This window comes from Podarcis liolepis, assembly GCF_965112155.1.
Source record: "Podarcis liolepis genome assembly, chromosome: 9".
NCBI classification, from domain to species: domain Eukaryota; kingdom Metazoa; phylum Chordata; class Lepidosauria; order Squamata; family Lacertidae; genus Podarcis; species Podarcis liolepis.
This window is the reverse complement of record NC_139564.1, coordinates 41,241,991-41,367,690: the sequence shown is the minus strand read 5'-3', so window position 1 is coordinate 41,367,690 and position 125,700 is coordinate 41,241,991. Positions and strand designations below refer to the sequence as shown.

General features: G+C 40.0%; 1 protein-coding gene and 1 long non-coding RNA gene across 3 annotated transcripts; one reads left to right on the top strand and one right to left on the bottom strand.

The window, feature by feature from the left end:
• Positions 1 to 12,919: 12,919 nt before the first annotated feature.
• On the top strand, positions 12,920 to 115,681 carry PDGFC (platelet derived growth factor C). Its single transcript, XM_083520129.1, has 6 exons — positions 12,920 to 14,381; positions 70,972 to 71,167; positions 91,743 to 91,923; positions 107,176 to 107,377; positions 112,436 to 112,653; positions 113,817 to 115,681. Exons 1-6 carry the CDS (start codon positions 14,264 to 14,266, stop codon positions 113,931 to 113,933), a joined length of 1,032 nt encoding a protein of 343 aa, XP_083376255.1. The 5' UTR covers positions 12,920 to 14,263; the 3' UTR covers positions 113,934 to 115,681.
• LOC310714675 lies at positions 67,968 to 85,411 on the bottom strand. 2 transcript variants are annotated; one of them, XR_014529957.1, is made up of 3 exons: positions 85,233 to 85,409; positions 70,326 to 70,542; positions 67,968 to 68,158 (listed from the first exon to the last, which is right to left on the bottom strand). It is a non-coding gene; the product is annotated as an uncharacterized lncRNA (long non-coding RNA). The 2 variants fall into 2 exon arrangements; XR_014529956.1 differs by lacking the exon at positions 67,968 to 68,158 and adding an exon at positions 68,166 to 69,216 and having other exon boundaries at positions 85,233 to 85,411.
• Positions 115,682 to 125,700: the final 10,019 nt, after the last annotated feature.

Genomic DNA, 125,700 nt, shown 5'->3' with positions numbered 1-125,700 from the left:
CTGACTCTTGAGCTTTCATAATCTATGGTAAATTTCCTGCCTACCTGCCACAGACATCTGATTGCTGCTTTTCCACACATCAGAAATGTAATGAAATTCCTGCCCTGAATAACTGACAATATGATGGTGGTGAAACAGAGGAAGAGAACAAGCTATTGTTGAGGCTGGAAGTGTCTGCAGCCAAGAATAACAAGGATCCCTCTGGTGCCACTTCTTTCATCAACATTCTTATTCTTTTCTATTGTATGCCACTGTGCCAGGAATGTATTATGAACTGAAAGCAACCAAATAACAAATATATATATATGTAGAGAGAGAGAGAGCGCTCACCAACTCAAACTTCCAAATGTCAGGCAAGGCTTTCCTCTGATGACACATGTGAACAAAGAATAAAACAAGACACTCTATAACAATGTCTATATACTGCTCCCCCCCCCTTAAAAATGGTTTTCACCAAAGCATCTAACAATCTTAAAAGGTTTCATGTGTCAGCCTTTATACAAACGTAAAATTTAATTTCAAACTTCATTTAATCCTAAGAATCGATCGCAAGCTGCCATCACAAGCCTATTTCTCAGGGAGATATTAGCTTAGTAATGACCTTCCAACGCACAAGAAACTAAAGAGACTGTGAGAGCTTGTTTGATCTTCACCCAGACAGTCTGAGACAGAAAATTCCCATCCATTCTTAACAGAAACAAGAGCAGGCTTTTTTCTTCAGATGTATTTTAAAGCACAAAGCAGAGTTGATTAGGCCTTTCCACAGTTTCTCAAGTACTAGAAGTCAATAAATAACAGCAATCCATACTGTATTTGTTTCTAAAAGTGGAATGTTTAAGCTTTCAAGTTCAACTTATATAGCCAGCTAATTCACTGGTTCTGAATCTTTGCAGTGCACACCCTTGTGCCCAGCTGTCCTCTTCGCTGAATTTATCAGGGAAGCCATTAAGGTCAGGAAACTCTCTGGTTGCACCAGAACACTCACAAGGAACTGTTGGATCATGATGACTCTGTGTCTCTAACCATTACACCGGGTAAGACACCGGGACAAAAAAGCATACTTTTGCTTTCCAATGGCTGAATTGTGGAACTTTTAACTGGCCCTAGCCCTAACTGGCTCTGTTAAACATGGGTAAGAATTTCCTTGGCCAAATTAGTAAAGAGCATGATAATGGCAAAGCTGACTCACCCACCTGTTGATTTCAGGCGATGAAAGAAAGGATGAGGTCTCAAGCTGAAGAAGATGCTGTTGCTGGTTTATAAAAATGCCCAAGAACTACACATCTAGTGATAGGTAGGGTCTATGTGCAATGCATCTTGTATTGCCTAAATTGTGCCTCTCAAAAAAAATGCAAAAATCCATTTTTTCTAGTTTAGGGCATGCCTAGGTTAGTTAAGTAAAAGTGGAAAAGGCATGGCAGGAAAGACAGGGCTGACCTGGAAGGTAGAGAAAAAGCTAAGGAAGGAAACAGAGTAGGTAACTGGAAGGGGAACAGAAAGAGTTTGTAGGTGCTTTATGCCAGCACTGTATACCTGCCACGAGCTCTGCTTAGCAAGCAACCAGGTCTCTAGTTAGTCACAAAATCTTTAAAAACTTCCCAGCTCTATCTGCTTATACTTATTTTTGTGGACAAACTCTCTGCAAAGAAACCAAATGAAACAAGCCCCAGACTTTCAATAAACTGGGTGGATACAAACATATAGACTGGTTTTGATTTATGCTCAGTAATACATGTTTGCATCTGTGTAGTGTCCTGTATGACACTTGTGGTAGAAGTCACATCTCAGTGCTGGGGGAAAGGAAGCCAGACAGAGTGTGACTCCGTGTGTGAATGTAAGAGTGCTGGTTACAGTCACAGCCTATGTGAGTGCAAAAGCTTTCAGTGGGGCTTGCTTCCATGTAAGCGTACACAGGATTGCCATCACCCCATCACTGTCAGATTCTTAGCAGTTGTGCTTAACTTTGCAAAGAAGTCATTTTCATTTGTCCACGGCATCATTTTCAAAGATGGCAGCAACTGTTGAGGTGTGAACCAGGGTGAGGGGAGGACACAGAAGTAGCTTCTCTTTCTTCTTCCACTTGGACTACTGGTCACCATTATGTGCAGTTAAATTAAAATTAATGTGGCTTACTTTCCAGTAAACTCACATAGGGCAAAGGTCATACTCATGTACACAACAATAAGACTCATTGGCATCCAGTGGAAGTTACCTCCAAGTAAACATGTGCAGGGTTGAATGAACCTCTATCATCACTAGAGAGACAGGAGATTTTGGGTGAGAAGGTTGGAGAGGGAGAAAAAAGAACAGAGTTTATCATGCATTGCAAAATCCCAAAACATGCAAGGAGTTCTTATGCAAATGAAGACACTTCCTTCACCTGCTGGAAAGAGTTACAGCTTATTATTTATAATTTATCTTGGCTACAGAAACTTCTAATAAAGTTTTTCATTTCGTAGTCATGGAATGGACATGAAGCTACACAGGAGTCTAACAATTCCCAGGTGTACATTCAAAGTTCACAGGATATAAGAAGAGTGCAATTTTCTTGGTAGGCTTTTGTTAGCTTCCTTTCCGTAGCCTCCATATGAAAAGTGACTGACAAAAGAATGGAAAACTTAACAGTAGGGCAAAATATCTGATTTATTTATTTGCTGGTTCTTTGTTGAAACACGAATAGATTTGATAAAAGAGGAAACATTGCAGAAGACAAAAAGGCAGGTTTTATTTGATTTATACATCACCGTTCAACAGGTTCCCTGGGCACATTACAAAAGGATAAAAATTATAATAAAATACAGCAATATAAATAAACCTTATCAAAGAACACAATTAAAAAGAAACACAAAGCAGTAAAATAGCATAAAACTAGGACTGTACATCAAATTTGGGTCTTGATCTATAACTTTGGAGTGGCCTTGATCTGACTCAACCTGGACTCAGGCCATGAACTCAATCTGAGGTCTTGCACAGTGTTTAATTAGGGTTTTAAACTGTAATTAAATATGTGGTCGAGGGAGCAGGGAAGAGATGCATGCAGGCAGAAGTAAATTCAGTCCTTGTTCTTCCTTTCCTTGCCACCTGATCACCTTCCTTTTGACAGGGCTGGGTGGCTTTAAGTGGACCCAATTGAACCCAGGGATTCCTCAACTCTCTCCAGCTGATTATCGGTTCAGCTGGGGAATCCAGTATTTGGCTGGAGCCCATGCACAGTCCAACTTAAAACCAGTCTGGGGGAAACAACAACAACAACAACAACAGTCTGGGTCTAAGGTTATAAGTAAATAAGCTTTCTGAGCCACTGATCTTGAGAGAATAAAGTAAACAAAAAATGAAAGCATTATATATACTTATGGAAGATTCTGGAAGAAAAATCTGACCTCCAAAACATGCACAATGGATTATCGTGTCATACCAGTTACAAAAATTATGCCATTTATTTATTTGCAGAGAGGTAGCTGTGCTAGTCTTTCACATCCAGAAAAAAAGTCTTGCTTTGCACTTACCATAGTTAGCATCTCAAAGACTAACAACTTTTTATAAGTATACATTTATAAACTTTCATGAACCCACCCCTGCTTTAGGTGCTGTTATGAGGTGTGGGTTTTTTTAAGTTTAACATTAGTATCTTCTAACACATCTAATTTCACAATGACTTGTTGTACAATGTCTTGTTTACAAACACAAACCACATTTTAAGAAGGTTTTTCACATGAGGACATTTAATCATAGGTTAATTTACTATGCTGTAAGCTATTTTCTTCAAGAAATGTGCGATAGATGGCAGATACTCAAACCTAGGGCCAGGAGAGGGCACCACATCTGTGTTCTCGGACCTTTACAACATCATTACTGGCTCATAATGCTAGAGAAAAGAAGTTATGGGGCATCATGCACAGTGGCTAATATTTAGATATTACTCATATTCCCATTTAAAATTGTTCCTATGCATGCCAAGTCTAGCCTGAAGCAAGTTTTTATGATGTTGGTTATAAACTCCTGAAAAACTAGATTTATATTGGAAATGCTAACAATCTGAACTCATATTGGACACAGCTGCTGCTACTTCCAGACCTGCCAGTTATCCAGGTTTCACATAGAAATGACTTACTATTTGCAAGGAAGTCACAGGAATTTTAGAGACAGATGGTGGCTATTTATTGGGTTGGGTGGTTATTAAGTGCTACAACAACTATTAAATGCTACCTACTTCTGTTCAAACAGGGAACACAGGCTCAATTCTGAATTCGCACCATATTACTCTTCATATAACCCTGGGGCGTCTTAGCATGATTAAAGGAAACACAACCCTATAAAACATTAGCCTTACCATATCTCTGCAAGTCTCTTTGAAGAGACTATTCCATATATTTATCTTCTACATAAATGAATGAGAAAGGCTTGCATTTGCCATTTTAAGCAAAAAAAGAAGGGAAGATATACTCCCTGTAACTACCGCTCAGGGATATATCTAAAACACACTTCTTAAACGTTCACAAATTGGCATGGGCTGTATGGATACACGGCTTGTAACTAGTAATGCCACAGTATTGCTGTGATCCTAGTACAATCACATTCTAATGGGGATGAATGAATCTATCAATTTTGACTTCTCATTTTATCTATCATAGCTTCAAATTGCCCCATTTCTACACCACTGTGTGAACTTAAAATTAAAAAAAAAAATCTTGAAAATTTGTATGCCTTTCTGTGTGCATTTCCTCCTAATATATACATTTTTGCAACTGCAAATGCATCATATTTTTACTATTATTCTTAATTTTGTGCACACTTTCCCATAATATACATGCACATTCTTTGGTTGGAGAAATACACCAGAAAATTCAGACAACTGTGAATTTCAAAGGATAGCTGGGTTTCGGATTGTGTATTGATTCAGGAAGTGCAAATCAGGTAGGTTGGCTTTCTGATGTGAACTGAATAAGTTCCTCTTCTATCCCAGCATTCTACTCAGCACTAGCAAGAGATGCAAAAGCTGGAGGATAAACTGCATTTTCCCAGGGTCAGCATATTGAGATTTAAGCAATGAGAAAATGTGATTTCCTTGCAGCAATAGCCTTTCCCTGGAAAAGGGCAGCTGTATTCTTTACGACAATGAGTCCCACCAGTGCCAGGATTTCCACTTGCACAATGGGGTTGTCCTCCCTCCATATGCACTCCCATGTCTGCCCCAAATCAGCCCCCAAGGGTTGAGGGAACTCTTAGAACAGGTTTAGGAGGTCTATGGCAGAGGAGAGGGAGAGAATGCAGAAGCAGAATTCCCTGCACTGATGGAATGTTTACCTTAGCACAATGCTGAGTTACACCCATCATATTAAAAAGATGGTCTCGGCTGAGGTGCCGGGCAGTTCATGCATTCAAGTCATGTACTCATGCAGTGTGGAAAGTCTCTAGAAAAATTCCTTTTCCTTGGGGGGTGGGTGGGCATTCCCATGCTTACTCTCTGAGGCTAAGCCATGAAGAGTGCACAGTTAATGTGGGCTCCTACCACCCATTCAAGCTAATAGATGGTCAAGGATGGACTGAAGTTCACAGCCATCTGGACTGGAAGGACCTGAAGTGGTGAGACAGTGTACACAATCCCCCAAATTAGAGCCATCTGGACCTGACCTAACACAGAGAACATATATCTTCTTATTCTCATTCTTATTAATCCCACATGTCTACAAGCCAGTGTTTTCTGCATTCTTTCACAATGGTGTTTCATTTCAGTTGAAAGATTTTACCTTTGCTGCTCCCGTTATAAATGAGCAAATGTCCTCTCCAACTCACAAAGAATCAATCAGGTTCTCTCCAAATGTCCCTTGAATTATCATTTTGGGACATGGACATGGGAATCTGACAGCAGGTTCACATAAATCATAGATCCTTTGATTGTTTATGCTGCAGATCTCTGAAAACAGATCCACCTTTTCCAACTTCAGATCTAGAAACTATTCTAGCCCTATGTGCTGAATTTCCACAAACATCCAGTGTTGGCAGGGCTCCTTTAACCCAGCAGAAATTATTTGGATCTTGAAGATGTCAGTTCTACTTCTACTGACAGAATGGAAGATATTCAGAAGCAAATATGGTATTCAAGCAAGCAGTTCTTGGCAATTGAAAATATCAGATATTGTCTTATTGCGCTTTTATAAATTCCTTTTCCATAAAGCTTCCAAATGACTGGATGGAAAAAAACAAGAACCCACTTTTGTTAATAGCATGGGAAAGAGGACTTGAAATATCAAAGCTGCTAGTGAAACAATATATATTTTCCAGATATACTGCATCAAATGAGACAGGATGACTACAAAACCCAGGACATAAATGTGGGGCACCTCTGGGGTATATATGGAAAAATGCTGTTCCATTCTGTCATTAAAACTGAAGAATTATAGTTATCGCTGATATTAAAAAGAAAACTCTAGCAGTTCCAGTGGCTAGAGAACTCCCACCCAGGTTTCTGCAGAAAGTTAGAAATATTTTACTACAAAGGTTTTATAGTGCATGCCTGGATGGGTCTCCTCATTCCTTTTTCAAAAGCAATTGGGGGGAAAGAGAAGGGGGAAGAAATAGATAGCGCAGTGTGTTACTGGATATTGCGACAGCCGGCAAAACAAGGGTCTTGGGGAAGAGTTGGTACATGCACCAAGAGAGATGGTTTGGGCAGCCAAAGATATGTTAGACAGAGTTAAATGTCCTGGTTTTGAATACATCTCAGCCAAACTGGAAGTGGTGATATGAATATTGTTGTGCAGCTTTACTTTTTACTTCATTTACATTATTAATTATTCAACTAATTTGTTGTAAGTTTTTTATTCAGCTTGTGTACACCAGAGAGCAGTGTAATATTGTGGTGAGCTACAGATTAGGAAGCTATGGTTCAAATGGGGCCTTTGCCATTTGCTTATTAATACTGCAATGCCATGCATGCCATCTCAAACAGAAGTAAGTCCAACTGACTTCAATGGTACTTACTATAAGTAAATGTGAATACTGGATTGCAGTGTAAGGTACATATACTAACAAAGCAATCCTAAGGACAGGAAGCTGGCAGAACTTGCAGTGGCCAAACTTAAGCTGACATATTACCCCTATTCCAAACTCTGTTCTGGAGCCACTGGCAGAGGAAGAGGAGTGCGGGGGGAGCGCACTGCCCCCGGCAGCACAATCCCAGTGGGGTGCCATTGTGACTGCCCCCCCTGCGCTGGGTGCTTCACCCAGCAGGCGGTGCACCCCACCCCCGCCTGCTCTCCGCCCCCCAGTGCCAGAGCATGAAGCTCCGCCACTGTCTGGAACACTCTAAAAGGTGTTGCTCCAACACTATTTAGGGGGGAAATGACATTTCAGTTCTGCAGCTGACCACAATGACATATTTTCAGTCTTAAACTTCATTTCTCTCATTTGTAATTGGGGACCCTCCAAGCGGTGGTGATGCAGGTGGCGCTGTGGTCTGAACCACAGAGTCTAGGGCGTGCCAATTGGAAGGTCGGCAGTTCGAATCCCTGCGACAGTGTGAGCTCCCATTGCTCGGTCCCTGCTGCTGCCAACCTAGCAGTTCGAAAGCACATCAAAGTGCAAGTAGATAAATAGGAAGGTAAACAGCGTTCTCTGGTGGGAAGGTAAACAGCGTTTCCATGTTCTGGTTCACCAGAAGTGGCTGTCTGCGGACAAATGCCAGCTCCCTCGGCCAGTAAAACGAGATGAGCGCTGCAACCCCGCGACTGGACTTAACAGTTAGGGGTCCCTTTACCTTTCAGCTTACCAAGGAATGTGGGCACCCATGTATATGGAATTAACTCATTTCTTATATTGTGCTACCTTTTGCAAATGTAACAAATCTTGGCCAGTCTTAAGAGTCGAGGCTGCTTGAAACATTACTCATTTGACCCATGTAAAGGCACCATAAATAATTTCTTTGATGAAAAAAAATGTCTATTTGCAAGTCAGACATTCTTTCTGGCTTGTTGATATTCCAAGTCTGACTGGCAAATAGACATGGATATAAATCCTGCCAGCATTTTGTTTATACCACTCCATACCGGCAGCATTCTTTTGCATAAAGGTAACAGAATAGCTAACAGGAAGAACTGGAAAATTTTAAAAGGTGGCACAACTATGGTATCCTAGCCTTTGGTCTGAAGGCTCATCACAATGTAAGCTTGCTGAAGCTAAGCAGGTCTGCACCTGATTGGGATATTGCCTGAGGAAACCTATCCAGATGTGTGTGAGTCCCATGTGAGAAATGTGGGATGACAGTCACAACTGCAACCATTAGGAATGGGCAAGCAGTCTGTAACTCTCCCTCCCCTCCAAAATCAGTGGGGCCCTTTGAATGTTCAAGCTCTCAGCTGCATACTACTTTTTGCACATCTCTTTCTCTCTCTCCCCTCTGTGTATGTGTTTGTGTGTTCCTGTGGTTAGAGCAAATTTGGTAGCAGCTAATTGAAAATTTGTATTTTAAAAAAGGGTGAGAGAGCCCCTCAACGTTTAGGTAACTAATATTGCTAGTCTTATTTCTACCCAAGAATCATGGGACTGAACTAAAAACTCAGCAATTTCCAGCAACAGTGATGGATCTTGGGGTCTCAAATTTCAGCAGTGTCCAAAATTTGGCTCCCCCTCTGCCTTTCAGGCTCCATTGTAAATCGTTGTTGTGGCATCCTTGAGGCTCCACACCCAGTGCAACTGAACCAGTCGTGCTCCCCTAATCCACCTCTGCCAGCAGGAAAGCAGGTGGTCATGGAGCCCAATTAGGCCTCTCTCGTCTTCTTTGTAGCCTCATGCCAACTGGTGCCACTGTTACCTTTGCTAAGGAGAGTTCTTCCTCTTGGGGAGGGAAAGCAGCTAGCAGAAGGCTTGGAGATGGGAGTCAAATTGAGGTAGGGTTAACAGACCTAATGAAGCCTTATGGGTTGCATAGGTACAGGTTTTGCTTCAGAAAGGATGGCAAATCCTAAATCACAGAGTCTAGCGGGAAGCAAGGGAAATTGGGCGAAGCAAAATTAAAAGGGTATAAGTGGAGGGCAGTGCAAGTTCACAGGGAGGGGAGAATTCATGAGAAGCTGAGGAGAATCTCTCGCATCCTTTGCTTGTTAAAAAAAAAAAAATGTCCTGAAAGAGGCCACTTCATGGAATCCAACTTCTCCCTCACCTGACCTAATTCCAAGCTTTTAACAATTAATCTGGTGCTATCTTTATAAGAAGATTGGGCTATTAACAGGCTCAGGGAACTACAAGATCCTTCCCTGATAGATTAATAGACCAGGCAAGTTCAGACTTGTCCTAGTGGTAATACACATTCACTGAATCGAGTTGCCAATAAACATCTGGAGGCACTGATACTGTCTGGGGTTATGAGAAACATAAACCAGAAGTAAGCAGTAGTTAGTCACATGCATCTTGACCTATTAGAAACTGAAGCAACTTTGGCCACTGAAAGGCACAAATTTATAGAGGATTTTATGTAACTCTGACAACTTAATATATTCCTAACTCTACATGACAGGCCCTCCAAATACATATTAGAAACAGCCTCTCTTGATGCAATATTGTAGAAGAAAGAGTTAAAGCTAAGTTAGTTTCTTTAATCTGCAGGACATGACTACATAAGGATTTAATGTGAAGTACATATTAAATAAACAACCTTAGGTAATACAGCTTAATTTTAGAACTTCCCTCCGTGCTAAAGATGATGTTGAGACATTGCTTCTGCTCCAGAAGTCTCTTACAGTTTCTTTGTGGCTTGTTTCTTTCAAAGCCATAGCGGAGTGACTTTACCTTCCAGCACCACAAACTGAAACTGATCGTATTTAAAACTTTATATCTTAAGAATGGAAAAAGCAGACAAAAGCTGCAGGCTTTTGAATCTACACATACTTTATAGAAGCTAATCCAGATGGTTCAAATTATCAAATGATGTAAATTGGTATAATCCTTAGTGGGATTGTTCTACTGAAAATGCACATTCTAAAACAGAACGAGCTTTCTATTGTAGATTATTTTTTTAAAAAAAATGAAGATAAACTTATTGAAACCATACTGTCCTGAAATAGTCTGGCAGCTTACATTTACTAATAATTTATGATCATATACATTTTTTACTTAGGAACAGCGCATTCCTTTTTTATTTCTGACTCTGGGAGTGACAGCTAGTATCCTATATAATACCTAGGACCTGGGCTCATCTACTATATAAATTATACACTAGAATTAGACTGAAACGAATTGCTGTTGGAACATACTTGGCAGGAATGTATAATTAAATTTTATTGCCCTTGCTAAAAAGCATCTATACCTGATTTACAAACTCTTTAGATCACAGTTAAGGTTGGTTTATTTATTATAGGTTGCATATTTAAACTCTGTGTAGGATATATTCCTAATGGCCTCACATGTATGAACATACTTTTGTTTTCATTAGTCTTTAACTGTGATTATTTCACAACTGTATATCAAATAATAAAACTGTAATAATATATTAATGCAATGCACATTGGTATAACAGAAGCAGAGAGGGTGGCTGTTGGATTGGAAGTATCAAAATGTTGCCGTTTTGGTTTTAACTTATTGTGCTCTGGCCAGCACACAGCAGTTGCCTCTACTCGTACCCAGTGTGGGACCTTGTTAACTTCACAGGCTGAAGGAGTTTCTCTTTGTAACTGGGGTCCCCGGGCTCCAGTCCTGTTTGCTACAGCTGCCCCACTGCTCCCAATAATTTCCTTGCATCCAAGATAATGAAAATATGTCATTCATTGCAATATTGTATTTATTTTGATGGTTCTGGAGTACTGCTTGCACGTACTGTATGCCTTGTAAAGGTAACCGGACCCCTGACCATTAGGTCCAGTCGTGACCGACTCTGGGGTTGCGGCGCTCATCTCGCTTTACTGGCCGAGGGAGCCGGCGTACAGCTTCCGGGTCATGGGGCCACCATGACTAAGCCGCTTCTGGCGAACCAGAGCAGCGCATGGAAACGCCGTTTACCTTCCCGCCGGAGCATTACCTATTTATCTACTTGTACTTTGATGTGCTTTTGAACTGCTAGGTTGGCAGGAGCAGGGACAGAGCAACGGGAGCTCACCCCGTCGCGGGGATTCAAACTGCCGACCTTCTGAGCGGAAAGCCCTAGGCTCTGTGGTTTAACCCACAGCACCACCCATGTCCCTGTATGCCTTGTAGTAGCGAGTATATTGTGACAAACACATTCGTTGCACTCTGCTTGCCATATATTGTGTCTTTGTGTACTGGCTTGAACCCATCTCCCCACCCCTATTTGTGTATGTTTCTATACAGTGGGTTCCTTATTTTTGTGCTTCAATATTTTGTTTAAAGCAGACCTCACCAACCTGGTGTCATCTAGATGTTTTGGAATGACAACTCTCATCAGCATGTGACGACAGTTCCAGTCCAAAACATCTGGAGGGCACCAGGTCGGTAGAGGCTTGTTTACAGAGTAATTTGTAGGACTGGACTCATAACAGTGGAGCTTCAGACACTTGATGCAGAGGTAACTCAAATGAAATGATTCAGCCTGGCACTCAATCCTTTACTTCTCCTTTCTTACCCAAAATTACCTGGTGGCAGGTAGGGGGCTCCATTAGACCCTGGAACAGAGATGGGCAAAGCACAGCAGGCCTCTGGAAGTTTTCTATCAGGCTTGGGAGCAGCATCTTCCCCTTCCTCTAACTACAGTAGCCTTACTAGTCAACAATTTTTCACTGGTCTTGCTAGCCAATCCAAGAACTGCAGTTGCCAGTGTCCCTGAAAAGAGCAATTCCACCATCTGTGGCTTCTATTGTCACCTCAGCAATCTTAAGGGGCAATGATGGCCAACAAAGCAGTGAAGCGAGATTTCATACAAAGGGCCAAACTGTACTACATAGTCTGAGATTTGATCTTGGCTTAAATCAGGGCTTCCCGCCAGGGGGAACTCACAGGAACTCACTTCCGGCTCCTCTCAAGTGGGTTATGGGACCTCTCAGGTGAGCCGCATTGAACGAGGGAGGTGTTCATGGTGAGTTTCGGCATATCTTTTTCTAGAAAAATAGCACTGGCTTAAATACGTTTTAGCAAATCTATAGCAAACCCAGAGTTTCTCACTTCAGACATTAACAGGGAACTCTGGATTGAACAAACCAGGACTAGAATTGCCAAAGCTTAATTATTTACTTGTTTTACATCCTACCTTTTCAGCAAGGAGGTTATGGTGGTTTACCTGGTTTCCCTAACCTCACAAAAACTCTGTGAGGTAGATTAGTCTGACAGATAGTAACTGGCCCAAGGTCACCCAGGGAACTTCAGGACCCAAAGGAGAACAGGGTTCACACACCAATCCTAGTATGTGAAAAGAGCTGTGTGTTGGTGGAAAAGCTCACACCAAACCATAGTTTACCAAGTCAGCTTTGTTAAGTGCAAGAGAGCTCACTGAGCTGAACTTGACGTGGGGGGGACGACTTCTACCATGCCCCCCTCCTTTTTCCTTTGCTTCAAAACATTCCCCCTGTTTGCATAAGGAAGCTAAACCGAGTGGCCATTCTAATACATAGTTGATTTATAAAAAGGAAGATGCGAGGGTACATGGAAGCTCCTAACCTCCCATGCGGGGAGGGTGGGATCGCTGCGGGAGAAAATGCACTCTGCGTACGCCCAGAGACACAGTGCTCCTGTGCAGCTTCAGAAACCGCAGCAGCAGCAGTCAGCGGTGGAACCCTTGGCCCAACAACGCGCCTTATCATCCGCTGCTCTTTCCTCCTTTACAGCACCTGTTCTTACGCGGCCAGTTGGCAGCCGTCGAGAAAGAGGGAGCGCGCACGGGAGTCCAGCAGCAGCTCGCTTGAACTTTGCACGACTTTTCGGTTGCTGGTGCCGCCGCCGCCTGCTGAACAAGAGCGAACGTCACCCTGCGCCGCAGCCGGGCACGCCTGACTGACTGGCCGCTCCTGCCTGGGCTTCCTGCGCGCTCCTGCTGCTGCTGTTGCGGCGGCGGCGGCGGCCCTTCCTGCAGTGGCGGCGGGAGGCGGGGGGAGGATTCCTTCTCACCACAACCACCTTTTCCCGCCAGACCTGGAGGAGGAGGAAGAGGAGGAGGCGACAGCGGGGCAGGTTGGGGCCGCGAGCTGCGAGTGGAGGGGAAGAAAGGAGGATCTTTGGGTAGTTCGAAGGAGACTCCAGAACTGGCCTGTGATAAGACCATAGAAGGCTCTGCGAGGAGGAGAGTTGGCGCGAGAAGGGAGGGCGCGCAAGAATTCGGGGTGGAGCAGACCAAGACGCCGCGCGCGCGCTCGTGTGTGTGACAGAAAGTAGCTCTGAGGTTAAAAGAAAGAAAGAAAAAGCTTGCTTTTCAGGGGACTCTCGCGTTTTTTTTCCAACTCCTTCCAAGCAAAACTTCTGGGGCGCAAAACTGAAACCAGGTGCTGCTCCTTGGGAAAGGCTCGCTCGCTTCCTTGCTTATCCTCCTTCTCTCCTCCCTCCCTCCCCCCTTCCCTGCCTGCCTGCCTGGGTCGTGGCTTGCTGCTCACTTTTATTTTCCTTTCCCACCCATTCCGAGCCTCCGCCCCCTCCCTCCTTCTCCTCAGGAGCGATGAGGGGGAATGGCAGAAACACGTGAAGGCGAGGAGAGAAAAAAACCCGGGACTCCCAGCCAGGGGCTGAAAGAAGCTGGCTCGCCTGGCAGCGTCGTGGCTGCTTAGTCGCGGGGAGAGAGAAAGAGAAGCCGAGAAGGTGGTGTGTGTGTGTGTGTGTGTGTGTGTGTGGTGTCCCCCTCCCCGCTTCCTTTCCTCCCAAAGGGAGCTCTTTTCCCCACCCCTTTCCCTCGGTTTGTTGGGTAGTTTCTTGTTCCCGAAGCTGACAGGTGCTCCTCCGATCCAGCAGTGCCTTCTGGCGCCCCCTTTTCTTCTTCTTCTGCTTCCCCCAGCAACTATTTTCCAGGATTGTTGCGTCCTCCATAGGAAGCTGATTTGTGAACCTTAGAAGAAGGAGGAAAAGAAGGAGAAGGAGAAGAAGGGTGGGGGTTGAACCCTGGAGACGCGGAGGGGAAAAGGCTGCCGAGGGAGAGAAAAGTTTTGGATGGGATTATGTGGAAACTACCCCGCTCTTCTCGGCTGCTCGAGCAGGCTCAGTGCTGCTGCTGCTGCTCCTTTCTCGCCAGCGCTGCAGGCTTCGCGGGCTGGTGGAGGTGGTGAAAAGGACCTGATCTCTCGGCAAGTGCCTGGCTTGCGTTGTGTGCCTGCGAAGAGCTTCAACCCCCCCAGCCTGCCAAATGCTCCTCTTCGGGTTCTTCTTGCTGACATCTGCCCTGGTCAGCCCAAGACAGGGAGCCCAAGGCGAGTCGAACCTCAGCAGCAAGTTCCAGTTCTCCAGCGCCAAGGAGCAAAACGGTAAGGAAACCCCACCATCACCCGAGATCTCTCTCTCTCTTTTGCGTGCGTGTTTTTGTTGTGTCTAGAGAGAAGGCATAATAAAAGTGTAGTTGCAGCGAGCAACACACGCTGGGGGAGAAGGAGGAGTCGCCGGGGCAGGGAAGGGTTTTTTTTTGGTTTTTTGCATTCCCTTCTTCTTGCTGCTTCTGCAAAAAAGAAAAAAAAAAGAGCCTCAGGGGTTGGGCTGTCGTGGAGCGGCTGGGTGACAACTTTTTAAAGGGCGCCTGTGTTTTCACGCTGGAAACAAGAAGCCCTCCCTACTGTTTCCAGCGAGGCTGTAAAGATCTCTTTTGAAACTCGCACACTGGGAGGGAAAACATCGCCCTATGCCAGAGTGAGCCTGGAAAGACTGAAGCCAAAATGAATGAGACTTGGCAGGTCGGACTTCACGGCGTGTTTGTCACTCCAGGAAACTTGTCAACCTCGTTAACTAGAGCAGGATAGGTAAAAAGGGCACCAATTAAGTGCTCTAGAAGATAGGGAACTTATTAACTCTTCCTCCCTCCCTCCCTCCCTCCTTGAAAGTGCTCTCTGTGAATTGGTTGGTGTGCCTGTTCTAATTACCTTTTTTTGGTAAACCCCCCCCCCTCAATATGCCTCTGTATAGTGTGGGTTCCTGGAGAATGACCTCTTCCTTTGCACGTGCTGGAAACAAGCTAATCTGCTGCATAGGAAATGAGAGTAACTTTTTTAAGCTTTCAAGTGTACCTGAAATGTTTAGAAAACTCTCAAATGCAAGTTCCTTTGGGCTGGGGTTGAGCAGACCTGGAGAAAGGCTCCTTTCATAGAGAGGGCAGCTTCAGTGTGTGTAATTTGCTTAGCCTCCGAACTCCATATGATTTACATTATTCAGATTTTTGAAGGCCTTCCCCCCTTGATCTTCTATTACAAAGCCATTTAAAGGAATACTTTGCAAACAGAAATGTTATACGCCATATGAAACCGCACCACGAATGTAGGCTGCCTAAATTTAGGCTGTTAAACACCCTGTTTTCCAGTGGTGTGTGCTAATGTAAGGGGAAAATGTTTTAGTAGTTTCCTTGCTAGCTAGAAAGATGTGATTTCATCAGGATGCAAACTAGCCAAACAGGCATCAGTAAGAAGGCGGCGGGGGATGGGGGGAGAGAGAGATCTTAAACTTGCAGTAGGAAAAAGTGAATGTAGTATTGAATGACATATCAGCTTTGAAGATGTCAGTGCAGACCCGTGAAAATCCCTTGTGTTCCTTGAAAATTGGTCTTCCTCCATATATATTGCGTGAAGGATTTTTTGTTACAAAGTTAACAGAGAACCAAATAGTCCCCCACTGTTATATGAATTTGTAGAATGTGCCTTGCGCTATTAATTCAGCAAGAGGGATTCGTATTGCTGTTGGTTTCTAATATGATGACATATGGCACCTGCATAGTGCTAGAGCTACTGATCAAAGAACAGCCCAGGGATCAGAGTGACTGCAGAGGGCCATGGGAATATGATCAAAAGAATCAGAAGCCCAACTCTACATCCACAGAAAACTGACTACACCAACCTTTGTATTTGAAGCTAAGGAAAGCATCTACCTTTCATAACAGTAGAGATTTCTTCATCTTCATTGCCCTCCAGTTCCTCAGTGGGGTGGAGGTTTCAGGGTTTCACAGGATTCTGTGATAACCAATGAACAGAAAACCTATATTATACCGTGATTCTGCTAACCGTTTCAATGGGAACATTTCCTCTTGAACAGGTTTAGCTTTGTGAGAGAATGAACATGGTGGCTGATGTTGCTTGTGGATTGCACTGCCTCTGTAATCACATGGGATGTGGGCTGAAGAGATCAAAATTACCCTTTCATCCTTAGTTGAGACAAAACAGGGCCCCCTATTTGTTGGTTAAATGTGTAAACTGTATTTCCCCTAGGAGTTTGGCGATGAATACCTCTACATCTTGTCTTTTCTGCTGAAGGAGGCAATTTCAATAAGGTCCCTTAAAGATATATTTGTATGACAATATGTCTGAGTTTAACAACAACAACAACAACAACAACAACAACAACAACAACACTTTTATAATTTATACCCCACCCATCTGGCTGGGTTTCCCCAGCCACTCTGGGCTGCTTACAGCACATATAAGAACATAGTAAAATGTCAAACATTAAAAACTTCCCATTCCAGGGCTGTCTTCAGATGTCTTCCAAAAGTTGTGTAGTTCTTTATCACCTTGACATCTGACGGGAGGGCATTCCACAGGGAGGGTGCCACTACTGAGAAGGCCATCTGCCTGGTACCCTGTAACTTCACTTCTCGCAGTTATGAAACTGCCAGAAGACCCTCAGACCAGGACTTCAGAGTCTGGGCTGAGTGATGGGTGTGGAAATGCTCCTTCAGGTATACTGGGTCAGGGCCATTTAGTGCTTTAAAGGTCAGCACCAACACTTTGAATTGTGCTCGGAAACGTACTGCGAGCCAATATAGGTCTTTCAGGACCAGTGTTATATGATCCCAGTGGCTGCTCCCAGTCACCAATCTAGCTGCCGCATACTGGATTAGTTGTAGTTTCCAAATCAGCTTCAAAGGTAGCCCCATGCAGAGTGCATTGCAGGAGTCCAAGCAGAAGATAACCAGAAAATGCACCACTCTGGTGAAACAGACTGCAGGCAGGTATGGTCTCAGCCAGCATATCAGTTGGAGCTGGTAAATAGGTGTCCTGGACACAGAATTGACCTGTGCCTCTATAGACAGCTGTGAGTACAAAATGACTCCCAGGCTGCACACCTGCTCCTACAGGAGCACAGTTTCCCCATTCAGGACCAGGGAGTCCCCGACACCCACCTGCCCCCTATCCCCCCCAAAAAAACAGTATTTCTGTCTTGTCAGGATTCAACCTCAATCCATTAGCTGCCATCCATCCTCCAACCGCCTCCAGAAACTCACACAGGACATTTATTTGGGGATCACAGGGTGGTTTACAATATTAAAAGACAAAAATGCACAACATAGTAACAGACAAATACCCCTTTAAAAGAGGGGTATTGTTTAATTAACCAAAGGCCTAGAAGAAGAGGGCTGTTTTTGCCTGGCACCTCCATAAAGATATGTAACTAAGGTGACAGGCGAGCTTCTCTGGGGAGAGCATTCCACAAGCATGGAGCTGCCACAGAAAAGGCCCAATCTCATGTTGCTGCTCTTGGACGAGGCACACGAAGAAAGGCCTCAGATGACGACTGAAGGGTCTGGGTTGGTTCATATGTAAACTTGTAAGCAAAGTAATAGAGTAGAGAAAATACTAGAATAGTAGCACTTTCTATACTACACTTCACAGAGTTTTGATAGTTGCATTTTTTTTTTACCTCAGTACCCAAGTTCCACCTGGCATGGAAAGAGATATACTAGTGGTATCACTGGGTCTTAAGTGAACCTTAAGTAAATAAATGAACCACAAAACACCCCTTTTTGTAATTATACTGTCTTAAGTCTGTTTATATATCTGAACTGCAGGCTACGTTGATTTATAGTCTCTACTTTGGTAGTGCAGCATGGATTGTAATGTAAAAAATAGCCTAAACCTCCACTTAACGTTCTTATCACATTATTATTTATTAACCCGTTAATTCTGGTTGGGCTATTTTAACTTACCATAATTAGAGTGATTTTTGCACCCTCCTGTGACTTAAAATGCTTTGTGCCTGTTAGATTAAGCTACCTGAAGCAAGTAAAACTACTTGAAGCTGTCATTGTAATGTAGCTGTTCTCATGGCATTATTACATATACCGTCTTAATAACAGTACTATCAAGGGTGGGGTTTTTTTGGGGGGGGGTTGTCTGCTAGCTTGATAGCATGTTTTACTTCAAAGCATGTTCTACTGAGTTCAATGAGATTCATTTCCAAGGAAGTGCACATAGGATTGCAGTGTCACAGTCTGATCCTAATTCTATACATTTGTTCTCTAAGGGAGCATAGGATGTTGCGTTGTATCTGGTCAGATATTTGCCTATCCAGCCTAGTATGTGGACTGGCATTGAATTTTATGGTTTAGGGTTTCAAGTCTTTCACATCACCTGCTATCAGATACTTTTAACTGGAGATGCCAGAAATTGCCCTGGGGGCTTCTGAATGCAATACATATGTTCTACCACTGCCTCCTAAATTGTGGCCACTGTCTATTACAGGGGTCAGCAAACTTACTGCGCCTCAGGCCGGTGTCTCCAGCACCGATCACGTGGCAGGCCGGAGGGCGGGGGAGCATGTGCCCATACGCATGCACACACACTATTTCCGGCGCACTTCTGGGTTGGAGGAGCACCGGAAATAGCTTGTGCACATGTGCATGGGCCTCCTCCGACTCGGATGTGCACCAGAAATAACGCTTGCACATGCACACAAGCTATTTCCAGTGCTCCTTCGACCTGGAAGTGGGCAGCCGCGGCGGTAGTGGCCAGTGGGGGGTAGCCGTGGGCTGGAAAAACGAGTCCCTCGGGCCTTATCCAGCCCACGAGCCTTAGTTTGGGGACCCCTGGTCTATTACATAACAATATTTTATATGGTTCTTTAGACTAGCCATTACATCATGTCAACTGCTACAATTCCCTCTGACTTTTAACCAGTGAAATGGCTGCAGTAAATGTTGCTCCAGATTTTCAAATTCTTTTTTTGTTCTAAACTTTCTACCTGTATATTAAATAAGGGCACTTGAGTGCCTTTGAGGAATAAGGTCCTTGCTTCAAGTATCTAAATCATTACTGTAATATTACTTTCAAAGCCTTGCATTACACATAAAGAAAAATATTTTTCATAGCAACTTCCAAGTCTGGTGTTCTTCCCCTTCTCCCTCCATATAATTAGCTGTGTTATGAGAAGCATGCATTTTCCATTGCCTCCCAGGAATTCAAACTGATAGGTGTTTTGAGGTCAGTAAAGCTGGGTTTCCTTATAAAACAAATACAGTATAGCTTTATTGTGGGAACTTTATCTTTTGCAACAAATGATGCCACAAGCAAGAAGAAAACATGTATGTGAAATTTTACATGTCAGAACTTTTATTGCTTTCAGCTCAAACATTTTGATCATTCAGTTTCTGCTTAAAGTATCACTATATTAATAGAGGACTTCATGATTTTGAAATACAAATTTAAAATATCTGAAGTAAGTTATTCCTTAAATATCTTAAAAGAGAAGTCTGCCTGAGCAGGTCATCAGGTTTATAAACATTGTTTTCAGTACTGTTTAAATAATATCCATCATGAGAGGTTCAAGTGTGACGCTATAATTCAAGCTAAATTGAGCAGTTGTAAGTTCCATTGATTCCAATAGAAGTTCGCTAAACAGAATATTAACACTTCCAACTATTTTCCATAGAAACCAGTAAGGCTTACATGTGGGTACCTTGGAATGAATGAACAGATAAATGTGTTAAGAAGAAAGACTGAATTACTTAAAGCAGTTTATTTGATATTTTCACTGCCACTTATCTTTGTCCTCGTATTGGGCAGAAAAATCATGACTATAGCCTAGAGGCCACACATACACATAATGCTAAACCATGGTTTAGTGTTGTGTGGACAAGTCAGAATGAAGCATTATGCTTGCACATTCTGCCTTCTGTTTCCACCCACACGACTAGGAGGAAGACTTCAAAAGAGATTGGTTTCACTTTTACAGGTTCCTGGGTTATGGTTAATGTAAACCAGCAATCCTGGTTTACAAGAAACTGGTTAGTTCAACAAGCCTACTTCATAACCCATGCTTTGAAGCTGACTTGTTATGAAACTTGCAAGAGTATTTTTTAAATTGGGGTCCCTGGTTTGAAATAGCAACCGTGGATTTGTAAAAATGAAACTAACTACTGTCAAGGTCCTTCTTTGCTTGGGTTCATTCTTGCTTGCCCATGTATTGCTAAACCATGATTCAACATTATGTGTGAACGTAGCCATTTTCTTTTCACTGAGTTATGAAAAGAATACCTAACAATTTCTGCCCAGTAGGAAAGTACACAGGTATTTTGTATCATCCAGTCAAATTTTTATGCATTCATTTTTCTTTTCTAGAAGAAATTTAAAACTAAATTAACAATTGTTAATAATCCGTACATGGAAAGTGTTCAGTGGAACACTTTGTTTCCTAGAACTGAACCAAAAGTTATTGGGCAAAAGTTTTTCTTTTTCTTGAAAATCCTCATTGCTCACATTTTCACTTCCTTTTGTTGCCTGTTTGTGATCCTGGCATGATTCTAACATTGTGTACTATGCTGTTTTTCCCCCTACATTTTTTTTCTCAAATGCCAGTGAAAGCAGGAAACATTGTTGCAGCACTGATAATGATTGCAAACACCATCATTTGTAGCCCAAAGTCGTTACTTTGTTCTGTTGCATCTTCCTGACTCATCAAGAGAAAATGGTGTCAACCAGCAAGAGGGAGAACTATTGGCATGACAACAAGGCCACACAACATACATTTATAGCACTTGGAAAGCATTCACCACCCCCAAAACTCCTGAAATTGTATTTTACCTCTCTGAGAACTACAATTTCCAGCACCTTTAAGCTACAGTTCCCCAGATTCTTGGGTAGTGGGTGTAGGGAAACGTGTTTTCAATGTGTTTTTAATGTATGGTGTATACACAGCCTAAGTGTAGCAAACACTTTAGCTCTGTTTTCAGTGCTCTCCTCTCCCCCCCCAAAAAAAAGAGTTCAAAAAGTGTATTACTTTTTTTGTAACTCACAAGTTGGCTGATAAAGTTGAGAGCGGAGGCCATTTCAGCTGATCCCTAATTAATACATTAAAGTATCTATATCAGCAATGACTCGCTAGCTGTTCCTTCTGGATAGAGTAGAAATGTTGTTGAAAAGAGCGAGTGAACTTGAAGAGTAAGAATGAAAGTGTATCTCTCTGTTTAATGATAACTTTTATACCTACATTGAGGTTATTTGGTGAATGGTCACTGACTCTAGTATATCATCAAAAACTTCAAAGCAGGGAAAGAGCAGTGCATTCTTTGTTTATCATATCCATTCAAAGAAACGTAATGGAATAAAAATGTAAGGAATGTAGTTGTTGAAAGTTGAATGCTAACTAAGAGCACTATAAGCACTGTAAATCCACATCTTGCCAACAACGTCAGTGATTCATAGTGGGTGGCATGCTCTTCATTCTATGTTCATAAAGAGATTGGAATATGTGGTGTCAAAAGAAGAATAAATAGTGCAAAACTTAGGCTGCATACACACCACACTTTTAGAGCGCGACTCCTAACAAACCACAGTGCTTAGGAGGGAAAATCTGCTTTGAATGTGCTTCAAAGGTACAGTTTGTATGCAGCCCTATAGTTCTCTTCATGCTTGCTTTTTTGACCAGCTCAATACATTTTGTTGCACCATCTATAAAATATTTTACAGGAGGACGTGTTTTTACTTGGCTAAATCTACAGAAAATGCTTAGCAATGCAGTATATTGTTATACAAGGCAAATGTTAAATTCTTTATTAATTTGGAAGTTCGGTCAGTATTATTACTATAGTGAGTCACTGGTCTTACAAGAAAAGGGGCAGGGAGCCTCTAGGACCAGTAACTAGTGTGGCACACTCCAGATGTTGTTAGACTACAGCTCATATCCCTGACATATTTCTGGTGGTGGTGGAAGTTGTAATTCTACAGTTAATGAAGGGTATGATATTATTCAGAAATACTTCAGTAGCCACACCACAAAATACATTTCTCACAAAGAAGAAGTAAATTGATACTTTGGGGTTGTTATTACTCCATTTTCTAGAGAGAAATAGGGTGCCATTTTTAGAGTGGAGAGAGAGAGAGAGAGAGAGAGAGGAACTCTGGGAAAGGGTAGAGTGAATCCTAGTCTTATAATCTGATTGTATCATAATGGTTGCAGAGCATCAGGCTCCATCTTTCATTCCCCAAGCTTTGCTTTTAATTGGGGTTCTTTGCTTGCTCCAGATACTAAGTGTAGATATTATTATTTATTGAATTTATATACCACCCTGTACCTGGAGGTATAGATCCTGAGAAAGCATTTACCAGCAAAGTAACTGGCTCTGCTTCATCTTTCTCCACACCTTTGGAATTAGTGTTGACATTTCACAAGCAAAAGTAAGCCTTCATTTCCCATTGTGTTTACTTCCCAGAACAGGTAAAATCAAAGTCATGATTATTCCAGGGGAAGTTTTGTTGAAGACTGATCATAAACATCACATTGAGACACCATTAATAAACAAGGGCAATAAAAATGCTAATCTTTTATCATTGCAAATGCTTTCAGTATCATCATTTGTGGACAATGAAGAGCCAGACTATATGTTGCACTACAGCCATATTTAACATTAGCCCAATAATCCCTCTTATTGCAAAGCACGTTCATGAATGTGCAATGTGTAGTGTCTAGATACATTTGTACAAGACTTCCCCCAATGATCCTTTGTGGTTAAATCTCCCTGGCAGCTCTGTTTATGGACAGAGGACATTGAGGACCACATAGTTTCTTGGGATTAAAGTGTGACAAATGCAAGAAGGGATGGCGTGACCACATTTGAAATGCATCTTTTGTTTCTTGGTCATCAATAGTTCTAAGTGTGTACTTTGGTTAGGTACAATTATTCGGATGTACTAAAATAGTTTTGCTACACCCATATTCAGTAAGATCATGTTTAGAGTCAAATCATTCATAGAAATTGCTTTTCTTAACTCTCTCCTAAGAAACAATGCATTCTACTAGTTTCTTGGCACACCTAACGAGACAGCTCTTGGGTGATCTCTTACACTGATGTAATTTCATTGAAGTCAAAAGAGAGAAGTTTATAATGTGAGTGTATTGTTTCCTAAATTAGTATGGATTGCATTCTCAATGGCTTCAATCCAGTGAAGTCTGGGATATGAGCCGGGAAGGAGTGTACTGATTTTCCCTTCCTGGCAGCCCAACAAGTCTAATGAAATGCTGCTCTGGAGGGTTCTCTGACCTTTGGGTGGCTTTAACAGGGACTGCCATTAAATGGAGAGCTGAATCCCCTTCCCACCTAACATGGGCACTTGAATTCCAGACATAGGATTTCAACAGAAAGCAGCCCCCAGTAGATATGATGAGTTCTCTGAATGACAAAGCACAGGAAATGTTTTGTGTGTGTTTCTATATGGTGTTTTCATCTACAAAATACCAAAAACCATGTGCAAGCATTGTTCCAAACATTTCACCAGTGGTGGTGAATTTATATGAGGCCACTTCCATCAGGAAAGAGCTTGTTCAACTTGCTTGTGGTTATGGACCTCATTCAAACACTCTAAAACAAAATAAAAGGAATGGATGCAATAACTTCTTTATGGAAAAACTATAAAAAGTTGCAGGGTTGTGTAAACAAATTGGGTCATTTACTAGACGTTTAAGTGATGGATATGAAATCCAAACTCAAGAGTCTGGGTTATTTTACAGCTATCTTGATTATATTTCACCTGTAAAATGAGGCATGACATAATTTTCTTTTAGTCATTTTATTTAGATGAAGAGTGACAAACTGCATTATTATGAAATTGTGGTAATATTTCATTTCCCATTGTGCTAAAACTTAACTATTGTGGCAAACATATTAGTCATTTTCTTGGGGTTTTCTTTAACAGTTCTAAAGAGATAAATTATGGGAGGATTATGAATTCCAGGAAGAAAGGGGAGGGGGAACCTAAACTGAAGCCTTGGTTTTGAGATGTGGATTATGATTCAGTAGACAGTAGCTATTCAGTTCATGGGATTCTCTTTGGAATGAGAATCACCTTTGATTAGAAGAAATTTCTTAGAATTGGAAGACCAAATATAGCACATACACAGTCATGTTCTAGAAGTCTGTTCAACTGTTCAGCCAGGCACCCGGGCCCCTGCAGTGATGGGGGTGGGGAGATTGATGCTCCTCTCGTGCTATCCTGGCTGCGTTACCAGCACTGGGCGGGACCATGGCCAGGGGTGGCCCCGCTGACTAATCAGTGACAGTAGGGGCCTGGCCATGGGGAATTTAAACCATGGCATGGCTGGGGCCCCCTCCTCTCTTGTCCATCACTGTATCTCCTAAACCCACCCACCCTCTTTTTTAATGCTTTGCTATGACATGACTTTTCTATGGACAAATGTCAGCTGCCACATTGTTGGGGCCAGGTAGGAATTAATTCCACTTGGCAAATTGGCACCATCCATTTGGTTTTCGCTTACCTTGTAACAATCGTCACAACTTTGTGAGGTTAGGCATTGGGTAAGTGTTTGAATGGAGGGGAGGTTGTAGCCTCCGCCTGCCCCTCCTCATTAAGGGTATCCTGTTAAAGGGATCCGGGGGTGTGGATTTTGTCTGATGCCCAAATATGGGCTAGGGCAATGCCACAACCTCAACAGGGACCTCTCACAGTGCCCCTATTTGATGTAAGTCATGGGGCTCCCCCTATTGGTGGCTTACCCTTAGATGGACTCCCTGCAGACAGATGGGAGTCGAGATATAGCCTGGCTTCACCCAATGCCTAAACCAAACCACTCACATCTGTAACCAATATATTTATGGCCTATTTGAACCCATAAACCTAATACTCATGTCTGTGTGTTTATTATCCACTAGGGGACTGTGGGTCACAGGGCCCTGGCATTCAAGCTCTCAGACTTGCAATGGTTAGTAGAAAAATTGCGTCAATAAGCTATTGAATATTTGATAATAGCGGTTGATTGACCTAGAGTTAAATGCTTTCTCTCAGTGTTCTTCCTTTGTTTTTTACTTTAACGCTGTTGCCATTTGTGAACGGTCTTCTTTTAATACTATGGCAATTTGGCTGCCTTGCTTTCTATTAATGTGCCACATTATAAAGCAGGGAAGGTACACCTGGAGCCTTCCAGATGTTCTGGGCTCCATTTCCAGCTGCAGTCTTCCACAGGTTTGCCATCACTGTCATAAAGTCTATTTTAATACCCTTCCTTTACTTTGTACCAGAATGATTTTCCTTCTGTGGGAACTTTATTCTCCTGAAATTATTGACCCGAAAAAGTAGGATGCATAAGTATTTGCTAAACTGGTGAACTAGTTAAACTGAAGCAATTTGTTTGCTTAATGAACACTAACTGAAAGAGTCATTAAAAGTGTCTGAAAACATATCCCCTTGACATCATCAGGAGTAAATAAGGATGTTAGTTGATGGAAAAGTAAACTGAAAATAGAGTAAAGGCCTTCCTGGGAAGCCTTAAAGAGCAAGGTTGGTGAGGAGTGGAGAGTTCTGTAAAGTTAAGCAGAATTGTGGCTGAAAATGACTGAAAGAACATTGTCATTTGTAGCATCCTAGGTCTCCTTCTTTATCTGGCCACAACATGCATTATAAGTATTCAAGGATAAAGAGGGTATAATGAGAAATGTATTTGAATTCAGTGTTTAGTTTCTAGGTTGGTATGTTGTAACACTGTAAATTAGTCAAGAGGGGAAAACAAGGCCTTGACAACAAGCAAAGTGAGGAATTTATTGTGCCTGCATAAAGTTGGAAAATAAGCCATTTATGACTGATGGCTTAGTAATATCAGAAAGCTGACATACAGGGTTACACTTTCTGAGAAAGCGAAGCAAAATCTCAAATGCTCGGAAAAAGTGTTATGCAATATGTTTTCGTTTTTTAAAAAAGTTTTGTCTTGTAACACCCAACCACATCTAGAGAGTAATTATCAGGAAGCGGGGAAGAAGGAATCAAACATTTAGTCTCTAGGACAGTAATAACCAACAATTAAATGAGAAATCTCATTTCTGGTACATTGACTTTTTATCATGTTCCTTTGGCCTGCTCTGTTATGCTCAGACCATCTGGTTCCAGAATGCAGTGAATTGGGCTATTTGCAAATGGTGTGGTAGGATGGATTTTAAAAAACCAACACATTAGCTTTATTGGTGGAACATGATTTTTAGTATGCTTTTTCTTAGTTTTCTTACTTAACAAACACACACAAAAAACTAACAAAAATGATAAAGTGATAGCATAAAGAAAAACATACATAATTCCATAAATCCCTATGTTCTTACAAGAAAACTTACACACCATATTCTTAGTTCCCATTTACTTATCTTTCTCAATAGACTTTCATCTTCCTCAAAGCGAATCTGTCTTATCTTTTTGTTATATTGCTTCTTTGACCATTTCCCCATTTCTTTTATTTTCTGAATGCTATACTTACAATCTTTCTTGTAATTTGTGAAAACTTAATTGAAGCATGTCCAGGGTTTGACTTGAGGACACAGGTTTTTTTTAGATATTCTTTATAGGTTTCCCACTCTTTTTTGAATCTTTAGTTTGGCTGTCTGCTAATTGTCTCTGCCATTTTTGCCAGTTCAAGATATTCAAATAATTTATCCTGCCATTCCTCTTTTGTTGGTCCTAATTATCCTTTCCATTTTCTAGCAATTAATACTCTTGCTGCAGTTGAGGCATATAAGAATATTCTCCTTTTTTCATTTGGGATATCTGAGTCTAAGATGCCCAAGAGGAAGGCTTCTGGTTTCTTTATGAAGGTTTGCTTGAACATTTTTTTTTCAGTTCCTCATAAACAATATCCCAGAAACTCTTAATTTTTTTGTAGCCCCACCACATATGAAACAGTGTCCCTTCTGCCAGCAAATGTTAGATTTTTGTTTTATATATATTGGCCAGTTTGCTGGGAGTTATATACCACCTACAGAACTATCTTCACTAAATTTTCCTTTAGTGTATAACAGGCCGTAAATTTCCATTCTTTATTCCATAATCTTTCCCATGCCGATAATTGGATATTTTTTACCAAAATCTTTCGCCCACTTAATCATTATTTCTTTCACCTCTTCATCTTTTACCTCCCACTCTAAAAGAAGCCTGTACATTCTGGATATTACTCTTTTCTTTTCTTTTCTTTTCTTATTTCTTTGTCTATTTTTGATTCTTCCGTTGCAAAACCCTTTCCCCTGTCTATCTTAAAAACCTCATTTAATTGATGATATTGTAGCCAGCCCGTTAGGAGATGGAACGTGATTTTTAGTCCTCCTGCTGTCTCTCCATAGGCAATTTTGTTGGTTCTGGTTTGCCATGAAAGAAGCTGGCTTCAAAGTTTTTCGATACGTTTTCAAGGGTTCAGTGGAATCAGACAGGATGCTAATGGGGCAGATTTATGTTCCTTATGAGGCATTATCAACAGACAAGGGGTAGCTGCCTTATGACCTTGATGTAGTTCCCCTTCTTACCTCAAGATAAGCAGAGCTTATAAGGCAGCTTCTATTCAACTTTCATAAGCCTTGCGTTCAACTTTTGCCTTCCTAATGGGATGGACCCTACCTTTTCAGGGCTTGAAAGCCCACTGACTCCTTCACAGACTTGCAGTAGCAAAAAGAGAGAGAAGCTAATGCAGTTCTAGGTTGCATCAACAGTACTGTCCAGATAAACAGAAGTAATAGTGTCACACTATTCTGCTTTGAATGATATTGACAAGCTGGAACATGTGCAAAGGAGATTATGAGCAGTCTGGAAACCAAGCCTTATGAGGAATGGTTGAAGGGGTTTGGTAGTTTTCTCTGAGCGTTTTTGGAAAATGCTTTAGAAAAATGTGCTGGCTTTAATGAAGATATTCCAAACTTGGAATTACCTTAGCCTAGGTAGCTCCTCTTCCATTGCTCACCTTCTTGTCTGCCATCTTCCTTCCTTCTTTTCCCTCCCTCCCTCCCTCCCTCCCTCCCTTTACTTTCCCAAACTTTTCAAACTTGCAGCTGGAGAAGGTGTACAAGGGGGAACTGCAGAAGCCAAGGGTTGTGTCTTAAAGTTTACAGTGAGGACTTTTTTTTAGTGTGGTTGAATGTCAACAGGAATTCTAGAAATTGTAGTTTTTATTAGTAAATGAGTCAGGAAGAATAGAAACTGCATTTCCCAGAGTTCGCAATGCAGGCTTTGAGCATGCTCAAAAAACTTAATTGCAGAGTGAGAAACTGCTTAGAAAACAGTGCTCTGCTTAACTGTGGCACACGCTGATGTCTCTTAGTCACTGAGTCAGGAGGGAAAAAACCCAACATTTACCAGAGGTTGGGGTTATTTTTTGGTCTTTCAACATTTACCAGAGTTGATGTCATCCCCCAGCTTTAGCCTAAGCTGCTGTTTTTTCTCTCTCCCTACTCATCCCCACTCCAACTTGGTACGTGTCTGAAAGTGGAAAAGATGGTAGCAGCGGGGCGGGGCAACTGGTATATGAGAAGTTTGATAATGAGCCATTCTAAACTGGGGCAAAATATTTTATTGGTCTTGACTTAGCTCCTAATAATTCAATGAATACCAAACCAGAATAGTTCATTTCCATTCCTCCATTTCCATTCTTCGTCCCTAGTAATTGTGGGGACATAATATCTTTGTATCAGTTTCACTTTTCCTTTTTAAAAGCTCTTGCACAAATTTCTTAAAGTACGTTTCTGAGCACAATTCAAAGTGCTGGTGTTGACCTTTAAAGCCCTAAACGGCCTCGGCCCAGTATACCTGAAGGAGCGTCTCCACCCCCATCGTTCTGCCCGGACACTGAGGTCCAGCGCCGAGGGCTTTCTGGCAGTTCCCTCATTGCGAGAAGCAAAGCTACAGGGAACCAGGCAGAGGGCCTTCTCGGTAGTGGTGCCCGCCCTGTGGAACGCCCTCCCATCAGATGTCAAAGCGATAAATAACTACCTGACATTCAGAAGACATCTTAAGGCAGCCCTGTTCAGGGAAGTTTTTAATCTGTGATATTTTGGTTTCTATGGAAGCTGCCCAGAGTGGCTGGGGAAACCCAGCCAGATGGGCGGGGTATAAATAATAAATTATTATTATTATTATTATTATTATTATTATTATTATTATTATTAAATTGCTTTTTGAATACACAAGACTTTGGTTCTACGGAAACATCAGGAATTCATTACAAAAATAGATCTGCACACCTCTCTCTAGATTATGGCTTGTATCATTCTCTTGTAATGTACAGTGGTTTACTTAGCACATCCATGCTAAACCATTGTTTAGCACTATGGGCATAAACAGGATAGAGCCACTGTGAGTCACATGCTTCTCCCTTCTTCTGTGTAGGCTGTGAAGCTGGCTTGTTTAACCAATCAGTTTGTTTTAAATCATGGCCTCTGGATTGTGCATAATAACAAGCCAATTTTTATAGAAAGTGAAACTAAACTCCGCTGTAGTTTCACTTGTATTGCATATGTGGGAGGAGAAGACCATTGTAGAGAGCAAAGAAGTCTGAGGCTCATAGAGGCTTCTTCCTGCTGATGCATGTAGCATTAAACCATGGTTTATCATTGCATGTAGCATTAAACCATGGTTTATCATTGCATACAAATATGGCCAGTGAAGGAAAGATATATCTCTAGTGGGCAAAGCTGTACTCCCACATAATAATTTACTGCAACTCAAGTATTAGAATTTCTGATCAACATGTTTTAAACAGTATGCTTACATTTTGTTAAAATTAAAGTGGCATGATATGAAAACACATGTTGATAAAATACTAATCTGTGTGGATACGTTATAAATTTATTGTTTTTGACCTTGTCTGCTTTCCCTTGCTTTTTCTGGCTCATTTTCAAGAGGGCATATGAGCACAAAAGAATGGCATGTATTTATACATTTGTAAATTCTCTCTTTCTCTCCACTTTAAAACATGCACATTGACCTTTTATGGTCAGTATTGGAGTGTTCCCCTCTATATTTGTGGTGGTTACTGATGAAACCAGATCAAGTATGCTGTTTAATTTAATTTAATTTGTATTTTTTAATGAATGTAACATAAAATGTAAAAAAGACTAGGAGCACTATTAAAATTTTTCCTGTTATCTTCCTTCCTGTTTGAATAGACTTTGCTCTAACAACGAGCATATTCTAAAAATAAGGCTCTGGTTCTTTGTTGCTGCTTATTTGAGTTGAATCATTGTTTCTATTTCTAAAAATAGTATCTAAACAGAACTTGACTATATTTCTTCTCCTTTACAAATTGCATGGATGCTTTTCACATGTACAACTTTTGGTTTATTATGTTGTGTGTATCTGTAAAGCAATATTTAAAAAAATAGCTGTAGTAAGAGCATTACTAACTTATGATAAAGATAAGAATAAGGTCTAATTAGTGGTTTTAGGGCTAATTTGCACACTAATGCCTACATATGAAGGCTGCTAAAAACAGTCCTCTGTGCTGACCTCTATACAGTGGTGCCTCGCAAGACGAAAATAATTCGTTCCGCGAGTCTTTTCGTCTTGCGATGTTTTTCGTCTTGCGAAGCACGGTCCGTCGCAACTGCGCCTCTTCAAGCGGCTTTAAGAAAAAAGCGCAAGACTTTTCATTTTGCGAAGCAAGCCCATAGGGAAATTCGTCTAGCGAAGCAACGCAAAACCGAAAAAACCCTTTCGTCTAGCGAGTTTTTCGTCTTGCGAGGCATTCGTCTTGCGGGGCACCACTGTATATGGCTATGTCAGAACTGGCAGCCTGGTGGTGAAATGGGAAGCTGGCAATATGTCAAATAAAATGCCAAGATGGTAAGTTCAAGAACCCAGTTTGTCTCCCACCCTACCCCAGAATAAGAGCATGAGACACTTAAGTTGAGTGAAGAGCTCAAAGCTTTATTAACACCATAACTGCAACTCATGCATAAAAACACGGGCTGTTAGCTCTGGAGGCCTCTTACCTCAGCCATCAACATTTCTGAAGAAACCCACCTGGCTCAGCCAGCCAAATTGTGAACTGCCTCTTCACAAGTGTGAACTGGGGAGGCACTGCTGACCCATCCTGCTTGTGCTGCCTGATGTTTAATGAAGGGAATTAGGTGGTTCCCAAGGGTTAGTACCCTCCCACTTTTCTCAAGCTGGCTAGCAGTGGTACAGGTTGGTGACAGTCCTTCACCAACTACAGTACCTTTGTCAAACCAGACTGGTTTGACAAAGACTGCCGGAAGCTAAGATCCCTGCTTAGGAAACAACAAAATAAGGTAAAACAGGAGAGGACTTTGTCATCTATGGTAAATTTCCACAGATGGCGCTCTTACTATAAAAACATCTTAAAACTCAAGAAATCCCTATATAGGAAGGAACAATGGGAGGCACTTGATAAGGCGATTAAATCGTGAGACGATAGAAAATTTTGGGCAATAGTAGCACAGGGAGTCTCATCCAAAGGAAAAATTGTAAACAGCAGTATTCCATCCGATGTGTGGTATCAACACTTTTTCAAGCTATACACACTTTCAAATACTGCTAATTTGAGTCCGTTCCTCCCATTGAAGAATGAGCATCTAGCTAGCTGGGATCCTGTTACGGAATCAGAGTGCCTACAGCTAATTAAAACTTTAAAAAATGGCAAAGCTGGTGAGGATATGATCCCCCCTGAGGTTTTTAAATCAAATGCCCAATGGTGGGCCATCTTTTTGGCCAAACTTTTTACGGCAATAAACAACACATGTAAAATCCCAGCAAACTGGAAACTAAGTGTGTAGCCCCTATCTACAAGAAGGGAGATATTCAAGATCCAGCAAACTACCGCCCTATAAGCCTTCTGGACACCGCATACAAACTTTATACCCGGTACTTATTAAACAAGCTGATGGATTGGGCGGACCATTCTAACCTGTTCAACCAGGAACAGGCAGGATTTAGAAAGGGCCACAATACGATAGGTCACTGCATGGTACTACAGACCCTGGTAGCTAAATATGCAAAAGCGTATAAGAGCAGACTCTTTGTGGCCTTCGTTGACTTGACATCTGCCTTCGATTCAATCTGTAGAGATAGACTATGAAAAAAATTATATGAAACGGACATTGATAGACGACTTTTAAAAATTCTCAGAGAGCTACACACAGACATTACAGTCAAAATCAGAACTGGGCCATCGGGAACTCTTACGGACCCACTGCCATTGGGGAAAGGGGTCAAACAGGGATGCCTGCTAGCCCCATTTCTTTTTAACTTTTATATAAACGACATTGTTCAGTACATGGCAAAGTACAAGTCATCGGCTCCAGCCCTTGAAGGTAAACGCCTGAATATATTGCTATATGCCGATGACATGGCTTTAATGGCACTCACCCGAAGAGGCTTACGCAGCATGCTGGAGGGGATCGCAGCCTACTGTTCCCATAACTCACTAAAGATAAACTATGACAAAACAAAAATTGTGCTGTTCACTAGAGCTCGCCACATCTTTAGATGGTCTTTAGATGAACATGTGATTGAACAGTGTCCTTTTTTTAAATATCTGGGTGTTACATTCCAGGCTACATCTAGTTGGCTAGCCCACTTTAAGGCTGTAGCCATTCTAATACGAAGAACAATTGGTGTTTTGCTTAGTTTCTTCCATTCCAGGGGGGGACAACTGGTGATCCCGGCATTAAGAGCTTTTGTTGGGAAAGCTATCCCCCAGATGTTATATGGGATAGAACTCTGGGGGTGGAACCAGAGGCGGTTGGAACGGCTTGAAATTTTGCAAAATTATTATTTCAAGAGGATTCTAGGCCTTCCTCAAGGAACCCCAGCAGCTTTCTTGAGGGTGGAGGTTGGCTTACCCTCTGTATCTGCCAGGGCCCACTTAAGATTCCTACGATTTTACATCAACCTTGCAAACACTTCAAACACCTTATTGGCCAAACAAGCCTTTGTATCTTTTCAAAAGAACACCACTTGGCGCCAAAACTTATCTGAGATCCTGGTTAGATACACCCTACCGGAGTTTAATATCCTTAAACTGTGGAGCCCGGACAAAGTCCGGAAATGGATCCTGGAGAGAGACGCTTTGTTAGATATCACAAAAATACAGATCCTAGGGTCCTCCCACTGGTTTCCCCGACTGAAAGCAGTCAAAATCTGCGCCAATTATTTGGCGAATATCATCAATCCCACTCTTCGGAGAGCCTTTACTATGGCCCGTTTTCAAACCATTCCTACAGCCTATCTGTCAGGCAGATATGCAAAAATCCCAGTAGAGCAGCGTATATGTCCTTGTTATATGAGAACCAAAGAGGATCTCATACATTACATGTTGTATTGTCCCATCTATTCGGCTTTCAGGGATGCGATGTTACAAACTATTCCCAAATCAATAGTCAACTCTGAGGACCAAGTAAAGTTTTTACTGGTGGACACTGATCCACGGATTTCTCACGTGGTAGCGGTCTTTGTGGTGAAGGCTATGAAAACTAGGGTATGGTTCCTGGATGAAACGGTGAGGTCCCTCCCATTGCTCTCCTAACCTGTTGCTGTATCCTCTTCCCTGAATGGTGGGGTTTATTGGGTAGTTTCCTTGCTGGGAGAGCATGGCATGAATTTTAGCTTACTTTTATAATTTTATTGTTTATCTTTTAATAATGTTTTATGGTATTTTGTGTAAAGGCATGGACCTCACAAATTTAATAAACTTGTTGTTGTTAACTACAGTACCTATTTCTTGGGTGCCTGCCATGGCATTCCAACCAACCTTTCACCACCTAACTGCATGTCCTGCTACCTATGATCCAAAAGACCAGATTAACAAGTGTCACCATATAATGCAGGAGGCAGAAAAATGGGACTCCTGGTAGCTAATCAGGAGCTTGACAACAACACAGCTGAAGCCCATACTGTCTGCAGCCCACAACTGATGAGGGAGAGGCAGCAACACACCCAGCCATCACCTTCCTGACGACAGACTGACACCATAATCTCCCCTCAGCATGATCCCCGTTCTGAGCTCAGGGGGTGGCTAATATGTTCTTATATGCAGGGACTGACATTTTGCCATAGTATTGAATTGCTCATGCTAAGCTACCAATACATAAAGTTCTGGCTTTAACAAGCCACATTGGAATCCTTTTGACATCTTGTGTCAGCTGACTCTAAGTGAGCTGGTAGCTGCAGTACCATTATCTTAAAATCTGCTGTACTGCAGCTGAAGTTCAGCAGAGAACATGGATGAAATCTCGGCTGAAATCAAGATATACTATGTCTGCAGCATTCCCCTGCTCTACCCAGCTACTAACTGTTAAAAAAAGAAGATAAGGTTGGTCTGGCATGACATGTTCTTTAGAAACCCACGCTGGTACTTTGTAATTTCAGCATTGTTTTCTGATTGCTGCACAACATCTTCCCTATGGAAAGTTCTCTTTCCATTATGATGCTTGTGTTTTAATGAGTGACAACAATGCAGCTTTTCAAGAAAGTTGTTTTCTTTTATCGTTCCTGTTTGTTTAGCTGTCTAGTTTTGATCTTCTGTTGGTTGTATTATTATTATTTTGAATAGTTTAATTAGAATTGGTTTATCAGCAGATGGTTTTAGCTTCCTTGAGTATCATTCATTGGGAAGATGGGATATACAGGCAACTGTCAGCTTAGGCTGGAGATACATTCCAGGGGTAGCGCTTAAAGCAAAAATCATGTATAAAAACACATTGGTTCCAATGGTGGGTAGGATTGCCAAAGCCACACCCCCCCAAGACGCCTGCTCCCTTTTTATTTATTTATGTTTTTGCCAAGTGCATAAAGCTGAATGTGGATAAGTTGCAAATAACCTGTAGATAATTTAATGACTCAGTGAATATGTATTCATTTATATCTATTTTCTTCTTGTATTGGCCTTTATTTTATACAAAGTTATTCTAAAAGGTAGACTGTATGTCATTAATTGAAATGGTTAAATACAATGGTACCTCTAGTTACGAACTTAATTCATTCCGGAGGTCCGTTCTTAACCTGAAACTGTTCTTAACTAGAGGCGTGCTTTCGCTAATGGGGCCTCTTGCTGCCACTGTGCTGTCGGCACATGATTTCTGTTCTCATCCTGGGGCAAAGTTCTCAACTCGAGGTAACTCTTCCAGGTTAGCGGAGTTTGTAACCTGAAGTGTTTGTAACCTAAGGTGTTTGTAACTCGAGGTACCACTGTATATGTATTAGGCTAGCAGGAATGTTTCGGGAAAATGTTAATTCTCCTTAATTGTAGAAGAGGAAGAAGAAGGCATGCCAACACATTTGTTCTGCAGCTTTAGGCAACTCTCAGAAATAAAGTCTGTCATGCATTTAGATCAGCCTCTTTGCATTTGTGAATAGATAAAAAATAAAATAACACAGCAAATATTTCAAAGAATATAATTTTGTGGGTTTGGGTCAAGAAGTGAGGTATGTATTAAACACATGAAGCAGGCAACGTGACCCGGGCTAATTGCAAGCCAAGCCAACTAAACATGTGTTTGGCTGAATCTTACATTTCTAGCAGGATTCTTAAGTTGCTGTTGTAGCAGGAATAAGTTCAGCTGCTTTTATATCAAAGGATATAAAACAAATGCCCCCCCCCCATTTGTTTACATAGATTTGACAGTCTAGCAGTATTTTTGCAGTAGCTAGGAGTAATAGTATTATAAAGAGAGCACTTGATTAAAGTTGTGAAATACCTCTTTCCAGGGCATATAGCTAGGGATAAACTGATATCTCCCAATTCAATTAGTGTTCTGTAGCTTTGCTCCATCCAGAATTCTGCTCTTGCCTGTCCTCCAGAATATTTTTTTAAAATTCTAAAATTAATTTTGTAGTTGGTAGATGTACAGTTTGCTCTCAGGTCAAGACTTTTCTTTTTTCTGTTAGGTTATCTATGGATATGATATGATACCAAAATTAAACTTTTCTTGAAGCATTTTAATATATGTGTGCTTTGGCAACCTATATGGAAGGGAAAATGGATGAAGGAAAAATATAGCATTTTGTGTATGTGCCAATTGCAAAACTAGCTAATTATATAACTAATCCTGCTGAGAAAATGCATTTGTATCTGTCTGTTAATAAATCAGTTACAGAGCCTGCTTGAAAAGGCAGTTAACTAGGTGAGAAGGCAGCAGGGATCTTAAAGGCTTCAAAAAGATAAAGGATTAGTGGGTGGCTAGCTGCAATTTGTATAAAAGGAAAGACTTTGCAGATATGCAGTGTTAGACAGAACATATGATAATCCTTTAATTTACTAATGGCTGCTTTTCCTCTGCAACGGTAATAAAACAATGTGGGATATTAAAATAGGATATAAAACAGACAGCTATGCTTAGTTTATACAAGTTCAAAGAAGTGACTCTGGGTATTTTCTGTGGTTCAGTTATATTCACAAAATATGGCAATAGAGAGACAAATGCAGCATTAACTGGAGGAAACATGATGTATCCTGTAACTGCTTCATCACGGTTCTTTGCTAGCATTCTCCCTGTAACAGCCTCTAAAACTGGCTTGGTGGTGATGGTGGTGTGTGCATGTACATCCAATGGAAGGTAACTTGAGCACGCTTGAACCCTTCATAAGCCCCAAAGGCCCTGGAGGGGTGGAATTTGGAAGGTATTAAATATATACATAGTATGAATATTTGCAGCTTAAAAAAAATGCTTTGCTATGTGAAGGACTGATTGATTCAGGTACCAGACACTTATTGATGGAAAATACCTTAGTAATTTGGTAATACTTCCACTTCTCTTACAGCAATATTCTTTATGAAACATATTGGATTGAAGCCAATGTTGCATAAGCGTTCTGATTTCTCAATGGGACTTCCTCTTCCTCTCCTCCCATCTGCATCCCCTGTGCTTTGCTTGGAAGATAAAAGCTCAAATCTCTTCTGGAGCATCCCCAACCCTCCAGATCAAATGTTGGGGACACACGGGTGGCTACATGGGGGAGAAGAGGAAGGTCCTACTGTGTCAGCGAAGCTGCTCCATGTAAGCATGGACACCAAAGGTTTTTCCAGGGAAGAGGTGAGGGAGAAGTGAGTACAAAGCCCAGATTCATTCACCAAATGTCAAAATGTGACAGAGCATATGCTTCATCCCATAAAAATAACTTATAATTTGTCAATGACAAGTGCTACTGGGACTGTGCTCATGTTGATGATGTTCCTGCGTGCTGTTAAGGTTTCAGACACTGCAAATCCTTTGGGCAGAAGGGCAGGTCACATTAGCTAGGAAACGACAATCATATGCATTTGGGCAGCAATAACAAGAAATGCACATGCGAAGTCCTCAAAGAAACATTGAGTTGCTAGATGTTAAAATCTAGGATACACAAGCATTCTCAGCAGTATGAGCTTTTTTTATGTACAGGATCAGCAAGGCAGGTGGTGAGACTTGTGTCAGGGAGAATAGTTTTAGATTTGTTGGGTAAAATGGAATATTTTGGCATAAGCTGAGCCTATATAAAAGGGGTAGGCTCAACATTAACTGAAATGGAATTAGACCGTTGATGCCTTAATGTTAGCAAGAGTTGTAGAGCAGCTTGACCTTTGAAGAAAAGGAGCTGGGAAGCATCCATTTTGGTATGAATCATCCCTAAGGTTGAAGATTTATTTATAACATTTATATGTATGTCAGAGAAATGGATAAATGGCCTGTTAAAGGAGCAACACCAAACTCTTTCCACACTTGTAAGACAACATTATTTTAGTGTGGCAGCACCTACACTTTCAAAAACACATGCCAGTTTATATCAGGCAGATACCTTTGCTATGTTCTTTTTGGCACCTGCCTAAAACATTTTTGTTTAGACAAGCCTATTCACACTCATAGACATTGACCTGCTTTAATTCCTTTTACTGCTGTTTTTAATGGCATTTTAGATGCTTGCAATTGTTTTAGCTGTTTTGATTGATAATTCAAATATTTAATTTAAACCGCTTAGATGTTTTCTTACCATTAAGTTCTACTTAACCTTTGTTAAATAAAATGAATATATGTGGTCTTCATCAAAAGACCACAAGGCAGTTTACAACACAGAACATAATAAACAATATATGTCAATTCAAAACATAGTATCCATATGGAAAAAACAAAATAATTATTTAAATACAAGTCATAATAATAAGTAATATGTAGTAATAAATAATATGCAATACATAATGAACATAATGAATGCATATGATGCTGCAATATCAAAATTATACACAATGTCATCCCAGAAATAAGTTCCATAATGCTTGTAAAATACAAAGTCATAATTTATTACCTACTTTTCATGGGTGCAAGATTAAAACATGATGCATATATAACTACAGCAACGTCCTGAAAAATAAGGGAGGGAAAAATCAGCAAGGGGATACATAAAATACAGAAGCAGTGTATTTTCCTTTATAGTATACAAAGCTAGCTATTAACACCCGTCACCCTGGAAATGACAGGCCCTCCCATCTCTCACTTGGGAGGGCTTCTTTACTCTCCCAGTCACACCCTGAAAGATGTCCCCTTCCCCACCTCACAATGTCTTTCTACTATCTATCTGTCACTTTCTTATAGGCCCCCTAATGGCATCCCAGAAGGAGAGGCACTGAAGTAGCAATTCCCTGTGACGACTCCCCCTCAAGGTGACCCACTCCCCAGCATTGACCTATCACTGCTTACACCTTGTCCAGCTTCTCCCTTTCCATCCTGAAACACCCTGAGTGTGGTTAGAGACCAGTTTGTTTGCCTCTGTGTGGGAGCACTCCTGCCAACCTAACAGTTCAAAAGCACGTCAAAGTGCAAGTAGATAAATAGGTACCGCTCCGGTGGGAAGGTAAACGGCATTTCCATGTGCTGGTCTGGTTCGCCAGAAGCGGCTTAGTCATGCTGGCCACATGACCCAGAAGCTGTACGCCGGTTCCCTCGGCCAATAAAGCGAGATGAGCGCCGCAATCCCAGAGTCGGCCACGACTGGACCTAATGGTCAGGGGTCCCTTTACCTTTTCCCCTTATGTAGGAGCAACTATTTAATACTGCCCCATGCACCAGATTACTAGCATGAATTAGAATAGAAAGTTAAGTGGTCATAGAAAATAGCTTCTGTTATGAAGGACAGGGAGTAAGGTGTCTGGAGTTTGTTTTGCTTGATAACCCAGCTAACACACCCTTCCCCTTGCTCCCAAGTTTGTTCATTGTCGTCGCTTACAGCTTACCTGGCTTTATCTCTCCCCATCCTGAAGCACACCAGGTAGGGTCAAGCTGGCCTACCTCTGTGCAGCAGCAGCTAATTAACACTGTTAGTGAACCAAGTGGCTGGTACATTTGTGCAAAGAAAAAAATAATCTTGCCCCGTGGATGTAAAATACTTTACTTCATTCAAATGGAACTGTGGTGAAACTTGTCAGCACTACAGGGCATGATACTGGGTCAAAGGGCCCAAAGAGCTATAGCCAGAAAATGCATGTGACAAAGATATTCGGAGAGAGAGCAATTGTTAATTCAAATGAGAATGCTTGAAATCTTTTGTGCTAAGATGGGAGATCTGGATATTCTGGATACAGTCCTTAAAGATGGGACAGAGATCTGCATGCTGAGAGTAGCTTTGGTTTTCAAAAAAGTAATAGAATTAAATAAACTAGAAATTTTAAGATGTCCAGACTCCTTCACAGAATTTTGGGTGGTAGGTAATGCCAGGCCCGGAAAGTAAATACTGTAAGTGCTAAAAGAGTCTACAAGTCTGTTGTGCAAGCGGAATTGCAGCAATGAATGCAGACACTGTGCACCTGTAATTCAAGTATAAAACCTACGTTGGCAATATTGGTTTTACAAATGATTCATTCTCTTTCTGCATTTTATTAATGTTCAAAGATGCACACAAATAGCTTACAAAGGGCTCAAAGGCTATTAGTGTCATGGCTGAAAACACGATACAATTGAACACCAATTGCAAGAACAGCAGCTATGTTTGTGTCTGTAACAATTGCCAGTAGGTTTTTATAATTATTTTTAGCACTAACTTAAAACTTGTGATACATAAATTCTGCTTTTTTTGTTTATAGTTGGCATGTGTGGTATATCTTTGTATGTTAAATGTTACACAAAAACAAATATGAAACTGATTTTTTAAATAAATAAAGCTTATATCAACCCCTGAAGGAACTGAGTTCTCAGTTTGCAGATAATGTATGTAACTTTTTAAATCAAAATAATTGCTCTGATGGTAATGAAACAATAGGAATTGACAGTGGTAATTCTTCATTAATAATAAGTATGTAGTTTTGCTTTTGAATAATGTATCTTGTTTAACAGAGGTGTGATTATAGTGTATTTAAGGTAATGGTGATTATGTTTTCATTTCTCAATTGACTTCAGTTCTCCCTATTTATTGCTCAGTTTCATTATCTGTCTTTTTAATGGTCCTAACAGTGTTGTTGCTTGGATGAGAATACACCAGTGAAATGCCGTATAGTACATAATCTTTACAGCATAAATTACAATATGAAGTTATATGTAGCTGTATTTTATTTCATAACTGGGTTTGTTCTTAAGAACATTTACTAGTTGAATTTACTCTAACAATATTTCTTCTGAGCATTTTACAAAATGAGTAAAAGAAGCCACCCACATTTTTCATTGTTGGGGAGAGAAAGAGAGAAAAATCAGTTTTTGGCCTTGAAACTATTATTGGGTTTTTCCTGGAGCTAGAAATAGTAAAGGCCTCTGAAAACTGAATGTTTTTGTCTTAAGAATGGAATTAAAAACAAATGAAGAGCTTACCCTTTCAGCTACTAACTTATTTTGATCACTTTGGTGTACTTAGGGAGCTGGAGAAATGACTCTTTTCAGACATGAAACTCCCAAAGTCTCTGAGGTTGTCAAGAAAACTCTGAGTGTGTTAATTTTTAGAGGTGACATTGGTGGAGTATAATAGCCTTGGTAGCATGATATGATTATTTAGATTTTTCTGCACAGGGAAATTTTCTTTCCAACAATTATTGTACTCTATTGTGCAATGAAGAGCCTTGAAAGGGTTTTTTTTTTGTTTTTGTATTACTGTTGTGGCTAGGTCACATTCCTACATTTGGAATGTTAGATTGCTTAGTGTTTTGATTGCCCAGTGCTTTGCACTTGAAATAGAAAAGCATTTTTGTACATTTTAATGCTGAGTAATATTTTGATGATCTGCATGCTCAGCTTACATACTTCAGCGTCTCAGACTTTTCAGAACCATTTATGATATGTTAATATATTGTAGCTGATATATAAAGTTGAAAAAGCCGAAATTTCTGCAAGAAACATGGAAAGTTGCTCCACCCCTAAAACAAAACGAAGACTGAGCACAGGGTACTTTGTCATAGATGCAGTCCTACTAGGGTACATTTCCATCATTACTACCATATTGATTGCATAAGCATTGAGCCAATTGGGCCATACACCATAAATTGTTCTTTCCCTACGAGTCTTCCTGCCCTTTCTCCGTTGGCTTCACTTTAGATTCACAAAATAACAAGGAGAATAAATCTATAAATTCTTTGCTCCATGTCTTATCCTTAATCACTGGGAACAGATTGTCTCCAAGTGGTCAGTGGGATGGGCAGCTCTTGAGCTTTCTTTACACTACTTCCAGGCTGGAGATATTTGGCAAGTCACTGGTGCTACTAAGGCTGCAGCTGCAGGAATGCTGCACTGGATGGGCAAAAACAACCAAGGTAGAGGTGGCAGATGGGCAAGTTATGCCGGCTGGGGAGTGGCAGACACTTCAGGAACCTGCAGGGCCAGCAGCAGAGAGCACATTCCCTGTTAGGCAGCCTCAGGCAGCTGAACCAAAACACCCAGTTATGACCCAGGTACCCCCTGAGAATCCCATGACCTCAAGAGAAAGAGACTCACCATCTGATGCCACAGGAGATATCTCCACTGATGGAGCAAGAACCTATGGCACTGGGATTGGCAGTGGTGGGTCTTTCAGCCACCCCCAGTGGTGGGGCAGTGGCAGACATGATGGGCAGGGGGTCACTCTCCTATACCAGGATCTGAGCTGAGGGAATGTAAAAATTCAGCCTTTGAATGGGAACCTTGCCCCCTGTCTTTTCCCTCAATCGCCTTGAGCCTTGAAACAATAGCTCTAACACCAGGAACATCATTTTCTTCATCTGAAGAAAGAACAGTAGGGGTGGCTTCTTAGCAGGTGGATGTAAAATCTTCTCCTGCCCTTTGCTTGACTTTTTGGGGGGAAGCATTGCAAAACTAGGCATACCCAGAAGTCTGGGAGAAAGTTGAGAGAAAAACAAATTATTAAAGCACAATCTCTCTACACTGCAGCACTGCTTCAGGCAAGCTACTGCAATGCAGGACTCATACAGCAGAACAAATGTGCTAAAATCAAGCAGCAAAAATTCATTTAATTATTTCCCCAAAGTATCCCCACTAATCAACAACTGAAGTAATTTATTTCAAAAGCTGTGAAACATGAATCTATGTATAAATAATGCATCATTTATTTATTTTCCCAATATACCCATTGATCAATCCAATTAATTCAAAAGATATCAAATAGAAATTTATTCATTTATAAATATGCATTGATTGATTTATAAATATAAATTCAATTATTTCCCCAGCATACCCACTGATCAACTCAAGCAATCAAGTCAAAAAGGAATGAAATGTAAATCTCCCCCCTTTATAATCATACAGTGGTGCCTCGCAAGACGAAATTAATCCGTTCCGCGAGTCTCTTCGTCTAGCGGTTTTTTCGTCTTGCGAAGCAACCCTATTAGCGGATGAGCGCTATTAGCGGTTTAGCGGCTATTAAAGGCTTAGAGGCTATTGAAGGCTTAGCGGATTAGCGGCTAAAAGGCTATTAGCGGCTTAGCGGCTTAGAAAAAGGGGGGAAAGCGGAAAAAAATCGGAACACTCGCAAGACGTTTTCGTCTTGCAAAGCAAGCCCATAGGGAAAATCGTCTTGCGAAGCAGCTCAAAAATGGAAAACCCTTTCGTCTAGCGGGTTTTCCGTCTTGCGAGGCATTCGTCTTGCGGGGCACCACTGTAAATTCATTCTCTTGAATGCAATCTATTGACTAGGGGAAGAAAGGAAGCATGGAAGATGCAGGCCCATGCAGCTCCAACTATGTTCCTGCACTTTCCAACAGTTGCACCAAGGTCCACAGTGCAGAGCCCACTAAGGGCCTCAAAATGGCCACACTATCCTACCTCCCCAATGAGCTTGATGTAAAGAACATAAAACTAGAAGATTCCAGGCTCAACATGCCTCTGCAGACCTGCAGCTACATGGGGAAGGCAAAAGCCAAACCACTGGTTCACAAAATAAGGATCTCAAGAACACTGTGCTGTGTCAGAATCAGCAGTGCGGGGTGCACAAAAGCCAGAAACAAGTGTGTTGCCACACCTTAATGCTGGGCTTCTCTAAATACACAAAACATCAGTGAAGGAAAGTGAGGAAGCACAGGCCAAGGCACAGGCCAAAGCTACCGAAATGTGATGCCATACTTTCCAGTGGTTGCACTCAGCAATAACACAGCATTCCAAGAGATGTTGCTGCGAATCAGGAGGAAAACTCAGGAGGAGCAAGCCTCCTCCAAGCCCATTAGCCAAAACCTACCATGTGGTCAGGAACCAAATGCCCCCTCCCCTCAGAAGAAAGCTGCACAGGACTTTCTTTTTCATTGGGGTGGAACAGCCCCACCTGAAGCTAATAGTTTGGAACAAGGGTCCAGAAACATGAACTGTCTCATATAATATAGTTCGTGCCATTTAAATAATCAGTGCATTAGTTACACATTAAGAAACTTATGCAGTTGCTCATTCCCTTTAAACTGCTTGCTATCCATTTCAAAATGTGATAAGCAAATTCCTGGTTTTCCAAAATTCTCACTTCTTTATCCTTCCCCACAACCCGCCTCCCAGAAACACCCACCCACTCTATATTGTTTTTTAAAAAAACAAAACAAAACAACTTCTTTGTTTATGTAATCTTTAGAGTCTGATGTCTGTTAAATAATTCTAGAATCCCCTTTTTAATGGGTGTGACTGAGGTTCGCCAGGAAGTGATTAGGATCAGCAATGCTTGTGCTCAGTGCGATGGTAGGCTTGCCTAGATCAAATTGCAAAGGATCAAACTTAGTCGTTGAAGTGCTTTTGCTTTGATTCAGACAGATTAGGTCTTGTTTAGGAAATATCTGTGAAAATGAAACTGGCCACAGTGACAAAGGAAAAGTCAGAAGGTTGGATTTCAAAGTTAAAGGGTTTGTATTATCATCGGGTGTCTCCTCCCATTTAAGTGAAAGCATTGGCAGCAGCATGAAACATAAGTTCTCTCAATTTTTTGGAATGATTTAGTTAATCCGCTGATGTTGGTGTATTTCTGTTGTTAGTGTAATATTAGATTTTATTGATTGATTGTGGCAAGAGGTTGTATGACCCGTTTCCCACCAAGAAACTGGGCTATGGACTTTTAATGCCTTACATTTTTAAGATTCTATGAAACAAACCAGTTCAGTTGTACAGGACAGCTGTTATATATTTTGAAGATAATGTTTTTGAACATTGCTTAACTCTCTGATCAGTCATGAAAAGCTTGGCCTTTGGTGTGGAGTGGTAGAAAGCTCCTTGTTGAATAATGACAGTGTGTGTCACAATAGATTTTCTAACACCTGCATGGCCTTTTGAAATGGAGAATATGATCAAAGCTATCTAATCAAGGTTGAATGTGAAAGCAAACATTTGTCAGTTGTAATTCACCCCATTGGTTATAGCAACACCGCTTCTTCTTAACTTGGGTTTTGTCTTTTGGAAATTTTCTTGCAGTGCATTATGCCGGAGTAATTTACTTGCCATGTATTATGCCTAAGGAACATCAAAATACCTAACGTCTGAAAACAAAATTGTAACAAAACATATCCATAAACTCAAATAAGACAAAATGAGCAAGTCAATAAACATAGGATATGTTCAGTATTACAATGACACACACACACACACACACAGACACAAATACCAGAGCTAAATTTGGTCAATAATTAAATAAAAACAAATATATACTCCTAATTCTTAGTCTTGCTGCACTCCAAGGTGCTAGAAATACAATTCAAGAGTTTTATTGCCATGATAGATGGTTCACAACTGGCTCCTTCATCTCACCTCCAAAGCATGATGGACAGAGACAAAAAAAAGTGCTGGGGGGGACAGTAACAAGTCCTCTTTCCCAGCCTCCTAGATATTCCAACTGCTGGTATTAGTCTTACTGTTCATTCTTAATTCATTCTTATTATAGAACAAGGCAGCACTGAAACTGAAACAAAGCTACTCTCTTTTATAGCCTGAACATGTCAAGGCCTGGGTAACTACCCAAACTTCTTATAAAGCTACAATGATACAATATTAATATTGTATTTTTGTACTCTGTGTACTATAACTTAGTGAGTTCTTTGTGAAACTCAGAAGCTCTCATTCATAATATCGCTTGCACATTGTTTTGCGTGACTTTTGCTGGCTAATTTCTGTGTGAAACCTACTCTTATTCCCTTTTATTTTCAATATAATTTGAACTGATGAAAATATACCAGGGGTCAGCAATGTTTTTCAGCTGTGGGCCGGTCCACCGTCCCTCAGCCCATGTAGTGGGCTGGACTATATATTTTTTTTTGGGGGGGGGGAGATGAATGAATTCCTATGCTCCACAAATAACCCACTTAGAAGGTGATTGGGCCACATCTGGCCCACGGGCCTTAAGTTGCCTACCCCTGCTATATACAGTATATTGAATTAAATTCTTCTGGAACAGTGCTGAGCCTTCTATCACAGGCCCACTTGTCTGACACTAAACCTCATTGAACCTCATACACAGTGAGACTCGCTTGAGTAAACTTGCATAATAATTGCACAGCTCATCTTGGTTTAAAGCCTTGCTGATTTTTTTTAGCTTTTTAAAGAGGAATAGAGTAGTGAAGAATGGCAGGGTATTCTGGTTGCTCCCTTACTAATCTGCACTGACCCCAACATATCAACTATATTTTTTCTCCTCCCCCACATTCCCCACCAGAGACCCACCACATTCTGTTCAGTTTCTGATCTCCCCCAAAGTAACAGTGACTAAAAGTTCCTTAAATGACTTATTTAATCTTAGCAATAAATCAGAAATTCTCCGGATAAACATTACTGCTGAGCGCAGTTGGTGTTCTAAACCTTAAACTAGATTATATTCTCATCTAAATCTCTACTCTCTCCACCAATTCAAATAGTTTGCTCTTGTATTACGACCTCCTTCTGTAGTTCTTTTTAAGCTAGTAGTGTTCCTTTATCACATAAAATGAATCAATTTGTGTATCCATGCCGGGGGTTACCTGGCTGATTCTGAAACTTCTTTTAAACAGAGGAAACACAGCCAAATAACCACCAGCATGCTAATAATAATTAATTTGCTTGTGCCAGTGAGTACTTTATTAGTGAAAAACACTCACTCAGCATTTTTGTAACGAAAAAAGCCACTACGCTATTCTTTTAAACCTCTCCCTCATTTTTTTGAGGGTGCTATCACTGTTTCCATAATGTGTTGCCTAAGGAAACTGGCTAAGTCTATCTAATGACAGGACTGGCCCCAGGGGCAGAGGAAAGGGGGTGGTGGTGGGTGCAAGCCACCCCGGGTGTCACCACTGAGGGGGGTGACAAAATGGCGGGCAGCACTCACCGCAGGGCCTGCAGCGTTCCCAAGCCACACATCTCTCCTGGGAGTGATGTGGTGGCTTGTGCGCCCGCAGGCTCCCTGCTGCCCCAAACGGTCCTCCTGCTGCCTCCCCCTCAGCAGCAGGGCGGCTGAGTGGGAGGAGGCAGGCAGACTCCTCGGAGGCCCCACGGAACGTCCTGCTCTGGCTTGCCCCACCCCGCAGGCAGCTGGCCCCGCCCCTGGGTGCAGGGCATGAGTGCCACTCCAGACGCCCAATCGGCTTGCTCCGCTGCTGACTGGCCCTATCCTTGTTCCCTGATTTAGGCACTTTAGTGAAGCATCTTTCTGTAGCAAAGAAGCACCTAAAGTGCTACTGGTGATGCAGTTTCAAGAACCAGTGTTGTATAGTGGTTTGAGTGTCAGACTAGGACTGGGGAGACCTTAGTTTAAATTCCCATTCAACCACTGAGCTTACTGGGTGACAGTAGTAATAAAGGCAGGGCAATATGGCTGTTAGGGTGTTGTGACAGACTGAGGCTGGTGCGATCTGGGATCAGGAGGCTCCCTGAATGACCTTTGTGTTCACGCAGCAAAATGTGTGAGAGAGTGAGATGCAGTTGCATAACTTGTCTATAAGCATTAATTACTTGAACATAAAGCTCTTCTGGTCTTATAAAGGGTTACTGAAATGTTAGGCTTCTTTCCCCATCCAAACAGGCCAGCCATGTTATGCTGTACCCAATAAAATGTGCTAGAGGGGAATGAAAAGATTCCACTTGATGTGTTTGACTTGATGAGAAGGATAAGCTGCACCGGGCAAAGCTAATGGCATGGTTCACAAAATGGCATATAAATGTGGTATCTAATTAGAAAGTGATGGTTTTCCTCTGCTTTTTGTGGTCTAGGGCATATGTTAATGAGTAGTATACTAAATGTGTCCTGCAGTTGAAATTACTGAGCAACATCTCTTTCTAAAAATGTAGTTTCAGGTTATAGAGCGAACTGAAAAATGTGCAGGTCAAGAGCTGCCGGACTTGGGTATAAATCATATTGGCCGAAACTGAAATTACAACCTAGTTTAGAGTAGAATGTCTTGAGTAGTAATGCATTCAACTTAATGCTGAGTAATTGTGGATATTAGTATTCACAGATCCAATTATTTGTTTCTTCATCCTACAGTAATTTTTTGTTCCCATTTTCAACAAATGTATCACTTTAGTTTGTCTAAATGCTGTTCTGTAAATGTTGAGTATCAAGGGCAACATGCAGTTTATAAAATGTATACCAAACATAGCTTGTTTCCCCTGTAAGTGTAACACATATTCCAAATTATTCTCTTCCAACATGGGCTTGTAGTTACACTTTCATGTGCTAATATGACTGATGACTGGTTTGAATTTAGATTGCATTTGGAAGTTATTTTCTTTATGCTTGAAGACATTTTTGTGATTCTAAAAACGTTGTTTTAATTATGCTAGAGACATGTTTGAGTGAGGTAAGTGTGAAATCACACGTACCTCTGGAGACACCCACTCCCTGTTTTATGCATTGGCTGTGCTCATCCATATTCACAGAAACTTTGTCATATGTCTTGTTGGACTTGGTGTAATTGGACATGTTTATTCAAGTACCAGTGTTACTTGGCGGTTGTCAGCTTTTGACCAATTTCGCATATTTTTGGACTGATCATTTTAACATACAGGAAAGGAGTAAAGTAGCACACCATGATGACCCGGGACTGTCCCAAATGACTTGTTCTCTGACTCCTTTCCAAGTCCTTCCTAAAGTATGTTTCCTATGATTGAGGATTATGCTTCAATACTGGATTATTTGGGGGTTGATTCACATGTTGGATGTTTTTGGACATGTGAGAAACATTTTAAGCTTGACACCATACTGTTGAAGCTAGCTGTCTATACAGTGGTACCTTGGGCTAAGTACTTAATTCGTTCCAGAGGTCTGTACTTAACCTGAAACTGTTCTTAACCTGAAGCACCACTTTAGCTAATGGGGCCTCTCGCTGCCGCTTCGCCGCTGGAGCACGATTTCTCTTCTCATCCTGAAGCAAAGTTCTTAACCTGAAGCACGATTTCTGAGTTAGTGGAGTCTGTAACCTGAAGCGTATGTAACCTGAAGCGTAGTAACCCGAGGTACCACCGTACCAGCATCCCCTCAAACTATGAATTTGCTTCAAGCTTGGGAACAGATGACTGTTGTATACAAACAGGAACAGGCCGACCATGAATGCTAGGTCAGGACAGCCCACCAGCCACAATCTTTTTCCTCCCAGTGACATACTGGCCTCTGCTCTTGAGAGGTGTCTACTTTCCTCTACGTTGTAGCACTGGGCTCTCAGCCTAGCACTGTGAAGGGGATGAATGTAGCGTTCTTGTATGTGTGTAGAATGTGTGTAGACTGCAGCCCTTGGAATGCTAGCATTGAATATAGCCTTTAACCTGAAATGGTTGCCAATCCTTGTTATAAACAATTTGTACCACTTGGAAATTGTGGTTCACTTTTAGAGCCACAGTATATTTCCTCACCCCTGCTATAAACAAGATAAGCTCTCATGATATGAACTTGTTAAACTTGCTTTCCATAGCAGATGCTGGTTTTTAAAAACTACGGTATTTTGGTTTATTTCATTTTCTAGGCAGTCTCTTGCCCCATACAAAGAAAGAAGAATTGAGGCAGGGATACATATCAATGATACATCTATTAAAACATAACAAGGAAGACTTGAACCAAATCAAATGGAAATGTGGACAGGCGTAACCTTGTGCTAGCAGGCAGAAAATCAACTTCCTGCTTCTAGGCCACCTCACCCAATTCCTTCACCCAAGTTGTCGCGAAGAGAGGCAAAACCATCTTCCCATGAAGAGAAGCTGTAGGCATGTGAGCATCTACCATCACTGCTCAGTGTTTAGCAGGTGGCACCTGCTAGGCCCTGGAAGCGCCATACTAAGCTCCATAAGCTGGTCATTAATACTAATACGGTCGGAACATTTCCCAAGAAATGCCAAAAGCATCAGTCTTGTACAACACCTTAAAAAGAAGTTATCTGGCTTGTGGCCTATGTGGAAAAGTATACCTAGTAACTTAGTGAAAGAGACAGGGATTTATTCAGATGTAATTGACAATTGGCCCACAAGGGATGTTCAGATATATTTTTAAGTATTTTATCTTCAAACACAAGAATCAAAATGTATGATTTCAAACACATGCATACCGTAAAGTTTTCAAAATGGATATCAATATGTCAAAACTAACATCTTTTTTTGCATGTAGTTTTGTTATATTGGCATTGTAAGCCATACAGAAACATTTTCTGCCTGAGTTGCTCATTTTGGGCTTGCCCATAGTGTATGAAGGGAGAAGAGAGAAGGAACACTGAATTATCAGGACTAAGCTCTATGGAAAGATTGATCAGATTAAAGCATGCTTATTATGACCTTTTAGTAATCAGAGTTGCATGATGAGTATCTCACAGATTTGTTGGGAAAGTACTAAGAATGGCAAAATATTAAGAAATAGTCAGGCTTACAAAGAATGAAGTACATCTATGAGAAAAATATGCTTTCATTTACAGATCAAATACATAATTAGTTTAATGTAGGAAAAGGTCCCATTTCAGCAACTGTCATGTAATTAATCTTCTGAAAGTGTAAAATGACATGCTACATAATCTAAACTGACACTGGAAAATGAGAGGCTTATATTCATACACTGAAACTTTGGAAAAGTAGTATGGTAGCAAAGCGGTGCTGATGATTTTTTAAATCTCCAAATATTGTGGTTCACAAATATTTGATGCTAGGCACATTAAGCAGTTTATGTATATTGATCAGTGTTAAATTATGTACATGATTCTCTAGAAATTTTTATATGTGCTGTCGTCATTATCATCATTTAAGTAGAAGACAAATCTATTTAAACGTATCTACTCTTCTTTCACGCTCATTTCAGCTAAATATATTGCTTTCAGAGTGAGAGGAGTATGAAGAATTGTGTACGGGTATGTTCTGCCAATGCCTTTGCTAGTCTCCCTGTGCATCTCAATAAGAAGAGTTATAAACAGGGACATAGGATAAATCTGTTTAGTCCACATATTAAAGTCAACTGGCCTTATATGCCAGTCTTAAATTTATGTTCAGAATGCAGCTATCAATGGGGTGACACACTTCTTTGAATTTTGCTATTTTACTTATTTAATTTGCATACCACTTTATATTTTTGGCAACTCTCAAAGTAGTTTACAAATATCATAGAACATTACAAATAGAAAAAAAACAAAAGACAATTTCAATAAAATGATACAAACTGAGCAGCATAACACAGTTCCTAACACAAAGTAGAACTGTAGTTCACACTCATAGCTGTTATGCATACATTCTGACACAGTGACCTTCAAAATGTGTGTGTATTTAACCACTAATTGGATTTCAGGGAAATAAAATCTAAGTGAAGCTGATTGAAGAACATTTCTGTTCTCCCATGTTTAATGGGCCATGGTTGCAGCGACTACAGGTCTAAGAAGTTTTGTTTTGTCTACTTTGCAGAGTGGTCAGTGGTTCATTATAAAGTAACCTCAGACTTTGTAATTTCCTGTTGTTCATTTTGTTTAGCTTTGTACCAGCAAATTTACGTTTGGCTCCATTACAAAGTATTAACATATGAATTTGAGCACGATAAGAGATAGGAAGAATAGTGTACTTTTTAATATTCAACAACTTTGTTGTTGTAGGATTGTAATGCATAGTGCGACAAAAAGATCAGCACTGTTTTATTTTTTTAATGTAGTTGAAAATGTTCAGAATGACATGCAGATGCTAACATTCTACTTACCTGTTCATCCATACAGCCATGGTATTTATGGATGCTTATTAGTGGAGTGTCTGACTTTAGTCCACATCAATGATTGTGACACTGAAACCAATGGTGGTAGCTAACCTACCTATAGCTTTCACTATAAGAACTTGCTATAAATGTGCAATTAAAAGTTTATGTAAACAAATGCACTTAGTTTCATTACTGGATCATTTTGCCAAACTGAAGAACAGTGCTACCTCTGGTTAAGTATTTAATTCGTTCTGGAGGTCCGTTCTTAACCTGAAACTGTTCTTAACCTGAAGCTAATGGGGCTTCCCGCTGCTGCTGCGCTGCCGGAGCACGATATCCTGAAGCAAAGTTATTAACCCGAGGTAATATTTCTGGTTTAGCGGAGTCTGTAACCTGAAGCGTATGTACACTGAAGCGTATGTAACCTGAGGTACCACCGTAGTAGCAAGACAGTGGTGGAAATCATAGAATCCAGAATTGTAGAGTTGGAATCTCAACACACGGTGCCCCATTCAATTTCAAACCATTTCAGACCCTTCTTTCCTTTGCAAATATGCTTGCAGTTGTTGTTTTTTAAAAAAAACAAACCAAAACACTTCCCCAGTTGATATAATGATGTTGTCTTGAATAGGAGCTTGGACATTTGCACGTAGAAGGGTGATTTGACTCTCCAACATAAATGTTGCACTTATGGTAACTTGGTCTTATAATGAAATATTTGCACAGCCTTTGCAGTGAATGGAACATTTTAACATGGAACTCATCTTCCAGCTGTCAGCATCTGATGAATGTGTTTACAGTAGTTTCAGTGACTATGGCTTTTTGATCACAACAGCTGCAAACTACCCTTTCTTACCAGAGATCGACAATATGCAACATGTCTATCATTTTGTCAGACGGTACAATTCTGTCATCAAAATATGTTTTCCCCATTTGTGAGTGAGTGTAGATTTAATATGATGGATGGTGGCAGAAGTGTGTTTTGGTTATATTTTGGGGGTGGGAATCGGATGGTGTAGGAAATGGAAAGAAGAAGAAGGTGGCACTCCCAAGTGTTAAAGTTATAGTCTGCCATTCAGGAGCAAATTGCCTTGGGTGACTTATTACATCATTGCACTGAACAAGAAGTAACACAACACAGAGTCCTCTGGAACCTTAAAAACACCTTTTAAGACATGCCACAAGACGCTGTGATTTTGCAGCAGAAAACTAACACAGCTCCTACTCTAGATTTATTTTTTTTAGTACGAGAGAGAGGATAGCAGTTATTAGCACAGTATTAATTACCGGTATATGCCATTGTGATTCCCTTAACTGTCCTATAATGTTAGATCTTAAGCTCACTATTTGGTTGTATATTTGGAGAAGAGGACAGATTAAGAACTTGAACGTTTTAAACTCTTGAGGGTTGTGTCTGTGAGAGAAAAAAATTAACAGAGATTTAAGCAACGTTTTATTTGAGAATTTTTCTTCTGTTCCTCATATAAAGCTCCATTTGATGAATTGCATTGTTTATGTCAATATAATTTAAAGGTCTGTTGATGAGCAAGTTGGTTCATGTGTTTGTTTCACAGTACAATTTTGCTTTGGAGAACAAAGCCTTTTATTGCCACCCCCATTTCTTCAGCACAGTTAGGTGTGTTTTTCTGCTGCTTATTTGAGTCTCTCTTCAAAGTAATTGCTTGTTCTGTGAACTACATTATACAGGGGAAAAGTCAAACCGAGTTTAAGCTCCCAAAATGGATATAAAAATGTCTGCACTCTGGCAGTTGTAGGCCACAGGCCAATATGCAGACCTTATATTGCAGTTAACAGCTTCCCAATGATATAAATATTGAGTGTTAGAAAATAGCAATAGGTTTTCTTTTCAGCTTTCACTTTTACCTTATTTAAAGGTGTTCATAAACTCAGCATAGAATAGTGGAGCTAGTAGTAAGTGTTGCTTTGCTTTTAAGTTTAAAGATAAAGTTCACCCCCCATAAGACAAATAGATTTAAAAACTGCAACTTGCCACTTTTTAAAAATTTCAGTCATTTATGTACTTAGATGGGAGTCCCATATTGAACTCAATGGGACTTCCTTCTAGTTAGACATGCATAGTATTAGGCTCTAAAAAGGCATAGGTTAACGGGGCCATTAATTTTATATAATTACAGATAGTGCTCAGAGTAGGTTGGTGTCAGTTCAAATTAGGTAAATCTTGATTAGATACATAGGAAAAAAGTGACATACAGTTCTACATCCGCTTAAAAGTACAGTGGTACCTTGGGTTAAGTACTTAATTCGTTCTGGAGGTCCGTTCTTAATCTGAAACTGTTCTTAACCTGAAGCACCACTTTAGCTAATGGGGTCTCCCGCTGCTGCTGTGCTGCCAGAGCACGATTTCTGTTCTCATCCTGAAGCAAAGTTCTTAACCCGAGGTACTATTTCTGGGTTAGTGGAGTCTGTAACTGAAGCGTCTGTAACCCAAGGTACCACTGTACTGATCTCAGAAATATGTAACGGCATGAAACATCATTTTCATTATGGAAATAAAGGTATCTGATAAATAAAAAGCATTTTAGGAACTGAGAAGAAATTTGAAATGATTATTAATCAACTAGTAAAAGGATGCTATCGGAACTATATCAATCTATGTCAAAAATAGTTAATTGCACAGATTGGTCAAGACCCATATCCAGCTTTTCCTCCAAGGAACTTCAGGCGGCATACATGGTTCCTCCTCCTCATTTGATCCTCACAACAACCCTGTGAGGTAGGTTAGGCTGAGTGATAATGACTGGCTCAAGGTCAGCCAGTGAGCTTTCTGGCAGAGCGGGGATTTGAACCCTGGTCTCCCAGATCATAGTCTGCATCAGAATTTATCCTTAACTCTGAAAATGTGGGTAATTTGGATGGAGGTGTAATTCAGAGCATGGCAAGCCATTGCATTTTAGCAGAGGACTGTTAGCTTTTAGAGAGGAAGATCATTCTGTCAAACCTGGCAATTGCCTGCACTGGGAATACAGATCTGCCTGGCTTGTAATGTCTGCATGTATAATTAATAACATATAATTGCCCTTAGTTCTTCTACAGCTTGGAATGAAAAATGAGATCCTGCACATGTGCAGAATGTGTTTTTAGTTTAATACTGTTTTTGTTTAATCCTTGGGCAAAGCTCAGAGGGAGCAAATGACCCTAAAGAGGTATTTTCTAAGGTCTAGACAACACAATTTCATTTAATGCAGAGCATCATAAAAAGTTAAAAAAACTCAAGGATAGGGAGAGAGATAACAGAGACATGAAAACCATTTTCAGAAGCTTTAAGGAGTTTGGATGATGTAACCATGACATTGATTTACCTGTATCAATATTCACCAACTACTGGAATTCCAGAATCCAACCTGTACAAAAAAGCAAGCCCAGAGCATATCCTTTTAACATGTGCAGAGCCCAATTCAACCTTGAATGGGAGACTCCTATAAAGTTCTGAGCTGTGCCATGCAAGGTGTCTAGAGATAAATATTGAACTTATACAGAATGATCAACCCTGTAACACAACATCCAAATTTATCCCTACCAGCTCAAACAGGAAATCACTTGGGCAGTTGGGAGATATCACACCTGCAGGATCGCTTGTCTATTCTCTGGATTTGAATACAAATTACACACAATCAAAGCCAGACATTGTGCATCCTCAATATCTGATGTGGAGGGGAGGGGAATCATGATAAGTAAGACAGAAATAAGAAATTCTGTTGATATTTATCAACAGAATGGTTGAGTCAGAGGTTTGAAGGGTAATTGCCTCTCTTTTTCCCAACAGGGTGAAAGATGAAATATTTAAAATATATTAATTGTGCCTGCTGTTCATTCAGCATTTAAATTCATTCAGGAATTTAAAGTCTTCCTTCATCCTTACCATGTCTACATTATTGGTCACTGTCAGCGTTGGCAGGGGGTATACAAGGAGGAAACCCATTTGTACACCTGCGTTGGCACACAGACATAATGCAGAACCTCAGAAACCTCTGATATTTTCAGATGCAACAACTTCTCACAGTTATTGATGGAGAATGTGAAAAAATGTAGACCTTTTCTGCACGGCACTTATAAAAACATTGAATACAGAAAAAATAATTCAGGGTTTACACATCTGTTCTTTCGTTTTCTATTCTCTCTGATCTCTTTCAAGATTAAAAAAAATATTTTGTTGAGAAGCAGGAATTAATGTACAAGCACACCCACATAGTTAAAATAGTTGTGCATTTTGGAACCAAGATACAGTCCCAAGAGCGTTCCATGTATGATTGTTTCTAAGGAATGTCAGAGGATTGATGCTTCTGTCTTGACAGGATTCACTTCAGCTTATTGTCTCTCATCTAGTGAATTACCAGATTTAAGCATTAGCCTAGCTCCTGAGCAGCCTGATTCACATACCAAAGAGAAACAGAGTTGCCTGTCATCAGCATATTGGTGATGTCTTAGTCCAAGCCTCCTGATGGCCTTGCAAAATGGCTTCATAAAGATGTTAAAGAACTTGGAAGACACAAGACTATGCTGATGAGGTTCACATACATCCCTGAGGAGCACCCCACCACCATCACAAACCCTTCAAGAGCCAGAAGTGAGGGAAAAGGTAATGTCAGAGGCAGTCTTGAATCCATACACCTCAAAATGGCTACTAACTACACCAGTCCTGGGACTAGTATAGTTCCTCCAGCCATGTCAATGGGATGAATTTAAAAATAAAAATATGGAGAAGGGAGGGGGGAAACAGTCACACATTCAGCTGCAAAGAGCTAGCAAGTGGTCGTATCTCCACTATGGTTTTGCTCCCACCATTATCATAGGTTTGTTCTGCCATTAATACTACTAATAACTTATTTGTATCTCTATAGGATGATCACGATGTTATGCTAGGCTGCAGTCTATACTTAACTAGGAGTAGGTTCCATTAAATCAGACATGTATTGAATTACACTGTCAACTTTTTGCTGACTGCTGGGATTGTAGCAGCTAGAATTTTGTAAAATACTGCAAGGAGGGCAATATGTGGTATGGGCAGCTATGGGATTATGCAGCAGTGTCCAAAATTTGAAATTTGATTCATGTAAAGATGAATGGTGGATGTTCAGCAGGTCTAATGAAAAATGTCTTAATTTTTCCTAGCCTAAAGTTGGATGTGTGTAATAAGCATTTATTTCATATGATGTAAGAATGTGTTGCTGTTTTGTCCCCTTCCCCAATACAAAAAAGATAGGTCTACGTTTTTCTGTGTTGTGCACTATGTAGATTTTGTTCATAGGCATCCCTGATGCAACTTTCATGTAAACCTTTAAGGTCATCCAAGTGTCCTGGCATTCCTTTGGCCCAAGATAATGATGGGGGCCTTATCACCAACTCGGGCAGTCATCTAGATTTATATTTGGGTGGGAAAATCCCACCTACTCTTTGTAGGATTCCCTTTCTTGTCACTGAAACCACCTGAGCTCCTTAACTGTCAGCATCCCTACAGACTACTATATCCTCTCCATAAAATTTGAATACTTGGATTTAATTCAGCTGGGTTTACTAACTGGAGCCAGAGCTATAGCAGTAATTAGCTCTTAAAGGGTATTTTTCAGCATTTTGCAAACTGTGGACACAGGTTTAGATCCTGTGTTTACTTTTCTCCTTGCATCCAATGTATGCAATTTAAATTAAATCTTGAGTTAGGTTACTGCCTTAATATCACATTACATACAACCTGTGTGTCCTTTTAAAATTGACCCTTGTTATCAGTTTTCTTTTAATTTACCATATATAGAATTAATACACTCCTTTGCTGAGGAGTATGCTTTGAGACTTTGAACAGACACAGGCCAGTTTTTGCAGCTGTGTTTTATGTGACATCTGGAATGCATCCACAGTACCAGCTGTAGTGTAAATGGAATAAAAGAAAACAATGGCAGATGAGAGGGATTCCAGTAAGTTGTGTCATCAAACTTATGAGGCTAGCCTAAACATTCAGGTATTGATAGGGAAATAGCTCTGTAGGCTGGAACTATTATTTCGCTAATTATTTATTGTTTTAATAAATATCTGCAAGCCCAGGCAGATTGTGAACTCATGGGCAGTGTACATAGGAATTTCAGAAGAGTGGGTGATAGTTTCAATCTTCAATTAATTTTTCAAGCTTTCCTTTCTTCAGAGGTAAATAACCATTAAACTCACAGAGTTGAAAGGAATCTCTGTGGACACTTGCTTTATCTGTGACTACAACAGTTTACCTGGCACTATTTTTGAGATGCTTCCTTGCCAAAGGCTCCCATAGCAGCCCACAGAACAATTTCAAAGCCAACTAAACTACAACAAAATAAATATGTAGTGTTATGAAGGCTACAGTGGTGTTTTCCTCTTGTTGTGATGGGAGTTTCTGGTGGGAAAATGCCACTCTAAAGAGTCCAGGTTTGCATCTGCTCCACCGTTAATTGGTAATGTTTTAACTGTACAATGGTTATCTTGGCGTTTTATAATTCCCTCCCTATCTAGACCTCTTGTACAAAATGTGGATGAAAATCATAAGCAGTTACTGAGTAATGTGTTTCAGAGACTTCAGCCAGCACACTCTAATAAGATCTTGTTCATGCTTCCCTTCACCCCTCCCCTTTTCAATTATGTGTTATTTAAAACATAGTAGTGGCATGATGGGACACCGGTGGTGCTGTGGGTTAAATCACAGAGCCTAGAACTTGCCAATCAGAAGGTCTGCGGTTCAAATCCCCGTGACGGGGTGAGCTCTCGTTGCTTGGTCCCTGCTCCTGCCAACCTAGCAGTTTGAAAGCATGTCAAAGTGCAAGTAGATAAATAGGTACCGCTCCGGCGGGAAGGTAAATGGCGTTTCCATGCGCTGGTCTGGTTCGCCAGAAGCAGCTTAGTCATGCTGGCCACATGACCCAGAAGCTGTACACCAGCTCCCTCGGCCAATAAAGCGAGATGAGTGCCGCAACCCCAGAGTCAGCCACGACTGGACCTAATGGTCAGGGGTTCCCTTTACCTTTACCTAATGGCATGACACACAATCAACAAGGCAGGCAGTAGCAGCTGACACATTTGTTCACAATCTTGTTCCTTTCTCCTAGATCCTTAGAATATCTCATTAAACATATTTCATTTCTGCATACATGCACAATTCTACCCACTGTAACCATCATTCTCAGATGTACAAATTATATAGTAGTTCCCTGCCTAGCAAAAGTCTTCTGTACTAAAACTGGGAAACATGATTTGGGGCTGTTCATGACTCTTGTTATGAAGATATCACTCTGTACTCAAGTTTGAGTTACAAATTGTCTCTACCCTCTGTAGGAATGAAAGACCAATTTTATGCTTGGTCATTAAGAGAATTTGGGTGGGAAGAGGCTTACCCCCAAAGACCTGCTCTGACAAATTTGTATTGTGTTTTGTAATTGTTCATATCTGCTGTTACTTGGAAAATAGAGCTAGAGATGTATGTAGCCACAACACCTTCTGGTCTTGTCAAAGATACTTGTCAGCCTCCTCAGGTTGCACAAAATGAAATGCTTCCTGGAGGCCGGAGGCCTACCATCTTCTCCCTTAGATGCTTGTCTTTCCTGGCAATGAAATCAGTCAGGGCTGGATTTGCAGTATGAATATTGGCAGTGGTCAATGCATCATTAGATTTCTTTCTTTCTTTCTTTCTTTCTTTCTTTCTTTCTTTCTTTCTTCCTTCCTTCCTTCCTTCCTTCCTTCCTTCCTTCCTTCCTTCCTTCCTTCTTGAGGTTTGCATCTACTGCTTTTTGTTTGTTATGCCACCAAACTGGTTTCCATGTAAAGATGGGGTACTTAGAGAGAGAGGAGGGAGGTGTGTGCTTATATGAAAGGGGTGGGAGAGAGATGCACTTGGGCAGAGGGGGAGGAGAGAGGTCTCTGTGTGTGGTCTGTGTGAGAAAGGTATGCGTGTCAGTCTGTGAAAATGAATGACTGGGAGGGTAGATGTTCTAAAGAGGGAGCGAAGGGTGTTTGGTCAGTGTGTGTGTGAGAGAGAAATGTACAGTAATAATGTATGTTCTGATCACTATGCAGGTGGCATTTTAGATACCAGTTTTCTAGATAGTAGAAAAGGTAGGTAGAGCTAAGCTGCTAAAACCCTGAACAGATGTTTAGGAGGAGATAGAATAGCGTATAACATTTCCTATCCTGTGTTTGGACATGCTTTTGAAGCAGTGTTGTGTGCATGTTGGAAAGAACCAACAGTGTGAGCGAGGAATTTTGTTTTTAAGGTTTTTGTGTGATCCTCAACTGTGCCATGCAGTTATTCCAAGTTAGGAATATAGCTAGGCAATGAAATTCTTTACCTTAGCACTTCCTGGTCCCATCTCCTTGCAAGTAAGGTGGCCTTCTCCAGTGGAGAAGAAGTGGCCAAAGTCCCTGTATGGTACAGTAGGACAAGGCTTTCTCCAATCATCTAGAAGGCGGGCTGGGGTTTACTCCATACTAGTCAGTTTCCTATTAGGAACTGGGTGGTTTCCTCAAATAAGATTTTCTTTCATGATTGGGGTAGAGATTAATCCATGCCTCAGGAAGGGTGTTAGTTTGCCTGTTCCTGGTTTCCTAATATTCATTGCTTTACTTGCCTAGGTGCAAATATAGGTGGATTATCTGTCTTTGCCAAGAGGAAATAGCACTTTGGAAGGGGCAAATGTTGATTAAATTACCAATGGCTTACTGTAGCCACCCAAGAGTCAGGCAGAGTAGAGAGCGAAGCAGCCTGCTGCTATGACTTATTTTATTATATAGGCCTACAAACCTATGAGCCTGTTTGAGCATTAATATATGCGTCAAGAGGCCCTAAGAGCAGTTGGCCTGGTAGCTACTAGGGATAAGGGTTGGGTTTGCTTAAAAAAAAAAAAACACTTTGAAGTTACACACATACACAACCCTAAAAAAAACCCCAAAACCAAATACAGGCTGTATAAAATCTGCTTGGGGAAACTTTTTTTTTTAAAAAAGCTGCTTTTGGGTAGTGGTAGTATTAAAATCAAAGAGCATTTTATTCATCTGCCTGTTGTACTGTTCCCTGCTCAGAGACATAGATACTCTAAACGGATCCTAAACTGACAACCAGGGAACACAACAGCAAGTCATGCAGCAAGTTTTCAATTCAGATCTGGAGTTGGCTGTATGAACCAAACAGTTTGAAATTGTTTGGAGAAAAATAAAACAATATATTTCAATAAAAATGGAAGGGTGAACTGCCTGAATAAGCAGTGATATTGATGCAATAAATAAATAAAGGAGCCATACTTTTTGTAGGAAAAGATTAATAATTATTAAAATACCCATGTTTATCCCTTCAACTGTAGCAAGGAAATCAAATCAGACAGGGCTCAGGATACCATGTGTGTATCTCCATATATCTGTAGATGGCTATAAAATATGGATTTGTGTATATAAATGTCTAATATGCAATCCTTCTAAATCTCATGTAAGTGAAACAAAAATATCATGTAAGTGAAACAAAGTAACACTTTATCAAAAAGAATCCAAAAGTATCACCAGGAAGAGAATGGCTAGCCAATATGTGGGCTTTGACTCTTATGGCTAAATTGACAAGTACAAAAATATGGGTACTGATTTGAAAGTTTACAATTGATTGTTGTGGGGAAAATCGTTGCTTCAATAAAATGTCATTTTTCAAATATCTTAGGATACTCATAAATATAAGTAAAGTACCCCCGACAGTTAAGTCCAGTCACGAATGACTCTGGGGTTGTGACAGTCATCTCACTTTACTGGCCGAAGGAGTCGGCATACAGCTTCCGGGTCATGTGGCCAACATGACTATGCCACTTCTGGCGAACCAGAGCAGAACACAGAAACACTATTTACCTTCCCGCCAGAGTGGTACCTATTTATCTACTTGCACTTCATGCTTTCGAACTGCTAGGTTGGCAGGAGCTGGGACTGAGCAACGGGAGCTCACCCCGTCGCAGGGATTTGAAGCGCCGACCTTTTGATCAGCAAGCCCTAGGCTCTGTGGTTTAACCCATAGCGCCACCTGCGTTCATAAATATACAGTGTACTTATTTGTTTACAAAAGCATCTGTTAGAAATGATTTGTATTTTCTGTTTTCTATTTTACAAAAGAAATACAATAAACAACAACAATAAAAACCTTTCTCTGAAATGATTGTGAAAAAGAGTAAAAGCAAATGGGGACAAAAATAAACTTTACAACAATGTTTACTAGAGCTTTCCCCTTATATTAGAGCCCAGGAGGTTATGTATATTTTCATTTGGTTTTAATGCAAATACATTGTTTAATTTTTTAAAAACTGCCATTAACAAACCTTTTGCTTGGGCAGTCTAGTTCCTGCCCCCAATTTATGATTCAGACAGAGTAGATTTGGCATCCAGCACTTCATATTTCTTTCTTGACAGCAGTGCTTTGATGTATAGATAATACCTTGCTTTAATGTGGCATATTACAATCCCTTCTTGAAGCCTCCTACTTTAAACAGCTGTTATAGCTTTTAGGTCTCTGATTTTCATTTTATTTTTTAAAATGAAACTGACTTTGTGGTATTTTGGAAATAAAATGTTTGGTTCAGTTATGTACGCAACCTAATAATTGTTTCAGATCTGCTCTTAAATGTTTTGAAATGCCCGGGATTCTTTCATGCAGTGCCATGGTGGATTGTGTAAACAAAAGTAAGGTATAAAAGTTTATTAGATGCTTGTGTTCTAAGGGTGATTCAGTCCCTCCTTCCTCACCCACATCCTCTCCCATTATGATAAAAGGGTTGCATTCTGCTGCAGAAGGTTGGTAATCAAATACAAGAATGATGTGCAGCTACCTTGCTTGCTCTCTTTCTATAAATGCTACTTGTTGTTCTGTGCTTTAGGGTTGCCACTGGCTGCAGTCACACAAGCCAGGTACTTGGGATTATGTACCTAAAAGGGCAGGATTCATAAGACAAAACTGATTCTTAGTTTAAGATAGACTCATCATCATCATCATCATTCTTTAGCCTCTCTTCATCTTTATCAGGCTTCCTCAACCTCGGCTTTCCAGATGTTTTTGGCCTACAACTCCCATGATCCCTAGCTAGCAGGACCAGTGGTCAGGGATGATGGGAACTGTAGTCTCAAAACATCTGGAGGGCCGAGGTTGAGGAAGCCTGATCTTAATGTTGCGGAGTGGATTACAACTATTAAAACTCTTATGTTGAAAACAGTGTCAAACAACTTACAATCGCAGGGATCAGGTGAATCCTAAAGATACGCATCTCACCTGTCAAAAGCCAGGATAAAGAGGAGTGTGTGTTTCATTTTGTGATCCTGGGTGCAAACATCATTTTAAGCTATCCACTTTCTGGCTTGTTTAGCAATTCATGCAGAAGGAGGAAGAATGGGGTTGCATGCACTGGCAAAGTTTATTGCACAATGCTCTTAACTTATTGTTACGTCAATACAGCCAGTACACATGAGAGAGAGGACCAAAACAATCCACTTCTGGTTGAATGCAGAACTAAACTGTGTTCATTTCATTATATTCTAAGTAAGCTTGTAAACAGTCACATTTCTGGTCACTGACAGTAGTAACAAGTTGCTTCCAGAAAACAAGTGAAACTTTCCAAAAGTAGTAGTAGCAGCAGTTGTTACACGAGGACTATAAAAGACCTAACACTTCTATATAATATACCAGCAGGCTAGGGAAAACTGTGGGCTAGTATTAATATAGACTTATTTGCAGCTCTAGTCTAGAATATGTCAGCATCAACTAATTGGTAACCAGTCATTGTCTGGAAATGGCAGAAGCAGCTTGTGAAGCTTGCACTGTTGCTGTATATATGTAGATGACCACTTTTAATATGGACAAATGAGGCCTTTCCAGCTTTTCCACATTCATATTTAAAGTGACAACCCATAGCTGATTTGGAACACACATTGTTGAAATTTCAGGCAATTGTTTTATATTTATACAGCTCTCTAGAGAGAAACAATGAAGCAGTCATTGATTTCAGAATTTGTGTGTCCTGTTACCGTAATCCCGTTTGACAGATCTGTCATTAAAAACTAATTGAGATTAAAGCAGCTGACATAAAGAGATGTCAGCTGTAATGCAGGAAAGATGGTGGATTCCCTCCTTCCATTGATACAATAAAATAAATTACTAGTCAGTTAAACAAAATGGTTATAACTTATATACTAATAATGTTCTTCTTGCAGAAAATGCATTACAGTTGTTAACTAATAAGCAACATTAATAAACAGCCATTGCATTGAGAACTAAGTACACTAAAATGATGCCAGTCATATGCAAACCCGTCTAGAATTATTGTATGGATTGTCTTGTTTCTATGGCATGCTTATTGCAGCATTCACTCTAACACGGCACAAATGAAAATTGAGAGAGACTGCCCTGTTTGTGAGCAGTTTGTCTTGGCAAACAGTGATAGAGCCAACAAGCAGAAAGTGACTGATAAAACTGGCAGCAAGCAGATGACTCAATATGAGGAAAGGTGCAAGGAAAATGCCTGCCTGCCTTCCTGCCTGAATGTATACAATGCTCAGGATAGTTTCTAGTAGGTCAAAAACACAACAACATTAAAAACAAAATGTAGAAAATTAAAGATGAAGAGGGGCACAGCAGATAAAGTCAGTGTAGTCTGTACTAAAATACATACAAAACATGTATGGAGTATATTGCATTTGTATAATCTGGAGGACATTGGTCCCATTTTACAGATGTGGGCAAGTGATTAATCTAAAATCAGTCTTGAGAAATCACTAGCCTAGGGGGAGCATGAGAGAAAGCTGCTCTCCTTCACAGGACGGTGGGGTTGTGGACTGGCCCCACACTCTCCCGCGTGTAGTGGGGGCATGACAAGCCCCCAGTGTCATTGGGGGTGCCGGCCTGCGTCACACCTACAGCCATCCAACCCGGCTGGCTGGGGTGTGTGCTTTGCTGCATTTAAGCGGAGGAGCAAAGTGGCTGTGTTTTTCTCTGATAGCTTTCATGTTTGCTTTTCCATTGCTAAGCCATGGTTACTCTAGTAGTGTATAATGTGCCACATCACATGCACACAAAATGCCTAAATGTAGCAAATATTATGTATTATCTAAGGGGGGAAATGTTGGGGACCTTTGGGCTGAAATAGTTTTTCAAAAGAATAGTTTTTCAAAAGAATTTCGTTTGGAATCACCTTGAGCTGTTACTTTATTGGAGGACTGTTATGAAACCCTGTTTTGATTGCCCTCCTTTTCTTTGAGGGAAAGCCAGAAAATAAGGTGAAAGTTGGCAACACATTTAAAAGTTACACATTTTAGGCTCATTTTGGTTAATTTTACTACCTGGAATCAAAAGGCAAGTTGTTTGTTTTTCTAGTAATAAGCATGATCTAAATCAAGGGGTTGTCAAAGGTGAGCCTCTGTAGCAAGTGAAAACACACTTTTTAGTTAAGGATATTTTTTAAAAAGTGTTTCCCTTCCATGTATTGTCCAGAGTTTGCTTCAGATTCAGAATAGGAAACGGAGACAATCTTATCATTGACTTAGGAAGTCACACATTTGAGAAAGGGAAGTCACAGCAGAAGATCTGTCCACACAGGGGGCAACCAGGATCCTCTTTCCACTATTTCATTAAAAGTGGATGGAATGACAGCCAGTGTGCCTCAGCCAATGGGTGCATGCGTATCTACTTAGAATGAAATCTGATTCTGGTCTTCCATATTACATTTTTGAATTAAGTTGGTGCATTGAGGAAAACATTTATAGCGCTGAGATTTGAAATTATGCCCTCATCATATTTGGATAGGGTATATGGCATAACATGTCTGTATCCGTGGCTAGGGTGATGTTAAAATTCTTAATAAAAAAATTCCTTCCAGTAGCACCTTAAAGACCAACTAAGTTAGTTCTTGGTATGAGCTTTCGTGTGCATGCACACTTCTTCAGATAGTGTATCTGAAGAAGTGTGCATGCACACGAAAGCTCATACCAAGAACTAACTTAGTTGGTCTTTAAGGTGCTACTGGAAGGAATTTTTTTTATTTTGACTATGGCAGACCAACACGGCTACCTATCTGTAACTGTTAAAATTCTTGTTCATTATGGACTGCATTCTTCTATATAGAATTCTTCTAGGGATAGATTTCTCAACAAATTATACAAACAGTTTCTATTTTGGAAATAAGGGAGAAAATCTGTTGTTTGCTGGTGGATGTGGGATAAATACTCTACACATGTTGTATCTATGTTTGTCTTGGCAGCCCAACACATCAGATAAAGTTTAATTGTACAGCATTGCACACTGATTGTAATGTGTGAAGATCTCTCATGGGGTCGTTGAATCTTTAACTGTGCCACAGTTTATCAACGCACACACAGAGCGGTGCAGTGTGGTGGTAAAATTGCAGGTCATGACATAGAAGTGGTTTGCCACATCCACATGAACTGTTTCTTAGGAACAGTACACAAATACTTTTCTTTGAATTAAGATAAGATAAGGAACATTCTTGTAATTCCTGACCATGCCTTGTTGGAGTTATTGTAAGATGTAAAAATCCAAATCGTCACTTTTATACCACAAGACATAAATATTAGCCTGTGTTTTGCCATTTTTTAAAAATTCCAGTTCAGAAATGCTCTAAAATACTTTAAAATGCATATTCATTAATATATCCACTTTCATACTGTGAAGTATCTTTTCCATCTTATATTCTCACAAATTCAACCTTAGCTTCATACCAGGGTTGATATACTTTCAGGAGTTGTCACCATAATCCTCATAGAATTATAATGAGGATTATAATGATTATATAGGATGACAATGGCTGTTTGTCTTTCCAAATATGAGGCCTGTTCTTTCTGAAATAAATGGTGCCTAAGGGGGAAGAGACCTACTTTGAGATTGACATGACTATACTTGCCCAGTTAAGGTTTTCAGCTTTTGTTTACGATAGCAAGGCTTATCTAATTCTGTTACCTGACATGATTCCAGTTTTCTTTGCTTGGTTATGGAACCAATGTGTAATAGTGCTTTAAAGAAATTCCAAAGTGGTTTCAGTGATATATGCTGTACCTACAAAAGTCCACTTGTCACTTGTTCTGAAAAGAAAAGCTGCTATTTGGATGGAAAGTAGGTTTCCTTTCAGTCTAGTCACCAGTAGAAATGGCACCACTGCATTTCCCCCCTCCATCTCAGGATTTATATTGGCATAATATATCTGCCTTTCAGTTTTCAAATATGTCATTCCTTTCTTACCAGTGTAATTTTATGCATGCTCATTTAAAGTAAGGCCCACTGTTTTCAGCGGGGCTTATTGTCAGAGAAGTATGCATGAGATTGCAGCATTAATCTTCAGTGTATCTCAAACTGAGTAATACTATTTGTCTATCTAGCTCTGTATAGTCTGCACAGACTGCTAGTGGCTCTCTAGGGTTTCAGACGTAGCGTTTTTCCCTACCTGGAGCTGCTGGTGATTGGACTTATGACATTCTGCATGCAAATCAGATGTGCCACCACTGCTCTAAGGCCTTTCCCCAAGCATACTTAGTGCTCACAGGTGTGTTGTGTTTGTGTGCTTGTTTACCAGTATGTACAGGACAAGTGTTGAAATGCCGAAACCAGATACCTTGATTACATTAAAATAGGTCACTAAGATATTTGCTAGAACTCTAAGGATCATATTTGCAGGGTTGCCATAGTCTGAAGAGCGAAAAAGAGGACACATTTGCCATTCTACTTTTAACAATGGATCACTATGATGACTCTCATTTTACATACCCATGAAAAAGAGGACGTGTCCTAGAAAAAGGGGACATGTGGCAACCTTATTTTTTGTGCTGCTTTCAGGTTAAGAAGTGTTTTCTACCTAAAGAATTGGTTTTCTCAGCATGCACACAGATGGCCTTAAGCTAAACAACTAAAATAATATTGCCTATGAAGCAAAAACAGAGCACAAGGAGGAGATTCTTAATTTAGGTACCTCATCTGCTTTGTACCTGTCAAATTTGTCAAACATTTCTTCAGAAGATATTTAAGCTAATATTTCCACATTAAATACTGGCTCCAATTGCAATAGAATAACAGATTATATGAGCATTCTGGAAAACTCTTGATGGATTTGTGTTTACCTGTGTCTCAGACTTGTTCCTAATGGAATTGATGATGACATGCTGAACAACACACTTAATACCAGCCTTGCGCTACAATCCTGAAGTAATTTATTTCCACAGGGGCCTTAGTGGTTTATTTTCTTTTTCATATATCCACACTACTTCAGTGAAACTGAGGTTGGATCACACACGCAAATATGATCTGTTATTTATTTATTTAATTTCTATTTATTTATTAAGAACTTATATGCCCCCTTCACCAAAAGACCACAAAGTTGGATTACAACATCATAAACAGCAAAGGGCAGAACACAAGAACTTAAAAAAACAAAACAAAAACATTTTAGTACAGCTCATAATAAAAGCAGCAGCATCAAAACTATCCATAAATTACTCAGTCACAGTTTCCTTCTTCCAGCAGCATGCTGGAAGACATGAATCTTCACCTGTTTCCAAAACAAAACAAAACAATGATGTGGCTAGGTACACCACAGTAGGGAGAACATTCCATAGAACTAGAACCACCACTAAAAAGGGCACCTATACTTTTCATCCTACTCAAGGACCCTTAGTTGGGCTTCTCCACAGACCTTAAGGCATGGGGGCAGGTTGGTACCAGAGCTCTAAGCATCAATGTAAGGATCTTCAATGGGCACAGAAAACTGGCAACCAGTGAAATTCTGTTAAAATGGAACTTGTATGTGTTTTGTCTATAACTCCCATAACCTCTGTGGGCCCCACATTTTGCCCTAGTTGTAATTATACCAGAGTATCTTAAAGGGAAACCTTGTGTTGGCTTACTGAAATGCTGCTCACTGAGTTTTCTTTCTAAAGGCTCCTTCACATGTGGATGTAAATTCATCACCATTTGATGGCATGCCTGTATGAACAGGACCTTGATACTACTTAGGTTAACCAAGGATATATATGCAATAGTGACAGGTGAACTGCCCCAGGATCAGTTGAGATTGACATGAGTAATTACAACTAAAAGCAGAGAATGCTTAGGAAGAAGTTCTCATTTTCATTGAGACTTGTAAATTGGTTTTATAGTTGATGAGCCCCTATATTTAACTAGTGATGGTTGTTCATACAGGAGGGAGGTGTTCATGTGTGTATGTCTCCCTCTTTCCTTCTTCCTGGCACCTAGAATCCTGTAAGAAAACATTCCTGGCACCAGAAGGTCTAGGAAATGTAGCTTTTCCAGGGTACTTGGCGTACACAGAGGGGTTTTTCCTCTTTCCTTGCACACATTATTACAGGAGTTGCTGCAAAGCAGCTACAAGGTGGGGGAAATAATTCTTGTATTGGAGTCCACTTGGAGGCTTAATATCTTTTCATTGTATTAGTTACCAAGTCTGTATTCTGAGCCAAGAAATTAAAAACTCAGCATTCTTAATTTGCATCAGACAATTTTCGTATGATGTGTTCCAAGAAATATTGCCGGTAGTTTGTGCAGGGGTCAACAAATCCTATATGCCTTTTCTCAATTAATGTTTCATTTCTGGAAAAAATAATACTAAATTAGTACTTAATACAGAAACAAGTTTAGCTTTATTAATTTTCCTGAGTTTCACTTTAAGGTTTTAGCATTACTAATATACTTAAGTTGCATATAATCCTCTGTAAATGTGTTCTATGCCATACAAGTTCTAATGGTCAGGCTACACTCCTCACAATTATTTCTGATAACCCCAGATGGTTTCAAAACACCCAGATGTGTATTACCTGTGATGACAAGCCTGACCTATTATTCTATCATCCTGGATCAAGTTGTGGCCTGGGGCTAATTCACAGCCATAAGTATGCCATCAAAGCCATTGTAAGACTGTTCAATCATTGAGCTGGCAAAAGATGAATTTGATGCTGCATTTTTCTGACCAAGAGGTAAAGTAGCTCCTTGGATTTCTGACCTAGGAATGACTGCCTTTGTGTTACAGATTATTTGTAACCAAGTAACATAAATATGCTGACATGTTATGTCAGCTGAGGCAGATATATGAATCAGTAGAGATGTTGCTTTTTATTTCTCTCAGTGTAATTTTATGCTTCATGTTAACTAAAAAAATAATAATGAAAGGTAAGTAAAACACTGCATTCTGCTATTGTCAAGTGAGAGTACGATAACCCTTTTTGAGAGAGTGCTGTGGTTAGAGATTGGAGGTTGACAATGTTATAACTAAATGCCAGAGTTAAGAATTCTTAAATTGACTATTCCTGATACCAATAACCACTGAAACAAATCATTACTGTTCCTGACACCAAGTATCACTGGATCAGCTCAGATGTAACAATCCCATTCTGATATATCTTGTTGGCCAGGAAGAAGCTATGTCATCTGATCCTGACTTCATATTCTAAGGAACCCTAACATTACTGTGTCTTGCTGTGTAGATCATACAAAGGAAATTAAAATAGCTGCAGTATCATGGCCACAGACCAGGAATCCTCAGGTGCAAAGTCCAACAATTAAGGCAGCTGGAGATGGATCCATTCCCTAATCTGTCCCATGTAGAGCTGTGATAAGAAAGAATACCACTGAGACACCACTGAGACAACTTGCATGTTCTGTCTCAGCTGCAAGCTCACTAACCGTGGTCCTGAAATCCTTACCTTGGTCTCTCTCCAAAGTGCTGATCCTGCTTTGCCTCACCACCCTGACTGCCTGGATCCTTAGGACTGTTGACCTCCTTGCTGCTTTGGCCATCACCCATCTGTAGTGGTGGGCGTCTCCATGGAACAGAACAGCAGGTTGACATGGAAACAAATGTTCTCTCAAATAACCCAAATAACCTAAATTGCTTAGAATTTCTTCGTACTACTAAATTATCTGAGTAGAGACAGAAAACATAATTTATTTGATGATCAGCACTGTTATCTGAATATTATAGTTTCTTTGCCATGTAAATATTAGTATTTGCATTTATGTTTTCAGTAATATATCCCCATCTTTAAAGAAACAAAGGGAGAAGTTTTCTATTTCTGTCTATTTTATATGTGGTAATGCCATCTTTAATTCTAAAAACAGTGGGACATGTTCTGAACATCCAGGAGAAATTTGGACTTAATTCTCAAGCAGCATCTTAAACCTATTTTGAAAGTGGGAAATTGATATGGTTTGGTGTCTACAAGTGAAAAGGAAAATTCAAAATCCCATTAAGTGCATCTAAAGTAGTTTTCTGGATCATCTTGTTCAGTGTATTCTTCATTGTACAAATCATTGATGCTTCTATTTTTTGTGTATTTCTTTTTGTTATAGGAGTACAAGAACCACAACATGAGAAGATTATTACAGTGTCTGCTAATGGAAGTATTCACAGCCCAAAGTTCCCATATACTTATCCCCGTAACACAGTACTGGTGTGGCGATTAGTAGCAGTTGAGGAGAATGTGTTGATACAGCTCACTTTTGATGAAAGGTTTGGGCTTGAGGACCCAGAAGATGACATATGCAAGTAAGTTACTATTGCCGAGTTCATATAAGCCTATTAGAAGTGGTGATGGATGACGTACTACAAACTTTGCCCTCAACAATGGTCTGTCATTTCACATTTTTAATTAGACCTCTGCACCCTGCATAGCATCTACAAACTTTATGTATATAAACCCGGTGCCACATTTTTTTTAAAAAAACCAACACAATAATATCTGTTGGTATTTGTGGGTAACTTTCAATTCTACAAAGCATTGATATAACCTTCACAATGGAGTTAAAATTGCTTACGTATACAATAATCCTTTCTTGCAGAATGTGTGAAGTCAAAGAGTTAAATATGTTGTTAAGTATTTCAGGGCATAACCTGATTATTCAGCAGACCTGCTGGTTTAATGAGATTACTCATCAGTGTTATTTCAGATGGCTGTGTACCATTAAAATTAAATTATTGCTGAAGAAATGATTAACACCTTTGAGAAAGTTCTGTAGTGTATTACATTACACAGTAGGTACATAAAACCTCTGAATAGTTAAAAATTTAGATAACTGAAAGAGTGACTGATATATAATTCAGATGACTGTGTGCTACAGACACAATGAATTCACATCATCCATATTTTCAGATTATCCCTGATGCAAGAAAATGGGTTCTCCTGTATTGTTTACACATCTGTTTATAAGTACCGTATTTTTCGCCCCATAAGACGCACTTTTTCCTCTCCAAAAATGAAGAGGAAATCGGGGTGCGTCTTATGGGGTGAGTGTCTGCAAGCCTCGCGCACCCGGCAGGAGGTCCCACCGGGTGCGCGAGGCTTGGGGCGGCAGCCTGTCGCCCGAAGCACGGGGAGCCCTCGGGAGGGCTCCCCCTGCTTCGGGCGAGTGTCTGCAAGCCTCGCGCACCCGGCAGGAGGTCCCACCGGGTGCGCGAGGCTTGGGGCGGCAGCCTGTTGCCTAAAGCACGGGGAGCCCTCGGGAGGGCTCCCCCTGCTTCGGGCGAGTGTCTGCAAGCCTCGCGCACCCGGCAGGAGGTCCCACCGGGTGCGCGAGGCTTAGGGCGGCAGCGGACTGCTTGCGCGCACCTAGAAGCTTGGGGCGCTCAGCACGCCCCAAGCTTCTAGGTGCGCGCAAGCAGTCCACTGCCGCCCCAAGCCTCGCGCACCCGGCGGGACCTCCTGCTGGGTGCGCGAGGCTTGGGGCGGCAGCGGACTGCTAGCTTCTAGGTGCGCGCAAGCAGTCCGCTGCCGCCCCAAGCCTCGCGCACCCGGTGGGACCTCCTGCCGGGTGCGCGAGGCTTGGGGCGGCAGCGGACTGCTAGCTTCTAGGTGCGCGCAAGCAGTCCGCTGCCGCCCCAAGCCTCGCGCACCCGGTGGGACCTCCTGCCGGGTGCGCGAGGCTTGGGGCGGCAGCGGACTGCTAGCTTCTAGGTGCGCGCAAGCAGTCCGCTGCCGCCCCAAGCCTCGCGCACCCGGTGGGCCCTCCTGCCGGGTGCGCAAGGCTTGGGGCGGCAGAGGACTGCTAGCTTCTAGGTGCGCGCAAGCAGTCCGCTGCCGCCCCAAGCCTCGCGCACCCGGTGGGACTTCCTGCCGGGTGCGCGAGGCTTGGGGCGGCAGCGGACTGCTAGCTTCTAGGTGCGCACAAGCAGTCCGCTGCCGCCCCAAGCCTCGCGCACCTGGTGGGACCTCCCGCCCCAAGCTTCTAGGTGCGCGCAAGCAGTCCGCTGCCGCCCCAAGTCTCGTGCACCCGGTGGGACCTCCTGCCGGGTGCGCGAGGCTTGGGGCGGCAGCGGACTGCTAGCTTCTAGGTGCGCGCAAGCAGTACTCTGCCGCCCCAAGCCTCGCGCACCCGGTGGGACCTCCTGCCGGGTGCGCGAGTCTTGGGGCAGCAGCGGACTGCTTGCGCGCACCTAGAAGCTTGGGGCGCGCTGAGCTCAGCACGCCCCAAGCTCCTGGTATAGCGCAGCGATCCGCTAGCCCTGGGAGAGCCCCGCGGCTCTCCCAGGGCTAGCGGACTGCTTGCCGGTACACAGAAGCTTGGGGCGCGCTGACCTCAGCTTGCCCCAAGCTTCTGGATTAGCGCAGGGGTCCGCTAGCCCTGGGAGAGGCGCCCGGCTCTCCCACGCTAGCGGAGACCTTGCCAGCACGCAGAAGCTTGGGGCGCGCTGAGCTCCGCACGCCCCAAGCTCCTGGTGTAGCGCAGCGCACCTGGGGGGGAAATAAATTTTTTTCCCTTTATTTCCCCCCAAAAAATCTAGGTGCGACTTATGGGCCGGTGCGTCTTATGGGGCGAAAAATACGGTAAATCTATAAATTGCTAAATGGCCTTTGATGAAATATCCATAGTTTATATATGAAAGAGACTTGCAACTGGGTGCAATTCAAAAAGAATTATATACATATCAATTCCATTTATATCAAGGATACTAAATCATGCACCACCTTTAATGGATTTGTGCATATTGTACCTGATTCATTTAAGCAGAAAAGGATGCAGATAAATATGGGTTAATGTTTTCTTTCTTTCTTTCACACACACACTGTCTTAGGTTTGAATCAGTAAACCAGTGGTTAGGACTGAAATACGCTGTACAAATGCACTGTAATCTAAGACTCTGCATGCCCAATGTAATGGGGGAAAAGCTTAAAAATAATAATAATATGATTACACCTTTAATTCTCCACCCCGAAAGTCGGTCACTGCTCATATTTACAATGTGCATAAGTATAAAAACAGAGGGTACTGAGGCCCCTTGTGAGAGAAGGCATCTGTTTCATAGGGTAAGCACCTTATGAATAATTTGACAGTTTGCAGCTGGAGTTATGGGCTGCACTTACATAGATCTGGCATAATTCAAAATCCGTTTAACATGGGACATTGGTAGTACATATCGTGAATTCATCTCAAAGGACAGCTGTGCACAAAATCTCCATCCTAATACTGCACAGAAAAATTGGGAGGACCATTTCACTTAATTTGGGGGGAGAGGGGTATAATTCAACAGTTTCTTGTGGATGGGGCCCACTGTTTTTTCTTTCTTTTTTCCTTGGAAGTGTTCTTTCTTTTTTCTTTAAGTGTCTTCTTTTTCTGTTGTGCTTCTGCTGCAAGTGACAGCAATAGCAACTGGGTTAGCAGTCTAACTGCCATTTTGCATTCACTGTTATGCAGCAGACCTCGATTTTGTTCTGGGGGCATTGCTTGTGAGTTGATGGGACATGGTGTGGTGGTCACACATACACAGATGGTGCAGAATATCAAGTGAAAATTCCGCAAAATGGTCTTCTTGCTCCACTTCATTTCTGCATCATTAGGGTGGAAAAAGTGGTCACTAATGCTTCCTTTCCCAATCAAACTGCATAAGTGTGTTCTCATAATAGGGTAGGCCAGAAAAGGAATGGAAAAACTGAATAAAGGACAAATATAGATTCCCTTGATAGATCAGAAGTGGTTTATTTATTTTATTTGCATTTATAGTCCACATTTACTCTAATGAGTTCAAAGTGCTCTTTATCTTCACAACAATCCTAATTAGACTCTGAGCTGTTGACGAGCCCAAGATCACACAGTGAGCCTCTAGTTTGAGTGGACATTTCAATCTGGGGGTCCCAGTTGGCTGCCCAAGGCAGCATTCCCATATGCATCTTGGAATTTAGTGAAAATATGTTCCTATCAACTGTGAGTGAAAGTTCTTGGTTAATGTAAAAATTATATAGATTCTTGATCACTTGTCACCATGAGTCAAGATGGGCTTGAAGCAGGTGCACAGCACTTCTTTCTTCCCACTGAGCCACATTCAGTAAGACACAGAGCACATGAGAGTTAAGGAAATTATTTCAGACTTTGAGTCTAGGAAAATTCCCCTCTTTGATGCTACTTCAAAGAGTGTTTTGTGGTCCTTAGCCAATTTTTGTAAAGACATGTAATAAAACCAAAGTTGGAAGATTGGTCCAGTGAATGACATCAATATCCACAATAATATCTTTGAAGTCAGTACAGTATGGAAGATTCCATTTTATTAAGTCCCCCCCCCTTTTTAAAATTTAAAATGATGATAAACCTCTCCCATAGATTACGTTGGTCACTTTATAGAAGCACAATATAAAATCAGTCATATTGTAGTCACTGTAATCATCACATTCTTTTTGTAGGCTTGAATTTTCCCCTTCTAGTTCCAGGAGCATGCCTGAAACTCATTCACTGTCTTCAGTTTTCTTTTTCTGTAACTCTCCATGTGAGGGAAATGAGACTGAATGCAATTAAAAGTACAAGATGTTTGGATAATTGACTAAGAAAAACATGATATATTTTGGAATTGATTATTGATTTGTGTATAACCTCAGCGAAAGAAATGGGTTAGAATCATTGGGTAACCGAATCAATATGTAGGAGAAGATGGCTGATAGAAAATGATGCAGGTGGACTGGCTTATAAAGGTTTTTCTACCAGTAAAGAGAGAGAGAGAGAGAGAGAGAGAGAGAGAGAGAGAGAGAGAGAGAGAGGAGAGAGTGTTTAGCTTGTTTAACAATAGTACAAGCAGTGCTTTTTTCCACTAGAAAAATAGGTGCTGGTATTCACCATGAAGTTGTTACAGTACGTACCACACTTTTTAACAAAAAAGAGATGCCAGTACAGCATACCCTTGAGTACTCGCTGAAAAAAAAATCACTGAGCACAAGGAATAAGTTCAATGGCAGGAGGTCAAGTGAATAGCTAGCAGCTAAGAGTAGTATTGGAGTAGACCAGTGGCTCAAATGCTCTGTGCCTTATGCTTATTTTGCTGGTGCAATGTTTCATTCAGCACTACTGCACTGGCCATTGCAATAACAGTGCATGTTGTCTGATGGATTTGCCTGTTTGCCCAGCAGAGGATGCCATTGCAGCTACCAGAGCTATATAATAATGGGGTCTAAGATGTGTAGAGAGTCTTGACTTTAAAAAAATGAGATATTTCAGCATAAAGGAAATTAGAAAGCACTAATGTAGAAAATTCAGATGATGCAAAAGAGCTGCAGGAAAAATATTTGCATTGAGCATTTTGAATAACCTGTCGTTGGGAAAGAGAGAGTCATTTATTCCTTTTTCTGGCAGTCATGAAACGGTCATTTTAGAAATTACGTCACCTTATTACCAATTCATTTTAATAATTGGTTTATAAAATGATCAAGAGTGCTTCTGGAGCTGCTTCTCATCCCTGAATAATGATACAAATATTTCAGACAGAAACAATAGCAACTACTTTGCTTTCCTTTGAAGTATGTACTTACACAGTGGAAAGTTATTTGCTTAGCTATGGAGTTCATTGAATGAGTACTATGGAGTTGTGAGTTATGATAAACATAATAAATAGACTAAACATTGGGATATCTGAGGGCTCACTGTAGCAAAGGATTATAAAAAACATATGAGCTAAGCCTTTCATGCTGAATACATCAGTGTATATCTGAGAATCTTAACAAGATCTTAAACTGGAAAGCCAGAGTTCTCTCTTCTTGTTGATTGAGCAAAGTTAGTAACCCCTATCTATTATTTCCCACCTATTTTCCAGGGTGTGGCATCTTTTACATGCATGTGAGACACAGCTTTCTGGAGTCCCTCTTAAGTTATCTCTCTTATGGTTGCACCACAAGCAGGAATAAGGAAGGATGAGGTAGCTGGAGTCTACTTGGTGTTTTGCTAAGTATAAGTCATCTCAACCTCTGAGCAGTGCAAGACACCAGGGGTTCCAGGCACTTACACAGGGTATGTGTTTCATTTGGAATCAGATGCAGTGGAGACTGCAGTATCTTTATGATATATAGTTTATTTACACATATTGACAACCTGAGCCTACAATGGAGGGATTCACAGCATTAACACCCCAAGTGAGCCTTGCTTCTCCCATAGCCATAGCCTTCAAACAGGAATCAGGCATGGTTCTGTCTCCCAGCTGCACAGCCCGCTGCCTGCCAGCTCACCTTCTAGCTCACACAACTCAGCTCTGGCTTTGGCTTTCTAAGTACCAGGTGGTTGAGGGAGGTGGGCCCACTGTAGCACAGACCTACTTAACAACCCATACTTAGGCCATTACCTTACCAGGAAGCTAGTCTGGCTATTCCAGGAATCAAATCTGGGGCCAAGGCATATAGCCTACTCCCCCCCCAAAAAAAAACACATCCTCTTAACAATTTGTTAGGAGGCATTCATTGTTGCTGAACAATGAAGTCATATTTGCACCTCCTCTCTGCTACTTAAAAGAAGAAAAATGGCTGTAAAGGAAAAGCCTTTGGTAAGCTACGTCATCAAGCTTTTTGAAAGTCTTCAGTAAAGGTAAAGGTAAAGTTAAGTCCAGTTAAGTCCAGTTGCGAATGACTCTGGGGTTGCAGTGCTCATCTCGCTTTACTGGCCAAGGGAGCCGACGTTTGTCCGCAGACAGTTTTTCTGGGTCATGTGGCCAGCATGACTAAGCCGCTTCTGGCGAAACCAGAGCAGCACACAGAAATGCCGTTTGTCTTCCTGCCAGAGCGATACCTATTTATCTACTTGCACTTGATGTGCTTTCGAACTGCTAGGTTGGCAGGAGCTGGGACCGAGCAACAGGAACTCACCCTGTCGCGGGGATTCGAGCCGGCGACCTTCCGATCGGCAATTATTAGGCACAGTGGTTTAGACCACAGCGCCACCCACATCCCTTAAGTATGCAATATCAACTGGATAACCTCTCTATATATGCTTGTTTATACTCTCAAATAATTTTAATAGGTCAGTAAGATAGGACTTACCCTTGCAGGAGGCATCCTAGCTGTGCTGCAGCAAAACCAGTTATTCTACGTGCTTGAGAATTCTATTATTTTCCCTGAACAGATGTTAAGCCAACCAACTTGTGATTTCCTGGGTCATCCTTAGATCAGTTTTTTTTTTAAATTTAAAAAAAATGATATTGCATTAGCTACTTTCCAGTCATGAGAGATGGAGATTGATTTTAGGGACAATTTTTTTGGGGGGGGTGTATCTTCAGATTGTCAATATTCATGCACATACGAAAACTTTAGGTTTAAACAATTAAAGTGGATATAAGCACTGTTACCATAGCACAACAAATCCAAGAAGAAGAAGAAGACAACTTTGGGCAGTTTAGAAAGTGAAAGTAAAATGTATTGAAACAGGTCAATAACCATAAAACATGTAAACGCACCACAAGCAAATCAGGATACTACTGCCCTGTAAAAAAAAATTAAAAATCAGGAGAAATGTTAGTTAGTTGAACCCCCATGTTAGCTTTGTGCAAGAAAATCAGGGTGAACACAGAATAAACAGTTCATGTGGAGCAGCCCTTAGAAGTACAAAAAGTTCAAATTTCACAACTATCTTTAAGAACTCTCGGGTGCTATCTGGACCCAGTGATTTTTTATTTTTTGTAATTTGTCTCTCACCATCATTATTTGCCTCAGTTCCTCAAATCCCTTCTTCAGAAAGTTAAGTTAGGCTTCTGCAATCTCTGATTTCTCCCTTAGCACACTTTTTTGTTTCCTGTATTTTGAAGGAGTAGATCCATGATTGGCTTTTCTAGGGAAGAATATTCAGCACAACACTATTATAATCATTCCATCAGTGCAAGCACTAGGGCTGGGTGCTATATTGATATATCATCCAAAACTGGTTTGAAGTCCATATCGTAATATTGGTTTCATAATTTTTGACCTGGCAATATATTGCGTATCAGTGTGTGTGTGTGTGTGTGTGTGTGTGTGTGTGTGCAATCCCAAGTGCTTCTGTTTTTCTAAAGCCAATCCTCTGGACTGGGAAATTCAGGTTTCTTGATCGAAATTGTACATCCCTACCAGACATTGCTGTGAATAAATAATCCCAGTAAAACTAGCAAAAAACTATCAAAGCCATATGCTGTGGTAGCCTTTTCAACTATGGGCTCCGTTGTCTACATCTCATCTGTGGCAATTGCTGTATGTCCCAGGTGTGTAGGTGAAGAGCTAATTACACATCTGATAAAATGTATAAAAATCATAATAGGAGATGCTCATAGCCAAGAGTGATGAAAGTGAATATTCTTTGCCTGAAGAAAAGATTAAGTGTTAACATACTGCCAGCTTTCAGTTACTGAAAAGGATTCCAGAGAGTGAGTGCCTTTATCCATGGATAAAAGAAAATAAAGCAATGATATTTAGAGTGCAGGATGTAGACATATATTAAGGATTAAAGAATGTGTCCTGATTACAATAGTAGTTTAGTAATAGAATAAGATGCTCAAGGAGATTATGGAATTCACTTCTTTGAAGATTCCCAAAAAGTTAGGAAGGTATTTCTCAATGTATTCTGTCATAGGTCTCTGTTTGATTGTCTCCTAGACCCATCCAGCTCTAATTCTTTAATTTTGATTTTTATCTGGATTTTTAAAATGGAAAAAGGGCTGTTTCATGTATTATATTCTCCATATGAAGTCTGCCAAAAACTGCTTTCATGTGGCAGTGCTCCATGTAGGGTTATAACATTTATTAGCCACTTATAGCATATGCTGTCTTGATTGATGTTTTATACCAGCAGCTACCAAGACATTTTATTAGATTTAGGGACCAACTATCCTGGGATTTGGAGAATACCATGTGTCTGCTTCGAAGTGGTGTTTCTCCCCCACCCCCTTGTATGATTTTCCTAGTCATATGCAAATAAAAGTAAGATTAGATTAGGGTTAGTTTGAAAGCACAACCAAGGAATCAAAGGACAATTTATTTGGTAGCTACATATGTATAATACCTGATTAGAATGGATTACATGAGTGCCAGTCCAATATTTAGATTGCGTTCATTCATCTAATATTTTGTTATATTTAATGAACACTTCATAGAATGTCTATTTTAATGTGTGGGAATATTTAAACAATAAACTACTGCTTGATTGTAATGAAGCCTCAAAGTGTAGTAAGAGTATTACATATGCCTTTGAGAAATGATTTTCAGAAGATCTCTTGTTGGGATTGTCATGAATGAAGTGATGAAGTGGCCCTACAATGCCTAGGAAAAGATGAGGGGGTTTATAACCAACTTTCCATATACTGCTTTTTAAAGTTGTTGTTTTTTTAAAAAGATACAGTTTCAGACAGCCTTCCTCCATGTTGTTAGTGTTTAATCGCTGTATTCTGCTAACCTAGCAATTCGAAAGCATACCAGTGCAAACAGATAAATAGGTACCACTGTGGCGGGAAGGTAAACGGCGTTTCCATGTGCTCTGGCTTCCGTCATGGTGTTCCATTGTGCCAGAAGCGGTTTAGTCATGTTGGACACATGACCTGGAAAGCTGTCTGTGGGCAAAGGCCGTCTCCCTCAGCCTGAAGCGACATGAACGCTGCACCTGATAATCACCTTTGACTGGACTTAACCGTCCAGGAGTCCTTTATCTTTAACCTTTACCTAATCACTGTTCAGATTTCAAAAGAGTCCCTTAGATGTTTTTAGATGTTTTAGATGTTTAGTTTGGGGGTTAGATTTATTTGGTAGGTCCTATGAATCAAGTTGTACACAGAGGTTTCATACTTTGCAAGCTGTGAACCAGGTTTGAAGTGGTAACATATGTCTAAAAAATGGAAGATCACGCAGGGTTTCCCAAACTTGGATCTCCAGCTGTTTTCCCATCATCCCTGACCATTGGTTCTGCTAGCTAGGGAAGATAGGGGTTGTACTCCAAAAAGAGCTGGAGACTCAAGTTTGGAAACCCTGAGCAGGGCTTTTTTGCATCTGGAACTCACTGGAACTCAGTTCCATCACCTCTCTGGTGGGCGTGAGTTTGGCACAGCCTGATAGATTGGAGATTGGGATTCTAGATGGTGAGCCCTAATGGGGTTCTGGGAACGAGACAGAAAATATTTCCTAAGTATCCAGGCCCCTACCTTTGTCATTAGTTAATTTTTAGTCCAGTCAATTTTGTGCTGATTTGTAATGCAGTCTTCATAACGTAATCAACTTTCCAATTCATAAACAAACAAGCAAAATTTAAAATGTCTATAAACAGAATTGTAACTTAAAGAAAAGATCACTTACATTTTCAGAAAGGTTAATTTTAGAGAAACATTTTAGTGACCCACTTACGTCACTGTCAATATTTAAAAGCTTGCTGCTCACAGCTGTGCCTTATTTATTTGAACAACTGTTCTCACAGCCAATGTAAGGTTAGCATCTAGGTCAGCAAGGGTTATACTATGATAGGCTGCAGTTCTGTACTTATTTACCTGAGAGCAAGTCCCTCTGAACTTAGTAGGGTCCCCCCCCCTTATTTCTTATTTTTAAAAATTGTATCCTGCTCTTCACCGTGTAGGTTTGGAAGCAGTGTACTTCTGAATAGACACGAATAGGATTGTACTGTTAGTATTTTATTTCTTTTATACTATCTGCAGGATCTGTATCTGCAGATCTGGTTTGGATAATGTTTTATATTTCTTAAAACACATCGGGTGTTCTCTGCTGAACAGCCCATTCAAATGAAGTAAACTAGTTTTCAGTATCAAAATATTTTGCTAAATGAACCTAATCCAAACTGTATTGCTTCTAAAATTGTTTCATGTTACTTTTGCTGACTTTGTTTTTAATAGGGTTATTTTCCCTTTGAAATGACTGGTGCACTCTCAGATCTTGTTTCTGTCCAGAGGATTCTGGGGAAAATTAATGTTGATAGAGCATTTTCTTTCTTCGTTACTAAAAGTAGCACGAGTGCAGCAAAGGGACAAAAACCCACACTCTATTCTGGGTTATGTATTTTAGTTGTACACTGCAAACCTGAACACGTAGGTCTGTAACCAAGAATTCAGGTCCTTCTGTGTGAATTCATAAATGGTGAAGAAAAGAGTTAAAAGCAAGCAGTTTTATAGAAAGAGCCATAATAAAAGCACACTATGTATGGGCCCTAGACACAATTTATGCACAAATTGGGCACTATATTTTCATTATAGTATAAATGCCCTACCAATAGCAGATTTACCTCTAGAAGTAAGTTTGTTCTGCTGTTGAATTAGCATAAACAGCAGGCACCTAGTCCTAGAGACAGTTGTTTCCTGTCCCATTCCCAGGTCCCCCCCTTCCTTTTCATTTCTTACAAACACTTCTCTTTTTTCCAATATTCAGCACTGCTTATCTAGTTGCATAAAACTATCATTGCTGTCTTCTCAATATAGTGACTATACTGGGGCAGGACTAAAATAATTTGGATGCTAGTAATGATGATCTTTCATAATGAAACATGGAGATATCCTTAACTAAAAATTAATATGGAGTTGTTTGCTTTTGAGGGCCCCTGTTTGCACTGGAAATTTCCCCCATATGAATGTCTTTTAAAGGTTTATTTAATATGTGTCTGCATGGCATAAAGCCAGGAACTAGTTTAGTCATAAAAAAAGTTCCAGTCTGGAATGTTAAATTTTGCACCAAATAGTACGATATATTCAACATCAGATTTCAATAACAGCCTTCCCCCCCAACCTGGTGCTTTCGGGATGTTTTGGGCCCAACTCCCATCAGCCCCAAGTAGCATGGCCAACAGTAGGGATAAATTATAATCCAAAACATTTGGAAGGCATGAGATTGAAGAAGACTGGGCACAATTCTCACTTTGGACATGAGAGTTCTTGGCCTCTGTCAGAAAGATGGTGGATTTGACTGTTAGTGTGATTCAGCAGAGCCCTTTTACGCTCTTAACCCCCATTGCACGATGAATTAAATATTGATTTAATATATGGAATGTTTAGGCCAGCTTATTTTGTGGCCATTTTTGGTACTTGTGGGTGCAAGAGTACACCATAGGGAGCTAAGAAGATGCAGTGGCATATTAGATTTCTGTGTTATTTTTCCTCTTAAACTCAGGTTAAGTAATCTAAGAAAATAACAGTAGCTAGATTTATTTGATTTTAAAATATTTTCTAAGGCTGCTATGCTATGGGGGCAGAATATTGTGTAAATAGAACATCTGTTCAATATGGAGTAAGGGTTTGGTGCTGTCGAATCATTTTTATTTTATTCCACAGAGGAGTCTGTATGAATTTATGTACTTAATAAAATAATATTTAGAATGTCTAAACTCAAAACATGTCCTTCAGGTTGTCTCAGCATCTGTAAAAGCAAGATGGTGTTGGTGGTGGTTGGATGCTGCTGTTTATGTACCTGGTGCTTTGCAAGGTACATGTTGCTTTACATGGTGTAATGTTCTTGCTCCAAAGGGAATACAGTCTAAAAGCATATACGTACAAGGAAACTACAGTAAACAGAAGAAGAATATGTGACTTTTAAAACTGACTTTGGCCTATTTACAACGGAGTTGGGTATATGTGGTTGTTCAAAAGACTTTCTGGGATTGAGGGATTTGAAGGAAGTAAGATTTGTGGTTTCTTGGTGGCAGTTCCTTTCCATTAAAGACAGCCATAGAGGGGCAGGATACCTTTAGATGGCTGCTCCCTGAATGGGTGTCTGGTCAGTTTTGGAGCTGATGAGGGCAAAGAAGCTGAACTTTAATCCAGATGAGAGACAGAGGTGTTGTACACTAGCAACCCAGAATAAGGGTGACATTATTGCCCCAGGCTTTCTTGGATAGTACCATTTTGCCTTTGGTGTAATAGAGTGAAGGAATTTGTCATTTGGAGCCGATTTCATCCTCACTATCTGGTACAGTGGTACCTTGGGTTACATACGCTTCAGGTTACAGACGCTTCAGGTTACAGACTCCGCTACCCCAGAAATAGAGCTTCAGGTTAAGAACTTTGCTTCAGGATGAGAACAGAAATTGCGCAGCGGTGGCAGCAGGAGGCCCCATTAGCTAAAGTGGTGCTTCAGGTTAAGAACAGTTTCAGGTTAAGAACGGACCTCTGGAACAAATTAAGTACGTAACCAGAGGTACCACTGTATTGTATTTATGAATATCCCTCAACTTTAAATAGGTGGGGATGGAGAAACTGTGGCCCTCCATATGTTGTTGGACTGCTGCTCTCAGTCCAGTGTTGACTGAGGATGATGGGAGTTTGAATCCAACAACTGGAGGGCCACAGGTTCCCTACCCTTCTGCTTCGTATAAATCATCCCTGTTTGTTCATTTTACTTAATCCTGATCCTCTCAAGCATTTTTATTCCGTTTCCCACTTTCATTCCTTGTTTGTACTGGTGTTGGTCTCTCTCATGGCTTGTTAAGATTTCATCTTCCTTTTAATGCAGTAATGCAGGACATGACTAAAAGATTCCCAAACCCTAAATCACATTTACCTTATACCTGCCTACTTCCCTGTTCCTGTTTATTGCAGTGCACTCTGATTGCTGGGTCTCCCAAGGATGCTCATCCAAAAGGAATTATTTGCCTCAGGTGACTGGCTAACTGGAAGGCTGCTTTAAAAATGGGGAGGGGGGTATTATGATGGTGTCATTGGTATTGAGGGCAATTCTCTACTTGGCAACTAGACAGAAATAACAAATAATACACTAACACTGCATGGATATTTTTTTTAAAAAAGCTGAAATGTCAAACAGTTGCTTAAGGCTACAATTTTAAGTATATTTACTGGGAAGTAAATTGCTTTGAAATCAGTAGGACTTAATTCTGAGAAAACATGTGGATACAGAGGAGAGGGGGAGTGCAATAATTTAACAGTTGTTGGACCGTGAAAGACTCACTGGTAAGATAGCAGATTGAAATGGTGCAAACCAAGCTCTTTTAATATGAATAGAGAATGTGCTGAAACATTTCAATTTGAGATGACAAAATGAAGTGGAATTTTGAGTTCATATTTGGTGTTACATAATGTATTTACATACTTATGATTGGTTGATAATGAATCACATTCTGAAGGGCAGATTATTTGCATGAATGACTAACATAATAGTTTCTGCTAAATTAGTTTGGGTTTCATTTTAATTTCATTTATACAAAGACAGAGGAAACAAATTACGTGAACTGAGTAAATTAGATATTAAGGCAAATTACCCAGACTTGAACTATGTGAAAGTGAATTTAATTAAGGTATATTTTATTAGTATGAATCTGATATGAAGTCCTCAGAGATTGTAGATAATGAAGCAGGGTGTTTTTAAAAGATCTGAATATTTGATTTTTAATAGTAAATTGCGATATCTTACCTTTAAAATATCACTAGTGTATAGTAGAGTCAGGAAGCTAACTGTTTCTAACTGCCATAATTGATGTCACTAGCAAGAAGACCCACCTAACATGTGTCATTTAATTTAATAGTGGGGAACCTGTGGCCCTCCAGATATGGCTGAACTCAACTCCCACCAACTGTAACTAGCTTAGTCAAGGATGATAGGTTTGTTATTAAACTTGTTCCTCACTAACCATAAAGGTAAATGTACCCCTGCCCGTACGGGCCAGTCTTGACAGACTCTAGGGTTGTGCGCCCATCTCACTCAAGAGGCCGAGGGCCAGCGCTGTCCGGAGACACTTCCGGGTCACGTGGCCAGCGTGACAAAGCTGCATCTGGCGAGCCAGCGCAGCACACGGAAACGCCATTTACCTTCCCGCCAGTAAGCGGTCCCTATTTATCTTTCACCCGGGGGTGCTTTCGAACTGCTAGGTTGGCAGGCGCTGGGACCGAGCAACGGGAGCACACCCCGCCACGGGGATTCGAACCGCCGACCTTTCGATCAGCAAGCCCTAGGCGCTGAGGCTTTTACCCACAGCGCCACCCGCGTCCCTTCACTAACCATAGGTTGTGGCTAATGTTTTGTGCTTGGTTACGGCTTATGGTTAAGGAAGTGAGTGCTTAACTGCTAAGCTAAACCTTGGTTTAGTTGCTGCATAGCACTGAACTAAAAGTACTGGGGAGGAACAAAGCAACTGTGGTGCCTTCTATGCATCCTTTTGGCAACTATTGTAGCCAAGCTGGTGCCAGAGGTATTGCTCTGTTTGGACCACATCAGCAAGGCCTTGTTATCTGGGCAGCCCAGGACCTCCATACACTCTGCCTAGTCTTGCATTTCAGGGAAGTTACTTTGGTGCTGCTAGTGCAGCAGTTTGACTTCATCCCCAGAGGTGCACTCCATTATTTCTTGATACAGAGAGATGCCAACAACAACTGCTAAATGATTGGCTCTGTATTTCATTTCATTTCACTTTTAATTTTCATGCTGCCTTTCTATATTACTATATACAAGGCAGTTCTGATAGTACAGTCCTACACAAAGTATAGGTTGGGCCATATTGTCTTTCGCTACATATGTCTACTCAGAAGTAAATTCCATTGAAGTCCTAGTGAAGTGTGCCTGGAACAGAAACCTAGATAAAGTAATTATATGGCCTTTTATTACACCAAAGTACTTTGAGGCAGAGTTTTCAAATTATTAAACTGGGATGAACCTAAATATAGTTTCTGTTCTATCTGAACATAGCTTTGGATGTAAACAGGAACTATTATGAGTTCCTGTGTTTTATATCCATTAGCTTCTTTTTAAGTTCATAGAAGGTTAATGTTACACAATGAGTATTGAACTGCAAGCCAAGGTAAGCAGTCTGTCCCAACAGATTTAACAAATGAAAACCATGTTTTAAAAAATGAAATAAATAAAATTCAAGGTTGGAGGAAAGTTTAGATCTTAAGAAAGTACTTTTAATGGTTCATCATTTGATTTAAGTTTTATGAGACAGAGGAAGGTTCTTGAGAGACACTGAGGCATTTTTGATAATTTCCATACTATGGAAAAATAGTTTCTTCTCAGGTGATCCAGTCAAGCAAACCTATTCCTCATCAGCAACAAATGCAAAATAAGAAGCTCTCCTTATATTGTTTCCCTTAGCAGAAGGGTAAAAAAAGTGGTTATCTTGAAATTATTCTATAGCATATTAGCAACCTCATACCTAGCATTGTTAGGGAATTCTAAGAAACCAAAAAAATCAGTGCAGCTTTGAAAGGTTCGGTCCACCATCTTGATTCAAAATGATATCAAATTAAATCCAAACATAGACAAAACCTGCTCTTTGAACTCAGGAAAATTCATTCAGAATTTGACTACAATGTGTTGTGTCTAAATGCATAGTGAACATACAAAGAAACAACTTTCCAAAATATGTACTAGACAATAACATATATTGATTGATGCACTCAACCCTGCATTCACTATACATTTTCATTATATAAAATAAGATACAGGATATTGCAATAAAGAATTTACCACTTACTGCTGATTGACAAGTCTCTGTCTCTTGATTACTGTATATATATATTTGGCTATGTCTGTTGTTCAGACCAGTCATATCTAGCTTCCATGCTGTGCTTTAACCAGCATCACAGGGTTTCTGTAAACACCTGAGCACCTTTGCAATTTCACCTGCTTCATGATCTTTCACAGCAGCTTAGATTTCAGTCATCATGTGCAGTACAAGGAGAGTTGTGGTGGACATCTGATTCAGTTGGCAGGCTGTCAAAATACATTTAGCGAATGGGCAAAGTGCCACTTCATACTGTAAATGCATTTTCTTGTGAAATAGACAGTTCATGTCTTATATCATATCATTCAGTGTGTGCAGCACACTAACCACACTGAAGGGCAAAAATCTTGAAAACCTTACTGTGAGATTTTTGCCCTTCAGTTGTTACTAAGGAGATACATATGGACCAGAGTTTTAGTAAGGTTGTGCAATGTGGGTTTTCTAGGAGTTATTCCTTGTCTGTTCCTCAAGATTTGAGTCTTGAGGACCAATCAGGCTTGAATGGGTGGAGCTGATGGAAGGGTGTGATGGATACTTGTAGTATCCTAATTTCTGGAGGTGCCAGCTACCACAGGCAAAAGTTTTTTTCTTTTGATTCTTTTCTTTTTTCTCACTGTTAGTTGCAGAGAGCATAAGTCACTTTAATTTATGTACCACAGAGTTTAAAATAGAAATATTCAGCTGTATGGTTTGGTCACCTGTAGGAATGAGTTAGAGACCTGATTTGGTTTGCATTTAAATACAAATCTACCTGATTCACACTTTCCAAAACAATGAGAATCAAAACACAGCCATTCTTCAAACTTTGTACTTCTCTGAATTTTGCAGTGCAGTTCTCCTGCCAAGTAACATGGACTAGAAGGTATATGTGAGGGTAAAGTATGCATTAAAGTGCATATAATTGGCAAAAATAGCATGCACTGATTCGAAAACAGTTGCATTTAAAATATTAAAATGTGTAAATTAGGGGGAAATGCACTAAAATACTGATGAACGTTCATGAGGACTACACACACACACACACACACACACACACAAACTCATGATGAAATATTGAGAACTGAACTTAAGTTTGGGAAAATGAGAAACTGAAGGAACCCAAAATTTATAAATTTGCCAGGCCATTAAAAACATGATCCCTCCCCCTGCAAAATTCTGCAGTTCATGGTAGTGTACCCCCAGGATGAAAAACTGTCAAGAGTTCAAAAGCAGCCGCTTAGCATGCTTTTGTTTCATTGTTCTTAACTGATGGATACTCTGGGAGGCACTTTTGACAGGGTGGGCCCAGTATCTTTTTAGAGCTTTATTAAAACAAAACCAGAATCATAAATGTGCTTAATGACAAAAGACACTGTGTTTATAATTTTTTTAAAAAAACCAGACTTGTTTGTAAAATATGAAAGATAAATAAATCCTTTGTAAGTTCCCAAGAAAAGGTCTGAGAAGTAGTCATTATAAGCCACTTAGTTATACATGTACTGTATCATGTTGCTGTGAGAAACTCACATTTGATTAGCCAATAAAGCAGGTTTAGTAAATCCTTTAAATGCTGATTTGGACTGTGCAATACAATACCAGTGGGTATATTACAGGGATTACAAAGTCTCTGAAATGATCACCTGGGGACATGTGGGGTTCTCTTGTCAGTGATAGTTCATTTCACTTCGTGTGTCAGGTGTTCTGTCATATCACTTTTCCATTTCCCTGGACTTTTATTGATTCAATGTGTGTTTGATCTCTACATGCTACTTTGAAAAACAGATTTGCAATGAATAAAGAACAATAATTTACATGGATAATCAAAAACTATTTTTGCCAGTAGTGTTGTAAGTCAGGCAAAGACTAGCTCATGAGCCAGTTTTGCATATTTAACAGTTCTCAACTTTCATTTTGCTTGACAATATACTTTGCTTGTCTTTTCTTATTTGAGTTATTCATGTTTTATGTCCTGTAATCTGTATTGTTGAAATAAATAATGTTAATAGTATAATGAGAGGCACATTTGTCATACATAACATTAATCTATATTTACAATATTTTAGTTAATCACTATTTTCAAATCAATACATTCATTTTCTTGCAATTTTCAAAAGAAAACTTTTGCTAGACATCTGCAATCTTTGAAGAAATATTATATTAACTTGCTAGGATTCAGAGTTCTCCTTTGTTCACGTAAAGGGTAGGGGTGATTTCCACCAGCTGGAAATTTTCATATCTAAAATGATTCCCAAGGACCTTCCAATATTCAGGAGTACATTTTTGGCATATGTAGAAGGCACAAATGTGAACCCTATTCCATTTGTGGAATAAAAGTGAGGACCAAAGCTACTGTGTCCTATGTATATAGGGAACAAAGGTGTGTTTTCAAGTCATTGTACCCCACCTTCTGTAGCCCTCAGAACTACCACTATTTTGAAAACACTGGTGTCGTATATTAAATCCAAAATAATACTTTTTAAATAATAGAGTTAAAAAGATTTACTAAGTACTTCTGCTTCCTAGAACTCTGGGAAGCAGCTCTTGTGCCTTCTCTACATTGCATCCTTTGCAAAATGCAAAGGGTGAGAAGGGCAAGTCTCTTGAAATTGCAGGGTGTGAGGCACAACTAATAATTGCTGATTGCTATTGCTCTTCATTCCACGTTAATTGCAAAGGAACTAGGAACATAGGAAACTGCTTTATACCAAGTCAGATTATTGTCTATGTAGTCAACTACTCTAATTCAGGTGGAGGTATTTCCAGTCCCACTACCTGAGATTCTTTTCCAGGTGGAGTTGTGTAAATTGAGCCTAGAACTTTGAGTATGCAAAGTATCTACTCGACCATCCCCACATGCTGTGGCAGAATTCCTTTGTCTTATCTAATATTATTCCCAGCCCCATCCAAGTGGACAGGAGAACTGTTCTGCAAGTCTTTTCCCTCTCTTTGGAAGAGAGAAAACACAAAAATGGAATCCTCAGTTTAGTTGCATTTTATTTATTCAGAGTTGTTTAAAAACAAAATTACAGCTTTGCTTACTAAGTTTTTAAAAATAACTCAAGGCAGTTTACAAAAGACAAATATTAAAACAACCAAGAACAAATCAATTAAAAGAATATAAGCTACAATCAGCGGAGGAAAAGATAAACTACAAACATAAGCAAAAACAAAACAAAAAAAGCAAGAATGAATAACAGGTTAAATATCCATAATGCTAGCCATAACAAAAACAAGGCTAAACTAAAGAAAGAAGCAAATTCAGTTTAACAGTCACCCAAAAGTGTCAGCATTTCATCTGGTACTAAAACTGTGTAGTAAAGTAAAGTAAAGTAAAGTAAAGGGACCCCTGACCATTAGGTCCAGTCGTGACCGACTCTGGGGTTGCGGTGCTCATCTCGCTTTATTGGCTGAGGAAGCCGGCGTACAGCTTCCGGGTCATGTGGCCAGCATGACTAAGCCGCCTCTGGCGAACCAGAACAGTGCACGGAAACACCATTTACCTTCCCGCCGGAGCGGTACCTATTTATCTACTTGCACTTTGACCTGCTTTCGAACTGCTAGGTTAGCAGGAGCAGGGACCAAGCAATGGAAGCTCACCCCATCATGGGGATTTAAACTGCCGACCTTCTGATCAGCAAGTCCTAGGCTCTGTGGTTTAGCCCACAGCGCCACCCGCGTCCCTAAAAACTGTGTAGTAGTTGAACACAAATCCTGTGGACAGCATTGCACATCTGGAGGATGCACCTGTAGCAAGATTTCTAGTGTTGAAAGCAGGGCATGAGGTGATGCAATGAGGTGTCCCAAGCCATCTAAGGCCCTTTAATGGAAACCTGAAACAAGCAGGTAGCTAATGTAGAACAACAACAACAACAAATGGGCTGATGTGCTCTAACCCAACCAAGCAGCTCTAGCCAACAACTTGGCAGCAGAAATGTGTACAAGTTCCAAGTTTATGGGCACTTTTCAGTAGTGGACCGTACAGTAGCTAGGACCACACAGTAATAAAGCATGGAGGTGATTAAATCCTGTATGGTGATTAAAGCCAGTGTGGTGTAGTGGTAAGAGCGGTAGTCTCGTAATCTGGGGAACTGGGTTCGCGTCTCCGCTCCTCCACATGCAGCTGCTGGGTGACCTTGGGCCAGTCACACTTCTTGAAGTCTCTCAGCCCCACTCACCTCACAGAGTGTTTCTTGTGGGGGAGGAAGGGAAAAGAGAATCTTAGCCGCTTTCAGACTCCTTAGGGTAGTGATAAAGCGGGATATCAAATCCAAACTCTTCTTCTCTTCTTCTGTATGACTCTGGTGAGATAAGATCCAACTTTCCCAGGAAAAGGGAGTAGTGTGTTTTATTGTTAGCTTATGTATTTCTTCTTATATAATTCTGTTGTATAAAGATTCTATAGAAAGTAAATCACCAAGTGAACAGTGTCTATTTTTTTGTTGTAGATATGACTTTGTAGAAGTTGAAGAGCCCAGCGATGGCACTATTTTAGGACGGTGGTGTGGCTCCACTACCGTTCCAGGAAAACAGATTTCCAAAGGAAACCAGATCAGAATACGATTCGTTTCTGATGAATATTTTCCTTCTGAACCTGGATTCTGTATCCATTATACTCTCCTCGTACCAGTAAGTATTTCTACCCTCTTGTATTTCTAGCTCTTAGACTTCCAAGATGTAATGATAAAGAAAAATAATAATAAGTGTAACAATACGTTATATGCTGTATAATGTTTCTTGTAATCCGCTTAGAAATGCTTCTGCCTCAGGAATGGGGCAGAAGCTGGAGTAAGTTTACAAGGAGGGACTTGAATGGAAAAAACAACAACATTTGAGAACTGCTGTAAAGATAAAATTGTTAAGAGCAGAGCAATAAAAAATGACAGGAGGAGGGAAAATGAATGGCAGGCAAACCTTTTCCTATCCCCTGCTAGACTCATGTTAGCAGAGCAAAAAATTAGGTTGTGTGCGTGTGATGCTCTGCAGTCTAGGTTTTTATTTTTTTGAGAGCCAGTTTCACTGAAAGGGTGTAAACTACAGTATCTCCAGCCTCGCATTCTATGCTCCCCATTCCAGGGAGAGCTATGAATCTTTCTCTAGGCATGGCTCTGGAACGCACCCTCTTTGTTCTCTTCACCCTGTCCAAAGTCAGACCTCCAACAGTAGAGGGGAACTGGTGGTGGACCTTTCTATAGCTTCACATAGCAGGCATCTTACACTGGATCTCCATTTCAGAGGACACCCCCCCCCCTCTCTCTGAGAGGAGCTTATGATGGATCCTATGGCCTCTGGGATATGCATCCCACACAGGAACCACAGAATTATGATGAAAGAGAGCTGAAGTGTGTTTGAAACATTTTTTCATTTTCAATTTTTACAAACATTTTAGACGAAAAGAACAAAATCATTTCAAATTTAATGATTATATCAATCCTGCTAATGTTTTAATTTGTTTACAATATGTCCTTAAATAATAAATAAACTTTCCCCATTCTATTTTTAAAAGTCTTTCTTCTTGATTTCTTATTCTTCCGATGAGTTTTGCCATTTCTGCATATTCCATTAGCTGCCAATCTTCCTTAATCGGAACGGTTTCTTCCTTCCATCTTTGGGCAGAAATCATTCAAGCAGCTGTGGTAGCATACATAAACAATCCCCCCCCCCCCGTTCAGTAGGTACATCCCTACCCATTATACCTAAAAGAAAAGTTTCTGGTTTTCTCACAAAATGAATCTTCAACATTTTCTTCACCACATTATAACATGTTTGAAACTTATTTTGCGTTGGTCATATAAAAAGGTTAAAGAGTATTGGGAAATGATTTATGATGAGATGAAAAAAATGTTTAATATAACTTTCCCAAAAAGCCCAGAGGCATTATTGTTAGGATTAGTTCAGGTAGAAGTTCCCCGGTGTTAGAAAAACTTATTTATGTATGCAACAATAGGAAGTGCGGGAGGTCCCTTGTAAGGAGGACTGGCTACTTAAGATGATAGAATATACGGAACTAGCAGGTCTAACGTACAGAATAAGAGAGCAAGAAGAACATGTATTTAAAGAGGAGTGGGAATCTTTTGTTGAGTATGTGGAAAATAACTGTACACAGTTGAAAATGCTGGCAGCATTAAGATAAACCCTACTGTGTAATTAATATTTGAGTGTTGTACGATTGGAGAACTGACTAAAATTGTCATATTAAAATATGCAGGTGTAATAGACAAACAAAATGAACCATGGAAGGGGAATGAGGGAAGTCATTGATTATATGATATTATGTAAAATGTTTATTTTGAAATGTTAAACTGAAGTCAATAACATATTTTTTTTAAAAAAAGAAACACATTTTAATGAATTGTCCCTAACTGGTAAAACATCACTTCCTGCTTAAATTCTTGAAGATGAAAAGACAGAATAGATTGAGAGAAAATAGACTAAAGACAAACTAAGAAAAATGAAATTGAACAGTGTGCATTTTTATTTGTTATTGGAGACCACACACAGTGAAAAGAACATCTTCCACCACTTTCAGAACTGGAAAGTATGGGTTTTTTTTAAAAAAAAGAAAAGTATCTGCTACAATATTTTTAATTTTAGTAAACTGTTCTTGAAGAACAACTTCTAAGTCTATTAAGCATCTGAAGGATAATTGGTAAATCAGCCAACTTAGTGCAAAATTTAGGTCATTATTTTGCAACAATATTTCATTGCTTTCTCCTCTAAGCATTTACACTTATAAGGAAACCCACCTGATCTAAGAATATTGACATTCATAATAATATTGTGAATAAATGAGAAATAGAAACGTTTTATTTTCTACCACAAGCTCATCCTAGCATTTCATTGGTAATGCATTCCTGAAAACATCACTTCGAATATAAAGGTCTTTGGAAACAGTATTTTATATACTGACAAAAAATATGGTGACATATTACCCATCTTTGGATCCACGCAATCATTTTAAGTCTTGGGGTACATAATAGCATTAGTGTACATAGGTTCCCTCGGTATGCAAGGAAGGAAGTGACTTGCCAAAAATTACGTTAAGAAAGTCTAGCCCAAGTCTCTTCGATACTGATATGATTTACATAGCAACAGTATGCTATGTAAACAGACGTGATAAAAAATTCCAATTTGGGTCTGGGTAATATTCCTTCTAGCGACTTGTTTAGTTTAAATTATGTCAGTTACAAGCTTGGCATAGAACACCCACCCAGTGTAGTAAAGTCTATTGTTACTTCGGTGGGGGGGAGCGGGTGAATGGGACACTTGATGCCTGAAGTGCCATTAAGGAATGCATGACTGATTGCCAAAGGAGTTATTAATTATTCGGGGCACTGAGAACAAAGCAGCTCCAGTTGAAGCTGAAGTTGGGGGGGTGGCTAGATCCCCCCCCCCAGTCTATCTTGGCACCTGGTAGTATGTCATTTGTCATTCAAGATCATGCCAAATTTTCTTTACAAGAAACTCACTTTACCCCTCTTGCATGGAAGCTGAGATGGAAGATGGAAATCCAAGAAGCTTCTGAATGACCAACCTAGTTTGAAATGTATTTTCTGAAATGTTTTGAGCTTTGTATATGTACCAGACATTCATTTAGAAAGATAGCAATTTGCGCTGGGTTGTTATTATTGGCTTAAGAAACATTTCTCAGCCTGAGGCAACTGGAGCTGTAGTTTAATGCAGATATTCAGTATAAAGCTAATTAGTCACTCCTTACTACTAGAACTTAAGGCAGTGGAACTGTCTTCTTTCTAAAAAGAAAATATTTGCCTTAAAGATATACACTTCTTCATTAAACAACTTTTATTTGCATTTTTATCAGTTTTGCATTTTTATCAGTTTATATGCCATATGCCATTGTGAATTCATTGTGAATTCATGTGATTTGCCAAGTCTAATAAACACAGACATGGTATATGCATTTTCCTCATGTTTTTAATAAGTTGATTAGATGTATCAGTCTGATATTATATAATATTTCTAGTCCAATTCACACACACACGGCTATTACCCAAGGGCAAGAGCTCTAATTAGTGCCAAAGGGAGCATCCCTTTCCATGACTAATAATAAACAAGAAAGTAATAAATTTGTTGGGATTATGGTTCACAAGCAAAGCGTTAAACCATCCCTCACTACTGTAATCCCAATGAAAATTGGGGGATGGGCTACTAGGAATTTTAAAAAGCATCCCTGATGTACTTTAGAGTTATGTGTTCAGTGCTCTGAGAGCAGGGATGTAAGCATAATAGAACATGTTCAATATTTGTTAAAATGGCTCTGAACACAGATATTTTTTACGTAGCTCTAGCAGACTTGTCTATGAAAATAGATTAATATTTCATAACATGTCTTTATAACACATTATAGAGATTTCTTCTTATGAAATCCGAGGGTGTTTTGAAAAAGCAAAAAAAAAAAAGAAAAAAAAGTGTTTAAACTCCAAGGACATGTCTCAGCCAAGAATGTCTCTTCTGTTTGGTTCAGTAATTCCCTGATTATTCTACATGAAATATGAATCAGTAGAAATTATTTTAATTGCTTATTTTTACACAGTTCATTTTTGAAATGTAGTACTTTGTTGGCATGAAAATCTGTCGTTCTTTTAGGAAGAAAACAATTGTGTTACTACAATATATTGAGAGGTATTTGTAAAAGTTGTAGTAACAAAATTGTTTTCTTCCTAGAAAAAAGGGGGTGGCTAACCTGTGCCCCCACCAGCTGTTCCTGGGTTACCTCTGCCATAATGCTATACCACTGGCCATGATAGCTGGGGCTGGTGGAATTTGAAGCCCAACAATACCTGGAAGGCCACAGGTTAGTAACTACTTCTCTAGATAATACTAACTCTACTGAGCTTTTGTGCTACCTGCTGTGATCAACAAGATCAAAATTAGCCAGTCTTAGCCCACCTCATAGCAATTGTCACAACTTGGCGGGGATAAAGAATTGAGTTGGATCCTTAGCCTGTTGGGGTCCGGAAAGGGGTGTCTCTTTCTAGGAGTCCACATGAGGACTGATGGGCCATAGTATCCTTCCAAATGGGATCCTGATGGGATTGCCCCATTGATGTATGTCATAGAGCAAGTGTCAGTCCAGGATTGACCCAGCCTTTTTTTTTATCAACCAGCCAGATACATTGATGCCACATACATTCTTAGTGTCTTTGCCAAAGCTTACTTAAATCTGTAATCAATAATAGTTGTGACATATTTCATCCAGTACTGATGTCCTGTCTCTTATTTCTTCCCTTGGCCTGGTTCTGCAAGATATTGTTGTATCTTTAGTGTTACAAGTAAAGGTGCTCAGTTCCTCAGTGTATTTTGTGTGAGTTTTATTATTTTATTTTATTTTATGTACATTTACTTTTTTACTTCTTGTCCTTGATGAAGTTCTGTATATGCTGCTAGACCATTAATTTTATGATTAATTTAATTATACACTTATTTTTTAAAAGTCTTTAAGGCACTTCTGAAGTTGAAATACTTATTTATTTAAAATACTTTTATAAGCCCCTTTAATAAAAAAAATTCAGTAGGTGGTTTGCATAAAATTAAAAAGAAAAAATACCTTAAAGAAATAAATGGGTTCAGCTAACACAAGACCAGATATTGGGACTGATGAGGGAAGGAGTATGCCTTGAGGTATTCTGTGAAGGAGAAAGTTTTACTAGGCGACTCATTGCTTTATAAAATTTTACACATTACAGAACATGTTATGACCTGAATGGGGGGAAATGGCACTAGCATTAAAGTCTCCAACTCTCTTGGAGCATATGCCTTAAAGGTCATTAGGAATAAATCTGTGGGTATACTGAATGTATAAGTATTTTTGTGGTGGGGAAAAAAAGTTTTAACTTGAAAGCTGAGACAGAAGGATAACCAGAAATAGATCAGTTAATTTTGTAACGCAGTTGCCATTTGTTTTTGAGGGGTTTTTTAAGCCCTCACCCAGGTTATTTGTTTCTCATTTTGGGCATAATAATGCTAAGTTTGTTCAGAAAATATGTGGTAATAATTCATTTCTATTCGAGGCCAATCACTGTTCAACTCTATTGGCAAAAAGAAGAACCAGCAGGGATAGTTCATTAAAACCTCAGAGCAGTATATAGTAAATAGTCTATAAAACCAACTGACTTGTTGGTTTAGGAGTCTCATTCTCACTTAGGTCATGAGAACATTGGCTCAAATGCCATGCAAGGCCTGTCCCAATAGTGGTTAGATAAAGATACTTTCCAAAGAGTCTTCTACTGCCTTCCTTTGCAAGTAATTTCTATTGGGACAATACAGGGGTATGTGGTGGCAGGCACTGTAGGCCTTGATGAAGCATCTTTTTCCTGCCAGGGGTAGCAGTACAGCTACCAGTCTGAGAATATGTATGGAGAAACAAACATTTGAGCTTGCTTCTCAGAACCTCAAAAAACAACTGTGAGAACAGAAGCCTAGGGAACAAATGTGACCATGTGCAAAAGGGAAGAATTGGAGACACATTGGGGTGAAATCTATAATATAGATCAAGATTTGAAAGAGGGTAAGATATTTGCTGAACATGGTTGTGTAAAAAGGAACACAAAAAAGGGAGATGTGAGGAAGTCAGGAAGAAGGGTTATGAAAATAACAAGTAAAAAATTGGATTTTTATGTCTTTTTTCATGTTTTTTCTTCTTCTTTATTTCCTATCTTTTTAAGGTTTTTTTGCTGTATTTTTCTGTCTTGTTTTGAGTGTGATGATGATGTTTCTTTTAAGGTTTGATTGGAAGGTTTCTTTTACTGTTTAAAATTTCAATAAATATCTTTAAAAAAACACACAAATGTGACCATGTGCAGTTGAGAGTGATTCAGTAGAGAAGGGAGTAGGTAACAGTATTGCTGTGTTGGCCAACTGTGGTATGTGGAATACGTGTGAGTACTGCATATCCATAATGTGAATTAACACATCTAGTCTACTGAGGATCCAACACTGTTTTAAACTATCTGAAAAATACATGCATGTTTTTAGAAGCAGTGTTTTAACCCACCTCAGTGTAGGAGAGAGACGCATACTGGGTTGCATGGAAGTAGGCCATAGGAAGCCATATCACTAGGGGTGTACTACTATACTTAGAATTAATTGCCAAACCACTAGAAACATTTGGCTTTTACAGCCAAACGGGGAGGGAGTAGGGACCAAACAGAAAAAGTCTTCTATGAACGATGAACAAGAATAGTTTCTGAATGAAAATATGTCATGACCCAGACCCTTATTGCTCAAGACTTCATAAATCGTTTTTCTTTTCCCGCCTAGGAAGGCAAACACAATGACATTCAAATTAATCTTTCAAACAAAGTCCTTCGTGTGTTTCCTTTCAAACTTTTTCAGTAGTCCCCAGATCCTTTTAAACTTCTTGTCCTTTCATGCTGTAAAGATAGCTGAAGAAGGGTAGGAGACTTGGGCTTTGCACCTTTTCTCCTGCTTTTACACAGTGGCTGATCTGAAGTCCCATATCCTTGCCTAAGAGTTCCTGAATATTATTGTTAATCTGCACTATGTTACATCACCCAGAACATTAATTCTGAGTTGATTTTTTATTGTTTTCCAGTTAGTCTTTCAATTCTGTTAGTATAAGATTTGCTAGTTTAGCAGCTAAAGTTCAAAATAAGTGTGAAATGAAGCAAATTGGCACAGGAGATAGCTAAATGCTTTGATTACATATGATTTACATATATGCTTTTTATGATACTAGAAATCCAGGTTATCCATGTAATGTACTGGTAGTAGGTTCAAGGAAGGCAAAAAGAGAGTCTTGAGTGAAGAATTAACTTACAAAATTCATTTCCACTGCGTGCTCTGATTTCAGTTCCAAATGTGGCTCTGAAAAAATATTAGACAAATTAATAGTGGATAATTGAAAGAGTGGATACAGAGAAACGCTCCTAAATCATATGTAACTCTAGGAACTTGTGATCAGCCAATGGAGTTGGTAGGAGGAGAAGAGAGGGAGAATTTAATACATGGAATTCATTGTAATTTAGATTGCTTTTGGGGGGGAAACAGCAGGCAAACTTGTGGAAGATAGATCTAACAGTGGCTATGAACCATTTTAGTGAAACCTCAATGTACAGTAGCAGATGTTGAAACAAACGGAGGCTGTTCTTCCTTTCATGTGTTATGTACAATAGGCATATATATGGTTATCTGTCCTGGAAATGAAAGTCTTGCAGAGAGTTCCACTGGCTATGGAATTCCCTTTGACTAATTTCTTCCACCAAGTAAATACATACCTTTTATCCTGGGCCTTTGGATGAAATCAGCTGATGCTCTTTAATGTTTCAGGGCTTTTTTTCCTGCACTGCTGCACTACACTTTTATTTATTTATTTACCAAATAACAGACCACCATTCATCACACAGAGTTACCTCAGGGTTGTTTCCAACAAACATATTCCATTCCTAAAGCAACAGTAACACACAATACAGTACTTCAAAACCAATCATTATTTTAAAAACAAAAACAAATAAAAGTGTGGTTTCAAGAATCTCAGTAGTTCTAGAAAGTACACCAAATATCACATATAGTTCATAAACTATTTGTCGCCTGCTCCCTGATGCAGTTCTGTGAAGTGGATTTCACAAATAGATTTACGGTTAGAGCTGATTAATGCCTAACTCGACATATAGTGGCTCTCTTAGAAGGATGTGCCAAGTGCAATTAATTTTCAATTTTATGTTGAGATGAGTGCTCAGAGATGACTGCATCCTTCCTGTGGTATATGATACATTGATCACTCTCTCCCAGTGGCACTGCAAAGTAATCAGTTCACAAGCAGGCTGCTATGTGAAATCTGAGAAAGACAAACATGTTCTCAGACTCCAAGCACATTGCAGCTAGCCACTTACTTTGGGTTTAGCTTTGATAAAGTTTCCCATATTTTGATTCATATGAGTAGTTTTTTTTAAAGCTCTTGAAAGGAAAGCATCCTTTAATTGTGGCTGACCACATCCCCATCATATAAGTACGCAAAGACTTTGTTACTACTGGGTACAGCTCATTTATAGCCTTTTAGGATAATAAAGTGGTATCTCAGATTGTTTGTTCTGGTAAGCTTTTAAATGTTCTCTGTGAAATAGAGATAAAGATTTATATTTATAAACTTTTCTGCCTCAGCTGTATGTTTTTCCCCTCTCTCTCTCTCATAATACATACCTATGTTAGCTAAAGCTGTAGCCCAGGAATTAGCATCATGAAGACACTGTCTACAAAAGTTCTATACAAACCTCTGCATTCTTAATATACTTCTCTGAGACTGGTATAAAATGTGTTAAAAGCAAATGTCAAATTCTCCTTCTTTGAACTTTTCATTCCAAAGCTTCCCAAAGTACTTAATGCAAAATGGGTGCATTGAGTATTGGCTAATTGTCTTTATTTCTTCAAAATTTACAAAGTTTGTTAAAAAGGGGGGGGACCCAAGGAAGAGGCAGGTGATAAGAGATAACTGATTTGTTAATTGGTTAAAGGGAAGGAAGTTGCAGCAGAAACTTATAGGGCTGGTACACAGAAGGAAGAGGAGTCTAGAAAAGGGAAGTCCTTGCTTGACCTCTCTTAATTTACTAGTCGATGAACATTTTAAAATGAAAGTTCTTCCTTCCACTATGTTAATAAAATATGTTTAAAAAGAGAGAAAATGCATCTTTATTTTATGAATTGGGATGTTGAAGTGTGTGCTACATTATTGAGGAGAATTATTGTGGCTTCACCCCCTTTTCATGAAAACCGCTGCTAAGAACAAGCTTGACGACAACCGACTATTAAATGCCAAGTGGGTCAATAGACAGTAGTTTGGAGGAAAGTGGAAAGCACTTTGCACATGCTCATAAGTACTGCCCCCCATTCCGGAACTCAGCGCTGATGTTGAAAACAGATTTCTGAGCTGAGGTTTATTGAGCCTTAGCATAAATTAAGTCTAGGAAATGTTTGGGATGGAGAACTTTTGCTATAGCAAGAAGGAGGGGCAGCTGTGAAAGGGAAAAAAAAGTTTTGTTTTCTGCTAGGAAAGTGAGAGGGAAGCATTGAATGGCTTGTTTATGTTGGGAAAAGAATTTATGTGTTAATGGTAATAGAGATGGGGCTGGTATCTAAAGATATGTTCTGGGCCTGAGATGTGTGTATATAAATGGCATGTTTCCTGAGTGCAGTTGCTGCACATTTTATCCCGATGATTTGGCATTAATCCTGTTTTTTATTCCGTCCATACTTTGCTTCTTTATAATTATTCTTATTTGAGCAAATAGTTGATGGCTTTACAAATACTTTAAGAAAGTACTTACTTTTAGTTTTCCTTAGTTCCTTGGCGGTTGTTAGCCTTCTTACCAACAACATTGGCAACAAAATTCTCCTGCATGGGTTTGGATTAAGAGGTGATTGTCTAGATATGTTTCATTGCCTGAGCATAGACAGCTGGAGCTTTCTGCTTAGACACCAGTCCAGAATTTGTTTAAAATCTATTTATGAGGTTGACGCCACCATCTTAATGGGATGTGATTTACATGGCTATAACAGCCTGTTTATCCCCTCCCCAAGTGAAATAAGAATTTTGTTCTCAAACTGCATGTTAATTCTTGTATGCATAGATATATAATGATTTCTAATGAAAAAGATGGTATCTGGCTTGGTTTAAGATATGAGATCACAATTTACTGGAACCTCTTTAGAACTTTGAGTGAACTGTACTTGACAGTGCCAAGGCTTGTTAGGATACATTTTATAAGCATCGAATTCCTGCAGTTTCAACCTTGTCACAGATTTTATTTCTAGGCTATCCTTTCACTTTGTTACTTAGAATAAGTGTGCATTTTCTGTAAAGATCCTCCATATTCCATTATAAAAGCACAACATATATCCAGTCTTCCCTCCTTCCATCAGTCTTACTTAAAAGGAATAGCATAAAGCAACTCCTTATTGCAAGCTTTTCTAAATGAAATGTTTTAGTTAGTTGTGAGTATTAAAAAAACCCCATGTTAAATAAATTATTCCAGGGCATTAGTGTGTCCAGCAATGTTGTTCCTGCCAGAAATGCCAGTTCTCCATCTTCTTAAAATATTTAACATTCAGATTAATGCATAAAGCTTTGGTATAGCTAAATAGGAATATAGATATATTTCATTAAGATTAACTTGGAAGACACTCCCCCCCTCGCCATGCTGAATTAATGTTTCTTACTGTATAAAAGTACAGTAAGCGCAATAAACATTCCTAACTAACCATGCTGGAGTTATGTGCTGGGTGAAAAGGCATCTTATCAGTTTTTAACTTGCTGTATATATTTGGCTTAGGAAAGCTGAGGCTTTTTATCTTTTTGAAGTTCAGAGACTAAAATATTTTGCATGTGTTGCTAGGACACACAAGGTAAACTTACATTCTCTGAGAAGAGTATGTGTACGTCTGGAGCGGGAAAGAACGACTCACTGTAAATGAGAAATATTTGAATTTATATTGGCAAGAAAATAGCTAATATATGGCCACGTACTTACCAGAAGATAAGCAAAACTGTTTTGAAAGCAGTAATAATTCAGATATTATTAGCTGCAATAGAAAATTGGGCTCTTTCATTAAAGAATAAAGATATATTTATTAAGTAATTAATTTTTGCAATTTACTGTTGAAGAACTTCTTGGTGATAAAAAGCTTAAATGAAAAATGGCAGGAAGCATCTTCGTTAATTCACTCCTACAACACTGACATATTTCTTCAAGTCTATTTTTGGCCATGATCACATCAATCTCTTTTCAATGAAGCCACTGAAATTTGACTTTAGGCAGCACTGCTTCCTATTTGTATCTTTTTTACACTAGTTTGTGTGTCAGTTTCAGAACTACATATTACCACCTTACAGAGAAATTAAATACATGTCTATTGAGAAGTGAGCTTCATTGAATTCAATGGGACTTGCTTCCAGGTGAGGATAACAGCCGGGATCACATAGATCAAATTCTCAGCTTGCAGGATTATATGCTGAGAAACTCTTTTTGTTCACACTTTGCCAACATCTAGGTATGCTACAGAGTGGTTCTTTCCAGATTGAAAAGCCCATTTTTACCATTATAAATATATTACATTCATTTATTATTTGCTGCAGATAAAATATATTGGCATGATTTCACAGTAAAAATATTAACCATAAAACCTTTTTAAAAATCATATGTAAAAATAAATGAAATGAAATCCAGTACAGATACAGGCTGAAATAAAGATCTCCACTTAAGACTTATTGAACAAGGAGGGTCTTCATTAGGTACCAAAAAGCAATAGAGACACCTCCTGTTTGATATATAGCAAGGAGTTCCAAAGAGCAGGTGCTGCCACAATAAAGGCTCAGCTCATATATCATAAGGAGCTGACCTACTGTTGAGATGTCATCTGTAGAAGGCTGACTCCTGCAGAGTATAGTGATCAGCTGGGTGTATATGGGGCAAGACCATCTTTTAGCTACCCTAGTCCCAAGCTTTGTAGGGCTTTGTGCACCTACACCTTGAACTTAACTCAGCAGCTAGTTGGCAGCCAATGCACTTCTTTCAGCAGTCACATAACATAGGGGCAATAGTCTGTCCCAGTGAGCAGTTATGCCACTGTATTTTGCACTAGCTGCAGCTTCTAGACCAACCTTGAGGGCAGCCCCACCATGGAGTACATTGATCTACTCCAATGTGATGCTGTGCTAGTCCTCACTGGAGACTGCAGTGAATGTAAATATGGCAACAAGATTGTTAGGGAGGCAAGCAACTTTACCCTCAAAGTGCTTTGTAAATGAGTCGCAGGGAGATCTAAAACTCCATTTTCTGGACTAGATGTTAAAACCTGAGCAATACAAAAAGTTCAGCTAGACAGCTACTTGAGTATGCAATGAAGGCAGAGGAGTGGGTTGTAGAGGTGTTACAAAACTAGTCATTGAATCGTAGAATTGTAGACTTGGATGGGACTATGGGGGTCATTGAGTCCAGGTTCCTGCAATACAGGAATATTATCATCCTTGCATCTCTTTGAAATAAAAAACTAAGTTTCCAAGATACATAGTTGCCTTGTCCTAATAATGTCTTCCAGCATAGTGGTGGTGTCTTCAATATGACTTACAGAATTGGTGGAGTAATGAATTATGTCCTTGTCCTTTGACTGTTTCATTAAAAGCTGCTAATGGCAGAATCTTTATTTGCTCTGAAGGGTTTTCCTGTACAAATAATCAAGACAATCTTTATTTTAATATTTTTGCTCCGTTTAGGTTTTCAGAGCATAGTTTTTATTGCCCTCAATGAAAGCACAAAGGTCTTGCAGGAAAAGGTTTTCTCTGCATTGAAGCCAACTATATTTTGATAGCTTCAAATGTGTGCAGGAAAATGCCGTATAAATAGCAGAACAGGAAATTCCACTTGATCCAATACTAATTGTCATTTTTGGCTTCACTATAAGGCAGCGGCAGACCTAAAGTATTTATACATGACTTATAGTTTGCTCTCCTATTCCCATACAGTACTATGGCGGAGATAAAATATTCGGAACTATCTAGTATTTAAAGATGTTTTAAATGAATGTAAATAGATTTCTCGGTATATATTTTTATTGCATCCTGCCCTAATTGGCAAAAATCAGGATGCCCTGTTGACTACTGCTTTATTTTCAGTTGCTCTCCTGTAGCATTTTCTATCACAGACTTTGCCTCTTTTGCCCCCACAACATACTGAATTGACTCATCCAGTGAGCTTCTTCTCACTATGACCTCCACTACCTGTCTTTTCGGTAATGACAATAACTGAGAATTGTGATCAGATATTTCCCAAACTGTAAAGTGAAACTTAAAGAAAGAAATCGGTCTCCTTCCTGGGCAAGGCTGGATCTTTGAAATTTAGGAGTGCCCACATAAGTCATGCATGTTTGTGTGTAAACAAATATTCAATATCTTCATAAAGGTAAAGGTAAAGGGACCCCTGACCATTAGGTCCAGTCGTGACCGACTCTGGGGTTGCGGCGCTCATCTCTCTTTATTGGCCGAGGGAGCCGGCGTACAGCTTCTGGTTCATGTGGCCAGCATGACTAAGCCACTTCTGGCGAACCAGAGCAGCACACAGAAATGCCGTTTACCTTCCTGCTGGAGCGGTACCTATTTATCTACTTACACTTTGACGTGCTTTTGAACTGCTAGGTTGGCAGGAGCAGGGACCGAACAATGGAAGCTCACCCCGTCGCAGGGATTCGAACTGCCGACCTTCTGATCGGCAAGTCCTAGGCTTTGTGGTTTAACCCACAGCGCCACCCGCGTCCCTTAATATCTTCGTAGAGTTATGTGAAAATCCTTACAAAGCAATATTCTATATTTAAGAATCCTGAAAGCAGAAACACTGGATTTTTTTCCAAGGCTCAGTGTAGGTGAATCTTTCCAGAATTCAGACATGGCATGTGCATTCTTCAACCTGGAGTTAGGGATTGAGAATTGTCCTTTAGCTGGGCTTGAGCTGGAGCTGGGAGTACAGAAATCAAGCTGCCATTGACCAGGCAAAAATGGATGTCAGGCTCTAACGGTAGAAGTAGCAGTTCTTGTGATCCAGAACCATGCCTGTACCGATGGTTACTTCTGTTGGCAGTAAGAGATTTTGAACAGCTCTTTTGAAACTGGAATGGGGAATCTTGAATGCATATCATCAACTGTTATAGCCATGAGCCACGGTTGCTTTCAATTGTTGGTGTTAAGTTGTGGGTGAACAAATCAGACGACACAGCGATTCTTCAAACAGCTCTTGTTTATTCCGAGGCCAGAACAGAACAGAGCTGAACTGAAGAGCTCAGTCAGCCTGCTTATATAGAGCTCCAGAACAATGTAACTGTAGCAAATTTCTAAAACTATCCAATCACTGAATGTCACTTTCGATCCTTCATTTGCATAACTATCTACAGTATTCCCCTGCTGGCCCAGGGTGAGAACTTCAGTACATAACAGTTGGCATATTGCAATCTAGGTTTCTATTACTGAGAATATTGTCTCTCTTACTGCTGGTATTTTCATATAATTGCTCAACAAAATATATAGACCAATTCTGCTCACTCATCAAAACAGCTTTTACTAATGCTAAATACATGACAAATGTATGTGTTGGCATTTTTGCAGGGATTAATTGCATGTAATGGAATTATGTTTTTCCTTCAAAGCCTCAGAGTGCCATTAACTTTAATTGTTTACTGACGTACCATTTATCATTTTGTGTCAGTCTATTGAGTATATTTGCCAAAGTTGTACAATAGTTTGTTTTATAACCCAGCTTTGGTAAGAGTGAACTGTGTGATGAAAATAAGAGGAAACTATATAATAAGCAAAATAAATATGTTGCAATCTTATGCAGATTTATCTAGGAGTAAGCCCCATTGAGAACAGTAAAATGCCTAAGAAAACATGGAGATGATCAGACTAGTCCTAGATTATCACTATTTTTCACTTGACTTTGCATTTATTGACAGTGTTTGTATGAAAACTCCCCCCCCCAAAAAAAAAATATGTTGTCTGATTGCCTTGTAGAAATTTAAAGACCAAAATACAACATAGAACAATAAAAAGCATAACAAATGTTATTTCTGGCAGATATATAGCAAAACGCAAGCCATAGAATGAAAAGCCCAGGAGTTTTTAAGGTGTTGGTGAATTATAAGGCTTCACCTGGGAGCAAAAAAGATCATAAATATGGTTCTAGGCAAACTTCTCTAGGAAGGCTTTTCCATAGATTAAAGGTATATTGGTCTCAACAGATATCATGGTGTGTGTGTGTGTGTGTGTGTGTGTGTGAGAGAGAGAGAGAGAGAGAGAGAGAGAGAGAGATTAACTACTATCATTATATGCACCTAAGATGCTTGTTTTTCTCCTTACAACATCAGACAGAATCTGCCAGCCCAACAATATTACCACCTTCAGCTTTACCATTAGAGTTGCTAAACAATGCTGTTGCTGGATTTAGTACTGTGGAGGAACTTATCAAGTACCTTGAACCAGACAGATGGCAATTAGATTTGGAAGACCTGTACAGACCAACCTGGCAGCTCCTTGGAAAAGCATACATTCATGGAAGAAAATCTAGAGGTAACCAGCGGATTTATCTCTTGTGCTTTGTTTTGGCATGCTAATGTTAATCTTTCGTTGGAATTTGCATGAAGTATTCTTTATTTGTATTGATTACAGTTGCACAGTCGTTACCCAGCAGCTGATGCAAGTATTAAATTGCATGCAAGTATTAAATTGCTTTGTGGACTTTCTGGAACTACATTTCATCTTATTTTACTCTTTTAACTGAGTGTTCTTGATTCACCAACATTTACTAGAATGGAGGTTAAACAAAGTAACTCAATGTGATTGGGAAACTGGGCTGTCCTCATATCAAATACCGGTGGACGAGCTATGTTTTGTATAGGCACAACAGAGACTAGTTATGATGATCACTCATAGCTTCTAGTGTGATTGTTGTAGCAAGTAGAAAATAAGATTAAAAAGTGAGCATTTTGGAAAACAACAGGAGCGGTCCTTTAATGAACATAGTTCTGTCTCATTCAGAATGTCAGCAAATGTATTTGCATTCTTGCCATTTCCTATGTAATCTGTAATAGGTGATGGTCACTGCTTTGCATGGCTTGTTGAAAACCATTTTGTGGTTGAGATCTAGTAGACTGCAATCCTGTACCCACATTGTGGCATAAGCTTCATTGAATTCAGTGGCACTTACTTCCACATATACTGTGATTGTGCTGTGAATGGACTAAATCTCCTGTACTGTGACCCAACTAGGCAACTCTTATGCTCCTAAATGCCAATTAAAGCTCTGTTGACTAGTGAAGCAATTAACCTTTCTGGGGGGTAGAAAGGGAGAAAGGTAAAATAACAGCTGCATTAAACCTCAAGGGCAGATTTATTTAGTTCTGCTCTTCTATCTTATCAAAACAATAGTGGGCAATTAAATTGTTTAACCAGTAGAGTTGAATTTTCGTGTTAGAACCTGTTTTCTTACATGAGAGCAGTACTGAAAAAGAGTTTCCTTTCACTTCCCTTTGAATTTAGTATCAGACTAAATCTGATTTAGCTGTTAGGCACTAACTGCTATAATTTTAAATGCATTTGATATTTAATGATAGGGAATGGACAATATTCCTGCCCTTCTCATGCATTATCATAGAGGATAATCAAGCATAACTATGACTGCTTGAATAGTGTTAAATATAGGGTTTTGATAATTGCAAGGATATGCTAAGACTGGATCTAGGCTGAATCTTTCAAGAACCTATTTCATTTGTTTGATCTGATCCCTAGAACACAGCATAGATGTCTGCCTCTGTCCTTTTTTGCTTGCAGCATGTAAAATGTAACTACAGCATCCTATGTGTGGACACGCGATAGGATTTATTAAGATTAGAATATTCATTTTCTGTTTATTTATTTATTAGGATTAGAATATTCATTTTCATCTTTCTAGTCCCCTCCCAATATATATATTTTAAAACCTTAGATAAATCAAAATCCCATCATTGGGTGGCATCTACACAAAACCAAATCCAGGAAAACTGTGAACACCCCACCCCAACAAAGAAAACACCATCAGCATAAAACTTTTTAAAGAGTTTTAATTGGACACTAAATTAGAATTGCTGTTAAATAAACGCATACTGAGTATAGTCATATCCATCTTAAAAGGACCACCCTCAGACTGCATTACGAGAGTATGCAACAGCCTAAGGCAGAAAATGTGTCCCATTGAGATGACATGGTATTTGCTGTAGACATTCATAATTGTTGCAGAAACGCAGTGTTTGGTTTTTAATACCATGTGATGCCTTTTTGAAAAATCTCACTAAAGTGGAAAATGTTATTTAACAGAAAATACAACTTCAGCTTTAAACATTATTGTTTGATATAGTAAATAATTTTATAGCAACTATTGTTGGCAGCAGTGAAAATAAACCTGGATGAATTATACTGGGTGTGTGCACCCATCTTTGTTGCAAATGCTGTAGATTTTGTTAGTTGCTATTATCCAAGCAATGGATTATATTATGATGCTTCTGGCAGAAACCATAACAAGTTCAGGTCCATACAACATTGTGTTTCCCTAGTTGTGTGTTCAGACCCAGAGACCTCCCCACTAAATAAAGTCACACTTGACTCAAATTTTAGTTTTGGTTTTTGGCAGAATTTAGGCCACAGCTTTCTTGATTACAGAAGGTGAGTGGTTGCATAGGCTCTGGTTCAACTAGCTCCCTGCAACCTTTCAGGCAGCGCTGAGGACACGCTGTTTAGCTGTTCTGAATGCACAAGCCAAAACAGGAAGCTCTGGGCACTTGCATGGGTATATATAGGTCCATCGATCCATTTGGACTGCGCCCCATTGGCCAGATTGAACCCAACATTGAGGGACCTACCAATCAGGTGTTGTGGCTATCCAGTCTTACCCACCCTGGAGTTTGGTCTCCAGGTCTCACTGCAACACATGCCCTCTTTTAGGGAGGACACGATTTATATAAATTCACACAAATACTAATATCAAAATACCTTAATTCTAGCCTTAATACGAAACCCCTTTTTCAGTTTGAATGAAATTAGGATAGGGACAGGAGGGATGGTTTTCTTTCAGATATTGCATGCTTTGTCTAATTCAAAAGTCAGCAATACTCCATGGAACTTGTAAGATAGATGCCCATGGATTCAGACTCTTTACATCCTTTAAATCCTATCAAGGTGGAACGTCCTGTGCCCAGCCACAGATCAGTTGTTACCGCTTTATATCTGGAAGAGTGCCATGGTCAAGCTGTACTAAGAGCACAATCCAGGATGCCTGCTTTTAGAAGCCTCCTCCAATTGCCCCAGGAGGGTCTGCAACTATGACTCTTCCACTGCGAATGTTCCAACAGCATAGGGGGCAAAAAGAAGGTGTTCCAAGTGGGGATCTTTAAAAAAAAAACATCAAGGGAAATGAGGCAAAGGAACAACTGCTTCCTTCTCTTCCCATCTTCTGCCTTGGTAGCAGAAGCCTGACAAGGTTTTGGATTTAGTGGTTCCTGTACCTTGAATTATAGTTTTCCTCTGCCCAGTGAGAATATCACTCCTTGGGGTATATTTCATGGCAAGACTAGCTTATTCTTAAGAAGTCATCATGATGCATACGTTTTTATTTTTCCTGTTTTTATTATTCTGGAAGTTGCGGAGCTCTTAAAGATCTATGACTTTTAGAAGTAGATTAGTAACTTGTTTTTCATTTAGCTACCATGTTTAATGAGGGAGACAGTCCTTGACCCATTATGCAAGGAGGAAGTTTTCTGCCTTGGAATGAAAGCAAAATCCTGTAAAGGCAAATTCCCAGGCTTCATTGGAAAATAACTGGATAATCAGAAAGTTCTAATACAAACAAACATGCAACTGTTTCCTTCCCACACTTGTTATGAAATACAATATGCAGTAGGCTAGAATCCTGCCTGGCAATAAAAGCATATAGAAGCTTTCTTGTGGATACCAACTGTTAGTTACAATTAACTTTTCATTTTTAATTTTTTTATTTTCCCTCATTTTAAGGGCATTTCAAAAAAATAAAATAAAAATAAACCTTATTGCAAATCTTACTAGTTTATTCTTACTAAAGCTTTTTCTGTGTGCCAAAGCTTTTATGTATTCCACTTGCAGAAATTTGTTTTTAGTAATTAGCGTTAGTGACAAACATTTTTATTTGAAGCCACCCGGTCTAAGCATTTCCCTGTTTGGGTTGGATTTGTTTTTCAGGTAATAGCTTTGATTCATGAAGTTACTTTGCCATTGCAAACAACCCTGTGTTCTTTCTGAGGTTTTTCTGAAACGTTCTTTTGACTACTGTGTCAACGTTGATGAATGAATGGAAGCCCAGTTCAAAGGGTGTTTAAATTTCCAAATTATAATAGGTTTTGTAGCTCAGTTCACTTAATAGATCCATATAACCTTTTCTTTTGGTTAAGTAAACATTGTAAAGGAATACACACACACACACACACACACACACACTTTGTCAACTAGCCTTATGCCCTACAATGTGTTAAAGCATAGTTTGAGCAAGACAGATATGGGAAAGGAAAAGAGGGATGCAGGAATTTTTTCACTTCAAAGACTTGATTATACATTCACAATGTGAAACTGCTGGTAACCTATTCATGTAAAGTGTAGTATCATAGAAAGGTGCATATTGTATTATAATAATGTGCTTTGACAAGGTGATGACATCTGGTTTTCCAAATACAAATAGTATAATGCAGAGTCTGTCTATTGGTTTAAACTCTGTTAAGGTTATTACAATTTCGATAAAATGCATAGCCCCAAAAGCTTAGTTTAACGTTCAGAATATGACTAGCGATCTAATCAAAGTCATGCTGAATAATTAGAGTCAGACAGATAAGTGTCAGCTAGATTAAAAGAGCAGAGTGGAAGGAAAGGAGGACCTTTTTCTGCCTCCCCTCTTCCACCTACTCTCTGAAGACTGGAGAAGAGACCCTCTTAGGAATATTAGGGGGGTGGGCAGGGGAAAGACTAGACCATGGGGGAAATGAACATAATATTTTAGCTGCAGTTCATTCGTTTTCAGCTTTGTATTCTTGTTATAAAAAAAGTGCCTAGACATTCCATTGTTGCACCCATAACCTAGGTTGAAGGTGCCATTTAGCTCCTAGCTTTTGTATCTCAGTTTCTAACATTGGCCTCAAAGCTGCATGATTCAAGTAACATCTTGAAACACTCAATGAGAGTGTCTAGCCATTTTTAAATGGAAGGAAAGTTGTTTCCTAATTCTAAAAGTTGCAGTTGGCCCTTAGTAATTTGGAGGTTTCCATCCATCCCAATAAAAGGCTTAACTACTCAGCCTTCAGGTAGTGAACATATACTCAGTACTGAGAATTGTGACTTTATAGACCAGGATTATAGCTTAACTTAGAAAAAACATTTGTGTTACCAGAATTTAGACTTCATAAGCTCTGCAGTGGAAATCCACTAGTTCAGTAACTCAATGAAAGGTTTGGTGGCATTGAGGACAGGTTGTTGTCTCCTAAAAGCAGCTTGATGTTCTTCACTTGCAGCAGGTATTTTTATTGTTGAAACTTGATGAATAAATGACAAAAATGTTTGCCTTTTTAAATGCTTCAGTTGTAGATCTGAATCTTCTGAAGGAGGAGGTACGAATGTACAGCTGTACTCCACGCAACTACTCAGTGTCACTACGGGAAGAGCTGAAGCGAACAGACACCATCTTTTGGCCACTTTGCCTGCTGGTTAAACGTTGTGGTGGAAACTGTGGCTGCTGTCAGCATGCTTGCAGTGAGTGCCAGTGTGTCCCTACCAAGGTTACCAAAAAATACCATGAGGTATAGTGTTATTTCTTATTTTAAAGTGTTTAAAATTTCGCACACACATATATTCTAGCAGAATAATTTTATTAGGACAAATGTTTACATTGCGGCACCTGAGATTTCAAGCCACAAACAATGCTTCTTCAGAGAGGTTATAAGAAAAAGACCTCTCAGCCCAGCTGTGGTATTAAGCCAGTGTCATCTCCATTTTTTCATGACCTTTAGGCAAGATATTGTCAACATGTACCCTTCTACTTTAGTGGGCTTTCATACTTCTGATCTCATTTGATGCTGTTTGCTTGCTAGGGAGATAGCCAGAAAGTAAGTGGTGGTGACAACTGTTGCTGTTCATCCTTGCTGTTGTCACTGCTCATTTGCACATTCCTTCTAGGTGTGCAGAGGGTAGATGTGTAAACATGTGGCAACAGCAAACAGCAGCAGTGGTAACACCTAACACCTCCTGCTGGGCCATGGGCCTTGGTGGATGTTCAGTCATGGTTGCATTGTGCTTCACTTCAGGTTAAGCTTAAGCTTGTAGGTTGTTTCCATATTAAGATGGCATTGATGAAGCTTTTGCAGACTTGTGTGGATAAAAACTGTGCCTTACACAGCTTCAGTGGAACCTCAGGTTACGTACCTTCCTCCTTACGAATGCTTCTGGTAACGAGCTCTGCTAACCCGGAAGTAGTTGCCCCTAGTTGCAAACTTTGCCCTGGATGCGAGCAAAAGTCACACGCTGGCGGTGTGGCAGCAGCAGGAGGCCCCATTAGCGAAAGCATGCCTTATGTTAAGAACGGCTTCAGCTTAAGAACGGACCTCCGGAACGAATTAAGTTCGTAACCGGAGGTACCACTGTATTGTAATTTTTGGCTTTGATAGAGAACTGCAAGAAGCAGTGAAGAAACCTCACTGTTTGGAGAATGTGACATATATCAGAAGCATTCAGCAGACCCGTTTCTGTGAACAAGAGACATTCTCACCTTTAGAAGCAGCCTGTGTAACACCCATAGGTAACACACCATGTAACGGTTACAGCATGAGTTTGCGCAGCCAGCATGAGTTTGTCTGTTATGCACTGATGGCTTCCAGTTTACTAATAAGGAATACTGTAGATTCTGTCTAACAATGAAGGAACTTCATGGCCTTTTAAAAGATTATATTGAACCCTCCTTTTGCAGGTCCTGCAGCTGAAGCCCAGGAGCGGCGTAAAAGGATTGCATAAATCTTTGACGGATGTACCTTTGGACCATCACGAGGAGTGTGACTGTGTATGTAAAGGGAATACAGAAGGATAAAAGGAACTTCGTGTGCTTCTTTTACAGCACGTTCACTCAGTGGCTGATTCTCTTCTGGGGCTTGTGCATTAATCTCCTTCTGTAATCTCAGTTGTCTGCTTTTGAGAATCTTCAGTGTTCAGGACTGACAGTTCTGGGGGAGAAAAAGAAAGAAGAAATCAAACTGAGATGTATGCAATGTAACAGCAGTAACCTGAAGGCCCACTACTAAGGATGAACAGAAGGCTTCAATGAGGGATTACTCTCCCACCCCAATTCTATACCTATGTCTATAGCTATATTTATATCTATATAGAGATATAGATATATAGATATAATATCATCTCTCTTACTCGTATTGAATTTAAAACGTTTAAGTTTTAGAAGTATAGGAAAAGACAGTGCTTAGGCAGGACCTGGACTCTCCTGGTGGTCTTGCTTCTGCAAGTCTCTTACTTCTCTTACAGTTCAGAACATCTGGAATCTCTCTTAACTCGGCTCAGCAACTCCTGTACATTTCAAATCAAAGTGTTAATTGTCCTACAGACTGTCTTACTCTGAGTTAAACTCAATTTTTCACTGATGCAAGTCGAAATGACCGGACACATTCTCTTGGTTTCTTCCAGTAAAGTGTCTGTTGTTTAGAAAACCTGAATGGTCAGTATATGTGAGAAAAGAGGAAAGGGTCAGAAACCAAGAAGTGCCTTTATCCTTCTCACTATGACCTGCAAGTATTGCGTTTGTTTATATTTTTTATTGTGTACATTTTTATACTCTTTTTGACAGCATAACTATTTGCTTTTCTAATCTTGTTAAATATATCTATTTTTTGCCAAAGGTATTTAATATTCTTTTTTTATTATTATTGCAGCCTAGATAAACTGCTTTTTCATTTTGTAAGGCTTTGGAATCAGAGTTATAGAAAGAGGGAAGGAAGATAGAATTCTGTTTCTGCAAAGCAAGGAGCTAAAAGGTGCATTTGCACGTAAAAAGATAAACAAGATAGGTTAGTCTGAATTTACAGGTGTGTGTTACTAGCTCCATGATGCTGGGATAAAAAGAGTAAATATAATAGCTGTTAAAACTCTCTTCATCATAACCTAGTGCCTCAATCCAAATAAGGAGGTATGTGCACAGAAACAAGGTTGCACATACATACATATCACATTTTGCATCAGGGGCAAGTGGCATAATTCTGATAAGCATCATAAGGCAGATGTTCCCTGTCCATACTGCATTATTTTCAATGGATTGGATATTTGTGTGCATTCGAATGCACATTCTGATGCAATAATTTATGCATAAATATCCTTTTTACATGTACTAGTGATCACAGTGTAGGTTTATTCAAAACAGTCATAAATCCAAAACAGGGAGGCCCTAAACAGATAAATTCAGAGTGATGTCCAGTTCAATGGGACCACTTACTTCTTAGTAAACACTTCACTGTTAAATTAGAAGGTGAAAGATCTTGACAAGAGCACCACCACTGCTGACATTTCAGTGTGCTCTTGCATCCATAATAAAATGGGGTCATGAACAAGTCGCACATATTTATTGCTGCAGGTGTAAGGGTTTTTTAATGTTATGAATGCCAGTTATTTCCTTGTAAAGGGCAGTGGGCTTCCAATATCTTAATGATGTAAAGTACAGTTTTGATAAAATGTGGTTTTGCTGATGTACAGTCTTTATGTAAACCAGCACATTTATCCCACCCTTTGCCCAACTAGGAAAAAGCAGTAAAATATTTTGCTTGTAAAATGCTTCAATACTGTCCAGTGTTGTGTTCTGTGTTTCTATTTATTGTTTTATGTATTTAATGATTCTACAAAGTAATGGTGCTCATTGGGAGACAGAAGAAATACTTCCCATATCCCTATATGGCATTTAATAACTATCTAACAGTCCAATCTTCTGAACTTCCATATGCTTGTTAAAGAATAAAAATGGATATCGGAGTAACATTGTAGGAACAGAACAGCATTGTATGGTTCTCATGGAATTGTGGCCTAAGACAGGGGCAGCCCCAGTGTGCTACCCGCCATCTTTCCTTATCATTGGCCATGCTAGCAGAGTCTGATGGGAGTTGTAGTCCAACATCATATGGAGGGCATAACATTGGCTATTGCTGTGCTAATAAATGGGTATCAGATTAGCATTATAAAATTAAGACATGGTACTCTTAGAATCTTCATAATTGCACAAACATTTGCTTTTGCTTCATGTGCTAGGTGAGCCTTCAGCTTAAAATAATGTTGTTTCCAAAGTTGATTGAATCCAAAGGAGTTTATGCCACAGATTTCACCCGTTCCCTGTACTTATACAAAGTACTCATTTAGATATTTACCAATGGTACAAATTCCTTAATGGAAACACACTGAAGGTTGCTGCTGCTGCTTCTGCTGCTTTTATAGTTTATTGTTGCATCTTAATTTTAGCCTCAGTGAAATTATAACTTTTCAAGAAGACAAAACATCAAGTAGAAATCTTTAGTATTTTACAGTTTCGGGCCCTTAAATGTTTGACTTTTTAGGGTGCATACAAAACCACCTCCCCACCAGTCTCCATGCAGCATATTGTTGTGTAATGAGTTCTATTTTCCTGCTCACCTTTTTGCTGGTGACAAAATATATCTGGCTTGGGAACATGCATGGACTTTGGCCCTTTGCTCCATGGGCTTCAGCTTAAAAAAAAAGTTTCCCCCAAAGCTGATGGAATAAAAGGGTGTTCATGCAGTAAATTTTACCCATTCTCTATACTTATACGAAGTACTCACCCACATTCCTGGCTTGTTACCCCCAGAAAGTTGCCCATATTGAAATGCAGCCCAAGAAGTGAAGAGAGTTCTCTCACCCAAGGAGTGAAGAGAGTTCCTGTGTTCAGATGGTAACTATGTGGAGTGCAGGTTATTTGATCCTTCTGGTAATCACATATCTAGCCTTCCTCTCTGAGTGTTGTTTTGTATTAGAATTAGCTAGAATCTGGTACTCATTCTTTTCTTGATATGTTCTGCAGACCTCCGTATTTTCACTCTTTTTCGTTCTGTACTCGTTATTTTAGGAGGGCTGAACATTTGTCCAAAAAAAGAGGATGAATGCAGATCAACAGTGGGCTCTTGGTTCAATATATTTATATCTCCATGCAGCTATAAGGTGCCTTTGTCAAAACGTAGAATTCACCCAAATCAGAAATCTGGAGCACATGTTAGTAATGCCAGTGGAGTTCGGAGGGTTATTTTAAAGAAAAAAGAAAGATGTGGTCCAGATGCTGTTCCCATTAATGATGTGTTTTTTAGGATTGATGAGTTGTGCTTTCATTGTTCCAGTGGCCTGTGATGAATTGTTTGATAATTTAAATCATCCCAGTGTTAATATGCAAGTAATATATATGATTTAGCTTTAAAATATCATGGGAAACTATTCCCAGAATTGATGAGTAACAACCCAGCTGATATGAAGAAATACGATACTGAAATGTTTTGAAATATGTGTAGGAGATTTTTGTTGCTCTGTTTTCTGCACGAAGATGAATGCATGGCCATCACAGTGGGCTTTCAGCATTCCTATCTTCAAAACCTGTGCCAATTATGAAAATATGATTGTGCAAATCATCATAGACAAATTATATGAAGGCACAATTGCAATACAATCAATTGCATGTTTACGTGAAAGGAAGTTTATGTGAAAGGCAGCATCATCACGTTTGGTAATTAACAATTTATTCAAGTGCCCTAGCTATTTAGTAAAGTTTATAGACTTCTTTGGGAAAAGAAGTGTGGAGTTCTAAAATGAGATTATTTCTTCTAAAAATGCTACTTTGTGATCTCCAAGATAGCATAGAAGACAACTTTATATACCCTTTGAATGGATTAAACATTTTTCCCTTGAGAACATCTACATTTTTAGCTTATCTTTGAGGTCTCATCTCTTATTGTCCTTGTACTTGTGCCCTCCCTTTCCTTCCATAATCATGAAGGCCACAGCATACAGCTTTTCCCATGGTTTGCGAAAGCTACAAAAATGAGAAAGAAACAATTATTCTTGCACTGTATCTGTTGTTTATGAAAGGCAGTAAAACTTAACTGTATCAAAATATTTTTTCTTTATTTCTTCTTTCTTTTTTTGCTTATTTTTGTAATATGTTGAAACTTTAATAAATATCTTTTAAAAAAACCAAAAAAACCAAATATTCCATACTGCATTTCTCCAGAGAGTAGTTAAAGCAGTCCAGTAATTAAATGCTGCCTATTCCACTTTTTTAGGAAGCAGATTTTAAAAACTTGCCAATTATGTATTCAGGATTGAGTATCAGCATGTGTGCAAAACATGGTACAGTGTAAAGCTGCATGTCCTGAATCCCTGGTCTATCTAGCAGCAAGTCAAGATGTCAAGACCAAAGTTCAAGTCTGGGGGTCCAGCCACACAAGCAAAGTCCAGAGGTCAGGAAACAGAGACCAGGGTCAATCCAAGTAGCCAAGTCAGAAGTTCAGCAGACTAAATACAGTCCAGAGCCAAGCCTAATCTCTTAGAGGTCCAGGAGCATCCAAGCCAAGGTCCATCAACACATCACCTCAGCTCTGCTTCCCTTTTGTACTTGGCATTGGGGATTCCAGCATCTGGGCTTGATGAGACATGTGACCCTCTCCTGTTCAAAGCCTCCTCCAGCTGAGGAATCACACCTCTCCTCCTAGAGCTAGCGAGGTCCACCTGGCCAGCTAGAGAGCTGGGCTGTGGACCTTTGCTTGCCTCAGCCTCCTAGAGTGCCACTGTCGCTGCTCCCTGCACCTCAGAGCCCGCTGTGGGGACAGGGATGCCACTGGTTCTGCTGATGGGTCCTGCTTCTCCGGTTCCTGTGCATTTACCTCCATCCCCTCACCAACATCCATCACCCTGTGAGTAGTTCCTTCACCATGCCCTGCTTGCTCTGGTATTTCCCAGTCCTGGCTACACCCCTCGCTGGGAACCTCTTCCTCCTCCCTGTTGTCCTGCCAGTTCATGCCACAACATTTAGCATCATAATACTTAGCTTTATTTGAAATTTTTTTTTGGGGGGGGGAAGAATTGCTCAAATGTAAATAAATTATCTACATTAGCAATACATAAGCTTAACAACCAGTGAATGCAGAATTCCAATAGTTATAACAGTTATCAGGTAAGAACAAGTTTTTGAATAGGTCAACAATGTTGCAAATGATCTGCACACTCTTGAATATTATTGACTTGCAAAAAAATGAATTTGCAGCTTTATGCCATGAAATAAATAAACTTTAAAGGGGTTATGAATTAGTACTGGAAATTATTTTCTTTCTTTTTTGTTCCTTAACTGGGGGGGGGGGGGCAACGACAGAATTTGAGTATTCAGTTACCTGGTAATGTTTGTGATCTGATAGCTGCAGAAGGCTTTTCTTCAGTTTTGCTTGCAATATCCTTCTGTTCTGTGTATCTGCTTTGTTAATCATTACTCTAGAGTTAAAACTTAAAGATAAGAATGTGAGATTACAGGGCGGCCACATGATAGTAAAAGACCTGTGCCTAGAAAAATAATCCTTTGTGAAATCACACCTTTATTTTTCAACCTGGCTCAGGTTTCTAGAAGGAAAGATAGTATTTGAACTGTTGCCAATGACTTCCATGCAATTCTGCTCCAAAATGGAAAATAAGAACACAGAAAACAAAGAAAATATAGGGTGCAATTCAAAACAGTGTTAATCAATTGTATTTTTATTTACTTCAAAGGGTAAGGATTGCACACTTAAGTCTTTTGGTTTTCATTCAGAAGTCAGGAGTTGGAGCTTATGATGGTTTGGGAAATGGTAACCAGTTAGCTGAATTTTCATAATTATCAACATGCTACTCACAGAAATGATCATTGGAAGAATGATTTGATGTACAGTAGGATAGTCCAGTTTGTCATGAGCAAAATCTATGGTTCATGAAGATCAATGACACAATTGCATCGATTTAATGTACCTTTAGTGCGTCATAAAAACAGTATTTATCAATGTATGTTTTATTCATTTATTTCATGAAATACACCGCTTGATTGTAAAAATCCTCAAGCGTTTTACAAAAACGATAAAGCAATCAAATAAGAAATATTAACAACAATGAGATTTTGAAAAAGTTAAAATAACAATAGACTAAGAACATTAAACATTTGCATTATTTTTAAAACACCACCACCACCATCATCATCATTATTGAATTTATATACCACCATATACCCAGATGTCTCAGGGTGGTTCACAGAAAAGATCAACCTAAAAACCACAATATATATAACCAAAATAAAAACAACAACCCAATGACATCTGGGTAGGTATATCTAAACGCCTGCTTTGCAAAGAGTGCAGCAAAGGTGTCTGTATAATTTCAATAGTTGGGGAGTTCCAAAGTGAAGGTGCTGCCATGCTAAAACATTGAGTTCTTACAAATGCAGAACGGGTATTTTGTGGTACCTGTATGCGCTTTGCCAATCAAAGCAGTCAAGTGGGCATAAATGTGGGCAATCTTGTAGGTAAACTGGCCCCGTTGTTAAGGGCTTTATATACTAATAGTAATGCCTTGAACTTGGCATGGTAGAAGATTGGCAGCCAGGGCATTTCTCTTGAGCACAGGCCTCAATCCTGTCAGCAATCATGCTGCAGCCTTCAGTACTAACTGCAACTTCCAGATCAAATGCAAGGGAAGCACATTGCACTATTCTAGTCTTGAGGAAACCAATGCAAGAACTACTGCGACCAAGCTTTACTGGTTCAGTAATTGCCATACCTGTCAAACCAATTGCTGTTGGTCAAAAGCACGTCTAGCCACTGAGGTTATCTAAGGCTGCAGTGTCAGAGCTGGATACAGAAACACCAGCACGCTGCAAACCTTGTCCCTTAGGGGGAGTGCAGCCCCATTCAGGGTAGGCAGTTGACCAATTTCTTGGACAGGGGAATTACTCACCCACAGTGTCACTGTCTTTCCAGGATTCAAGCTCAGCTTGTTTTTCCTCATCCATCTCACCACTGCATCCAAGCTATGGCCCAGGGACTGCACAGCCTCTCCTGATTCAGAAGTTATGGAGAAAGAGAACTGAGTGTCATCAGAATCCTGATGGCAGCTTGCCTCCAAACTCTTAATGACTGCTCCCAGTGGCTTCATGTAGATATTAATCAGCACTGGAGATAAGATAGCGTATGAGTTTTCTGGGCCAATGGATATCGGTTTTGTAACAGAGCTTAACTGAAGCCTACATGGATTAGCTTGGGCTGCCTGACTTTTGGAGTGATGTAAAAGTTCACGTCAAGGGTCCAGTCCCAAAGCGCCCATGATAAACTAGGCCAGAGTTGTGTGGAATAAAAAGCCTTTCTGTTTTCCTAATATTACTACTGTTGACATTGTAATAGAATTAGGGAGCATTTTCTTTTTAACCTAAAATGAGCACGCCAAGCATTCTGGTTGAATATTATTTGTCTACATTCATATTTTACAGTATGTTAGAATACTTGAGCTTCGGGTCCTGCTGGTTTTCTTCTTCTCTGAGCCTGGACTTGGGCTTACAAATTCATGCTTGTAGCTTATGGTGTATCTGTACATGGAACTAAGACTCTGATCTATAATGATCAAAGTCTGCAATTGTTGCTCTATATGTAATTGTAGCTACTGCTGCATGGGCGTTTTGTAAACTTGTAACATGAAACACTTTTCTTAATTGAACTGTTCTTATCAGTTTAATGTTTGGTGCGTTTTCTACTTAGAAAGCCGCTTATTAAATTGATTCTTTGAACACTAAGGGAACCCAGGAGCTCATTTCACCCGCCCCTTCATCACATATGGCTACCTTTCTCAGGGAATTAGAGAGACCAAAACAGAGTAGGAAAGAGAAAACCAAACTGCAGATATTACTTCTCCTAAAGAAAAGTGGGGGAAATGATTCTTCAAGGGAGTATGCTGATCGATTGGCTTAGTTGTTTGTGATAGTAACATGGGGACCTGTGGAATGCTGCACATCGCTGGAGCCTTAAGCCATAAAATGCTTTCCTAAGTAGAGGCTTTGGGGAGGCTACAAGGCTGTACATTCCCCTAACACCTTAACTGAAACATAAAAAAATAAATAAAAATAACAGAGACAGAAGGGAGGTGTGGAATACCAGGAGAAGAGAAGGCTGGAAGGGCAGAAGAGCTGACTAGGATTAACACAAACCAGGCTAGAAAAGATCCCATGAAAGACTAAGGTGTTGTTTGTATCATGTAGGGGAGGAATTTACCTTGGAGGGAAAGAAGGACACTGAAACACCAGGCTTGGGTATACTGTTAGGATGAAAGTTGATCACTGCAGGTGATGAGCGCAAAGGTCCACAGTGTGCAAAAAGGGTACGATGGGCAACTTTCAGCTGTCAGGATGGGAAATCTGTGGCACTCTAGATGTTGTCAACTCCCACCAGCCCCAGGCTGCATGGTCAATGATTGGGTATGATGGAAGTTCAACAACATCTGGAGGGCCACCACCATTTGCCTTTCTGCTGCCACTGCATTCTTAGGGCCTGAAGCTATTTCAGTTCCATTCCCTGAAGAGAGACTAAATAATCTCATCAGGTTCATCACCTACAAATGTCATGAGTGTGAGAAAGCTGTAGAGCATGCTGTATTATTAGGTACAATAATATGCACACTCTACAAGAATATTGGAAAAACAGAGATGCTGCAAGATAACAGCTGTAAACTTCAAAATAGCCCCATTAAATTAAGCCAGAGTACATGGCTATATCTAACATATAACATGAACTAAAGTAATATTATATTTTGTTACAAACACTAGGAGTAACATGGTTGTCTCAAAAATATTTCCAAGCCTCAGCTAAGTCTCAGCTAAGAGCCCATTAATTTGGAACTTGCTCAGAGCTGTTGCCCTGAAACCATTTACTCTGGGTTAATTTAATGGGGCTACCTTGGGTAAATGGTTTGAAGATTACAGCTGCTACCTTGATTCTTAATTGGCAGTAAATCCCATTTGTTTCCATGGAATTGACTTTTAAGTACGTGTGCTTAAGATCACAGTCAAAGAAAGTCATTCTGTCTTTCAATGTATTATATCTCATGGTGATTATTAGTGAAGAATGAACAATGAAAAACCACCTGTAATCTAATTGCTATAAATGATATAGTTCTTACAACACCTGGCCGCTTTTTTTTTGGCCTAGAAAGTAAAGATTACCAAAGCAAATCCATAAATCCAACAAGCATTAACTCAAGGTTTGGGCATGGCTTTGATCTGTCAAACCCCACCTATGTTTCTTCTCTTTATAACAAAATATATATTGTGAAAAGTAGAATAGCTTGTGAAACAAAAGGGAGGGGGAGAAATTACTGTAAAGCCATGATGGATGGTCAATGGCTGTGGCCAGCCATCTCTTCTAATGTGTTTGGTCCTCATTCCATCCGAATAGCATTCATGCTTCAAGAAAAGTTCTGAAAGGCTGATGCATGTTAAAATATCCGGTAAAGATATTTGGACTTGTTTAGAAATGCACTTATCTCTAGCAGTGTATACGTATCACGTTACGTAAGCAGAGGGAGAGCATGTTTGCATTTCTCTCCAGATTTTAGAGTACAGTCGTACCTTGGAAGATGAACAGAATCCATTCCGGAAGTCCATTTGACTTCCAAAACGTTCGGAAATCAGAGCACAACTTCTGATTGGCTACAGCAAGCTCCTGCAGCCAATCGGAAGCTGCAGAAGCCCCGTTGGACATTTGGCTTCCAAAAATAATTCACAAAACTTCCGGGTTTGCAGCATTTGGGAGCCAAAACGTTGGAGAACTGAGCTGTTTGAAAACCAAGGTATGACTGTACTTGCATCTGCTTCTTCATGTGGATAGGGCATGTGTTGTTGTTGTTAACTTTGCTGTCTGGTCTTTGACCGAAATAAAGATTGATTGATTGTTAAAATGTTAACAATTCTGGCCTTATTTACCTGGTCAGATATCATCTGGAATATTTCCCCCCAGTTCTGAACAAACTGTAACATGGGCAGAGGGTAGTGTCAGCAATAATGAGGGGTCTGCTAGCCAGGTCATAGGAGAAAATATTGAAGGAGTTTTGCGGGGTTCTTCTAGAGCAAAATATTAGCCACCTTAAAATAATTCAAATAGCTATATTTAAACACTATATGTGATGGAAGGGATTAGATATAGGATTAGGTTTACTTCATGTAGTTCAGAGAATAAGACCTGAACCACATGGGTTTAAATTATGAGGTGGTTTCAACTAAGCCTTAGGGAGAACATCCTAGAAGAATATGAGCTATTCAGCTTTGGAACAAGAGGTGGCAAATTCACTTTCATTGCAGGTTTTTAGAAAAAGGCTGGACTGGATGGTCTTTGAGCGCCCTTCCATCTCTGATTCTATGACTGTATTTCTGAAGCAAAATCAATCCATTAGGAATTCTCCATGGTTCAAATTTTCATTCCAGGATTGGGCAATTACCTTGAGAAAATGGCAAAAAAAGCAGCAGTTTTTGATATGATTGTACGATCAGCAATAAGAGGATTCTTTTCGTGTGGTGTTTCAACAAAGCATGAAGATGTGATGGTGATCATGATCACAATCATGATGATTTGAAGAAACAGAATTGGATAAATGTCATGTACTCAATGTGTGCAAGTCCGATTACACACTGGAATCATACAATGAACTGAAACTTTTTAGAGACTGTCGAATCACTAGAAGTAAAAGAGAATCTGAAACTACTGGCATTACTAATATTCCCCTGCATCTTCTCCTTGTGAATTACTTACTAGAAATGTGCTAGAGGGAATGATAGACTGCTGGTTGAATGACTTTCCTAGAAATGTTTGTGCATGTTGGTTCTTGCTGGTCACTTCAGTGCATTTTTTCAGCTTTTGCCATAAATGGAGGTTGTGCCCCAGAATTTTCTGCAACTTTACATGGATCTAGGATGCATTTTCTTTTTTCATAGGGTCCAACAAGGTGCTCCCACCTTGGGTAGAATTCCCCCTGTTTGCTGTTTATTAGATGTCTTACCCACACCATAAGGTCCCAGAGTAGGTTGCAACAATATAAAAGGAAAAGGTACCCCTGACCATTATGTCCAGTTGCGGACGACTCTGGGGTTGCATGCTCATCTCGCTCTATAGGCCGAGGGATCTGGTGTTTGTCCGCAGAAAGCTTCTGGGTCATGTGGCCAGCATGACTAAACCGCTTCTGGCGAACTGGAGCAGCGCATGGAAATGCCATTTACCTTCCTGCCGGAGTGGTACCTATTTATCTACTTGCACTTTGACTTGCTTTCAAGCTGCTAGGTGGGCAGGAGCAGGGACAGAACAACGGGAGCACACCCTGTCGCAGGGATTCGAACCACGGACCTTCTGATCGGCAAGTGCTAGGCTCTATGGGGTAGACCACAGCGCTACCCGCATCCCTCAAATATAAAAGTACAATATTAAAATCAGTTCTGTTTTCCAGTTGACCGTCTGTGTGCTAGGGTTCTTGGAGGGACAATATAATGTTTTGAAGGCAGTTCTCATAGAAAATGATAGTAAGCTCATCTCAGCAAAAGGAAGGTACAGTTTACTTCTCCCTTTGAATTTTACACATCAATTATAAATCAACAGCTACTTCCACTTGAAAGTTGCTCCTGGGCAAGATTTAAGTAATTTTTTTTTTTTTTAAATGGAATGATTGGAATGCCTTCCCTGCTTTTAACTAAAGCTAAATTACAGGCAACAAAGCTAGTTTATTGAAATGGCATTCTTGGGTTGATTTTTTTGGTAATAAATTCAATC

Bases quoted from the DNA above. Each gene is read 5' to 3' on its own strand.
- PDGFC (XM_083520129.1), top strand. From the start codon at position 14,264: ATGCTCCTCTTCGGGTTCTTCTTGCTGACATCTGCCCTGGTCAGCCCA. The intron at 14,382-70,971 runs GTAAGGAAACCC...TTTTTGTTATAG, and splicing joins CAGCGCCAAGGAGCAAAACG to GAGTACAAGAACCACAACAT. The intron at 112,654-113,816 runs GTATAGTGTTAT...CTCCTTTTGCAG, and splicing joins TTACCAAAAAATACCATGAG to GTCCTGCAGCTGAAGCCCAG.